General features: G+C 43.0%; 5 protein-coding genes and 1 pseudogene across 6 annotated transcripts; all 6 read left to right on the forward strand.

Annotated features, from left to right (window-relative positions):
* Positions 1–36829: 36829 nt before the first annotated feature.
* On the forward strand, positions 36830–67631 carry LOC308295687 (caspase a-like; the record flags this gene model as incomplete). Its single annotated transcript, XM_080738737.1, has 5 exons — positions 36830–37068; positions 37463–37646; positions 37805–38050; positions 42439–42567; positions 67542–67631. 5 exons carry the CDS (start codon positions 36830–36832, stop codon positions 67629–67631), a joined length of 888 nt encoding a protein of 295 aa, XP_080594863.1.
* Positions 67632–67752: 121 nt separating this feature from the next.
* On the forward strand, positions 67753–96877 carry rusc2 (RUN and SH3 domain containing 2; the record flags this gene model as incomplete). The annotated part of the gene is made up of 23 exons (XM_080738738.1): positions 67753–67974; positions 68925–69077; positions 69564–69837; positions 70615–70931; positions 71439–72209; positions 74079–74489; positions 75457–75667; positions 82278–82457; positions 82946–83065; positions 83519–83776; positions 84569–84724; positions 85571–85777; positions 86841–87011; positions 87590–87666; positions 88709–88883; positions 89718–89823; positions 91355–91401; positions 91963–92335; positions 92947–93125; positions 93939–94084; positions 94620–95026; positions 95602–95769; positions 96664–96877. The coding sequence occupies 23 exons, from the start codon at positions 67753–67755 to the stop codon at positions 96875–96877; spliced, it is 5343 nt and encodes a 1780-aa protein (XP_080594864.1).
* Positions 96878–102891: 6014 nt separating this feature from the next.
* LOC308295689 (acetyl-coenzyme A synthetase, cytoplasmic-like) lies at positions 102892–109407 on the forward strand (annotated as a pseudogene). The gene is made up of 3 exons: positions 102892–104996; positions 108705–108982; positions 109261–109407. The product of its transcript is annotated as an acetyl-coenzyme A synthetase, cytoplasmic-like (transcript).
* A 1067-nt stretch (positions 109408–110474) lies between these two features.
* dcst1 (DC-STAMP domain containing 1) lies at positions 110475–112466 on the forward strand (the record flags this gene model as incomplete). The annotated part of the gene is made up of 1 exon (XM_080738739.1): positions 110475–112466. One exon carries the CDS (start codon positions 110475–110477, stop codon positions 112464–112466), a length of 1992 nt encoding a protein of 663 aa, XP_080594865.1.
* Positions 112467–117322: 4856 nt separating this feature from the next.
* LOC308295947 (26S proteasome non-ATPase regulatory subunit 13-like) lies at positions 117323–118459 on the forward strand (the record flags this gene model as incomplete). Its single annotated transcript, XM_080739026.1, has 1 exon — positions 117323–118459. One exon carries the CDS (start codon positions 117323–117325, stop codon positions 118457–118459), a length of 1137 nt encoding a protein of 378 aa, XP_080595152.1.
* Positions 118460–121314: 2855 nt separating this feature from the next.
* LOC308296037 (proteasome subunit beta type-7-like) lies at positions 121315–122151 on the forward strand (the record flags this gene model as incomplete). The annotated part of the gene is made up of 1 exon (XM_080739153.1): positions 121315–122151. The coding sequence occupies one exon, from the start codon at positions 121315–121317 to the stop codon at positions 122149–122151; it is 837 nt and encodes a 278-aa protein (XP_080595279.1).
* Positions 122152–144179: the final 22028 nt, after the last annotated feature.

Genomic DNA, 144179 nt, shown 5'->3' on the forward strand with positions numbered 1-144179 from the left:
GAATTTTGATTACCAACACTTAACTGTTCTGCCGCCGTTGACGGTGAGGATTGTCATTGAAAGGGTTAATACCATGGCGCCGTTGACGGTGAGGACTGTGAATCTTACTGTATATACAGTAAAGATATTATTACTTACTTAATGTCGCTCCGGTCCCGCTCGCATCGGTAATGTCGGCGATTTGTTTACAACGCACGTTGGGCGTGCACGCGAAGTGAAGCTCCTCAATGTTAAGTCAATGGAGAGGCCCATAAAGAAACTTCATTTAAACAAAATAGCCATTTTGAGACATTTTGCAGCAGATCTAAATGTAAACAAGGGCCAAGGCAGGGCGCAGCCATCTTCCCTCTTCTTGTCCCACACTGTCATGTGACTAGATGACGTAATCGTTGCCGTCAAGTGATAATCCAAAAAAACAAAAACAACCCCCTTCCAGCCCTTCAAAATAATAGCGGCGGCCTATGGAGGAAACCACGTGGCACCGAGGCACCAAGCAACCTTCAGATTAAGAGGCAGTAGATGTGTTAACATGTGAAATTCACTATTTCACATCCTACTCTGAAGGAAAATGATAATAACCATAATGTTAGACTAATACAGTATGTGATATTAACAAAAGGATACCTCTAAGCACTAATCTACACACACACACACACACACACACACACACACACACACACACACACACACACACACACACACACACACACACACACACACACACAGAGTAGTTGTTGTTATTATGTGTGATTTTAAACTGGTTCTGTATTGTATGTTGTTCCTTCCCTCAGATTTGTGTGAACTCACACTGGATCCAAACACCGCACACAGAGAGCTCTCTCTGTCTGAGAACAATAAGAAAGTGACATGTTTGTTGTGTGAGGATCAGAATTATCCTGGCCATCCAGACAGATTTGAGGACACGCACCAGGTGATGTGTAGAGAGAGTCTGACTGAACGTTGTTACTGGGAGGTAGAGTGGAGTAGATTTGTTAATATAGCAGTGACATACAAAGGAATCAACAGACAGGGTGATGACAGTTGGTTTGGAGACAATAACATTTCCTGGAGTCTGGACTGTGATGGTGTCAGTAATAGCAGTTACACTGTGTATCACAATAAGAAGAAAACTCTCCTCCCTGTCAGTCCCTCCTCCAACAGAGTTGCAGTGTATGTAGACTGTCCTGCTGGGACTCTGTCCTTCTATGAAGTGTCCTCTGACACACTGACACACCTGTACACCTTCCAGTCCTCATTCACTGAACCTCTCTATGCTGGGTTCTGCTGCTTGTGGCATGACTCCTCAGTGTCTCTGTGTGTCTGATGAGGAGGAGGACGACAACACATGCGTTGTAAGGACACACACATTGTGAATCTGCAAATTTCACTTTATTCAATTTACATTTGAGCCTTAACAACATTTGCATTGAAGTTAGCAAATTATATGTTTTATGCATATTGTTTTGAACACCTCAGTGCATTTTGTAAATGAAAAGTGTAATTTAGTTTCAGGACAGTGACCAATTAGGCCATCAGACCCCCATAAGTCTGATAGTATACAAATGGAACCAAATGGACCTGTTACAGTCCTTGGTTCCATAAAATGTTGTACACTCTGAGTTGGTTCACAACTATTGCTTTGCTGGGAACCCTCTGCAACCCCCTCAAGGACCCCTCTTTGAAAACCCCTCTTGTAAAATACACTTCTGTTTGGAGAAATGTGCTCAAGCAAAAAAAATAAAATGTAATTTAATTTTCTTTTATGTTCATTGTTTTGTAACAGCTTTTTACTGTGGTGTAAGAAGTACTCAGATTGTTATTATTATAAAAAAATACTATTATTGTTACTATAAAGGCATTCCCATATGAAGTCCTTTTAGATATGAGCTTAATATTGATGACATCAGGGATATCCGTATATGGGCATAAAAGGGATTCTGTTAGTGTGGTTCCCCTGACATCAGAGTGATGTCAGTTTTTATCCACACGGGGGTGCTACTGTACCATGTAATGTAGCATGGGTATAGTCAATGGGAGGCTCAGGCTGTAATAAAACTGCAGATATTCTCAGAGTTTCCTTATGATTGGGCCTTATGGGCCAGAATGAAACCATTTGTGGAGGTATAATTGCATAAACCAACAGATTGAGGGTTGGTCATGTTTGTGTAGCTTGATGCCTTTTAATTAAATGTGCATGTGACAGCCTCAGACACTGCATCTTAAACGTACTGTACACATTGTACCTTACCTGGGGGAGCCTGGTCTGAAAAGCCAGTTTTGTGCACAGAACAGGACTATTAACCCATTAAGAGTTGAGGTTGATTCTGCAAATGCCCTCTAAATCGATATTGGCTAAAAATAAACATGGCAAGGTTAACCTGATGGCATCAATACAAGCAAACACTACAGATCCATCTACAAACATATATATTGTGTAAAAGTAAATTTTCTTCTGTAATGTTTTAATTTAGATTTTTATCTATCTTTAATCCATATCCCAAAATATAGAATATTACTTATAATGTATGCACTCAGTACTTGGTTAGGATACCTTTGAACAAATGTCTCCATCAATGGGGCGTGGCATGAAGGTGGTCAGCCTGTGGTAGTACTGCTGAGGTGTTATGGAAGCCCAGGTTTGCTTTGATAGAGGCCTTAAGCTCATCTGTGTAGTTGAGTCTGGTGTCTCTCACAGAGCCGATTCTGGGCCCACGGGGGCCCTAAGCATGATTTTGCTATGGGGCCTTCCTGCGGGCGCGAGCGTAGCGAGAGCCCGCGAAAAAATAATATAATTTTTTATTGTTTTTTAATCAATTTTATAATGGGTTTAATTCTGGGTTTTGTATATAAATAGGCCAAATTGCAGAATCGTCATTCTAAGTTATTAACTCGGTTAAACAGTGACTTACACATACAATACATGCAGCAAAATTGGACTTGGATTGTTCTAGATATAATGAAGAAAATTAAATCTACAATAAAAATATAATATATCCTATAGATATAGTTATATGAATATAATAATATTTAGGGACTTGTCTTTAATATACAGGCATAGACAGAGACAATGCATGCTGTGAGCTTGTAGATCGGCTATTTTTTTTTTACACACAGTAAAAGATTTTGCTTAAAATGAAAGGGTTAAATTGGAGTGGTTACCATGGTTACTGTGTGTGTCTAGTGCACGGGCAGTGGTGTAAAGTAACTAAGTACACTTACTCAAGTACTGTATTTAAGCACAATTCATTTTCAGGTTCTTTTACTTATACTGGAGTATTTCCACATCTCAGCGGCAAATATTGTACTTTTACTCTGGACTTTTACTTGCGATACTATTGAGAGTGAGAACGTGCAGAACCCTGCGGTCATAAACCGATTCTCCGCTTTGAAAACTGCGCTTTTTATGACTTAATTACTTTATGACCAGCCTTACAACAGCAGCAGCAACGTGGCTCCGTCGTACAACACAAGTTACAACTGACAGTGCAATTTGAATGTGTGTTTCTGTTTACCTGATCGCTGTTGCTGCAGTTCCGTTAGACGCTTTTTCTTTCTCTCATATCCAGAAAGATAAACCGTTTAATGCACGTTTAAAACGTGCATTGTCAAAGCGAAAGTAAACAAACACTAGACTCTGAAAGGGGGGCGGGGCGGAAACTCCCAAAGATTTCCAGAGTCAAGAAATGTGGTCTCCTTTTTCTTTGCGGCCAATGGGACAATGGCAAAGAGCCGTGACAGCCAATCAGGGACAAGGTTAATCAGAGATGTGTCATTCAGGCTAAGATTCAGGCTAAGATGGCAGAAGCGCTGGTGTCAAAAGACAGTTCGGTGCGTTCTTTTCTGCAGAGAGGAGGGGGGTGGTGGGGGCCTTTTTGGTCGGGGGCCCTATGCAGACTGCGTAGTCTGCCTATAGGGGGCGCCGGCGCTGGTCTCTCATATATTCTTCTTGACAACGCAACACAGAACCCCTGTGGGGTTCAGATCAGGCCAGTTTGCTGGTCAGATAAGCCCAGTAATACAATGGTCAGGTCAGTACACCAGTTACTAGTGTTGGCTGACTTGGCTCTGTGGGCAGGTGCCAAGTGCTTCTGGCTAAAGAAAATCATCATCTCCATAAAGCTTGTCAACCTATGGAAGCACAAAGTGCTCTAAAATCCCCAGTAGTCAGGGGCGTTAGGGAGATGAGATGACATGGTAATTTTGTGCTAATTAGTCTAAAAGCGCCAAATTCATCTTGCACAGATGTAGCCCAGGTTATGCTCTAATGATTTAGCTAGGGCGCCCGAGTCTGCGACATTCGGGGTCGCCACAGCGGCCAAATCAAGTTGGGCTCCCATCGACTTTCAACACAGGAGGAAAATACCCAGAAAAATACTTTTTTTATGGGTATTTAAGTAGGATGTGAGGGGGCTAACTAGGGGTTTGTCATGATGCTGAATCCATTGCAAGCATTTGTTTTGCACAAAAAACATTCCCTGGGCTACAAATGGCCCCAGAAAACGATGGTTTAGTGATGAAAAGTGATGAGTCATCACTTTTCAGAGTTTTGTGGGTGTTTTTTGGAGTTGTGGCGCCCCCGAAGGTCGCCGACTCGGGCGCCCTAGCTAAATCATTAGAGCATACCCTGGGCTACATCTGTGCAAAATGTGGCGCTTTTAGACTGATTAGCACGAGAGAAAAAAAACCCTAAGGCCTCCGACTAACATGAATGCTCACCCATATATGCATCGTTTTCTGAGGCGGTGAGGCCATTTCTAGCCCAAGGAATGTTTTTTTGTGCAAAACAAATGCTTGCAATGGATTCAGCATCATGACAAACCCCTAGTTAGACCCCTCAGATCCTACTTAAATACCCAGAAAGAAAATGTTTTTCTGGGTATTTTCCTCCTGTATAGAAAGTCGATGGGAGCCCAACTTGATTTGGCCGCTGTGGCGACCCCGAAGGTCGCCGACTCGGGCGCCCTAGCTAAATCATTAGAGCATGCCCTGAGCTACCGGTACATCTGTGCAAAAATGTTGCACTTTTAGACTGATTAGCGCGAAATATCCAACACCCCCGACTACAGGTAGATGCATGACTCTGAACTTAATAAAACACAGTGGACCAACATCAGCAATACAATGCAATGCTGGTTTTGCTCCACACCCACACGCTCATCAGGAGCATTTACGGGTTCAGACACTTCAACACAACTCTGGGGGTGCCCGGGATCAAACTGGAAACATTCTGGCTGCCAAGTAGCCACCCTGAGCCATGCCACCCATCATGGACGGATTAACCCCCGCGAGGGCCCCCCCACCCCCCACCATAACCCCTCCTCCCTCCCGACGCGCACTATCCAGCTTGGATTTTAAGCCATGATGATCATCTGTAGACCAAGAAAGCTCCTGTAGACAACAGAGGAGGGGCCCACAATTTAGATTTTTGATTAAAATATACATTTATTTTTTGTAAATTGTCAATGACCACGCGGGCCAGTCCCCCCAAGGGCCCCTGAGAGCCAAGGGCCCCTGGCAATGGCCCCACCGGCCCAATGGTTAATACAGCCCTGCCACCCATGACTTCCCATTCCTGTCATCTTCAAATTAATCCAGCGATTATTCCAGGGCTGAGTTTTGGCTTTTGTGCCCCAAAAAAAAAGAAGAAGAAGAAAAAAAAAGTATGACATTCCAGGCATGTTGCATAAACAAAAACATCATATTTGTCAATGAGTGATGGGACAGAGACATTAAAATATATTGTGAGGGAGAGGGCGGCAGCTGGAAATAAAACAGGATGGGGGGTCAGAAAGCAAAGAGACACTACTGAATATCTGAGGATGTCCTCTGTGCAATGCATGGTTGTTTAGCTTAATGCATTAAGCTTGTATAGGTTAATGCATTGCTGGTCAACCCTTAGGGTGCCCATACACCAAAATACCTAAGAGTGGAATCCGCGTTCCGCCAATGCATTTCAATGAGAAGGGAGCGTTTTTTGCAGAAATCCTCTGCTGGCACATTGTTCACGATTTACAAGAAAACAAATCTTCATCATGTGTAACACACACCTTATGTACTTTGTTTTGTTTTACTTTGTTTTTCTTTGTTTTGTTTTACTTTGTTTTTCAAAAGAAAGTCCCAAGGAGACACCAAATGTAGCTTTGGGTCTGGAGCTGATAATATTTGGGAACCCCCGATGTGCTTTCACATGCATCAGTGTGTGAAAGTGTTTGGCTCATCTGTTTGCAGTAGTAGTAAACTGCATTGCAGTAAGCAGGTACAGTATGAGCAATATGGCAATCAGACATAAACCCTACAGTAGGCTACATACTTCATTGGGGTCCCCCAGGGGTTTGTACTTAGCCCCCTACACCAAATTAAAAAAAAAACTCTTTGGCAAAAATAGCCAATCTCTCACTTGTGAGCTTGTAGATCGTCTGTTCCTCTCAGTCCAAATGCACATGTATTATCATGACATGCCCAGTATAGGGATGCTAGGGTAAATGTAGTCAAATAGCACATCCAAGTGAATGATGCCCCCAGGCCATGAATGATTTCACACTACAGGAATGTGTCCTGTCTACTAGTACTTTGTAACTATTACTGCAACAACTACTACAACTACTGCACGCGCACACACAAAACATGCATGCATGCACACACACACACACACACGTACACACACACACACACACGCACACGCGCACACACACGCACACACACACACACACACACACACACACACACACACACACACACACACACACACACACACACACACACACACACACACACACACACACACACACACACACACACACACACACAAATATGCACATATTTAGACTGTAGGTGCGGGCATGTGCGTGCAACTGAATGGCGTGCAACGGAGGACTTGGAATACAACACCGATGGGCGTACTTACTGTACTGTGACGTGCTGGATGGGGATCCTTTCTTCCACTCTCTACACATGCAGACCACACAGTGTTGTTTCCGTTTGCATTGTTTACACCTTTACACTCCCAAGTTCCAACCACACAGTGCTTATACACTGATACTCACCTACATTAGATCTTGGTGGGAGAAAGCCGGGGAAACCGTCCTTGGGGGGAAATCCTTGTGTCCTTTGGGGCATCAGGGGTTTGGCAATTGCCACCTACAAGTGTTCACAGTTAACCTTAAATTCAGTTATTTTATGCATATTTTCCACAACCCCAATTAATGTGATTTCATCGCAATTGATGCCCGTCCATCTATGTGACACGTATTATAATTTAGATAAGCGTTTCATTGTTATGCAACCATTCATTTATTAACCACTTTCATCATGGGTAAATGGAAATGCACCATTTACCACTAGCCTATATACCATATCTTCACACCATGGTGTTGGGATCTGTGTGGCAGTTGTCTTTCCCTACCAGTGTTACATTAAATTGTAGGAGAAACAAGAACCATTTGAAGTTGTAACAAATGTTTAGCGGTGCATTTACTGTATTCAACTTTATCCAAATGCTTTACAATGTGCATTGCATTCACCCATTCACACACTCATTCACATGAAGACCCATGTCCCATGGACCTCCAGGATAGCCTATCCTGGATAGCCTATCCTGGATAGGCTCCCTCCACCATATGCCAGACGGCGAACCACCAGCCTATGCAGGGGGGCCCCCCACAAGAGAAGATTTGAGTGCACATTTTCACAAAATCATTCCAAACTCTAGAACAAACAGAATTGAATTTTGAATATAAAAAGTGTAAAACGTGGTTAAAATAGTTCAACTGAACTTTTACACTAACAAATATTGCGGGAAACCCCTGGAACCCTTCCTGTGATCAAACACAGATGCACGTTGAGTATCAGTGCAGGCAGTGTGTGGGTGTATGTTGCACACACTCCCACGCACAGCAAAAGGGCTAGCACACAAACAGAGACAAAAAAAGGAAAGAGTGGAGAGAGTGGAAAAAATAAAATCTCACACATGCCTGTATAGACCTGTTTATTTCCTGAAACATACCAGGTCCAGGTGTGCCACATTCTCCCTGATGATGATCCATGCAGCGCCATCCAATAATAGTGCTTCACCTACTTGGCCACGCCCCCTACGGGGCACGGCCAAGTTGTGCAGCGTGCACCACTCAGTCAAGACGGGTATTGCTGCAGACTGCATGCAGACTCTCACCCATAACAGGGAGGCTGGGCTAGGGTTCATGTGGTTAAAAATAGCACAACTAATTTGAATGATTACCCCAGGCAATCAGCTGTCTGACTACTAGGCTACACACACACACACACACACACACACACACACACACACACACACACACACACACACACACACACACACACACACACACACACACCTCACATCTACATATTTACACACATACCACAGACACAACAAGATACAACACTTTACATATTAAGACTACACACACAAACAGATGCATAAATGTCTATTTAGCCATCTAGCCTTGGGTCATATTCACTCCAGGGAGTGGGACCTGTGTAGGAACTGTACCAGTGCTATGTGACAATTAAGTGCTAAATTGTTTTAAGACGTTATAAATTGAGTAAACTGAACCAAAATATGCAGTCAGTGGGGCGCGTAGTGATATTACGACGTCCCATTTCTCTGGTGCTGGTGAATGCTAACCTGGTGAACCCTAACCCTAACCTCAGTAAAACTATGCCTAAACCTAACCCTTCTGGCTCACGAAATTTGACCATCGTGCCATGCACAGTCTCACACATAAAACCCACAGGACATAAACTACAAGATGACCTGTAGGATTTTATGAACTAGGGGAACCAGCCCAATTTAAAATTGCAACATTCTTTCTTTTTAAAAACAAGATGGCGAAAGCACTTTTCTCTATACTGCATCTTAGGCCTTGACTTGGCCTAGGACAATATATTGAAGTCTTCACTCCCTAACCTAACCCTTAGGAATATCCCAGTCAATGTAGGGGAGTATCAGTGTATGAACAGTGTATGTGTGCGTGGGAGTGTATTCAGTGGAAACGTGTAAACCCACACAGGATAACCGATACAAACATTAACATAAACAACATGTGGAGGAGGGTCATATTTGCTGCACATGCATGCATTCCCACCCACACACTGTTTATACACTGATACTCACCCACACTGACTGGTATTTTGTTTGTGTTTACTGACTCATAACTTATGCTTTAATAAACACATTGTGTTACAACTTCAATTGTGCCTGTTTCTCCCCTTTTGTTACAAACTTGAGCCAGTTGTGAGTTTGTAAAAGTACGTACGGCTATTTTATTTTTTGATACATTTTGCATCATATGATGGATCATGCTGCATCATATGATGCAAAATGTATCACTAGTCATGCTGAAATACTAAAATATCTCAAAACACAGATTGAACACAAAAGATAACTCAGGATTGTGTTGATCGTGTCCCAAACAACAATAAAATAAGATCTGGTTGTCCCAGAGGTGAAGTGGCCCTTTAAGTAAAAGTATCAATTCTGCAATATAGAGATCTGTCCAGAATTTAGAATGTACTTGAGTAAAAGTACAAAAGTAGGCTATTGGTATCGAAATGTACTTACAGTAAATACAAGTACTAAAAGTAGAACATCGCAGATCTACAAGCTCACAATGCATTGCATCGATTCGTGATCATAGACTGTGAAAGATCCTGATGCATTGTGAGCTTCATAAGATCGGATATATTTTCGAATGGCCGAAATGTGTATAGGGGGCGGGGCTGAAGTGGTTAATGTATGTTTTATACGGCATTGCATCGATTCCTGATCATAAACTGTAAAAGATCCTGAAGTACTAAAAGTAGAAAGTACTCAATATGCAGAATGTCCCAAATTGAATGTTTTCAAATTTGCGCACATTGAACATTTAGAAAATATCAGATCTACATGCTCACAATGCATTGCATCGTGACATATTGTGAGCTTGTAGCTATTTTCAAAGGGCCAAAATGTGTATAGTGGCTAAAGTGGTTAAGGTATGTTTTATAATAATAATCCAAATCTACAAAATAACAAGTAAATAAAGTAAATAACTGTAGCGTAGTAAAAGTATAATGTTTGGCACCTGAGATGTATTGGAGTAGCAGTACAATTACTGCAATAGTCTGCAAATTATTAGAAATACTCCACTAAAGGAAAATAAATACCCCCCAAAAAGTGCAATACTTCAATGTACGTATTACTTTACACACACAGAGTTATAGTAAACGAGTGACTGGGGATTTGGAAGTTCCCAAGGACATGAGAACCTTGAGAATGGAGTTTCACTTGAAAGTGAAAGGAAGGCGTACGTAAGGCTTTATAAGAGGGCATCCCTCTCATGAGGTTGCATCACCAACACTCCAGCATCACAGACATTCCACCTCATTCAGCAGAGATGGCTCTAGGATCCACTACCAAGACACTGCTGTGTCTCCTGGCCCTGGTATACTGCTGGGCTCTAGGTGAGTTCTCTCATAAACATTTCAATATATTGACATCTGACTGAGTAAGTGCAAGTTTTAATAAAGACTTTTCAAATGCTGTACTTCTTGCTGCACGAATTCTCATGATTCTTCAAAAATGGCAGATCTACAAGCTTGCAGTTAAAGCATAAAATAATGGTTAAAGTGGTTCCTAGTCTTAATGAGTTTTATATAATGTCAGTGATGTTTTCATATTCCATCTTTGATAAGACTTGTGTATATTGTGTGAGTGGATGTGTTTCTTTCAGTAAGATAAAAAAAATGAAAATGCAATATTCATACATTACAGAGGATACATTACATTGTATATTATAATTTAGTGTATATGTAATTTATAGTGTATTTTATTAATACTGTCTACATCGCTTAATGATGAGATGGGTGAAAGTCGCTGTGTTATGTGTCAGCATTTCCTGTACTACCAGATGAACACTGAGCAGAACACTTCAGTATGTTTACCTTTATTGTGGCGGATGCACGTGGATGCTTAAGGTTCAACTTTATTTGTCAGCAATGCCAATAAAAGAGTAAAAGGCATGTGAATTTAATTGTGCGCTAAAGACCGACACAGCAGCTGCAGTCTCCAGTGTTAAGATGATACTAAATCAGTGTCAAATGTCATCTGTGTTTAAAAACTAAGCTGCATAAAGAAATAAAGAAATCGATATTGAAGATCTAAGCTACCTAAAAGTGCAACATGGCTATTCTGACACTAACAATGAGTATAGTAAGTAATCCGTTATTTCTGTGTCATTTCACAGTGACAGAAGGCCATGCATTGTTTGACTGCTGTAAAGTGGTCAGCGACAAGCAAATTGGACAACGGGTCAAAGACTACCAACACCAGGTTGCCGGACAAGGCTGTGCCATAGATGCCACCATGTAAGTATTCTATTAATTCACACCGTGTTAAGATATCATGTTAATGGTTAGTAAGAATTCAGCACAGCATGTCTGTAATATGGTCGTAGGCCGGAGTACTGAAGAGAATCACAATCATGTTAAATGATTCATTCTGTATAATTGTATATTAGAGTAAAACAAAATGTACTGTATACGTATACTGTATACTGTGTACAACAGGGGTCTCAAACTGGCGGCCCGCGGGCCATTTGCAGCCCGCAAGACGGTATTTTGTGGCCCCCACCTTAATATGAAAGTTTAATGTTAGTGCGGCCCGCAAGTTTTATATGAATGGCATGTTTACAGTGTTGTGTGCGGAGCTGACGAACCTACCAATCACGGTGGGGTATATGGCTCTCGTATATGACCCCGCGTGTCAACTGTTACACAGAGTTAAATTAACAGTGAGGATTGTGGTGACTGTCCTTCACAGCTTCGTGACCAGAAGGGACGTACGGCTGTGTGCGCCTCATGATCAGCCCTGGGTCCACATGCTGATGAAACGTGTGGACAAACTGAAGAGAACATGCAAGAAGAATGACTACGAGGTACCAGGTTTAAATGTGATATAATATTACAGAATAGAGCTAGTTGTTGGCTGATATTCAGTTTAACGGCTATGTCATTATTGCAATTTATTAACATAGGGACTCGGAAGTGAAGGAAAGCCTTTATAGGCCTATATGCATATTCAACACATCCTTTTTAGCACAGCTTTTTTGCAATACTCCAGTCGGTGTCTAGTCAACTGTTTATTCAGGAAAATGGTCAACTTTGACACAGTTTGCACTCCATTCTTTAATAGCCTTGTAAACGGGCAACGGCACAGGGTAGGGAACCTCCATGTGCGTATGCAGGAGTGTCATTATAATGTACCTGTGGTTTGGCTGTCGGCCAAATCGTCATCTCTTCAGTAAACTGTGAAACCACAGTGGATGATGACGACACACAAGGCTGTACAGGAGACAGCATACAATATAAACACTTATTAACCTGGCTTGTTTGAATGCTTGATTCTGATTGCCTAAGGCTCAGAGCACCTGCTGCACTCAGGCTGCACTGCGTGAATCTTGTGCTGTATCCAACATGACAGCCATGTAAACAAACACACAGTGTCATTTATAACTAAACGTTCCTCTCAAGAATGTTTTTGAAAACATTTGAAGCGAGAAATAGAATATGGACTCTATTTGATTAACACTTCCTTGATTGCATCGAGGTGAAGTCGCGCTCTGCGGACGGCCAGTGCAACACTTGTGGAATACTTTCACTACTGTAAGCAAAGGAATGTTTCGTTTTTTTTTTTACTTGGGTCAATGTATACATTTATTTATTAATTAGACGTGTAATAAGCGGGATAACTTCGCGTCGGTGCCGTATCAGCCTGTTGGGATTATATCACCCGATAATAGCGACCTTAAGCAACGCTATACGGCAACGGCAGATGACAACGGTAAACGGAAATGATCCGCACTCGATAGATAAACCTGCCGTCGCCCCAGCCGTCTCTACTACGGCAGAAGGTCCCTTCCCACGTAGCGCCTATCCGTCTGCTGCGTGTACGCGTCGCCATGGGAACCAAAGCGTTCAGTGAAAGGGGTGGGAACCCGTCACCACCGAGGCTTTGCTTAACTATTTTGATCGATACAGTGATATTACGTCATAGCAGCCGTAGTCCGCCTGGCGTTGCCGTCCTGAAAATCATCTAGCTTAAAGTCGCTATAATGACCGCTAAGCGAGATTTTATCCCTTACTAAACAGCCTGGTACTTCACCCCTAACACGGGACAGAAGGACATACAAAGAAAGACACATACATTAAACAGTATGTAAATATGATTTGTTATGGAGCTATGATTGAATAGTGTCTGAACCTCCTCCTCTCTCTCTCTCTCTCTCTCTCTCTCTCTCTCTCTCTCTCTCTCTCTGCTTGTAGATGAAACGCTGCCAGGGACTGAAGTGAAACTGAAGTGAAACTGATCCACCGTCCAGCTCCTAATAACGACAGACACACAGTGATTGATTTGAAATAAGAAACTGGCCTACAATGCCAAAGTGCAGTAACTATAGCCTACTTGTCGCTAGTTATGTGATCAAGAGGGATCTGTTTGATTTTTCATATTACATCCTGATTGGCTAAGATTGACGTCTAAATTTTGTAGGAGTGGCCCGTTTTGAACAAAATTATGCAAATCATGAACACAGCATCCGATTGTGGTTAACCTTTGCACGAACATTCACACTACATTGAGGAACAAATACCACCCTTTTAACTTTGCCCTATTATAGCGCCACCAGGAGGCAGGTTTTTGCTATAAAAAAAAGAGTATATTACTTATTTTGTCCAAACATCACGCACATTGGTACACATTATCACTGTAGTCAAGTGATCAAGACGGATGCGTCAGATTTTTCATATTCCATCCTGATTGGCGAATTCCGAACATTAATGGCCCACAAGCTTATATAGCCTACTGCATGAGAGGGGTGTGTCATATAATCAGATTCATTTTAAATATCAAAATATTGAAGCAAGCAAATTACAAAAATGAAAATGTATTTCTGTTAACTAAAGAAATGGGGAGAAAGAGAGATGAAGACCACTCTAGTCCACAGCAATTATTATTGGAATTTGAGTCCCAAAATGACTTTTTTTCTATTGATTACTCACACCATGGAGACTTGAGTTCAATAATATATATTATATTTTTCGCATTCTTATTGACAAAACATTGATTATAGTAAATTTACCCCCATTGATTCTGGATGATCCAGAATCAATGGGGGAAGATTTATTGTAATGAAATTATTGTCTTAGGAATGCGACTAAAACTAAAACATAATATTGAACTCAAGTCTCCATGGCATGAGTAATCAATAGAAAAAAGGTCATTTTGGGGGTGAACTACTCCTTTAACCCAGCCAGCTTTTTGATACACACGTTTACTATTAGGGATATAGGTGTTTCCTGTCTATTGAGTATAGCTGGTTACTATTAGGGATTTAGGTGTTTGCTGTCTATACTGTTAGATGATAGGTTTTTGCCCATAGATATATAGACGTAGATATACCGTGCCTCATTGGTCGCTGTTGTTCACTGGAGCATGGCCAACATATTTTGTAGGGAGAGCCATAGCCAACTCCTAATGCATACACACCCCAATGTAGCCTACTGTTTGACATTGTCTACTGAAGCAGGAAGTTCTTCCAAATTTGTAATAATCATAATTGTCAAATTATTTTCGCGCGGTTTGGTTTGTTACAAATGTCAGACATGTTTATGTTATGATAGGATAATGGTTAAATAAAAAATAAAAAATCTTACCAGAACACCACAAACAAAATGTAATGTTCTTCTTATTTTGATCATGAAACTCAATTACTGAATGTCAAGTCTCCAGGTTATCTTCAGAATATGTATGACACATATTTACTATGACACTATGGCCCATTAGGAGTCCACAAGTACAGACTTTTTAGACTTTTCAAGGACCCCCATAACTCTGAGAGTTGAAGGCCACCTTCAAAAGGGTCAAAGACAAACATAATATGTGGTGTTAACGTGCGACCCAGTGGCAAATGAGGCTTCTATGTATTTATGTCTATGGTTTTTCCTATCAGGTATTATACGCTGTAACTTTATTCTCTTATTTTTCTGTTTTATTTTAACCTTTTTCTTATGTTTACTGTATTCAAATGTCCCTTTTATAATATGTTTCTTTTGCTTACCGTTTTTATGTAAAGCACATTGAGTTGCCTTGTTGTTGGAATGTGCTATACAAATAAACTTTCCTTGCTTTGACTTCTGATTGATTGATTGAAGAATATATTAGAAGTTTGCATGGAAAAAGGTACAGTTTCGTTTCAGTAGTACAGTTCACTGGTACAAGGTCAACTAGAGGGATATGCCCAAGAACGCCATGGCTTCTTACAATTGAGATCCTTTTTTAACTCATAATAACATTGAATGACAGACAGACAGAAAGAACACAATACTATGCAGAAGATATCATCAGAAAAACAAAGGGAATGGTATTTACAATAGAAAGGTCAGGGGGAGGTAAGGATAGGCTTTGGTTTCATTTACCAGTTGCGAGTAGCAGCTGAACGAACAGTAGGTTATCCCAAAGTGGCCTTCTAGTACTCTTCTCCTTCCTCCTCCTCGTCTCCAACACTGTCAGGGCCCACCTCTTCATAATCCTTCTTCAGGGAAGCCATGTCCTCTCTGGCCTCAGAGAACTCTCCCTCCTCCATGCCCTCACCAGTGCACAAAGGCCCTTTTGGCATACATCAAGTCAAACTTGTGGTCAAGACGAGCCCAGGCCTCAGCTATGGCGGAGGTGTTGCTCAGCATGCATACAGCCTTCTGGACCTTGGCCGGTCTCCACCAGGAACCACCGTGGGACTCGGGAGGATGGTAGTTGATGCCCACCTTGAAGCTAGTGGGGCACCAGTCCATGAACTGGATGCTGCGTCTGGTCTTGATTGTTGCGATGGCAGAGTTGACGTCTTTGGGCACCACATCTCCACGGTATAGCAGACAAGTGGCTTTTCAGTGCCGTTTTAATACCTTTATGGCCTTCAGTAGGGCATTCCGCATTTTACCGGCATAGCAGGAGAACGCATTTGACCCTTTTTTAGTGCCAAATCTGGACCAAACCCTTCCCTCAATACATGAAGCTAGATAGCATTTTTAGGTTTTAGAAGTATTTTTTACTGACCATTTATTTGAATGACAAAGTCAGACGAAAAAGGAAAAAAATGCAGAGGCTTTTCATTTATAGAGCCAAATGCAGAAGGGCACATTTTTCTATTTCCTTTAATTGGGAATGGCCAACATTAGACATTAGGCCAAAGGTCAATACCACCCTGCTGTTTGAAGTTTAGTTTGTATCCACATGGGGGTGCTACTGTACCATTTAATGTAGCAATGTATGTACCATTCAATTTACAATTAAGTAACACCCTGAAGAAGGTGTTTGCCGAAACGCATGTTTTTTTTAATCTTCTAGCCCGTTGCTCAAATAAAGGCACATTCTGTCCTCTAGACGCTCTTAACTCATCCACTGCTTATTTATTTTTGAAAAACGTTTTTTTGACCACATTAAATCTAGTAAAAACGATTTCAATCGCGATTTTGTTTCACCCCCATACAACCCCATCTTTCATACAGGGCAGCCATCTTTGTTTACATTACATGTAAAACATAATGGCTGGTTTCTCATGAATGCCTGAACGGATTTCCAATCGGATGTTTTTGTTTGAAAGCTGTGAACATCCTACACACACATGGTGCATGATTTGTGCATGGGCGTGCATGATCCGTGCACTATAAATTACATGGAAGTCTATGGAGACCTCTGGCAGGATATCAGTAAAAAATGGCATTTAAAATGGCTTAATCCAGAGTGATTTACAATAAGAAAAGTGTTTCGGAGAGTCTAGGGCACAGGGAGTAACAACACAGTGCAAAGAAAAGGAATGTATTTACATCGACTGATTTTTAAGTGAGTTTGGTTACATCCCTACAGGGCTTTTCTTTCTTTCTTTCTTTCTTTCTTTCTTTCTTTCTTTATGTCTTTCTTTCTTTCTTTCTTTCTAAGCTGTAAAGTCCACTAGGTGGTGCTATATCATTATATTTAGTTTGCCACATACTGTTGTAGGCTAAAGTAACAATCTTAAGGGCAACAGTTAGGCTATATTTTCAATAATGTCAACATTGTAAATCCTATTGATTACAGAAAGCAAAATGACACATAAGTAATAATATGGCTTTGGAACAATTAAAATAATTTGCTCTCCATTCTGGCAATATCATCAGTGTAGCTGGTGATAGTTAATACAAAAACATCACAAAAAGCACACAAAACACAAAAAAAGATGATTTGCTGAACATTAAATAATGTATGTCATATAACCATAGACATAAATACGTATAGAAGTGGGTCCATTTGGTTCCATTGGTACACTCTCAGAGTTATGGGGGTCCTTGAAAAGTATAAAAAGTCTATATACTAGTGGACTCCAAATGTCATAGTAAACAAGGGTCATACATATTCTGAAGAAAACCTGGAGACTTGACATTCAGTAATTGGGTTTCATGATCAAAATAAGGACATTGCAATGTTATGTATATCAATATCTAACATTGGACATGGCATTTCCGTTCACGAAAATATATTTTAAGATATCTTTACATTTTATTGTTTAAATTCCATTTCTGCTAAGCAGCAAGCTACCGGTATATGCTTAGATGATTTAAATTTATATTAGAATAAATTTGCACAACTGTAAAGAAGTCAAAACACCCATCATCCTAAATGGAAACACTGATTAATTGTAAAATGCGTGTGGTCTTCATCTCTCTTTCTCCCCATTTCTTTAGTTAACAGAAATACATTTTCAGTTTTGTAATTTGCTTGCTTCAATATTTTGATATTTAAAATGAATTTGATATGACACGCTCCTCTCATACTGTATTTAAGCCAGGGGGCCAGTTGTCTGGATTTAAAATGAAGCAAACACGGAACTAAAAGTTCCTATGATTGGCCGCTGTTCTGGTACCAAAAGCAACATGTTCTCCATAGGTTTCCATTCATTTCCCCTGAGCTTTTACATTTGATTTTCTTACCTTGATAAACATTGTCATAAATACTTTATGGTTCCAGTCGATAGTTTAAAGCCTAAGCTTTTTGTGAAAATATGGTCCAATTTATGTTATAATTGATGTTAAAGCAGGGTATGCTGTAGGAGGGGCTTGTGATCAAAGGCTTGTGATGGTTCTTATTCGTGTGCTTTATTTTCTATATTTTTGTCTATGATTTAAGCCCAATCAACTTCCAGATGAGCGGTTTAAGATGGATGGATAGAACTTTAAACTCATTAACTACATTTTTACAATTGACCAAACATTTTTTTCAAACAAGTACTGCTTAACTCACAAATGGACTTGCAAAGAAAATAAAAATCCAAGTCTTTGATAGAAAAATATAAAGGATTTATTTTGAGCAGGGCAACAATCTATGTACAATGCGTATTTTACAGGTCTTCAGCAGGGTCTCAATTTCAACAATGTTAGACACACATTTCTGGATTTCTGGTGACTGATATTGTCTTTCCAAAATAAAAATAAACTAGAAAAAGTGCTCCTCGGAGCACAGGTCTGCACCAGGTTAGTTAATGTGGTGGTCTGGCAATATTCAGAATTCACCCATCAGGATGGATTATGATGGATGGATCCGTCTTGATCACTTGACTATAGAGATAATGTGTACCTGTACCGATTTGCGTGAAGTTTGGACACAATTTATAGGAGTAATAAAAACATATTTTTGTCACAAAAATCGGCCTCCTGGTGAACTCACCGTTATGTTAATTGTGATTAATTATTCTCAACGTTTCTCAACAAGGAGGTCAATTTATTTGTGGGGATCTTGATGTGCAACATTGTTTTCAGTAAACAGTAAACAAACCAACATACAGTATAAGTGCATGCAGGGTATCTGCACATTTCTAAAGTTACAATTTCAGGTCTTTTAATAATTGTATTAATGCCTCTAAAATTATGTGTATGTATTATTTGTAGAATCCTGTTGTACAGTAGGTCCTTCCTTTAGTGTTAATGTCACACATTTATTTTTAAATAAAAACATAGTGAACCTTTATAATAAAGCATAAAGATGAACAGTACAGTACTCAAATGACTAAATGTAGCAGATCATTATACCCATCCCGTGCAGTCGGTTTAATGCAATATTATTTCTTTTGGGTTTTTAATTGATTTCCAAAAAAAGGAACATACGTTCCCATAAAGTTAGAATATCTTTCCACTCCCATGTTAATAGGGGTATAAACGACTTTACAAATATCCATCTAAAGTACATTGTGAACAGATAAAAACCGATTACTTATTTGCGATTAATCACACGATTAACTAGATAAATCATGCCATTAATCGCGATTAAAATATGTAATCGTTGGACAGCACTAGATTAAATATAGGCAAATCTTTTTCCTCAACTCAGCTTTGTTGGTTTTCCCACAATAACACAAGAGAAAGTGATGAATTGAAAAACATTGGTAACTGTCTGAAAATGGACTGTCTTTGCACCTCTGTAAAACTGAAACTAAATGATTTGGTTCAAAGTAAGGTCAAGTGAGTACTGTACATCGAAACATTTTAAAGGGTGTTTTTCTTTTTTTTTTCTTTTCAGTTTGATTCTTTGCGTAGGCTATAGTTACTGCAATTTGGCCTTGTAGGGCAGTTTCTTATTTCAAATCAAAAAAATCAATCACTGTGTGTCTGTTGTTATTAGGAGCTGGACGGTGGATCAGTTTCACTTCAGTTGGGCTTCAGTCCCTGGCAGCGTTTCATCTACAAGCAGAGAGAGAGAGAGGAGGAGGTTCAGACACTATTCAATCATAGCGCCATAACAAGTTATATTTACACATACTGTTTAATGTATGTCTTTCTTTGTGTGTGCTTCTGTCCCGTGTTCAGAGTGAAGTACCAGGCTGTTTAGTGCTTATATTGTATGTTCATGTTGTCTCCTGCATGGCCTTGTGTGTGTCGTCTACTGAAGAGATTACTGAAGAGATTATGATTTGGCCGACAGCCAAACCACAGGTATGATGACACTGCTGCGTCTCACTACGCACATGGAGTTTCCTTATATATACCGTTTACAAGGCTATTAAATAATTGAGTGCAAACTGTGTCAAAGGTGACCATTTTCCTGAATAAACAGTTGACTAGTAGACACTGACTGGAGTATTGCAAAAAACTGTGCTAAAAAGGGAGTGTTGAATATGACCTGCATATAGGAAGCATTTTACGCTACAGAGGGATATATTGAAGTGAGACTATTTAAGTGTGACTGCCTATGTTAAATTGAAACTGCATGACATAGCAGATTTGGAAACAAGTTAAACTGAATATCAGCCAACAACTAGCTCTATTCTGTAATATTATATCACATTTAAACCAGGTACCTTGTAGTCATTCTTCTTGCATGTTCTCTTCAGATTGTCCACACGTTTCATCAGCTTGTGGACCCAGGGCTGATCACGAGGTGCACACAGCTGTTTGTTCCTTCTGGTCATGAAGCTGTGAAGGACAGTCACCACAATCCTCACTGTTAATTTAACTCTGTGTGTAACAGTTGACACTTATGGGTCCATTGACATCTATTGCTCACTGTTGTGATGCTCAGTCATGGCTTCCATGAAGGAATAATGATTGCCATAGTATTTCTCCTTCAACACACTAACGAGCAGTGTCCCTTGTCCCTTGTCCCTGTTCTTTTCATCAAGCAACAATGTTGCATACGTTTACATTTAGTTTTACTCTAATTATACAAGAATTATACGTATAACATGATTGTGATTTTCTTCAGAACTCCGGCATACAAATTACAGGCACGCTGTGCTGAATTCTTACTAACCATTGACATAATATCTTAACACATTATGAATTAGTAGAATACTTACATGGTGGCATCTATGTCACAGCCTTGTCTGGCAACCTGGTGTATGTAGTCTTTGACCCGTTGTCTAATTTGCTTGTCCCTGACCACTTTACAGCAGTCAAACAATGCTTGGCCTTCTGTCACTGTGAAATGACACAGAAATAACTGATTACTTATACTGATTGTTAGTGTCAGAATAGCCATGTTGCACTTTCAGGATTTTTTGTATAGATTTATTTATTTATTTATGCAGCTTAGTTTTTAAACACTTAGTTTTTGCCACTCAGTAGGCTTCCTGGCTTCCCGCATAACTTCGGGTATGATGATGATGTCACATGCATACCCTCTATTAACAGTAACAAATACTGTTGCTGACAAATAAAGTTGAACCTTGAACAGTGTTCCAACATGTGGTGGTAAGATTTAGAAACACATACAATAATGTCAGTTGCTGTAACTCTGGGAAAGACTTCTAAAGCTTTAGAAAGAGTGACCAGTTGCTACAGAATGGTTTGCCTGCCTGACACAGAAAACATATTCCAGTGCACAGCTGAGAGGAGAGTGCAGGTGAGAAACAGAGAGTAAGAGAGAGAGAGAGAGAGAGAGAGAGAGAGAGAGAGAGAGAGAGAGAGAGAGAGAGAGACGGACGGACGGACGGACGGACGTGATAAAACGGTTGCATACAAGTGGACTGCATGACGCTATTCTGATTTGTTAAACATTAACAAATTACACCACACATCAGGCATCACACATGGTTGAAGGAGAAGGAATATTGGCAGTGGTCCAGTATTAAACAACACCATTCAAACACTTGAGCGCCCACGCGCATCCGCCGCAATAAAAGTAAACAGCCATAGGCTACTGGAGAGACACACTGAAGTGTTCTGCTCAGTGCAGTGCAGGAAATGCTGACACATAAAACTCACTGACTTTCACCTGTCTAATCATTAAGCGATGTAGACAGTATTAAAATACACTATAAATTACATATATCCTACACTAAATTATAATAAATACAATGTAAAATATATCATATATATTCTCTATATTGCATATTCAGTATAACAAAAAAAAACATTAAAACTAACTGCAAGAAACACCTCCACTCACACAATATACAAGTCTTATCAAAGATAGAATATATAAATGAAAACATCACAGACATTTCACAACCTGAGTACAGCATATGGAAAGACTTTAAAATGTGTATACTCAGATGTCAATATATTGAAATGTTTATAAGAGAACTCACCTAGAGTCCAGCAGTAGACCAGGGCCAGGAGACACAGCAGTGTCTTGGTAGTGGATCCTAGAGCCATCTCTGCTGAATGAGGTGGAATGTCTGTGATGCTGGAGTGTTGGTGATGCAACCTCATGAGAGGGATGCCGTCTTATAAAGTCTCACGCCTTCCTTTCACTTTCGAGTGAAACTCCATTCTCGAGTGGCTCTCACGTGATAACAGGTCCTTGGGAACTTCCAAATCCCCAGACACTCATTTATTATAAATGTGTGTGTGTATGTGAAAACTTCATTACTTTGTAGATTTAGATTATTATTATTATAAAACATACAACCACTTCAGCCCCTATACACATTTCAGTCATTTGAAAATAGCCGATCTTTTACAGTCTATGGTCACAAATCGATGCAATGCATTGTGAGCTTGTAGATCTGCTATCTTCTACTTTTAGTACTTGTATGCCTGTAAAATGCCTGTAATATTTTTTTTTCGTAATCATTAGAATGTCTAGAACACATGCATATGTTAATATTGCGAAAAATATCCCCAAAATGCAAATTAGAGCATGATTTATGATTTATGGCTATAAAACCTTACAAAAACATTATTAATTTTGTAACATTACATTTTCCTGTGATTAGGACTCCTACAACACCATCTGATATATATTTTTTGGCCAGTAGAAATTAATTCGGATCTTGCAGGGTTAAGTACATTTCTATACCAATACTTTTGTACTTTTACTCAAGTACATTTTAAATTCTGGGCTTTTACTTGAAACAGATTTCTATATTGCAGAATTGATACTTTTACTTAAGTAACAAATGTGAGTATTTTTTCCACCACTGTGTGTGTGTGTGTGTGTGTGTGTGTGTGTGTGTGTGTGTGTGTGTGTGTGTGTGTGTGCGTGCGTGCGTGCGTGCGTGCGTGCGTGCGTGCGTGCGTGTGTTTGTGTGTGTGTGTTTGTGTGGTTGTTCATGGTCAGTGTCAGAGTGCACTGCATGATTCAGCACATACTCATGAAATAGACTGAATACCTGCACACACTCATCAGTGATGAGTGTGTGCTGGTATTCAGACCAGCACACACTCATCAGTGATGACGAGTGTGTGCTGGTATTCAGACAGTACTATACTCTATGTGATGAGTCATCACATAGAGTATAGTACTGTCTGAATACCAGCACACCTGGTGCCTGGTCAATTAAGAGTAGTAACCCAGCTTACTGCTGTCAGGGGCCCTTGAGGGCCACACATTGTACAACCAGTTTACTGAAGCCATGGGGGCAGACATGTTGTCGAGGCACACCATTGCTACTGTTCAAGGATATATATATATATATATATATATATATATATATATATATATATATATATATATATATATATATAAAACCCACAGACAAACGTAACAACATTTACCAAAATAGCTATATCTACAAGCTCACGTGGTTGTAGATCTGCTATTTTTCACTACTTTTGCATAACACAGTGTAATTAATTTATGAGGAAAAACATTAGAAGGTGAAATACGGATATATGCCTGACAGTAACAATCTTTAATATTATATATATATATATATATATATTTTTTCAATAGTTGTACTCTCCTGTTTGCAGTCACTTCAGAATTTCCCAGGGCGATCAATAAAGATCTAGCTATCTATGAATGATATGAAAGAGTTTAAAAAAAGTTAAAGAGTAACTATAGCTGAGCAGTTTGGAGTTCCTTGCTCAAAGTAGATAGTTCAGCTTTACTGTCACAACACAGGTTTACAGGTATAAAGGAGTGGGTGGAATTCTTTTCTACAGTAGAGAAAGAAAGGAAAACCGTCAGATAACAGGATACATTAGCAAATATACCAAGTATGCCATGAATAGGACTACATAACAAGGTACATGGTTAAAAAGGGAAATAAAATCTACAATTTAGGCATTTAGAGACTTACAATAAGCAAGGTAATACATCAACATCATTACATCAAATGCATAGAAATAGTAATCTAAGAAAAAGAACGTAGGTCCAAGCACCTATTCAGTAAAAACTTTATAAAATGATATAGCCTAATTTAGATGCAACATGCCAGTTAATTGTTAACCTAGACTGTTATTTAGAGAAATGAGAGAAATACAGTACATATATCCAGTCATTTTGGGGCATAAATAAGGATAAAGAAGGATAAAATTAAGTCTTATAATGATGTACTGTGCATGTTCACATCATATATGCTTTATATTACTTAAGACCAATTTTCTAATATTTTTTTCTTTTCTTTTTTACATTTTGGACAAAATTGTAAATTTTACATCAAGGTGCCCAGATGTTGTATGTCACTCTGGATAAGAGCGTCTTTGCTAAATACCTAAATTGTAAATGTACACTTAATATCAATGGCTCTTGTGGAAGTAGACACTTAATAATAATAATTATTTAACTTGAATATAAATAGCCCAGGCTGCTTAAATTACATGCCGTACGTACTGGTACAAACTCACAACTGGCTCAAGTTTGTAACAAAAAGGGGAGAAACAGGCACAATTGAAGGTGTAACAAAATGTGTTTATTAAAGCATAAGTTATAAGTCAGTAAACACAAACAAAATACCAGTCAGTGTGGGTGAGTATCAGTGTATAAACAGTGTGTGGGTGGGAATGCATGCATGTGCAGCAAAATATGACCCTCCTCCACATGTTGTTTATGTTTGTATCATTTGTCCAGTGTGGGTTTACACGTTTGTACTGCATACTGTACACTCCCCCACACACATACACCGTTCATACACTGATACTCCCCTACATTGACTGGGATATTCCTGAGGGTTAGGGTTAGGGTTAGGATTAGGTTTAGGCATAGTTTTACTGAGGTTAGGGTCAGGGTTCACCAGGTTAGCATTCACCAGTGTCAGAAAAATGGGCCGTTGTAATATTGCTACGCGCCCCACTGACTGCATATTTTGGTTCTGTTTACTCAATTTATAACGTCTTAACACAATTTAGCACTTAATTGTCACATAGCACTGGTACACAGGTCCCACTCCCTGGAGTGAAGATGACCCAAGGCTAGATGGATAAATAGACATTTATGCATCTGTTTGTGTGTGCAGTCTTAATATGTAAAGTGTTGTATCTTGTTGTGTCTGTGGTATGTGTGTAAATATGTAGATGTGAGGTGTGTGTGTGTGTGTGTGTGTGTGTGTGTGTGTGTGTGTGTGTGTGTGTGTGTGTGTGTAGTAGTAGTCAGACAGGCAACAGCTGATTGCCTGGGGTAATCATTCAAATTAGTTGTGCTATTTATACCACATGAACCTTGCCTAGCCTCGCCTCCCTGTTCTGGGCAAGTCACGAACATTCGGCGAAGATGGCAGATCTACGAGTGAGTGGCGTTGAAAGTGACCGCTGCTCTGTACAGGAAAGAAGGTGTCAACAGAATGAAAGAAAAGACACACATTAACCTACAGTATAGATCAGTGTTCATTATCAAACTTTCAAAAACAAAAGGGGAGAAAGCCTCTCCCTGCCTGCTGTGGCTGCTGCTGGGTCTGACCTAGTCTGCATGCAGTCTGCAGCAATACCCGTCTTGACTGAGTGGTGCACGCTGCACAACTTGGCAGTGCCCCGTAGGGGGCGTGGCCAAGTAGGTGAAGCACTATTATTGGATGGCGCTGCACGGATCATCATCAGGGAGAATGTGGCACAACTGGACTTGGTATGTTTCAGGAAATAAACAGGCCTATACAGGCATGTGTTGGATTTAAAATGTTCCACTCTCTCCACTCTTTCCTTTACAGGTTGTCTCTGTTTGCGTGCTAGCCCTTTTGCTGTGCGTGGGAATGTGTGTAACATACACTCACACACTGCCTGCAATGATACTAAACGTGCATCTGTGTTTCTCACAGGAGGGCTTCCAGGAAACTCCTGCAATATTGTATATTCAAAATTAGAAAATTAGATCTTAATTTGTTCTAGAGTGTGGAACAATTTTGAAAATGTGCTCTCAAATCTTCTCTTGTGGGGGGCCCCTTACACAAAACCTTTTCAGATGGGGTTCTGCAGGCAAATTTGCATATTTTGGAGCCTGGGAGGCTTAGAGCATGTTCAGGTGTTGCATGGGCTGGTGGTTCGCCGTCTGGCTGGAGGTCCATATGGGACATGGGTCTTCGTGTGAATGACTGTGTGAATGGGTTGGATAAAGGTGCTACATTAAATGCACCGCTAAAAATGTATTTACCATTTGTTACACCTTCAAATCGTTCTCGTTTCTACTACAATTGAATGTAACACTGATAGCCTAGTCTCCACTGCAGAAAAAACAACTGCCACACAGATCCCAACACCATGGAGTGAAGATATACAGTATAGGTAAATGGTTGAGCATGGACCCCATTTATAGTGCTAACCAACAAGGTTAACCTAATGTTGTAAAAAAAAACAAAAAAAAACATAGGCTGCACTCAAGACAGAAAGATCTTGGCATACAACATGCCCGTCGACTCTGGTGGTGCAGGTTGACCACAGCTGCATGGGGCCCACTACATGATCGAGCAAAACCGCTTTCGACCAATGGTCTCGACATAAATGTTAAGGTGCTGTAAAGTAGAACAATTAACCTCTCACAAGCTCTCAAGGCGTCGCCTAGAGCTTGTAGATCAACTATTTTCAGCATTTGTTTCGGGGGCAAAGGAGAAAATGTTTGAAAATGTTCGCCTATAATCACATTCCCCAAATTGCCATGCCATGATGAAAGTGGTTGATACATTAATGGTTGCATAACAATGAAACTTACCTAAATTATAACACGTGTCACATAGATGGACGGGCATCGATTGCGATGAAATCACATTAATTGGGGTTGGGGACAATATGCATAAAATAACTGAATTCAAGGTTAAATGTGAACATTAATGGGTGGCAATTGCCAAACCCCTGATGCCCCAAAAGAGACCCGTGCTTGAGTCTCAAGGATTTTCCCCCCAAGGACGGTTTCCCCTCCGCCCCCCCAAGATCATTCAATGTATCAGTATAGCCTATAAGCACTGTGTGGTTGGAACTTGGGAGTGTAAAGGTGTAAACAATGCAAACGGAAACAACACTGTGTGGTCTGCATGGGGAGAGAGTGGAAGAAAGGATCCCCATCCAGCACGTCACAGTATACGCCCATCGGTGTTGTATTCCAAGTCCTCCGTTGCACGCCATTCAGTTGCACGCACATGCCCGCACATGTGCAGTGTGTGACGGGTCACTGTATGTGCGTGTGTGTGTGCGGGCGCTTGTGCATGCATGCGTCTAGCCGATCTAGTCTACAAGCTCAGAAGTGACAGAACAGCTATTTTTGCCAGAGATTTAGAGAGATTAGAGATTCATTGGGTACTGTACACATGATATGGCACAGTCACTGTGCCTTAGGGTCAGGTTGTCAGTTAGTCATCAATATGTATTTTTTTTTTTTTACTTTATAATTTTTATCCCACGATTTTGCAACCCTTTTTCACCCAGTGCCAATTGCCTATGTAATCCTCTGCTCTCCCTCTGCCACGCCTGGGGAGACAACGGACTGACATCATGCTTCCTTCAATACATGAGTAGTCCAAGTTGTTTCTTTTCACCTGACAGGTTTTTTTTTCTCCAGGATGGATGTAGCGCGTAGAAGGAACACGTTATTCCAACCAGTTCCTTTCCCCTCCATCAAGCGCCCCAGCTGGCCAGGGGGAGGCATTATTGAGACCAGGATTACTGCATGTTTTTGTGAGGGTATCAACCCTAGGAGACACGGGGAGAACATGCAAACTCCACACAGAAAGGCCCTATCGCCGACCCCACCTAGGGTGTGGGCGTTGATGACACGGAGGGAGAAACACGCCCCCAGCACCCACAGCGTCCCCCGGCGGGAATCGAACCCAGGACCTTCTAGCTGTGAGGCGAAGCGCTAACCACTGCATGCACCACCGTGCCCCCTCATCAATATGTATTGATAAAAAGATGATATAAACCACAACAAAAAACAGGGCCAAGTACAGACCCCAGGGGGACCGCAATGACTGTAGGGTTTATGACTGATTGCCATATTGCTCATACTGTATTATGCTTGCTGCAATGCAGTTTACTACTACGACTGCGAAACAAACAGATGAGCCAAACACTTTCACACACTGATGCATGTGAAAGTTTGCACATCGGGGTTCCCAAACTTTATCAGCTCGAGACCCAAAAGCTAAATTTGGTGTCTCCTTGGGACCCATGTGTACAAACATACATTGTGAATGTGAATTAATCACTTTCTTTATGTTCCTTCTTTTGAATTTAACACTCATTCACTGAAATGATGATCCAGACAACCAGTACTGCTATTGATTCAACTTTGCTGCAGGCTTACAGTACAAGTGGCTGCATTACCAACAAAAGCATAGACAATCACGAGTCACGACAATGCTCTTATAGACGTCACACAACTTCTACGTACAGTGAGCTTGTAGATCTTCTATTTTCACTATTATAATTTTTTACAACATGAAAAACATTTCAAGAAACTAGAACTGAAACCACACTGAATTTACTGGAAATGCTCATGGTCAGCCTCTCTGAAGTGAACATGAACGAATAAACAATGGATATTTGATTTGTGCCTACTAGGAGGATAACAGCATATATATCAGAGCTAATATTTAAATAGGCATGTTGTATTTTTGACTATTAATTGGTAAATGGAGCTTTAAAGTGTGTACATAAGATGTAAGTACATAAGATGCATGTCACACACGATGAAGATTCGTTTTCTTGTAAATCGTGCACAATGTTTTTGGATTACTTACTTTTAGGATTTCCCCTCAGCTACTGTGTTTTGGCTACTGTCCTACTAGATAAGCAGATCTTTATTAACACATACCATCAGAGCTTAGAGACGAGTATCGGACTGGCATGGAGCCAGAATCATAAAAAAGAAAGAATTATAGGAGCACGTGGGAAAGTCCACAGAATGATGTTGTAACTTGGACCTGTAACCTTGTGTTCAGTCTACTTACTGTAAACATATGAATCCTAATTGATGTCATAAATCATAATGGGTGATCATTCTGCAATAATGGGCAAACATTCTTGCAAAATTATTAGCAGATCTGCAAGCTAGCACATATCAGTGAAGAGATTTTATTTTTTGTAGAGAGAAAAATAATTAGGGGACTAATAGACCCCTGGGGGGCCCTCGGCAACGAAGTATAGGATTTAAGTGCAACTTCAACTTAGTTACCCCAGTGAAGTGTTCACTCTCCAAAAAGGGCCACAGTCTACTCTAGACGCAGGAAGCATAAATGTGAATAAACCTGTCTTACAACTTCAAGTGTATTTCCTCCGTAGACTAGAATATATTTATGCCTTGCATAAACATGTAGCTGAAAGTATTTATTACTGTTTAGAAACAGAGATTGTCATCTGAGCAAATGATGCCTGATCCCCATCCCCCCCCCCCCCCCCCCCCCCCCCACACACACACACACACACACAGGCACACCTCTCTCCCTCTCTCTTTAATTTCTCTGTCCCATCCCTCATTGACAAATATGTTTTTGTTTTTGCAACAGGCCTTGGAATGTCATAATTCTTCTTTTTTTTCTTTCTTTGTTTTCTTTAGGGCACACAAGCCCTGGAATATCACTGGATTCATTTGAAGATGACAATGGGAAGTCATGGGCGACTCTGATCAAGGCTCCCGATGAGCAGGTTGGTGCCTTGTATGGTTTCCTCTGTGTTTCACTAATCGAATAAACACATAATAATGGAAGGTTAAGGATTGACAACATGGCCCAAACGGTATGCGAAGCTCAGCCAAACGGTTAAGCTAACAGGTCTGGTTGGCCAATCATGGAAGCCTGTGCCCGGACTCCCCCAAATACACTGAGAATCGGTGAATCCTCCACAGTCTTGGGGACAGACAGATATAGAATAGATATTCGTGGCCCGGGTTTTCGGTTTCTCTGACTGAAACTGTACTGTAGGTACGATTGAATTGGCACTTGTGACTGGACACCCCTGTGTCATATGGTCACACACGCAAAGTTTGCGAAAGGCCGGCGCCCGAGTTAAGCCCACACCTACCGACAGACAAACAGATAGACTGACGGGTAGATATAGGCCTATAGATAAAAGCATTATCCTGTGGACAATTCAGCGGACTGTGAGACCAGCCACATTTGATGGATATAATGAGTGGCACAGTGCAGTGGGTTGTCAACTACTAAACTGTCATTGGCAAACGTAGACATTCCAGGTGGATATACAGATGCAGGCTGTCACTAGCTCCTATTTTGACCTGGCTGGTAAAGTCTGGCTGGGTAAATTGAGTGAAAGAAACACTCCTCTCCCTCATCAACATGGAGTGATGAGGAAGCCCAGCTGCTCCCTCTGGAGTTTCTAAGTGGCCAGTGGCCACTGGCCAGAACAAGAAGCAGAAGCAGGCACACGTATACTGTGTAACTGTGTGGGTGTAGTGAAGCAGTGCTGTAAAATTACTATTTGTGTTTGTGCACAATAAATATAGTAAAGATATATCTTGTTGGTTACCTCCTTTTATGCCATCATTTCCTGTCTGTCTACAGAGTAGTTTGCCCTTTACTGAGGCAGCTGAATCACTTCCTGTAGATGAAAAAGACAGCAGACTTGCACATCCCACAAATTGGGCAGATGCTGAGCGACAACTAGTATACTGTAGTAAAGAGAAAAAGATAAACGCTTGAACCCTGAGGGCTCCAATGCAACAGATGCTTTATTGCACCAAAGAAACCTCTGTGTTTACACAGTTTTTTTGGGTGCAATAAAGCATCTGTCGCATTAGAGCGCTCAGTGTTCGGTTCAAGCGTTTATTCAAGAAGAGGTGCCAAGTTAACCTGCCGAAAAGGTTTTAATTCATACTTGCTTCTGAGGAGACGGTCAGTATATCACATGGCCATAGTGCTGTGCTGAGGTTTTCATCACCACTTCCTGGTCAAAAATGTAAATTCAGTTGTTAAAATTACAGTATATACCATACCTTAGCCTTTGCTGAATTGACCCCACTGATCACAGTAAGACTCCCTAATCGGGAGATAAGTGATCGCACATGCACTCCCAGTAGGCCACAGAAGACCCTCCATTCAAATGTATTATAAGATATCACCACCGTGAAGCAAATCTTTGCTAAATTACTCCTACACATAATCTTTATGTATACATTATGTATATATTTGTGTATTGTTTTGGCACTGCGTTGATAAGTAGTGTAGTTCCCAATGTTTGAATGAATGGACAAGTGTTGGTATGGTAAGTGCTTTGAGTTTGCAATATGCTTAGAAAAGTGCTATAAATTGCAATCCATTATAGATTTAAGTACTTCTATTTTTTGTTGTGACTTTTTCAACTGTTCAACTTTTTTTCTTAGGATCATCAAATCTCTATATTAGAGGTCCTAAGGATTCCAAAAATCTAAACTAGAAGAGAAGTTAGGTTTCGGAGAGACTATGGACAGGCCTTCAGTTGGGAGACATAACTTTAGCCTACAACAGTACTGTGGCCAATTAACTAAATATAATGATATAGCACCACCTGGTGGACTTTACAGCTTATTGGAAGGAAGGAAGGAAGGAAGGAAGGAAGGAAGGAAGGAAGGAAGGAAGGAAGCCCGGTTGGGATTAAACCAAACTCACTTAAATTTATCTCTCTCTCTCTAGGTTGTCCTCAGACGAGCCCTCCGTCGCTTCCAGTCATCCCGGTTCTCCATACATCTAGCCATCCGACTTTGACACTTTGTATCTGGCCAGCTCGTTGGTGCTTTGCGCTCCTGCGCCTTTCTTGAGTGCCTCCACATAGGTCTACATGTTTGTGTGGGACATCCTCGTAACTTGCTGCAGTTGTCAGAGGTGCATGTTCCGAACTTCCGATTGGATGTTATAGTTGATCATCTCAGTTTTATTGGCATTCGGCCGACGTCACCCTTGGCACACTCTGACTCTGTGTTGTTGAGTCTAATGCCTTTTTAAATCAATAAAGCACAATACAGCAGTCAGGTTGTTCTTCTTCACCTCCTCGATTATTCTCCTGAATCTGGTCTAGTATCATCCAGATGATCCGGTTGTAGACCTTTGCGGTGATACAGGTCAGGCTGTTGCCTTGGTAGTCTGGCTTCGAAAGGTCTCCAGCTTTAGGTGCCGGGATGATGTTGGAGAGAGACCACATGTCAGGCAGCTTGTTGCCTAGCAGGGCAAGGTTACAAAACTGTTCTTTATTATCATATTAAACAACGTAATATTTTAAATTTGTACCAGAGTAAAAGTTAAAAAGTATAGGTACATGAAGAACCAAAGAAAATAATTATAGTGGAGTAAAAAGTATAAAAATGAGTAGCTCAAAATTGTACTTAGGTACAGTACTTGAGTAAATCGAAACAGACGGAGCAAGCTGCAACATTTCTCATGGTATACTGCGACCTTCGGTCGCAATTAATTACTTTCCACAACTGAGAAAAACAAGAATTGTACAGCGTGCAATGTTATAATGAGCTGCATTTGTGATGTAATATGTACGAGTATGTAGAACAGAAGCTTGACCTGATATAGCCACTTACATGCAATAACATATTATTACCAGCAGATGGTACTGTGGCACATATGTTGTCCCATCAGGTAGCAGATGTGATTTATAGGCCTATAGTGCATTTTAGGTTGGTACATAAAATGTTGACATTGATTTTGACATTGTATTAAAAATCTCTGTTTATTTCTGTCAAGTTTGCATTTTGTCGTGGAATTCAGGATCAATTGGTTGTCAAGAAAATGGAATCAGAGGTACTCAATATAGTGGTGGTGTGGTGCTATAATCCAGTGGTTCCGAACTTTACAGACCCAAACTAGTGAAAATAATGGAATTTCTTACCTTTGTAAGTAACAAAATAAATACTATAATAAAGACAACGACGCAAGGCATTATGAGCTTGTAGATTGTCTATTTTTGGCAATACCCCTGGTACCCATATGGAGATCCATGTACTGTATATGGAGATATGCTGTGAGAGCCCAAACATGCTTACTCATTTATTCGTTATGTGAAAGTCCTATGACGTCTATGACATCTGACATCATACCCTTTTATGCCCATTTACAGACTGTGGGCTGTCTTGGCCAGCATCTGTCTTGGCCATAATGGATTCTGTTAGTGTGGTATGTGGCCGATGTGGCCTCCATGGGCATTCCCATAAGTCCTGTTAGATATGGGCTTAATACTGATGACGTCAGGGAACTCCATGTATGGACATAAAAGGGATTCTGTTAGTGTGACATCAAAGTGAAGCCAGAGCGTGATGTCAGAGTGGCAAACCCATTCTGTTAAGAGTGGTTCACCTGACATCACAGTGACATCAGAGCATGATGTCAGAGTGACAAACCCATAGAACCACAGTGTCATGCGTGACAGAGATACGTTACATATATACATACATACATACATAGCTGTGACCGTTTACATACTAATCTGTGACCTACGGTCGCAATAATCAACTAGAAGCAGTGCTCTTCCGAGCACAGGTCTCCACCAGGTCAGGCATGTAATGTGTTTTACATAAGTCGGCCTCCTGATGGCGCTATAAAAGGCTGATGTAAAAAATGCAGGGAAAAGGTTTTACCTTGGCCTCTAAGGAGTGCGCATACAAAGTTTGACACTAATCGGTGGAGTTATAGGTGAAAACATGAATCGGCCTGTTATAGCGCCACCATGAGGCTGATTTGATTTTTCTTAAGTGGCATTTATTCCTCTGCCTATTGGGAATGTGCATGCACAATTTCACCAAAATCGCACACTACGTTCAGGATTTCAGGCATTTTATTCAAAACTGACCAATCCTGCAAACTTTGAAAGCCAGTTTTAGCCAATCAGGATGGAATATGGAAAATCTGACACATCCATGTCGATCACATGACTGTAGAGATACTGTCTACTGATTTACGTGATTTTTGGACAAAATCTGTAGGAGTACTGGCAAAAGTTAGTTTTTCAAAAGTCGGCCTCCTGGTGGCGCTAGAACAGGCCCATGTGAAATATTTGGGGCAGAGGTTCTGAATTGGTGTCGAGGGAGTGTGTGTGCACAGTTTGGCAGCGACCGGGCCAACGGCGCCGGAGATTAGCTGGTAACGGACAAACGGACGGACGGACGCACGCACGCACGCACGGACGGACGGACGGACGGAGGGGAAAACATACTCTCCCTCAGCCTTCGGCTGGTGGAGACAATAATAAAACTCAAAGATTTGGTGACCCCCCTGTAGTAATTCTGAGGCCTCCCTAGGGGTCCCAGCCACCCGTTGTAGACCCCTGGTCTACTGAGAGTGTGAAGTTAACAGACTGGGACCAAAGTCTTCAAATATCCCCAGTATCTCCCCAGTACAGTATCTCTGAGCTTACAGTGTACAGTGTACATTATGGCTCTCAAATAGAGATGAACAGAAAGCTAAACAGCGAGAACTAAAACTATGGCTACCTCAATAACATAATACAGCAAACAAATGCTTTTAACTGAATTATATAGCTCTACTGAGCTCCTGTCACTCTTTCAAGTGACAGTTTATAAATGTCTGGGTTTAAAGCGCAAACTGAGTCAGACCAAATTGCAAGGGGCCTGAAGAGAACCCACCTCACATCCTCACAAATCTTAAATAAGCTTCTGTTGAGAGCCTCTTGAATCTGTCTGTATAGTTGATTTATCGCACGCAAAGCCACACATTGTGCAGGGTAAATTTAAATGTGTGGTTATACTAAATTTACACACAAAAATGGTGGATTGGTTTATGGTTGCATCTTTGGCTCTTGAGAAATGCATTGGTTCCCAAATTATTTTGGGGGGTCCCCAGATGATTAGCTTAATGTGCAACATTGTTTTCTCACTCAACAGAAAACAAACCAATATACAGTATATATTTTGAATACAGGGTATCTGCTCATGTCTAAATGTAATGACTTTAAGACCTTTTTAATACCTAAAAAAAAGTAGTATTGTTTCATATAATTAATTTGGTTATAAAATAATATGCATGAGAGCACCCATAAAACTGGCGCAAGGTTACATAATTCAAACTCTAGACATGGTATACCATGACAAAAACAATCACTAGGCCTTTGTATTATTCCTCTCAGTGTCAGTGATACCGACCCCCCCTCCCCCTCCTCTCCCCCCCCCCCCCCCCCCCCCCCCCCCCCCCCCCCCCCCCACTCCATCTCCTGGGCAACCTGTTGAAGGTTGGTCAGACCGGCATGGGTATCACCCCAGAGTTGTACAGGTTGTTTACATTTCAAGCTTGTAGATCAGTTATTTTCATTATCTGAAATTCACTTCTTATATTGTTTTAGTGATATTAACGTGCATGCGTGCAAGTGGCTAAATATGTATTTTTAGACACCGACTCTCCAGCTAAATGGAGAGTCGGTAACCAAATGGACCCATATAGATATTTAACTCTTGAGAGCTAAAATGAAACCAAATGGACTTCATTTTACACTCTCACGAGTAAAATTATTGTTAAACATCTGCATTAATTAAAGTCTACTCAATTAGAGAATGTAGACAAATTGTTATTCTTATCAATGTTTGCTTGTTATCTTTCCTATGGCACCACATCAACAACAAACAAGGTGAAAGCAGATAGTTGAAACTGCAAATGTCTAGCTTCACATGCATTTGATTTTGTTGTTTAGTATCCTAAGAACATCATAATGTGTAGTAAGACATTAATATCATCTTTATTCTGCAGGACTTCAGGAAGCCCTGATGTGATGATGATAGCAAAATAAATTGCAGAAGTTAAAAGAAAAATAATAATCCAAATAAAAACTGTCCCAGAATGCAGACCTAGCAGTGATACCAGATTTCTCGTTGTACAGGTTGTAGCTAGCTTAGATGAGACAAGGACTTTGCCAGCCAATAGGTTTTCGCGGTAAAGAAAGGCTGGCAACTATAAAGACAGCCCTCTTGCTCTGTCTAGGCTACTTTCCACAAGACGTACACTAGTTGTTGTTTCAACTTGACCTTTGTCCAAATGTCTGAGAGGTTTTGTCATTAACTGACAAGGCTAGATTTGAATCATTCACTCGACCCAAGCTTCTACAATAGAGGGACATGGCAGGTAAGACTATCGTTTGTATTATTAGATTCAATTAATTAATTCAATTGCTGCTCCTCTAAAAAGTAGGCCTAGGTGGTCTAAGGGAACCTGAGAAGTCTGGGCACCATTTATTTTATCCCTATTTTATTCCCTCACCGTCTTTTTCTTTTTTTCTTTTTTAAGACTGGCCACTTGGTGGGGAGTTGAAGAAAACGCAAATTGTGTTTGATTGTACTAGCTACGGTTCAAAACCTGAAGCTTGCTGTTATAGCACCACTATGAAGCTGATTTTAAATATTTGAGGTGTGACATACTGGGAGTGTGTGTGCAAGTTTCACAGCGACTGGTCCATTGGTACCTGAGATTAGCTATGACAGTTAATGTGAACAGCCTACAGGAGTGAAAACAGTTTCCGGCCATCAGCCTGGCAGAGACAACTGATTATATTCTCCATGATATAAATGCTAAAATTATTAAAAGCTTTGACAGATAAGAAAGTCTTATTAGACTCAAATGTGTTTTATGGATTGATTTATGTCTTATTTACCTTTTGTATTTTCATCTCTCTCCTAGATAAGCTTAAAAAGATCCGGTGTGAATTTGTAAAGAGAGTATCACTTCCAGTAGTCATGGACCTCCTGGATGACCTCTTGCATGATGAGGTCTTGAACGATGGAGAGAAAGATGCAGTAATTGACAAAACTTCCAAAAGGGACAAGGCACGTTGTCTCATCGACACTGTTAAGTGGAAAGGAAACAAGTCTGCTAACACACTGATCGCTCATCTTGAGAAGAGAGACCGTACACTGTTCTCAGAACTGGGTCTGTCCTCATCAGAGCAACCAGCAACCCAGACAGGTCAGTTCAGGTCTTTCAGTGAACAGCTAATGTCCTGACTGAATTTTACCAAGAGAAGATAATATGCTTTTCAGTTAAGTGTGTTATACTAACATTGTATCTTTGTACACTACACAAGCAGCCACTGACGCTATACTTTGTGATTTCCAGCTCTGCCACAAGTATCCCAGGATGCAATGGGTAGTGAAACGTCCCCCATGGACACAGAGCCGCCCCAGAATGCAAAGAGTTGTGAAATGCCCCTCGAACTCATCCTTAGCACTGACGTATTCAAGAAGGACAAGCTAAACGATCCAGGCGTACGTCATTCTAACGATACAAATTTAAATGACACAATTAAGAGATGTATAAAAGATATTATAAATATTCTACTCTGTTGTAATAAAACAATGTTTTCTTCACAGATTTACCCTATGCATGCCTATGCATGAGAAGTCCTCTAGGAACCGCCTGGCCTTATTAATCACTAATCTGGAGTTTGATTATTTGAATAAGAGGAATGGTGCTGAGAAAGATGAGGAGAACATGTTGCTGTTGCTCAATGGGCTGGGATACGATGTGGAGAAACACACAAATCTCAGTGGGAAGGTACTGTAGGCTTAACATGGGATGTTATTTTCTCCAGTTGAAGGATTCTCATACTTAACTGAGTGATGTAGTATAGTGATATAGTGACTGACTTAACGTGATGTTAAGTCTTCATGCAATTTAGTGATTCATTGATTGATTTTAATGTTTTGTCACAGGAGATGGACTCGGCTGTCAAAAGGTTTGCGCAAGATACGCGTCTCAATGGCACAGACAGCGTTTTTGTCGTCATCATGTCTCATGGGAAATTGGGAGTCATCAAAGGCGTCAAGTGGACACCATGGAATGAGGACGTTTTCCAAATTGAAAATCTCTACACACACTTGAACACAAAGAACTGTCCGGCTCTGCTGAACAAACCCAAAGTTATCATCATCCAGGCCTGCAGAGGAGGTGATACCTTGGTTACAATAGGAATGTCCATGAAGTTGTTTTCCTACCTATTGTCCTGGCCAGTGTTATGACAATTGTTTTCTCTGTAACTTAATTATTCAGGCTTGTTGGCTTTCAGTGAGTAATAAGATATACTTGTTTCAGAGGTGGATGGATCTGCAATGGTCGATGATGGTGACATTGCTAGTGATGCTTACCTTGACACAGAAGGCATAGAGGATGATGGATCCTTTCGGGCACACATAGAAAAGGACTTCATCTCCCTCCTTTCAAGCACCCCACGTGAGTTAATAGTTAATAGAGGGAGGGGAATTTTTTTTGATTTGTTTTGATTAAAAGAGCTTTGTAAATTAAATCGTAGATTATACTTAAATTTAAAATCATGTTCATTCTATTATTTTTTTCCTGCAGATACTCTTTCATATAGACATCATAAAACTGGATCCTTTCTCATCACATACATTTTTGAGATATTCCTCAAGTCTGCCCATAAGGACCACATCGTGGACCTGTTCATGCAGGCAAGTGTTGCAAATGACTATAGTGACAACAGCAAGGATGGACAATAATTGAGTGTAAATGCATGTATGATCTGCTCTATTGCCTACATTGTCCAACACATACTTAACCTTTAATACACTGTTTTAACCCCACAGGTCAGGCAAAGCTTTCTAAAGTGTCCCTTTGAAAAGATAAGACAGATGCCCACCACAGACAGGTGCACTATGACAAGACACTTCTACCTCTTTCCAGGCTACTGAGACTCCACTGTTTAAACAGAAAGTTTGGGAATACAATTTCCTTATCATGATGCTTTTGTACAATACATGTTCAGAAATTGCAGAGGCTACACTGTACAGCTATACATTATTATAACCCACATTGTACTTTTGCATTCAAAGGTTTTTATACAGAATTTGTGATCTATGTAAATACAACTTTTCAACATGAATACCAATAAAGTAATGTGCTCTGATGTTCTCTCTAATGTATTTGTTCAGGTGATTTGTTAACCCTTGCATTGTGTTAGAAACTTACTGACACTTTTGGTGTTAGCGGGTCAAATTTGACCTGTGATTTAACTCAGGCCAAAATATTCCAAACATTATCAATTTCATCTGGGTTACTGTGGTTCTCTCCTCTCGAAAGCCGGTTTGGTTTCGGTTAGGGTCGATGGCATGCTGAATACCGTTTAATATCATCCAGATGATCCGGTTGTAGACCTTTGTGGTGATACAGCCAGGTCAGGCAGATATCTCGGTAGTTGTCTGACTTCGAGAGGTCTCCAGTTTAGGCACGGGATGATGTTGGAGAGAGTCCACATGTCAGGCAGCTTGTTGCCTAGCAGGGCAAGGTTACAAAACTGCTCTTTAGTCTTTATTATCATATTAAACAACACATTATTTTAGATTTTTACTAGAGTAAAGTTAAAAAAATAGGCTACATGAAGAACCAAAGAAAAATAATTATAGTGGAGTAAAAAGTATAAAATGACTAAATGAGTAGGCCTACCTCAAAATTACTTTCCACAACCCAGCAAAACAAGAATTGTACTGTGTGCAATGTTGTAACGAGCTGCATTTGTGATGTAATACGTGTGTTATGTATATGTGACAACAGAAGCTTGACCTGATATAGCCACTTACATGTACTACCATATTATTACCAGCAGATGGTACTGTGGTACATATTTTGTCCCATCAGGTAGCAGATGTGACTTCTAGTGCATTCAGGAAGGTAAATGCAATGTTAACATTGATTTTAACATTGTATTAAAAAAAGAAAGGTCATTTTGTTTATCTCTAGTTTGCGTTTTGTCATGGAATTCAGGATCAATTGGTTGTCGTTAAAGAAAATGGAATCAGAGGCACTCAATGGTGGTGGTGTGGTGCTATAATCCAGTGGTCCCGAACTTTTCAGACCCAAACAGTGAAAATAATGGATTTTCTTATCTTTGTTTGTTTGTGTCTTTTAAAATGTTCATTAAAATAGAAGAAAAAATAAACGCCTTTGAAGAATGGATATTATACTGTTAAGTGTTTATTTAGACCAAGGGTCTTCAACAGGGGGTCTGGGACCCCTAGGGGGTCCTCAGAGTTCCCTCAGGGGGTCCTCCAAATCTTTGTGTGATGTAGAAGCATTTTCCCTCCTTTTTTATATTAATCACTTGAACCCTAGTGTCCATATTCTGAGAACTTTAGCCAAAAATAACAGATCTACAAGCTCACAACGCCTTGTGCTGCAAGGCGTTGTGAGCTTGTAGATCGACTATATTCTGTAAAGATCTTTGGTATAGAGGGGAAAGAGAGCAGACTAAGTAGAGAGTGAAAGGTCAAGTTTATTAAATGACGGTTCAAGTGGTTAAATATCTGAAAACACAAATTGATATGAACCCAAAATGCACTGATGATTGTGCTGTCAAACGATTAAACTATTATTAATATGATATATCTATGGGTTGTAGGGGTCCCTGCTTCATCCTTGGCCTGAAAATGTTGAAGACCCCTGGTTTAGACTGATTCTCTATGATTCTATATGACTAGTTCAATGCATTTGATGTATTACCTCATGTTAACCTTGCGATGAAGAGATTATAGGAACACTGAGTTTCCAATTGTGGAAAAGCACTGCCTCGGCCTGAGAGCCTGGGAGAAGTGGGTGAAATGATAGGGTTCTGAGAGGGCACCAGGGGCGTCACAAGGGGGGGAAAAGTTTGACTGAGTTACTAGGGCCCATGGTGGAGGGGCCTTAACTATTTTATTATACTTTAGCTATTGAAAAATACAAGCTCACAGCGCTGCGAGCTTGTAGATCTGCTGTTTTTGAAAAGTCGTGAAAATGTGCAAATCTTTGATTTAAGCAAACATTTGTAACTCAAATTTTGCTTATGGGGGGTCCCTGGAACTAAATATTTTGAGATGGGGGTCCGTGGCCAAATACATATCATGTTGGGGGTCCTTCACATGAAAAAGGTTGAACACCACTGACATAGAAACAGGTTTTTCAAAAAACCTTAGAAGGATTTGAAATATTAAAAAGACTTTTTCATGATTTTTCAAAAATAGCATATACAAGCACACAGCGTGGCACCGAGTGCTGCACTGTGTGCTTGTATATCTGCTATTTTTCAATATTTAAAGCCTAAAATAATACGTAATGATGCATCTAAAAGGGTTAAAACATTCAGGCCTGCAGTGAATCCTTGTACCCAGGGCCTAGAATTTGGTGCGACACCCCTGGAGGGCACCGGGGGTAAACATTCTTCTGGGGTTACATAACATGAACCCCACATTAGACACATGAATGAGCTGTAGAAGACGAAACAAAGCTATCGCCACAACCAAGGCAAAGCTTGGGAAATACTGATCTGCATGATGTCTCTAACCATTAATGAAGCTCTTTTCTACTTTCTCCTCATTCCTCATACCCATGCAATGTTTTTGATATAATTGTTATCCTACTGAAGATTTGTCTGATTGATTGATTGATTGATTGATTGATTAATTGATTGATTGATTGATTATGAATGAAATTTGACTTTGTCTTGAGGACGTTTGTCCTCTGCATTTTAACTCCAGTTTTGCCTTTTTGCTTGATGTTTTAACAAAAATTATGAATGTATGTATTTATTATGAATGTTAAAACGACAACAATATTTGGACGTTGGTTGGCAAATTTGGTACAATGAACATGAAATTTAGCAAGAATTAAGAGAAGGTTGATAATATATCCTACATTTTGTCTACATTTATTTTATCATATTTAAAAGTCTTAATAAAATAGGCCTATGCAGAATATACATTATTTATAATTCAGTCCATTTTGGAATTTATAAAATTATTGAGATCAATCCAACAGACAAGTATGACATCATTTTGTAGGCAGAGGAGAATTTCTGCCCCCAGTTTCCGTGAATCTTTTTACTATTTTTACTATTTACACATTTTTCTTCTCTTTGTTGTTGAAAGGAAAGTGTTAGAATTATACTTTAGTCATTATTTTTTAGTCGTTGTTTTTTGAAATAGCGAGGGACAGAAAATGCTCTGGGGGCAGATTCTCCTCTGCCTACAAAATGATGTCACGGCTTAAAAGCCCAAGTGAGATAAAGTTTCCTCATCATTTCCACAAAAAGTGCAGTGCAGTGTATGTCATGTAGTTATCATATTAGTCATGGCAGGATATACATCTATGCATGCATTAAGATTTTTTATTATTATCATTATTATTATTATTATTTTGCCTTTTATTGAGTGGCTATTGAGTGGTAACAAGAAATTCTCTTTTTTTCTTCTTTTTTTTTTTCTAACAAGAAATTATCATATTCTTCCTGGAGCTTGCCGTGACGTAACGCATGTGGCCCCACCCATTCCTGTGTGCTGCGCTCCGGGCCTGTGTGTAGCGTTCTGTTGTGTCCTGTCCTCCCATCGAGGAGATGATCCCAAAAGACAAGGACTATATTATCATCACCGTCTCTAGCCATGACAACACAGCATTCTGGAGTCTCAAACACCACGGACAAGCTGTAAAGGTATGTATAGGCCATACTATATTGTTGTTTTCGTAAATAGATCATTATCCCCGCTATTTAAAAAAAGGCTAGAGCAGTATCTCATCGTCCGTGGCTTGGAAAACGATGCGTTCTTCACCACCACCATCATCATATAACGGTGTAATAATAAGACGCAAGCAATTGAATCACAGACAATTATTATTGCACAGTACTATTAGCTATTATTTGGACTATAACGATCGAAACAATCGAACTGAGATGCCAGTGTTGTTGTTGTTGTTTTTAGCTAGACTGGCCCCGGCCGGGGTTGATGATATAATAGGCAAATAAAGAAATAAATAGCCTGTAATAATATCGTATAGCGGGACAATAAAGGTTTGCCCGGCAGGGTGGAATTATGCAGTCACAACAACAAACACGCGTCTGTTTATTGTTGTTATGTGGGTGTGGATTATAAGACCTCTGATGGTCTGACACTGTGACACACTATGGATGTTCTGTCACATTAGGCTATTATCAGGACGCATTAGTGATCGTCCATGAATAGGCTAGATTGCTGCTGCTGGTACATGCATAATTGCGACCGTAAGGTCGCAGTTTAGTATGAAAACCTCCACCGGCCGTCCGTCCGTCCGTCCGTCCGTCCGTCACACACGTCACACCTTTGCCCTGCTCAATGTATACGTGTAACGCCTGATACTGAGGTGATGTGTCACTGTGACATCACAGATACTGAGGTGATGTGTCACTGTGACATCACAGGTGAGATCGCAGTGATGTCAGATACTCAGAGCAGGGATCTCCATATTTAGGCATAAACAGGTGACATCACAGTGATTGCGACCGTAAGGTCGCAGTTTAGTATGAAAACCTCCACCGGCCGTCCGTCGGTCACACGTGCGGTCGACCGCACGTCACACGTGCGGTCGACGTGTGATGAGGTCACGATGAGTCATCTATGCCCAAATATAGATTTCTAGGTCAGATGGCCCATAGAGTTTGTGATGTCAAACCTAGCAACCCAATATAAACAAACCTGATGTCAGACCTGAAGTATCCTTTTATACCCATATATGGAGATACAGAGATCTCCATATATGGGCATATTAGAAAGCCCATATATGGGCATATACGGATGACATCAGGGATATCCATATATGGGCATAAAAGGGACAAGGGCTTACAGTTAAGAGATCTCCATATATGGGCATATCAGAAAGCCCATATATGTTCATATACTGATGACATCAGGAATATCCATATATGGGCATAAAAGGGACAAGGACTTACAGTTAAGAGATCTCCATATATGGGCATAAAGGGACAAGGACTGTTACAGTAGATATAGAGATGTCCATATATGGGCATAAATGAACAAGGACTGACAAACACTGAGATCTCCATATAACCTATGGGAATATAAGGGACGAGGACTGTCAGCTTGTAGACCTATTTTCTAAATATTGTTGTACATTAAAAACTTGAAATGGGTCGTTCTGCATAGTACTTGGGATTTGTTGATGTAAATGTTCACATAGAGTGTAATAATTGGTAAAACAAACTTTTGGCCTATTTGTGGAGATAAGCGACCAACGGTCGCTTATCTCCCGATTAGGGAGTCTTACTGGTATGTGTGCTGTCATTTCTCCACATGCAGCTACAGCAGGGCCTGTAGTGTAGGCCAGTGTGGTTCTTCTCAACCTTTTCAGGCCGTGAACCCCAAAATAATCACATTTTAACTGGGGACCCCCCTCCTCCTCCCCCCCTGGGGGTCCCGACCCACAGGTTGAGAACCACTTGTGTAGGCTACAGTATGTGCAGCCTGCTCTGCTCTGCTCTGAGTCTGCTCTGGGCTCCAGTCAGCAGCATGATGCTGCTACACTGCACGCAGATTGGAAGCATCTTGCTATGGACAGCTATGTACTGTTACTGTATGGGAAGGGCTGCTAGGCTATGCTGTGGTTTAACAATGTGACTGACCATGCATTTCCAACCACTTATTAAACCCCCAGGTGATTCTCAAGCGTTTTATTTCCAAGGACCCGCCCAGTTTGATATGTAGCATCAGGGCCACAGAATTTGATAACCATTTATTTCTATATGAGTCTACACGGTCAAATCATCAGTGTTATTTTTTACTCTGAGAGCAAAATACAAAACATTTGTACGCTCTCAGTCTCAGAGTTACAGACCTTTAACTCATCAAGGACCCCCTGTGGTCCCCGGCCAGACCCTATGTTGAGAACCACTGACCCAACTTCATACAATGTAATGCGACTGGTTGCTGTACCATACCATATGACTTGAATATCTACACAGGGTGATCAATGAACTGAGTACAAAGGCCCCCGATGTAAACAAGCCATAATGCTTTCTTCGGTTTAAATTCTAGACCTTTTATCTGAACTATACTGTCCTGTGCTTTATAAGCAAACTGCTAATAAAGTATTCAATCAAAATAAATCAACCCAGATGGACTGGAGCCCTAAAATGTTGCCCACCCCGGCACCCCCTGCTTGGATTATTATTAATCAACTTTTTTTTTTAAAGCAGTGCAACATACTGTACATTTATTCCATGTTGTCACTCATCATTATTAACTTAGTCTATGCTTGTATTATTGTAGTTATAGATCAACGTAAAAGTAAATGATGTTTTTTAGGGCTGCATGGGTGCAATAATTTTCTTTTTTCTTTTTCATTTAAAACAACCTTTTTGGGGAGATACCGTGATACCGCCATACTGTCGGTAAACAGTGACTTATTACAGCAACAACGAAAAATCCATCCCAGCCCTAGTGGTTTTCACTGTCTGGCACAGGGTGATCTTTATGGCCAGCCTTGGGAAACGTCTCTGTGATCAAAATGTGCCCGAGTGATAAGGTTGCCCTGATGCTGTGTTACACTTTAGAAATCCTGACTATTTGTTGTTATACAACAGGTGTTTCCGACGAATCAATCTGATTGGTTGAAATAGCTTTCTACCCGTGCGAATAATGAGGATTACCACACAGGTCTCATCAGCTGTGCTGGTTGCGAAACCCCTCTCCCAACACTATGCTAGCGGCTATAGGCTAGCAGTTTTCATGTGAAGTTCAGGGACATAGTAGCTAAATGTGGCATTAACAAAATACACATTTCTATCGAATATCTTAATTACAATGACATGAAGTTGTCGTGTTTTAAAAAATATATATATTACAGTCGATGGTGTGTTATCATGATTATTGGCACTTCTGCGCTGTCTATGGAACTCGCTTTTGGCTATTTACTGCAGCAACGCAGGCGTGCCAATAATCACGATAACCCACACCCTCTCGTGTAATATTGCTTAAGCTTAATTATCAATTAGCCTACTGTATGGTGAGAAGACAGCTTGACCGCTATTGCAAGAAGGGATAGGAAAGCAGAGAGAGAGAGAGAGAGAGAGAGAGAGAGAGAGAGAGAGAGAGAGAGAGAGAGAGAGAGAGAGAGAGAATTATACAAGGCACTTTTTTTCTTCATGTTGCCATCCATCTAAAGAAGCAGTGAGTGTGATCAGCTCCTGGCCTGAACCAGACAGTGTGTCATCCACCCCATGACAGTTTGGCAACCTAAATAGGCCTACAGTGCACTCCTCCCTTATATGAGCCATCAAGCTGGATTTAACTTTAAGTATAATTCAGGACTGGGAGAGTCCAGGACCAAACTGCAGTTCTTTATTAAGAAAAAGGGAAGCTTTACAACTGTACGACTGGAGCGAACATTGGTTGAAAATATCTTATTCAGAGGCTTAACAGGTTCTTTGTGTGGTGTAACAATGACATGGAGACCAATTAGGCCCATTTCTATTTCGTATACTTATGAGATCTGTTTGGATCATGTTATGTAGGAACGTGGTAAATGTGTGGATTTCGGTGTGCTAGATAATGAGACGATCTGTTGATCTTGTCCCTGACATTATCAACGTGTTCCAAATCCTGTTAACGCGTAATCTACGGGGGCTCTCCTGGTAGGACAGTGCTATTTAAGGACGTGTGGATGCCACCACCAGGCCCACAACAAGCATGTAGCCTATATACAGGACTGTCTGGAACATTTTACTGTTAAACTAACAGGGCGCTATACTAGGTTGGCTTATTTTGTCCCTCTACACACCACAATATATTCGCAGGGAACAGCCAATCTTTAGCCTCAGAGTGTGTTTTGTGTGTAGAAACGCGATGTGAACTTGTAGATCTGGCAGGTGTTGACACTAAGGGTTGAATAGACCTTTTTGTTACCACCACGCTCTGACCTGACTGGTGCAGTGTCCTCTTAGATCAGTGGTTCTCAAACCTTTTCATGTCAAGGACCCCCAAATTGACACTTATTAGCCCACAGACCCCCATTTGAAAAGATATCTCTGGGACCCCAATTTATTTCGTAAAATCAATGTTAATTTAACTCTGAGAGCCATTTGGTTCCATTTGTACACTCTCTGACTAAGATACATACCCATAAGGGTCCATCCTAACTATCATTTAGCTGGGGACCCCCTGGAACTCCCTCAAGGACCCCTGGGGGTCTCCGGACCCCACCTTGAGAACCAATGTCTTAGATCATCAACAATGATGGATTGCACACAGTGGTAACTGGTAAGAGATTGCTTTTATTTTGCTTTATATCATTTTGGGATGAGAAACGCTTGGGCTATCAAGCCGAAACTTCACTGAAGAAGGCTGGATAGCCGAACGTTTGTTTCTCATCCCAAAATGCAATAAAGCAAAAGAAAAGCAACTCTTGCCACTGTGCGCAATCCATTAGCTATACATTGTTGACGACACTAAGGGTTGCCCACCTGCCCCTAGCAGTAATAAAACTTTCGGGCAGGTGTACATTTGTTTTCAGGTTGCCCAACTGGGCAAGTGCTCGTTTGAGAGGGGATGCAATTGTCTATAAACACAACACGAGATATCTGTCTAAAGTAAACACCTGAACGTGGCCAGAGCGCTCTGTCTTCTGGTCTGTGGAATGTAAAATAAGACCACCGTTTAGCTATAATGTGCTGTTTTTACTGTTGCTACACTTAAAAATATAAAATAACAAGTGTGAATCCATAGTCATATTCATAGCTATGTAGGTATTTGGTTTAACAATTGAGGCACCAGAAAGTAAAACAAAACAAAAAGTGTTAAATTGAACGTTGATTCAAATTTTACCTATCATTTTACATTGGACAATTTACATTTCGGATTTTCAGGCAAGTAGCGGGCATGACCTGTACTTGCCCGATGGGAAAGTGCCTCTGTACCTTAGTGTCAACCCCTGCTATTTTTGCAGAATGTTCACGCCAGAATAGGGATGAAAGGGCTCATGTGATAAAGTGTGATGATGACGATGAATAAATATTGATGGTTTGCAGTGGAGCCTGCAGCTCGTGGCAGCATGAGGCAGTCAATTCATCTTTATTTATATACTGTAGCACATTTAAAAACAACAGCATGAGACTAGTCAAGTAATCTTTATTTATACTAGAGTTGTGCATAAGGCGAGTCGCCTTGATCATTGCGTTTCATTCTGCTTAAGCATGGCCTGAGTGGTCAGTGCTCGTGCCCCTAACCCTAACACACTGAGGGCTCTATTATGATCCAGGTCTTATGCCTTATGCCTTTAGCCTGGTTAATAAACCAGACTGCACTCTGACGCTTGCAGTCAGGCTATTATGCCTTAACTTCTTTGCCTTTTTTTTTACTATTTTGAAAAAAAAAATGTAATACCTTAAATGCTGATCTACATCTGCACGTTGTGAGCTTGTAGATCAGCTATTTTTGATGCACGGCACTGGTGCATAACTCCAAGTCTCCAACCCAAACCCTTAACTCCAACCCCTCCCTTTGTATTGTTCCATACCATTTCTCTCTGAGGGAAATTGTCCTTACAATGTATGTACTGTATTTCCTCAAATTCTATATATATGAATTTGGGACTCGCAAGCATAGAAATACAAGTACACACGCACACACACACGCACGCACGCACGCACGCACGCACACACGCACGCACGCACGCACGCGCGCATGCACGCACGCACACACGCACGCCACAATGAGGAGTCATGTCTGTGCACACTGTGCAGCTGCTGTCTTAGGAATGTGTCTTCTGGCCTTATATAACCCATAGTCGCCAGGCAATGGGTGTTTGAGTGTGTGAATATGAAGTGCTGTTTTGTGTGTGATTTGTAAAGTGGCCAGTGTATTCCATGTAGTTGACGCCACGGTTGAAAGGCCATTTCCTAGTTTATAATGGATTATGATAATTATTGAGAAATAAACCTAATCACCCGGAAGGGGTTCGTTTCTCAATAATGCCCGGCTGTCCGTTCATTATCCCGCTTATTACATGGCTACTTTGTAAAGAAATTAAGAAATTGGCACAGTATATTTGGATTTAATTGCTTACGGCAGGGGTCTTCAACGTTTTCAGGCCAAGGACCCCTTAGTTGAGAGAGAGAGATGAAGCAGGGACACCCACAACCTTTTCAGAGATTAGACATAGTTTTATTGTTTGACAGCACAATCATCAGTGTATTTTGGATTCATGTCAATTTGTGTTTTCAGATATTTAACGACTTGAACCGTAAATAAACTTGACCTTTCACTCTGTACTTAGTTTGCTCTTTTTACCCTCTACACCAAACCTTTTTGCCGAAAATAGCTGATCTACAAGCTCACAACGCCTCGCAGCGTGAGGCGTTGTGAGCTTGTGGATCTGCTATGTTTGGCCAAAGTTCTCAGAATATGGACAAAGATTTGGAGGACCCCCTGTTGAAGACCCAGCTGGCTTACGGTATAGAAAATAGTCTATTATTGCGACCGTCAGGTCGCAGTTACTATCAAAACCTCGACCAGCTGTCTGTCAGTCTGTCTGTCACACGTCACACTTTTGCCCTGCTCATATCTCCGCAACCGTTGCCGAGATCCATGCCAAACTTTGCACACACACTCCTTGCCTGCCAAACCACAACCTCCACCCATCAACATGAACCTCTTCTAGCTCCACCATGAGGCCGATTCTTGCTTTCTTTTTGCCCTAAAATCATGCAAATCGGTATACAATACGTCTCATGTCATCAACATGGATCTCTCCCATATAGCGCCACCATCAGGCCGATTTTTTTAAACACTTTTTTGGACACTGCTCCTACACATTTTGCTCTCAAATCACGCTGCGACCTGACGGTTGCTTATCTCCCGATTAGGGAGTCTTACTGGTCCTATGCAAGGTGCATCCAGCGCAGCACAGTCTTCTCACAAAACTCCTGTAGGAAGTGTTAATATGGGTCAAAATGCCTATTAATTTCTTGGCTCAAATGTTTTCAAAAACATTCTTTTGTTTAATTGTAAAATGACATTGTGTGTTGCCATGTAGAATTATGTCAAAAACCAAGCACCTAGAGATTGATTGGTCGATATGATCCAGGTGCACACAATCCACCCGCAGCAGTGGTCTGTTCTTCACCGCAGTGGTCTGCTATCCAGAGAACAGGCCAGGCCACTGAATGCTGTGATTGACAATCAGAATCTAGCATATTCAACCAAGCTGTGTGATATCTAATACAGGGGTCTGGCTTGTGGTGGACATTTTTTGTCAAGTTACATTTTTGCCACAGACAAAGAGTATGAGTGGACAATAATATTACCAGAAACACATCAAAAGCTAGCCCTGAATGACCATAACAGGTCTGTTACTCTGAGAGTTACAGATACTCTGAGAGTAATGGGGGTCCTTGCAAATTAAACATTTGAGAACGACTGGCACTATTGGACTCCTAATGTGCCATAGTATCGTAGTAAATGAGTGTCATTGCGACGGTCAGGTCGCAGTTACTATGAAAACCTCCCAACTCATGTCTGTGAGTCAGTGAGTCACGCTGTCACGTTACAGGCTTTCACACACAGCCAGCTGGGACGCTCTTCTCCAAATAATGGCGTCAGAGTGCTCTGGATGAGATGTGCGGTCCAGTTACAATAGCGGCGGGCCAAGATGGCGGCTCCCACATTCACAATAACAACAACTTCTCTCGACCGCTGTCGACCTGGCGGTCGCTCATCGCCCTTACGGCATGTTACTTGTACATTATTCTGAAGAAAACCTGGAGACTTCACGTTCAGTAATTGGGTCTTATGATCAAAATAAGAACATTATAATGGTGGGTAAAAAATACATTTTTGAATTTGCCACGGACATGATCAAGTTTTTGCCACAGACACATTTGTCCATGTACGGACATATTGATGACCCCTGATCAAATATCATCTTGGTTTGGTGGTCTCTTTTCGCCTGCCGCTATACCTCAGATTTTGTTGCGTTGTTATCCTGTGCAGGTAAAAAGACTGAAAGTGGTTAAGAAGACAGATAGGCTTTCAGGGGAGGCTCAGTTCACTTCCAGCTATACTTCCAGAGAGTATAAAACAGGGCTTTAAGTGGTTATAATGAACGAAGCTGTTAATAACAATCTGTGTCCGTTATGTGAACTGAACACACTGCAGCCTGCAGGCTCTGCTCTGACAGCCATCTAATGCTCTGGAACACAAACACAACACAGCGCACAGAAATGGTCTCTGTCTCATGCCAGCAGAATGTTGGAGAGAGAGAGACTTTGACACGTTACACCCCTCTGTTTCCCAGCTGGGAGGAGGATAGAAAGGAGGAGAGAGGAAAGAGTATAGGGCTGTCACAGGCCCTTGTATGTCTATTCTGCATCTAGCATTTGGCTAGATGAGTGTTCTCAAACATTTTCATAATGATACCGGTATGTATTTGGCCTTGCGTCACGGCCATGGAATTTTAGTTGACCATCAGTTGGCATACATACACGATTCATGGTTTAATTCAGTATTTTTGTCGTTGAACATAACATTTTAATTTCTGTTCAGCCTACAACTGAAATATATACAAAGAAATCACTGACAATAACCGACCGGTACCAATAACCATGGCCATATACTCCATAAATCTATGCAGTCCAAGAACGGTCAACAACAGCTTGTAATCTTTTTTTTTCTTTTTTTCTTTCTTTTTTGCAATTTTGGAATATCAATGAAAGTCTTAATTGGTTTGTTTGTTTGATTGATTGATTGATTGATTGATTGATTGATTGATTGATTGATTGATTCAGTGATTGAAGAATTTCTTAGAAGTTTGCATAGGAAAAGGTACAGTTTCATGACAGTACAGTTCACTGGTACAAGGTCAACTAAAAGGACATGCCCAAGAAAGCACATGGCTTATTTAAATTGAGATCCTTTTTTTAACATTGAATGACAGACAAATAGAACACAGTACTATGCAAAATATATAATCAGAAAAACTGTCGTAAAATAAAACACAAATGCAAAAATAAATGGTATTTACAATAGAAAGGTCAGGGGGAGGTAAGGATATAGGCTATGTTTTCTTTTACCAGTTGCAGTTTTTTCTTTCAGTGCTGTTTTAAAGGAAGGTAATAGATTATATAATCATTGTGACAGGCCTAGCTGAGAGGGAGAAAAGGGGGGTGGAGGAATGGGGAGAGGAGGCTCAGAGACGAGAAGGAGAGTAGGAGTTGGAAGGACAGGACATGATGGAAGGATGACAGCAGGATAACACCAAGGAGGGAGAGATAAAGGAATGGAGAAAGTATTGCAGAGAGAGAGAGAGAGAGAGAGAGAGAGAGAGAGAGAGAGAGAGAGAGAGAGAGAGAGAGAGAGAGAGAGAGAGAGAGAGAGAGAGAGAGATGGGTACATTCAGTGGTGGAAAGTAACTAAGTACATGTACTTAAGTACTGTACTTAAAAGGATATTTAACCACCCTGGACAGATTTTAACCCTTTTTGTGCCTATCCCGAACAAGTTCGGCTTTATTTCAATCCAATCCAATATTTGTTTTGCTATTTTACTTACCCTGAGCTGCTTTTAGAGATGTGGGTGGTCCTGGGTCGTCCTACGCTTTCCAACGAGTGATGCTAGATGGTCCGACGATTTATTCCATTGAAAATGGTTTAAAATAAAGTTTAGAGCCCCCCCAAAAAAACTCAATCTATACTGTCGGCGGCGCGACGTATTCCGGGGTGCCTATCCCGATCTAGTCCGGGATATTTAATAAAATTAATTAATTAATCGGAGGCCGCCGAATCCAATACAAAGTCACATCTTTAGAGAGCATTTTCTCTGAATTGTGTTCCCAGACCAAAGACAACGTTTTTTTGCGACTAAAATAGCTTCAGATCGGGCTTCTAAAAAATAAAGAAGCTAATGGCTAAGTGTTAGCTAACTTCCTCCTCTCGTCATACATAACAGTGGCTGGAGTGAAATCACAAGGCACTACGGGCAGTGTCGACGGAAGCTAGAGCGAAGGCCTATACAGATATTTCTGGCACTCTAGCGGCACCTTGTTGCCCGGGGCACTGTATGGTTAAGTTACAATGGTTTTGTATAGGAAGGGTCCATGGCTGATAAAATGTCTAAATACTGAATCAAGCAGTAATCAAGGGTGGTCAAAAAACCCTGATTAGACGATAAAATTAAATATCCTATAAGTACAGTTTTGAGGTATTTGTACTTTACTTGAGTATTTACAAATGTCAATACTTTTACTCCACTACATCTCGGATCCAAATATTGTACTTTTACTTCACTACATTTGTTTTGAAAACTTAAGTTACTAGTTACTTTGTAAATTTAAATTGTTATTACAAAACATACATTAACCACTTCAGCCTATATACATTTTGGACGTTTGAAAATAGCCAATTTACAAGCTCACAATGCGTCACTTTGTGACATATTGTGAGCTTGTAGATCTGCTAATTTTCTGATGATGTCACGTGCGTACCCTCTTGTACCAGGGTTGTGATTGTCTCTTCTTGGTTCTGAATGTTGCAGTACAGTAAAGTGATGTAATTATCTGAACTTGACCTAACTGTTCTAGGTGTTTTATTTGCCTTTAGCCAGGGATTCCCCCCCCCCCCCCCCGGAGGATAATAAAGATATCTATCTACTTAGTTATTATGAAAAGTCTCATTGTTTAATGTTTCGTGACTCGTGAGAGCACCAATAGTCATCTGCATTTGGTACAAAATGCCATAAATAATATTTGATTTAGTCCATATTGCCCAGGCCAGTTTCAATCTCTCTTGTTATAGAATGTATTGAATGGAGATTTTGTAGATTATCTTTAACCCATTAAGATGTCGTGTTTGACTTGAACCGATTTAACCATTATTTTTCGCTTTAGCTATTAAAAAACAGCACGGTGCGACAGACAGGAAAGAAAGGAGAAGGCATGGAACATTTTGAGCCCAGGGTGTCGCTGTGTTACAGTACATTATTTTAGCATGGTTTTGTCGTGCTCCAGTGCGGACTATTTAGCCCGGCCAGTGCACGCTATTAGCGTGCACGCAGAATGTGGACTTACATGATATAACATTCAGTACGTATTAGGGCTGTAATCTAGACCTGTTTTAGGGATTCGAACTTCGGGGGGATTTTCCGAACGGACCATCGAACCTTAGATGGTTCGTTCAATTGAATAAAAACCGAACGTTCGAACCTTCGAACCATCGAACGTACTGTACCTTTAACCAGCTAAAACAGTGTAGGAAATGTTTAAAATGCGCTGTTTTATCCATTGAAAAAGCGTGGATGCGTGGCCGCATTAACACCTAGGCTAACACTTGGAAAATCCAACCCAATCGGAGAAAATGTTGCGCAGTTTGTTGACGGACAGGCTCAATGTATAGCAGAGTTGCACGGATGATGATTAGACTTGGTGACTGCGTCGGAGCGCGTCGCGTTCGGGCTGAACTGGTCTCGATGTAACAACCCCAGAAATCGCATTATATAATCCTTTATAGTCTAGTAGCCAGAATGTGAACCAAGACATTTTGAGTACCCTAAAGTTTTATGTTAGAAATGTTGAGTATGGGTCCCCAGCATGTAAAAACCACCGGATGCTAACTTGTATATGTTGAGCAATTTTCATAATCAGCCGCTAAAGTTGGTGTCCCATTAACTTTACATTACAGGAAAAATAAGCAAAAAATTAATCTGCTTTAAGTAGCATATGAGGGGTCTAACTAGGGGTATTTCATGATTCTGAATCCATTGCAAGCATCCGTTTTGCACGAAAATCATTCCTTGGGCTAAAACGGACCCCAGAAACATGTGAAAAGTGATGATTCGGCACTTTTCATCACTAAACCAAGGCCGATTTTTCGCCAAGGAATGATTTTCGTGCAAAACGGATGCTTGCAATGGATTCAGAATCATGAAATACCCCTAGTTAGACCCCTCATATGCTACTTAAAGCAGATTAATTTTTTGCTTATTTTTCCTGTAATGTAAAGTTAATGGGACACCAACTTTAGTGGCTGATTATGAAAATTGCTCAACATATACAAGTTAGCATCCGGTGGTTTTTATATGCTGGGGACCCATACTCAACATTTCTAACATAAAACTTTAGGGTACTCAAAATTAGAGCCCGACCGATACCATTTTTTCCGACCGATACCGATATCCGATGTTGGAGAGTGCTAGAGCACCGATACCGATACGATACCGATGTTTTGTAAAAAAAAATTTTTATTCATTTAAGATCATTTAATTGACAGCTCGCCCCTCGGATAAATGGTCAGATTATTGCTTTTTTTGTGCTTTTCATGTCAAACTTTAAGTTTGGTCGCAGTTATCAATTTCTATTGCTTGTTGGATAATAATACTCTTTTAATTTGGGGGTTCTGCTGTGTTTTGTCTCGTTTATGAATTAATATGTGTCTTTTATCCAAACGTAAATGCATTGCCAAGCAATTAAACAACACAAGTTCTATAGTCTATAGTCAGACATCTATATTTCTCTGTGGATTTTCACATAGGCCTACACACCTTCCTCCACCACAACATGAAAAATCAGAGTTAGACAGTGCATGTGGTGAGTGAACGACACACGAGAGGCAGCAGCTCCAGTAGTGTTGGCTTGCATCTTGGACTATTATACTGCACTCTGCTGGATAATTCTGGTATTGCCCACACATAGGCCTATATAACTCAGGGTTTCATGCTCTATCCGCAGACACGTTACAGACAATTAACTCAGTTACTGCCAATTAAATATGCCTTCTTTGGGTTCTCCCTGCCATAAATCTCCATAGACTTCCATGTAATTTATAGTGCACAGATCATGCACGCCCATGCACAGAGCATGCACCATGTTTGTGCAGGCTGTTCACAGCTTTCAAACAAAAAAATCAGATTGGAAATCCGTTCAGGCATTCTTGAGAAAATAGCCATTATGTTTTACGTTTCATGTTATGTAAGCAAAGATGGCTGCCCTGTATGAAAGATGGGGTTGTATGGGGGGTGGAACATGCAAAATTCGCGATTGAAATCATGTTTACTAGATTTAATGGGGTCAAAAAAATATATATATATATATATATCGGTATCGGTGGAATAATTCACCGATACCGATACCGATACCTCCAAAACGACCGATATATCGAATTGACCGATATATCGGTCGGGCTCTACTCAAAATGTCCGGGTCTACAATGGGGCTCTATGGGCTGGCTACTAGACTGAAATCCATCTTTGCTCATGCTTAGGAGAAAGGCTGTTTAATCTGTGGGTGCATGGATGGGTGTTCGCTGTTCAGAGCACACTACACACACGTCTGTCTCTGCCCAGCTCAGCTGCTCTCACTCTACTGTCATCAAGCGTGTGTCCGCGGCCCCAAACAGGAGCGGAATTGGAGCGGAGGACGGTCCTTGATCGCTCCAAGCTGTTCTGGTGCATTTTATAACTACTAATAACGGTCGGTCACCATTAACTGTTAGTGTTTACCGGTAGGCCTAACTTATTTCGTATTTGGCTATCTCTACTACTGTGATATTCTGAATAGGCCTATCACATTCTGATAATTATTTTTCGTGTAAAAAAAAAGAAGAAAAAAAAAGAAAAAAACCTGAACCCATTAATTTCGAACTTCGATTGCCAACGTAACGAACGAACGTTCGAATCCCCGAAGGTTCGCTTGCAGCCCTAGTACGTATTACCTTCCACATAGAACAGCACGCTGGCAAAATGAGTTCTGAATGCTCATGAATGCGTACTTCACACAAGGGATGCTTCAGTATATAAGCATATCATATTTTCTTTTCTTACATTTTCATCGCACGATTTTGTAACCCATTTTTCACCCAGTGCCAATTGCCTTAGCTGTAATGGGCGTTGCTCTCCCTCTGCCAACCTGGGGAGAGCCCTGAACTGAGCTCATGCTTCCTTCAGTGGTTGAGGAGTGAGTGGAAGAACAGTAGCGCGTGGAAGGAACACGTTATTCCAACTAGTTCCTTTTCCCTCCATCATGTTCCCCGGCTGGCTAGGGAGAGGCATTATAGAGACCAGGATTACTGCATGTTTTTGTGAGGGTACCTACCCTAGGGGATATGGGGAGAACATGCAAACTCTTTCACCAACCCATATGATAAGCATATCATCTTGTTACCAGGTTCATCCATACATCCATTGTCAAACGCTTATCCCGGAGGGGGCAACGGTTCCAGCAGAGAGCCGAGCTCCAGACCAAAGACTGTGATTGATTGGTTTGCATTTTCAATATAGCAAATGGCAGCAGGACACTGATTGTAGATATGAGTTATTAACTTCGTTGAAGGCCGGGGCAGGCATGCCTTTTGAGGAGTCAATCTGAAATCATTGGTGAAATGTCCTGTTCGCTGCCCCAACATACAGCAGGAGGTGCACGTCCGCCCCTGGCAACCACACTGGCTGCACAAATATTTAATAAAATGTCGTCTTCATACAGTTAGTATGAAAACGTCCACCTCATGTCCGTTTGTGAGTCACGCTAATACACAACATTTCGTTACCTATCGACTTCAGTTCCTCACTCCCATTCCATCCGTGAAGGCAGGTCACAAAACGTAAAACATTTGGTGAAACACTCACTTACATGAGTCTGTGGCGCGCCACTGATTGGCTGGGGCTTTCACAGGCTTTTCACTGGCTTTAACACACTGTTTAACTGAACGCTGCCCAGTCAGCGTCTTACCTGTTGCTTTAGTCATATTTTAGTTATCTGAAAAGTTCTAGTTTGGTTTTAGTCGACTATAGAATATCTACAGTTGATTTTGTTGACTAAAATGTATTTTGCCGGGCCTTGATGGCATCGCAATGGCTGTTTTTACTGGTTGCATGCTGAAAATAGCTGATCGACAAGCTCACAATTCTTCGCAGCGCAACACCCGACACAAGACGACTTGTCTTTCAGTTCTGTACTGGATCTCTTCTCCACTAGTCATTTTAGTCTAGTTTTTGTTTGTTGATGAAATCTTCAATATATTTAGTCATGCTTTTAGTAATCATAGCTTAGTTTTTATTTTTATTTTTATTTTGTTTTTGTCAGTGAAAAAAAGGTAGTCGACGGACAATTTTTCGTCATAGTTTTACTAGTGGACAAAATGAACGCTGCTGCCTATCACTATGCCGCTGGGGTTGTCAGCACTGGGTGTGTGCATGTGTGTCACCGCCTTGGCATTTTTCGTGTTGCCGTGTCAATGGTGTCATTGCATTGTAAGGCTGGTGGTGCATTAGATCATAATGATGACATCACTAACAGCATCTTGTTTCAAGGTGGCATATAGTGTTGGCCCGACAGCCAGGCATGCATGATGCAACCATTTTTCTTTGTTGTCTCCGCCAGGCTGAAGGCATGGGGAGACTATGTTTTGCCCCTGCACCCTGTCTGTCTGTCCGTCCGTCCGTCCGTGCGTGCGTGCGTGTGTCCATCCGTGCGTCTGCCAAACTGTGCACAGTCTGCACACACACTCCCTGGATGCCAATTCAGAACCTCTGCCCAACAGTTTTCACATGGGCCTGTTCTAGCGCCACCGTGAGGCTGATTTTTGCAAAACACATTTTTGGACAGTACTCCTACAGATTTTGTCCAAAAATCACGCAAATCGGTAAACAGTATCATGCAGTAGTCATGTGATCAACATGAATCTGTCTGATTTACCGTATTCCATTCTGATTGGCTAACATTGGATTCCAAAGTTGCAGGATTGGTCCGTTTTTTGGAACAAAATGCCACAAATCATGCATGCAGGCCCAAGAACACATGGCACCCTATTATATCGCCACCAGGAGGCCACAATAACCTACCTGACCTGGCGGAGACCTGTGCTCGGAAGAGCACTGCTTCTAGTTTTGTATTGTTTTCTTCAGTAGTGGAAAGTAACATGCACATTATTGATTATTGTATGGTCATGTGATCAGTGACATCATGAAGGTGTACTCTGCAAGCTAAAGAGAACAACTTCATGATGTCACTGATCACATGACCCCACTATCAATCCTCCAGTGCTAGGCAACACAGAAGGGGGGGACCTTTTTCTTATTTCCTCACAACAACTCTTTGGTATATTAAATGACATATTTCAGTGTTAAAAATGAGTGGTATTCTGCTTTAACACTTCCGATGCATATTACGTCCAGGAACGTGATTTTATGGAATTACGGCGGTGCGGCGCCAAGGCCCCTGTTACCTAGTTACCATGTTTACCAGGTAAACAGGCGCTGCGGTGGCAGCTGGTGAGCGAAAAAACTGCATATCCCATTATGCAACTCGGCCGGCAACATCAAGAAGTGTCTAATCTCCATAGGTTCCTATTAATTTCTGCTGCAAAAAAAGGGCTTTATCTCGGAATCTACTTCCAAAAAAACGCTTTGATCGCCGAGAACCGCTTGTTTTCACGGCGACACTGGGCCGTGACGGTCGGCCACGGTTAGGATTTTTCATTTCCGTGTGAAAATAAACATACTGATCGCCATTACAAGACCGTGATTTTGTGACATGGACATGACCGTAGCTTCCGGGGCTCCTCAAAATAAAGCACAAGTGAATGGCGGCACTGTGTAGCCAAATGAGCAATAATGGCTTCCCAAGTGTTAATGGGTCAAAACTATCAGCTTGAAGTCAGTTTATTTTGGGAAACAAGACATGACCGTGATGCCAGTGCAGTGCATAGTGGAAGAGCTCATCCAGGCTGCTAGTGGCTCTAGGTATTCATTCCTGTCTGATGATCCAGTGCACTGCAGTGGTGACGGCACGGCACCCATATTGCACTGTTACGCAAGCGTCTTACAAGAGCTACTTACACTCTGATAACCAAGGCAGGGAGGAAGGAAGAGGATTAGAGGTCAACGCTGCTGCTGCTGCGGGCCGTCTTTAGCTCAGTCCTAACAGCACACACACGCACGCACACACACACACACACACACACACACACACACACACACACACACACACACACACACACACACACACACACACACACACACACACACACACACACACACACACACCCTCACAGGTAGCGGGTCGATCTGCTATTTTTGCCATTATCAAACACATTCATCTTTTGAATTGAATCTAATTGAATTATAATATTTTTTATGTATACTGTACTTTTCATGATTTTATTTTTGAGCCCTCTTTGAGAACTTAAGTTGTGACACAGGCAGCTTGTCGTTTTGGATCAGTGAGTGACGAACATGTCCATTGTCTCAGAGGCGCCAGGAAAACTGGCCAGACATCATCATCACAGATACGCACACGCTTGCGTACAAACACATACACACATAGGCGCGCGCGCACACCCGCACACACAGACAGGAAGACAAAAACATGACTGAACTAGAGAGGTTCACAGGGGTTGACACTAAGTTCAAGCTCAGTCACACAACAGGCCAACGCTCAGCATTTCAAGATATGGGATCTACAGACAGAGAGAGACACAGACAGACAGACAGACAGACAGACAGACAGACAGACAGACAGACAGACAGACAGACAGACAGACAGACAGAGACTATCTCTGCACTCTGTGTAAATTATAGCAAATTGTACTTTCCATAATATATTATTTGTAGCCTATTATCTTGCAACTCTGCAAGTCAAAAATCTCCCTTTGGAGTAATTGTGTAATTTTTGTAACTCTTATAATTCCATTATTCCGTCCAAATACGTCCAAATACTTTTACTTATAGAGCTCAAAGCTCTTCAGGAAAAAGAAAGGTGTACCCACTACCCAGATAGTTGGCATTTCAGAGAGGAATGGACTCAACGATCCATCCTTCGACGAGCTAATAATGCCAAGAGACCAGGGGTCATCGTCATGCTGGCTCGTGGTGGACATTTCTGTCGAAATTCTATTTTTGCTGCGGACATACAAAATGAGTACAAACACATAAAGAGCTAGCCTGCCCCCTAAATGAACCATTACAGGTCTGTAACTCTTGACAGTGTACAAATGGAAACAAACGGACCGTTACGGGTCCATTTGGTTCCATTTGTACACCCAGAGTTATCGGAGGACTTCCTTGAAAATAAAACGTTAAAGAACCACGACTGTGCTATAGGGCATTAACGAAAAAGTCGACAAGTCGAATTAGTCGACTCCATTACACAAGTCGACTCCCTCCAGAGAAAGTCGAAAGTCGAAGTTGAAAATAGCAGATCTTGGCGATGCGGGGCGTTGTGAGCATGTAGATCGGCTATTTTCAAAATGTCTTCCTCTATATATTTGACAATTTGGACAAAGTTTAATTTCTCATTTTAGAGGTTATTGGCACTTAAGAAATGTGAAGATACTTTCTATTTACTTAAACTTTATGTTGGTCTGACTCTGTTTACAGTTGAGAGAGAAAACAATGTTGCACATTAGGTTACCCCCCAAAATAATTGGGGGGTTTTGTGTGATGTGATGACGTCATGAAACGATAAAGTCGACTTCAACTCAACCTTTTACTTTGAGTTGACTGTGCCAGTGGACTCCTAATGTGCCATACATACTGTAGTGTCATACAGTAGGCCTATATACATTCGGAAGAAAACCTGGAGACTGACATTCAGTGACTGGGTATTATGATTAAAAAGTAAGAACATTATAATGGTGTGCAGTTCATGTGTTAGTCATGTGAAACAACGTGGAGCTATAGGAAGAACCCCTCAAGTTCCTTTTCAGGAGCCTTCACTTGGCTCTATTCAGTCTGTCTCTGTTTCTCTGCTTGAATGGCAACAAAAGCTCATTCAGTTACCCTGCCTGCACGCACGCACGCACGCACGCACGCACGCACGCACGCACGCACGCACGCACGCACGCACGCACGCACACACACACACACACACACACACACACACACACACACACACACACACACACACACACACATTTATCAATTTATTTATTTATGTGTTAGAACACTGAGACAAATGTTACAAAGCGTTTTAGAGCATAAAAAGGTAAACACGCTAAACATAAAACAACAATAAAAGTACATGGAGTACAACATTAAGCAAAGAGCCGGTAATGATAAAGACAAAGATAAACAAACAAATAAAGCAAATTACAAAAATCATTAAAAAAAACTGTGATTTAAATGATGGCATTGTACTACAGTCAGTCTGGTGTGACACAGTTAAGTCATTGTCACCCCTTGGTCTTTAGCCTAGATTTCTGGGACAGACAAGGAATTATGGGAACTGTCTCAGTGTCATGTTGTAGACTACACACACGCACGCACGCACGCACGCACGCACGCACGCACGCACGCACGCACGCACGCACGCACGCACACACACACACACACACACACACACACACACAGAATTACTAATACTAATTCAACTGCGAGCAATTGACTCTACCGTGAGATGAGAGAGAAAGCTAGAGAGAGAGAGAGAGAGAGAGAGAGATAGAATGGATGGCCAGAGGACAATAGCCTACCAATGGGTCTGTGGTGACAATGCGGTTTGTTCTGGATGACTGTGTGTGTCTGGCAGACATGACACCATCATCGGCTGGGTGGCTGGGTGGGTGCAATAACCGCCATACCGCGGTTGTGTAATATTTTTTGTATTAAAGGGAACCCTGGCTAATATGACAAATATGCCTTAATACATTATAATTGTCCTCTATAACTACAATGTAAAATAAAATAAAAACTTAAATATTGTATTTCTTCAAGAAATAGCTAATCTTTCACTCAATAGGGGAAATGCCTAATTACAGGTGTTTTTAATTTTACATTGTAGTTATAGAGGACAATTATAAGGCATATTTGTCATATTAGCCAGGGATCCTTTAAAAAAACATATGTTTCGTTCAAAATAACTTTTGTGGGAGATACAATACCGTGATACCGCCATACTGTCGGTAAACAAGTGACTTATTACCGCAATAACAAAAAATCCATTCCTGCCCCAGCCCTAATATTCAGGTCATTTAAGATCAACAAGCTTGACATTCATTGTCAGGGGTCCTTTGGTTTCTGGGCTTAACTTGGGTTTGTGCTTTTCCTTGTGCTGTATACACTTGGATATTCTTCCCAGCGTCTTCTTCTGCTGATAGGCTGACTTTGTCTTGGATGTTGTTGTTGTGTGATGAAATCGAATCCTATTGGTCCGTCAGACAAGTCCCTCTTTGTCCTTGTCACCCAGTTATTTGATCCTCCATAATCTGCTTATCTGGAGAAAAACAAAACAATACAAAAAAACCTGAGAAATGCTAGGTTAGTTTTCCAAGTATCGCATTTTTCAAACGTATTGTCCTGCAGGACCATTTGGGTTATAAAACCATTCTTTGTCTTGAGCTCTTGTTCACATGGGAATATACTAGGGCAGGGGTTTTCAAAGTGGGTGACAGGGCACCCTGGGGTGCCGTGATGCCAGTCCACTGAGTCCAGGGGTGCCACGATATATGCAAACATTTTAACATTCATCTTTTCTTTTCTCTAATTGCAATCTGAAATATGAACCCTTGTGATAAAAAATCAATCCAAGTTTGAAGTGAGCGATCGTGCGCGCACGCGTGCATGTGTGGCCGTGTGTGTGTAGCAGTTCATTTCAGGGTCGCATGTGTGTGTGCACTTGTGCTCGTGTGTGGGTGCGTTTGTGAATGTGTGTGTGTGTGTGTGTGTGTGTGTGTGTGTGTGTGTGTGTGTGTGTGTGTGTGTGTGTGTGTGTGTGTGTGTGACGCAACAGCGCCACTTGGTCACCAGCGGTATTGCAGTTCATGCTCAGGCTACATACACGCATAGTAACAAACCTACAAACCTACACACACTCACGCTAAGGAGACGGTGTACCACCGCTCAAAAAACAAAGTTGTCCTTTAACTCTGCTTGTGAAGGGCACTGTCAGGACAACATACAGTAGGTAACACCATGGTCTTTCTTCTTGTGCCACCATTAGGCAACATTTTGCACTTTCTCACACACGTTATCTTAAGTTCTAATGGGCAGAAATCTGATTCCATTTGTACACTCTCTGAGTTACATAACCATAAGGGTCCATTTGGTTCCTAACTATCATTTAGCTGGGGACCCCCTGGAACTCCTTCAAGGACCTCTGGGGGTCCCCGGACCCCACTTTGAGAACCAATGTCCTATAGTGTGTATAGTTCTTCGAATTTTTGGTTATTCTGTTAGATGGATGATAGGTTCTTGGTCTACCTACTGTATGTTTTTAGATTACTATTTCTTTGCATTTGATTACCTTGTGCTGTTCTTGCTTATTGTAAATCGCTCTGGATTAAGAACCTCTGCTAAATAAAATGCCTAAATTGTAAAATTTAAAATTGTAAGTTGTAAACCCTAACTGCTCCCGAGCAGGTTGGTTGCCTTGCCTGGTTGCCTTGACTGTGTGAATGTGTGTGAATGAATGGGTGAATGTAATGCACATTGTAAAGCACTTAGGATAAAGGCGCTATAGAAATGCATTCCATTTATCACCTATTTCCAGCAGTCCAGTCACGCACAGTCTATGTCAGGGTCGAGCACCCTCCACACAGCCAGAGAAGAAAGAACCTTATCTTTTATTATCCTCTTTCTATTTCTCTGTTTTGTATTATGACAAACCTATTCCTATCCTTTCAAGAAAGATGGTAAGCTGCTTGGCCCTTGTTATTTAGACATAAACAAGATTTTCTTCTTTTTGTCAAAGTTAACTTTTGAATGATGTTTGTTATTTCACAATACCATGTTGCAATTCAGATGAGAAATAATGTTTCAACGCTAGAAAACAATTCACAATACCATTTTGCAATTCAGATGAGAAATAATGTTTCAACGCTAGAAAACAAGGTGACATGCTCTCAGAGTTTTGTTTGGAAGGTAACACATTTCCTTAAAGCACTCAGCCATGCTTCAGATGTTTGCTCTTCAGTTTTTCCAACATTAACCTTTATTATTTAGTTGACTCCCAGAGCTTTATACTGGGTCCGCTACCTTTTCCCTCTACACCAAATCCTCCCAGAATAGTGTTCACGTGGTTAACTTGTCAGTTAAATGTGTACATATACATAGTAGTCTCTTAAGCATTAAGTCAACTGTCAGATTCCCACGTGTGGAGATTATAAACCGTCCTATTGTGCAAAACATGTCTTATACTGGTTTGGCCTGCCTGTCCAATATTTAGCTATTGATAGCAAGCTTTAATATATGTGCAGTCTATGAATGAAGCTGCACAAAAAAAAAAAGAATTGTGTTGGATGACGAAAGGTGGCATCATCACTGCACTGACAACCTGACCGCTTGCGGGCGGGATGATGACTTGTGTCAGTGTGGTGGTATGTTTTTACTTGCATAGATTATTATAACTATGGTAAAACATTCCCACAGTTCAAGAGTATAACTTCAATGTCACCTGGCATGGGCGCGTAGTGATGTTTCGATGTGCCGTTGTTTTGAGCGGCCAGTAGTCCGAATCGCCGGTGAACGCCAACCTGCCGTCGCGGGTGAACGCTAACCTGCTGACGGCGGCCAGTAGTCCAAATCGCGGGTGAACGCTAACCTGCCGCACCGAGTGCCGCGCTGTGAGCTTGTAGATCTGCGATTTTGTAATAAATATCCAGGGTCTAGGGTGTGTCCTGACTGGCTGTCCTCTTCCATCCAGCTCTTCACTGAGACTGAGGCATAAAACTCCTCCAGAGGATGACCCTCCATACGGTTTCCAATCACACCTTCAACTGTGTTTTTTATTTGTTCACTTTAATAACTCATTTTATTAATATAAATGGGAATATATAAAAATAAAACATAATGTTGAGTAAATAATGTGGTGATCTAAAAAGCTTTGCCATAAACACACTTAAGGCATTGTTAGAATGAAGGGTGTGCTTCTGTGCAAACATAAAGCATAGAATAAACAGCGTAAGAATAGAGGAGGAAGGTAAATTAGAATAAAATGTCGGGCTGTCAGTAGTATAGTGGAGGGGTGTATTACTTTTACATTGGCCATTGTGGTTACTCGGTTCTAATCTGCGAATCAATCGGGGTTAGAGTGTTGTCATAAATATAAATGTTTCGATAGGCGGCACGGCGGCATATTGATTCTGAATATTTGAAACGGTTTCATCCCTCCTTCGCTGCACTATCGATATAATATAGCAGACGTGAGTCCTCCTGTGACTCTCCCCTCGTCTCTGCCTAGAGGAAAAGCTCTGACACACACACACACACACACACACACACACACACACACACACACACACACACACACACACACACACACACACACACACACACACACACACACACACACACACAGAAAGGGTCTTGTTTCTTTAGTTGAATATTTTATTTTTGGTGAATTTGAACAGAGAGAGAAGGAGGGATGGAAGCATCACTGAGGCTATGGAGCTAGTGTAAGTAGTAATTACAGTACTACTGTAATTACAACTGTAATGACTAGGCTCGTGTTCCTTTGGTGCTGAGTGCTGACTCATGCAGCCCTGCTACTTCTCGCTGGAGCTAAATGTATCCAGCCAGTTGTCATTGTTTTGTCTGAAACTTCCAAGCCACGTTAACTTGGCTTATAGTGATACAATGAACGGATAACAACCACTTTCACCCTGGCAAATTATTTAATTTAATTTTTCTCACAACTCTGTACTTCTAATGAATTATAGAGCTTTGTTCTATAATTTTGTTACTTGTCTCTCTGTCTCCCTTAAAGGAGTAGTTCACCCCCAAAATGACTTTTTTTCTATTGATTACTCATGGCATGGAGACTTGAGTTCAATATTTTTTTTTAGTATTTGATGCATTCCTAAGACGAAAAATGGATTATAGTAAATGTACCCCCATTGAATCCCAAATGTATTTGGGTCCCCATCCGGAATCAATGGGGTACATTTATGCAACGTATTGTCTTAGGAATGTAACAAAAAACAAAAAAAAAATATTATTGAACTCAAGTCTCCATGGCATGAGTAATCAATAGAAAAAAGGCATTTTGGGGGAGAACTACTCCTTTAACAACTTTCACCCTGGTGTCACTATTTTGTTCTGTCATTATAGGCACTAGCAAATCTACAAGCCATTTTTACTCCCTGGCCTTGCAGGAGGATAGCTGTCTATAAGAGAGAGAGAGTATGTGCGTGCGTGCATGCATGCCTGCGTGCGTGCCTGCGTGCGTGCCTGCGTGCGTGCGTGTTTGTGTGCGTGCATGTGTGTGTCTCGCACACTTCCAGTAGGTCACAGGATGTTCACATAATGTTGTATACCTAATATTCAACTTTAATTCTATAATGGAAGTCTCTGGGGCTCTGATTGGGCTGAAAGCTTGTCATCATTTGGAGTCATATGTCGTAGATATGTCACAGACAACTGATGTCACAGACTGGTCACATGAAGTCCACATAGGAGTGTTTTTTGGTAAATTGAGGAGAAGGCTGTGTAGAAACTTAAAGGACGATTTAGTTTTTTTACAGGGTTCAAGGGTTCATATTTGTCTCCGCCAGGAGAGTATGTTTTCGTCCCTGACTCCCTGTCCTTGTGGCCGTCTCTCCGTCTGTCCACAAATCATGCAAATTGGTAGACAGTATCTCTACAGTCATGTGATCAACATGGATCTAGAATCTGCGTTCCAGGTCTAAATGGGTTAACATCTGACCTCTCTTTCTCTCTCCTCCAGATGTATCACTCGGACCACGGTGTGGACTTCCTCTCCTTCCAAATCCCAGGCGGCATCGCAGCCCTGGGCGTAGCAGGACCTAGTATCTGAAGACAACCAACAACAACAACATACCTGTCCTGTACCTCTTTCCCCAAACACTCTCCCCGTGCCCTCTCTGTACCTTTTCAACCCTTCCGATCCAGTCCAAATCCGTCACCCCGAAAGAAGAATGGACGGCAGCCCCAAGTTGTCCGGCGAGACCCTGATCGTGCACCACATCCCCCTGGTGCACTGCCAGGTGTCCGGGGGCAGGCAGGGCGGGTGCGGGGGCTCCATGAAGAGGGGCAACCCCTTCAGCCCGCCAGAGAACCTGGGCCTGAGTCGCACCACCTCCCTCCCCGAGAGGGACGTCCTGCAGAGGGAGGCCCTGGTCTTCAGCAGCCTGATACAGGTATGGCTTTCTTACATGACAATTAATTGTGTTTTTGTTGTTCTACAATTACATTTCTTTTTGGCTTGTAGGGTTTAAAGTTGCACATGGCAGATGTGACACGTAACCTAAATATACAAAGAAATGACTGACATATTTGACAACTTTATACTTCAAAAAGAACATTGAAAATAGCCGATCTACAATCGTTGTGAGCTTGTAGATCTGCTATTTCCACAATTTTTGAAAATATATGAACATTTTTCAACATGGAAACGATTATGACGATTATGACAAAATAATTACGAATATGTTGAATAGTTGCGATTAGACAATTGTGACAGGCACAGGTACAGGTACATACAGCATGTTACTGCTACTTTTTTTTTCCTCACATACATTCCTGCTACTTTTTCATGCTGTGCAGCGATGGTTTTCAACCCTTTTTCACATCAAGGTCCATTATACTGTATATTCTGCATTCAACGGACCACCATTTGCTTTATCCTCTCAAACACAAAACGTAGAATATTTTGTTACCGTTGGATAAGATTTTGTCCACAATTCCGTGCTGTATTGATGTTGGTACCATAGGAGAGATGACAGGCAAAACGTCGATCAAAACAACAATTCTTCTACATTCTCTAATTGTGTAGACTTCTTGTAAATTAAGTAATGCACATGTTTTAACAATGATTTAATGAAACCAAATGGACCCATACGCTCTCAAGAGTTAAGGGTCCATTTCGGTCCAATTCGCTGGGGACCACCTGGAACCCCCTCATGGACCACTGGTGGTCCCCGGACCACAGGTTGAGAACCACTGCTGTACAATATGTACAAATGTACATATCTTAGATTTCTTTCTTTTTGACAATGAATGATGGAGCTTGCACAAAAAAAAGCCCACTTCTTTACACCTGTTAAATCTCTAATGTGACAATAAAGTTGTTATTCTGATTCTGACACAGACCACCAGTGGGTCCTTGTCCTCCCGCGGCAGCACCAGGAAAAACGCCAGAGGAGGCGGCGGCAGCATGGCGAGCGACGACTCGTCCTTCGCCTCCAGCAACTCGGAGGACCAGCTGATGATGATGACGGCTCACACGCTGCCCCGGGCCAAGGTGAAATACTGGTTCAAATCAAACCAAAGCTGCGAACGCTAATATGTTAGGCACATTCTAGAACGTTGACTCACTCACTGCTTTCTGACTGTAGTTTAGGAATGTTATTGAGTTTGTACCTTTTTTTTGTTATATTGTTTTAGGTAGATATTTGTATAGAAAGGCCTAACCAGGGACTGGGGGCGCAAATTAGCCTCGGCTATAAACCCTATATTCCAGCGGTTCTCAAAGTGGATTCCAGGGACTCTGTGGGTTTCTTTAGGGGTGTCTAAATTGGCCCATACAAGTCTGTAACTCTGACAGTGTGCAAATGGAACCAAATCATTTGTACACTGTCAGAGTTAAGGGGAGAGTGGGAGACCTTGAAATTTAAACGTTTGAGAACCACTGCTACCGGTATATACAATGCAACGGTTTCATGTTTTTTTTATAAATTGATACATTGTTTTTTTATTTTTTACCTGTCAAATAACCATATAAATAAAGACCAGGAACAGAAACCCGCTGCGTCGCAACCCCTTCCTGCTCAACGCAGAGGAGGAAGAGGAGGACGAGGAGGAAGAGGAGGACGACGGGGACAACCTCAGCGGGTACTTCGAGGACTCCTCCTTCCACCTCCACGGCGAGACCGACTCGGCCCTCGACGGCGTGGGGACAGCGCCTTTCCACCTGCACGACCTGGGCTTCGCCGCCGGCATGCAGCCGTTCCTCTTGCAGAGCTCGGCGGGGAGGACCTCCTGGGGCTCCGTGGGGGGAGGAGGTAGGGGTGGGCCATATGGAAAAAATGCAATATCACAATATTTTGATATGTTGGTTTTCATTGTTATTTTTCAAGTTACTTAACAGTACAACCACCTGCAAGGTAACACAAACTAAAAGAAAAAGGAGTAACAGACCATCTAGACCAGTGGTCCTCAAAGTGGGGTCCAGGAACCTTCTAGGTTCTTTTTGGGAGGTCTAAATTTATGTAACTCTGACAGTGTACAAATGAGTTAGGAGAGACTGTGACATTTTAAAATTTGAGAACTACTGACTTAGACCCAAATGAAGGTTTAAATGGATTCCGCAATGAATCTCTGTATTAACAATTCAACAGGATTTTGAAAAGGCATATATCATGGAGACGCTGTATCGTGTCAACCCATTTAGGCTGGGAACGCATTATTACCCGTTATTTTCACAACGCATTATGCAGCGCTGCGAGCTTCTAGATCTGCTATTTTGAATATTTCAAATCCTTCTAAGGTTATTTTGAAATGTTTCTATGTTTCTATGTCAGTGGTGCTCAAACTTTTTCATGTGAAGGACCCCCAACATGATATGTATTGAGTTACAAATGTCCGCTTAAAAATACTTAGGCTATTCAAAGACTTTTCAAAAATAGCAGATCTACAAGCTTGTATATCTGCTATTTTTCAATAGCTATGGCCCCTCCACCTTGGGCTATAGTAACTCAGTCCCACTCCCCCCCCCCCCCCCCCCCCCTTGTGACGCCCCTTACGATATTTATCACCATATCGCCCCCCCCCCCCTCTAGGAGGAGGCAGCCGGGAGTCCCTGAGGGCCATGGTGGCGTCCGACCTCTCTGCTCACCTGGAGGAGCTGGACCTCCTGGGGCTGAGCGGCGGCCAGCGGCGCCACGGGAGCAGCGGCTCCAACATGTCCATGGACTGCGGGGAGCATGACTGGGGCGACGAGGACGAAGAGGAGGAGGAAGAGGAGGATCACCTGATGAGGTGCGGCCGGAGCAGCAAGACGGGCTCGTCCTCATCCCGGTCCTCGTCCCGGTCCGCCCACCACCGCTGCTCCTGCTGCGGCCTCTCCCAGAACTACAACCCCCAAGAGCACTTTGCTGTGAGCACATGTCACTTTCTCATGCTTTCTGCACTGACCAATGGAGCACTTTTGTTTGGCTCTGCACTATTAAGTAGTGTATTATTATTACTTGTGCAATGACGAGACCCTTGTGTAGCATTTGTTATGGACACTTTATTTGATAGGGGTCACTTTGTTTGTTTGGCATTACATTGATAAGTAGTACTGTCTATAAGTATTAGCGTTATGGCAAGATAACGGTGAGACACTTTGTTGTGTTGTCGGGTGGAAACCTTATATGTCCAAAACCTGTTCGTTTTGTATTTGTATTTTAAAAATGATTTAAACTAGAGAAAACAGCCGATCTACAAGCACACAACGCCTCTCACTTCGAGGCGTTGTGTGCTTGTAGATCTGCTGTTTTCACTACTTTTTTGCGACTGCCTTGTATGAGAAACGTACAAATTTGAGATACGATGTTACAAGGTTTCTGCTCGACAGTGACGTTATGTAGCTAGCATTGAGTGATCTCTCTCCTTCCCCCAGGCCTTCCCCGAGCCCTTCTCTGAGTGCGGCCAGGGCTACGGCTACGGCAGCGACTCGTCCTGCAACAGCTCGGATGGCGTGCTGGTCAACTTCAGCGCCATCTACAACAAGATGAACAACGCCACGCCGCCTGCCGAGAAGCCCCCGCTGGCCACGGGCCCTGGGCCCGCACCAACCAACCTCAACAGCTCCACGGACCACTCCTGCACCTCCTCCGTCTCCGACACTCTGGGTTGCAGAGAGTCGACCGGAGGTGGAGAGGCCTTCTATCTGGACCTCCACACCTCCCCCACCGAACCCCCTCCTCCGTCCTTGCCACTGCAGTCCTCCTTGCTCCGTAACCCTTTTCCCGCCGTGCTCCGCGAGCCGCTCCCGTCCACCTCCTCCACCTGCTCCTGCTCCGCCGAGCACCAGGGGGCGCTGGACCTGCTAGACGCCAACTGCAACTCCTACCACCCGCCGCAGCACTCCTCCTCGGAGGGAGGCGGCGGCTCCTCGGGCGACCTGGCCTCCTGCCTGCAGAGCCAGGCGCGGCTGGTGGTGGCCACGCAGAACTACTACAAGCTGGTGACCTGCGACCTGTCCTCGCAGTCGTCGCCGAGCCCCGTGGGCTCCTCGGTCACCAGCTGCTCCGAGGAGCACAGCAAGAACAGCCCCACCCCCACCGCCACCCAGCCCAGCGAGTACTACCTGTTCCGGCGGTGGCCCGACGACGAGGGCGACAGGGTGGAGGAGGAGGAGGAGGAGGAGGGAGCTGCAGAAACGTCCAAGGCAAGTGGAGACTTGTACATTTGTTGCCTTGCACTGGAACTTATCGTCATATAATTGGTTAGCTCTGGTCCAGCGCGTCAGCTGCACTGACAGGCGGATTTCTCTACCCCTACGAGGGCTCAACTTAAGTCAAAATAAACTAAACTACTTTGCTACTCACCTAACCAAAGGTAGTTTTGCGTTGTTGAAAGTCTATTCTCTGCGGTGGGAAACCTCTCAGCATCCCACCCACTCTGTAAAATACATTATTTTTGTCATGAAATGAAATGCATCCAACTCGACCGCCGCTTATTTTCGGGTTGTGTCTGCGGTGGCTCGCTCCCGGCACGAGGTGGGTGCATTTTATTTTATGACAAAAATAATGTATTTTACAGAGTGGGTGGGGTACTGAGAGGTTTCCCACTGCGGAGAATATACTTTCATCAACGCAAAACTACCTTTGGTTAGATGAGTAGCGAAGTGGTTTTGTTTATTTTGACTGAAGTTGAGCCCTCGTAGGGGTAGAGAAATCTTGGTCTAGTCTTTTAGCCAGCCGCCTGTCAATGCAGCTGATGCTCTGGACCAGAGCTAATAATTGGTCCTCACTAATGCTCATTATAAGATGTCTGAGCGAAATGACTGCAATAAAGCAGAAAGCACGCAACACTCCAGATTAAGAGAGGTGCTACAGTATTAGAACCAAAAGAGGTTCCCCAATTATATGAACACTGAACAGTTGGCTTCATGTTGGTAGTGACTTGTGATGTGTCCTTGTTTACAAATGTTATTCAATGTGTGTGTGTCGTGCGTGCGTGCGTGCGTGCGTGCGTGCGTGCGTGTGTGTGTGTGTTCATGTGCGCGCATGCCTGCATGCCACAAGCATCTGTGTGTAGTAGGGTGTCTCTATTTAAAGGAGCTAACTCATACTGTCTGGCGTTATCTGAGAACTCCATGTCTAAGGATTATTTTAGCCATGATGTAAAGCTATAGAATACCATAATAACAGATGGTGCATACATAGTAAATATATACGCCTTGAGAAACCTCACATCATTACTACGTCTTTGAAATTACAATCCGGAAGTTATTTAATACATTTTTAACCAATACATTATAGTTGGTACATATGCAGTGGTTGGAGGTAACTTTAGAATTTAGATCCTGGTGTCGGGTAGGGACCGCAGGGCATCTACATTACTGGTTGACAATGTCAGTAACGTTATTTGAAAGCAGACTGTGCGGTGGATTGGACAATAGATTCACAGACACCTTTGTTGTAGTTTGGTCATTTACCTCTCCCCATCCGTAGACACATAACGTAGGGATTTTAGCTTTAATTCATTGCGCACTAAACCACAACACTATTGCTTTACTAGTCCTAGTAAACAAGAGAGAGTATATATGGCTCTTGTCCGCTGCAAGAATTAAGTGAACCGTGCCGTTTAACTATTACCAGTAAGACTCTCTAATCGGGAGATAACGACTGTCAGGTCGCATACACAACCTCATGGTGGCGCTAGAAGAGGGGCATGTGAGAAATCAGGGGCGAAGGTTGTGGTTTGCCAGCCAAGGATTGTGTGTGTGTGCAAGGTTTGGCATGGATAGGGGCAACGGTGCCGGAGATAAGAGTAGGGACAAAAATGTGGTGTGACGTGACCTGACGGACAGACTGACAGACAACTGGTGGAGGTTTTCATAGTAACTTGCGACCTGATGGTCGCAATTATATTTATCGTGTACTTAATTGAGATAATGACTATTATTTTAGCATAATTGTCATGATTGTTTCCATCATGTTGAAAAATGTACATACATTTTTAAAGAAACTATTGTGGTGACCATAACATGAACAGGACATGTAGTAACGGTAACACAATTCTGTCCGTTCAGAGAGAGGAGGATGACGAAGAAGAAGAAGAGGAGGAAGAGGAGGAGGAGGAAAACAAGAAAAAACGCGGTGGCGACGACGCCGTCATGGAGGGCCAGGTGTACGTCAACATCTCCCCTCCCGTGGTTGGCCGGGCCGTGGTCGGGGCCTCCTCGTCCTTGGCGGGACGGCCGCCGCGCTCCCGCAGCTACGACCGCAGCCTGGACGAGTACCCGCCCGCCCGCCTGGGCTCGCTGGAGCGCATGCTCAGCTGCCCCGTCAGGCTCAGCGAGGGGGGCGAAGGGGAGGGCCTCGCCTCCCCCCTCCTGGCGGCCGCTCAACCCCCACCACCCCGCGTCACCTCCTTCGCCGAGATCGCCCGGAGCAAGAGGAGGAACGGAGGAGGAGGGAGCGGGGCGTCGCCGTCGCTGAAGGTAGGGAAACGGAGAAGGGACGACCGTGATGTTTACATTGCTAGAGCAGGGGTGTTGCACCTAATTCTGGGCCCTGGGTACAAGGATTCACTCACATTTTGTGCTTTAACTATTGAAAAATACCGGATCTACAAGCTCACAGCAAGCTGCAAGCTTGTAGATCTGCTATTTTTAAATAGAAAAATTAAGGCCCCTCCACCTTGGGCCCTAGTAACTCAGTCCCCCCCCCCCCCCCCCCCCCCTTGACGCCCCTGTGCTAGATCATATCTAGCACAGGGGCTGATAGCCGAAACGTTTGTTTCTCATCCATGCAATAATAAAGAAAGAAAAGACAACTCTTGCCACTGTTTGCGATCCATCCTCCAATGAATACATGTTGACCTAAAGGGACACCGCACCAGTTGAGTCAGAGCGCGGTGGTAACCAAAAAGTATATTCTAGATCATATCTAGACCAGTGATTCACTCATTAAAAATATGGAAAAGAATAAATAACTGATATTGTTGTCTAGATCAGGGTATTCTCAACCTTTTTCACATCAAGGTTCATTGTTTATTCGCCAAGGACCACCATTTGATGAGGTTCTGACAAAAAACCTGTTACAGTTGGATGATACACAATGCCATGCTGTATTGATGTGGTGGTACCATGGAGCACACGTGGATAAGAATAACAATTCTTCTACATTCTTTAATTGTGTAGACTTCTTGTGAAGTCCTGTGACCAGTAAGGGTCCATTTTACGCTCTCAAGAGTTAGAGATCTATGTGGGTCTATTTGGTTACCAGTCCTTTAGCTGGGGACCACCTGGAACCCCCTCAAGGACCCCGGTTGAGAACCACTGATTTATAAAACACATTTATTGTTTATAGGAAATGCCAGATTATGACAGAGGTACCGTTTGTCCTCACATCCATTTGAATATCCAGTGTTTATAACGATCTTTTACCCTCTGTTTTTTTTTAAAGGCGGCGGGCGGTGATCCTTTCTCATCCATGCACTCGGCACACTCTCTCTCCTCTGGCGACTTCTCTCCCGTCCCGGAGCAGCAGCACGGGGGCGTCCAGACGGGGGACGTCCTGGGCGGACTGTCCCCGGTGCCCTTCACCCGCTGCTACAGCCAGGGCAGCGCCGAGCGACACCCGCTGAGGACCCGAGAGGAACGGGCCAGGACTGAAGGTACCGACCATACATGACATCACATCTAGAGTCGGTTCCCATAGCAAGCCCCCAGAACCACCGTAGAACGTTGAAGCAGCCTTAGCCTGGTGGTCAAACCTGGGAGTGCAGTTAAACCAAGCCCCCAGAACCTAGGGGAAGCTCTGAAGCGCCATGGACATGGTGGCTGTTTGAGGTACTGCAGTTGGGGCTTCTAACGACGAACACGCATTCTAGTGCTCGTTCAGGAATTGGGGTTTATCTGGTTATCTGGTGTCCTCTCTATTCTTATTATAACTCTATGAGTTAAACACTATTGCGCATGCGAATGCTAATGCTAATGCTACTGAGTACCCTAATGCAGTGGTTCTCAACATTTTCAGGCCGCGACCCCCAAAATAATCATATTTTAACTGGGGACCCCCCCCAACCTGACGAGCACTAAAAGTTGAGGCATTACATTTTGTATAACACGGTTATATTGTGAAAATAGACGATCTGCATGTGAGCATGTAGATCTGCTATTTTCACAATTTCTGCCTCTAATATTTGACAATTTGGCCGATGTTTAATTTGTCATTTTAGAGGTCCCCCCCAAAATAATTTGAGGACCCCTCTGGGGGTCCCGACCCTCAGGTTGAGAACCACTGCCCTAATGCTGCTTGGTGTTCAACACTTCTGCAAAATTGTCCTCCTTTTCGTTGCAAATTCTACTACTTCCGACAGTCTTCTGGGGGCTTCAAACGCCACTGAGCAACTTGGATTGAAATGAATAGCTGGAGGCGGGGCCGTCCGCCCTCTATTTATATATTACATCTATGTCCCATACTGATCTACAAGCTCACAGTGCGTCGCATTATTGCGTATATGGAGATCCCTGGTCTTACTAGTACTAGTAAGACGCCTCAGGGTGATCTGGCCAGTGATGTATATCGGACCAGTTACCCATATATGGTGACCCCTTTGTACCCATATATGGAGATCCATGTATATGGTACATCCCTGTTATGCCCATACATGGAGATCCCTGTCTGAACCAGCCACACAGATATGGGCTGTCTTCCTCCATATATGGGCATTCCCATATTAAGTCCTGTTAGATATGTCATATTGATGACATCAGGGATCTCCATATACAGGCTTAAAAGGGATTCTGTTAGAGTGGTTCCCATGACATCACAACATACAATCCCTTTTATGCCCATACATGGAGATCCCTATCTGAACCAGCCACACAGATATGGGCCATCACAGTGATGTGTCAGGGGAACCACAGTGTCAGGCGTGACCTTCAGAGATACACAGATACGTGGACAAGATGAGACGGTTTTCATAGTAAACTTGCGTCCATAGGTCGCAATTATATATGGAGATGCAAGGTATCTTCCCTACAGCGACGACATACAGTATGTCTGTTATTCATCACCTTATGAAGCACGGCCTTCACTGGCCTGTCAGGCATGTAGACTTACTCTGCTTACATAAACACATGTGTAACTAACACACACACACACACACACACACACACACACACACACACACACACACACACACACACACACACACACACACACACACACACACACAGGAAGTGCTTGGGATTCCACTGGAATGAGAACTGGCGGGACAGAGAGGATTGGAATGTCCTCAAATGTCCCAGCTGTTCCCAATGAGAACAGTGCCAGTCTTTGTCCCATCTCTACTTGGTCCCATCCTTCTTTCCCTTTACACCAGGAGTCTTCAACATGGGGTCCGGGACCCCTAGGGGGTCCTCAGAGTTACTACAGGGGGTCTTCCAAATTGTTGTGTGATTTTTTTAAATTCTCCAAATATAGACACTAGGGTTCAAGCGATGTATATGAACCGCTTGAACCCTAGTGTCCATATTTGGAGAACTTAAGCTAAAAAATAGCAGATCTACAAGCTCACAACGCCTCGCAGCGCCGTCATTAAGTATTGACGGCTCAAGTGGTTAAATATCTGAAAACACAGATTGACATGAATCCAAAATACACTGATGATTGTGATGTCAAACGATGAAACTATATGGAATCTATGAGAAGGTTGTGGGGGTCCCTGCTCCATCTCTCTCTCAACTAAGGGGTCCTTGGCCTGAAAACGTTGAAGGCCCCTGCTCTACACCAAATCTCTTCACCTCAAATAGGGGACGCTGCTACTGTAGGGTTCATGTGAGTGAAGGGATTCTACGCCCATTTATGCGTGTGTTCGCTGTGGAGTCAGGGAGCAGAATCGTTGTATAATTTACAAACACACACACACACACACACACGCACACACACGCGCGCACACACACACACACACACACACACACACACACACACACACACACACACACACACACACACACACACACACACACGCAGAGAGAGAGAGGGGTCCTAACGGGTGAAAAAGCCTTGAAAATGGCACGCCTTGACACACATAATCCATACTGTATGCCTATGATTCTCAAATGCTTTCATTTCAAGGATACCCAGTTTGATATACTGTACTTCAGGTCACGTCTGGTTCCATGTGTACACTCTTAAGGGCGTACACTAGGGGTGTAACGATATAGTAACTGTATCGAAATATCGTTTTTAACTTAAAAAATCGAAGTATATCGAAATGAAAACGGATAAAATCGAATCGTATCGTTTTATTTTGTATCGTATCGAATCGGAGTGCAAAGAATCGATTGTATCGATACTACCTGCTTGTGCATTGTATTTAGCATTTTTAAGAAGAACATTTTAAAAGGAGGGGTTTAATTACTTTTCCTTTCCATATAGCTACACTGGTCTATCGACAAATGTGTGTAATCTCTGGGTTCATGACAAGGTGCAGGTTTGTCAATATACAATGACCATGTATTTGGCAGATAATCACTGTGTTTACTTATTTATATCCATAATAATATATGTTTCCCTTAAAAACCTGCACTATCCACACCTTTCACACAGATTTAATTTCTTTGCTAAATAGTTACTATATCGATTTTAAATCATTGAATCGAATCGTATCGTATCACCATGAATGAACCAATATCGTCCATGTATCGTATCGCCAACCATGTATCGTGATATGTATCGAATCGCTATTAAAATGTATCGTTACACCCCTAGCGTACACACACCGGCTGCGCACGGGCACTTCAAAACAGCCACCCCCATTATTTTCAAAGAACATACCCACATCGGCACGCAGGCGCGCGTCTGACTGCCTTGTCGGCCGCTCCGATACACCGCTGCAGGGGTCTTCAACATTTTCAGGCCAAGGACCCCTTAGTTGAGAGAGATGAAGCAGGGACCCCCACAACCTTTTCATAGATTCCATCTAGTTTCATTGTTTGACAGCACAATCATCTGTGTATTTTGGATTCATGTCAATTTGTGTTTTCAGATATTTAACCACTTGAACCGTCATAAACTTGACCTTTCACTCTGTACTTAGTCTGCTCTTTTTTTCCCTCTACACCAAACAAAGATTTGGAGGACCCCCTGCAGTAACTCTGTGGCCCACATAGGGGGTCCCGGACCCCCTGTTAAAGACCGTTGCACCACTGTTCTATTTTCCAGGCGTTGCCGCGTGGTGAAGATAGTCTGTGCGCCGGCGTCCGCAGCCGGTGTGTGCTCCCCTTTAGAGTTACAGACCTGCAGAGGTCAATTTTGGTTCCTACCAACAATTTAGCAGAAGACCCCCTGGCCCCTTGAACCCATTCAAGGACCCCCTGTGGGTCCCCGGACTGCACTTTGAGAACCGTAGCCATATGGAGTAGAGTCTTTGGTGTGCTGTTAAACCCACGCACAGTGTGTGGTGATTCATAATGCCCTGCTGTCTGTCATACAGTAGCAAAGCATTTATTATTTATTCAGCCTCTCTTCAGTCAGCTGCTATTTCACTGCAGCAAACAGCTATAGGAGGCAACCCTCTAATCTCTCTAACCTCTTTTCATGTCAGAGACCCCCACATTATTTGGCCGTGGACCCCCTCCCTCCTCCATCTGAAAACACTATGCAAGATCTTTGTTGTTAAAATGTTTTAAAAATATTCCACATTGTCAGAGATTTGAATAAATAGTAGCTCTAATAACCAGCCCTCTAATCTCTCTAACCTCTTTCCATGTCAGAGACCCCCACATTATTTTGCCGTGGACCCCCTCCTCCATCTGAAAACATTATGCAAGATTTGTGTTGTGCTTTAAAAATGTTCCAGATTGTTCGAGATTTGATGAAAATAGTGGCAAAACTTTGATAATCTGACATCCATTAGTCCGATTTAGGGTTAGGTTTAGGGCTAAGGTTAGGTTTAGGAATAGGTTTAGTCGTCTGACTAATTGGACGCCGGAACAACGCTACGCACCTGAAAATAGTAGCTAACCTACAAGTGCATGGCGACATGTTGTAAGCTTGTAGATCGGCTATTTTCAAATAGATCCTATATTAGCTAATTTTGCTGGGGGACCCCCCTGAAACCCCGTCAGGGAACCCCGGGGGTCACCCGGACCAAGCTTTGAGAACCACTGCTCTGTCTGAAGCCCTTCAGAAGGCTCGCTGCAGGCTAATGATGCTAATGTGACGCGATGAGCCACTGGCGAAACCCTTAGCTGGCTAATCAATACCGCCATGAAATAGGAGAGGGAGAGAGAGAGAGAGAGGGAGAGGGAGAGGGAGAGAATAGGGATGGATTCAATCACAGAGAAAAGGCTGAGATATATTAACCTAGAACGAAACAGGGGGAGACTGACGGGGAGTGACACGCAGCAAATGTTGTCGGGATTGGGACTCAAACCCGCGGCACATGTATAGGCATAAAAGAGATACTGTTAGAGTGGTTCCCATGACATCACAACATAAAATATATGTTATGCCCATACATAGAGATCCCTATCGAGTGGTTCCCATGACATCACAACATAAAATATATTTTATGCCCATACATAGATATCCCTATCTGAACCAGCCACACAGATATGGGCCATGTCTTGGCCATCTGGCCAGTGATATATATCGATGAAATCAGAGATCTTCATATATGGGCATAAAAGGGATTCTGGGGAATACCCATGTATGGACTTTTACATAGGTGATGTCACCTGTGATATCGCCTGTGATGTCACAGCGATGTGTCAGGGGAACCACAGTGTCAGGCGTGACCTTCAGAGGTACACGGATACGTGGACAAGATGTGCCAGACATCACAGTGACATCAGAGTATGATGTCAGAGCGGCAAACCCATAGACCGTAAAAATGTGTACACGTCTACACGGACATGGACAAGCTGTGACGGTTCTCATAGTAAACTTGCGACCTATGGTCGCAATTATATACTGTACATACAAAGGATGTCAAATATCCCAGAAATTCTGGAGAAAGGCAACGATGTGATGTTATGAAACAGCATTTATAGTAGTAATGTACAAACATGATGTTCCAACATGCAAAGCATCTGTGCAGCATGAACTGGAAGTAGCATGTCATGTTAATAAATTGAGTGAGGAAGGGAGGGAGAGAGAGAGAGAGAGCGAGAGAGTGAGCTGGTGTTTTTCCCTTGCTGATGTAAGCTGTCAGAGTTGGGCGTGTGGAGTCTGTGCCACAGCGGCTCAATGCTGCCCGGTGTGGCTGAAATCTATCACTGCACCGTGTGCCGGTTGGATGGGGCTGGAGAGAGAGAGAGAGAGAGAGAGAGAGAGAGAGAGATACATGCGAGAACAACAAGCTTGAGCAATGTGTCCCCGACGTTACACACACTCACACACACACACACACACACACACACGCTCCTGTCACTCACACAGCAGTGCCTACACCGAGGTACATGCGCTTGCGCCTGCTGTAAACAAACAAACACACTCACACACACATACTGGTTCAGTGACAGAGAAGAGCTGCAGAACAAAGTATGGTTCTACTGTTTTCCAGGGCTGACGCAGTGTCTTGAGGTCTGCTCTGCGTGTGTGTGTGCGTGCGTGCATGTGCGTGTGCGTGTGTGGCTAGCAGAAGCTAGCAGGAGCATGGCTGTGTGTGATAAGGCCTTTCTCAGTCATGACTTGGCTGTTTTGGTATCTTAGTTAGTTTTCACGTGGCTTTATCCTCCCACGTGTCGTTCTGTTCACAGTGATGTTCAGACAACAAGGAGTGCGAACCGGAAGTGTTAACCCGTTATGTTTGTCTTTCTCTTATACTGTCTGTCTGTCTGTCTGTCTGTCTGTCCTCTCTCTCTCTCTCTGTCTCTTCTCTCTCTTTCTGTCTGTGTCTCTTTCTCTGTCTGTCTCTCCCTTTCTGTCTCTTCTCTCTCTGCCTCTGTCTCTCTTTCTTTTCCCGGCTGTGGGGCGGCTATGGTTCAGGAGGTAGAGCAATCGTCTAATGATCCGTGGGTCTGCGTTTCAAATCCCGGCTCCACATGTTGAAGTGTCCTTGGGCAAGACACTGAACCCCACATTGCCTCCAATGAGTCGGTCGGTGCTAGCCTGCCACCATTGGTGTGTGAAAGTGGGAAGTGAGGACGCTGGCGTCGACAGTTTGCCGCTCCACTTCCCAATATGATTGAATGGATGAACCATTGTAAAGCGCTTTGAGCACTTGGAAAAGCGCTATAAAAATGCAATTCATTATGATTCTCTCTCAACAGGTGGTCTGTCCAGCTCGTCAGACGGCGCTCAGACGGTGTTCCGCTACAGTAAGGACCAGCGGCCCACCACCCTGCCCATCCAGCCCTTCACCTTCCACCACCAGTTTGCCTCCACCAAGCCCCCCCTCCAACCCAAAGCCCCCCAGCTGCCGCCCCTGTTCGCAGGCCACACTGCCTCAGGTAGGCATGGCAAAACATTACATTAAAGGGATATTTCACACTCAAAACAACTTTTGGTCATTTTATCATCTAATCAGGCTTTTATGAACACCCTGAACAGATTTTAATTTGCTTGATTCAATATTTGTTGTAAATGTTATCAGGCCCTCCCCATCCAGGGCCCCTCGCCATACACACCCATCGTAACTTCAAACTCCATTTTAACCATGATAGATTCATAAAAAAAATGTCATGTCAAGGACCCCCAAAATTATATGTATTTGGCCACGAACCCCCATCTCAAAATATGTTGTTCCAGGGACCCCCCAGAAGCAAATATTTGAGTTACAAATGTAATCAATTTCTTTTTCAAAAATAGCAGATCTACAAGCTTGCAGCGCGGCACTCGGTTCCGCGCTGTGAGCTTGTAGATCTGCTATTTTTCAATAGTTAAAGCAGTAAATAATTCTAGGCCTATAAATGGGTTCATGATGGTGACGTCCCTCTAGGCTCAGGTATGCAGCCCAGGACCACCTCTGGATGCTCTGGAGGTCTGGCAGCCGGGGAGGAGAGCCAAGACGCCGCTCACAACGCGCACACATTCCAGCAGGGCGGCGCCACCGCTGCAGGTAGGCCTCCCCGCCCCAACTATTACACATAATCACCTGATTTCCATCATTTGAGATAATCATAATAGTCAGGATGTTCAATTCTCCTGTTGAAATATAGTGAAAACAGCTGATTTACAAGCTCATCGTGCGATGTGTTGTGAGCTTGTGCTGTAGATTGACTTTTATTTCTTCCTATCTTTGAAATGTAATTTTGAAAGTATATATATATATATATATATATATATATATATATATATACGGCCTGCTCTGGCTTTGGTACATTACTTATTTTGATTGTTATTGCTGTAACATTGCGTCAGTCATTTGTTTGACATATTTAAGTAATTTGTGATTTTTAATTCATATGTTCCAGTGGTCAATTCCTCTAAAAAAGGGTTAGGGTTAAATTATGTTAAATTATGAATTGCTAGTAATCTTTAATTAACTCAAACCTTTCATGATCGTTCGCAGGCCTAGCGGCGGCGGCGGCGGGCCCTCCGCCCGGGTCGGTGCGACCCTCGCCTCTGGGGAGCTATTCCCCCGTCCGTCTCCAGGGAGCGCCCTGCACCAGCTCTGGGAGCTGCTCCACCTGCACCCCCAGCCCGGGGCGGCCCCCCCGCAGCCTGTCCTGCCCCGTGTCGGCCGGCCTCGCGCCCCTCCTCCTCCACACCACCCCACCTCCCCCAGCGCTGACAGCCAAGCCCCAAACTCCCCCTCCTCCACCTCTCGGTAGGCCCATGAGTTATTACATAATCGCTTGATCGCTGTGGTATTTCAGTTGTATATATCGTCTCTGTCGAGTGGAATCCATTCCTCACTCACTTTTCAGGATTCAAATTAAGAAATGGCTTAAGGAGCCGAGCTGCAAGCTCGAAACCTGAAACTTTCAAGCTTGCGGATCTGCTACTTTTATTTTTATACTTTATATTTTGTGTGATGCTGCAGTATGATAAAGTAGGGTGGTTTTCATGCATTTGTGTTTAAAAAAGAAAAAAACGTAAAATAAATAGCTTATGACTAGGAATGGGACGGTATGAATATTTCGGCCTTATTTCTGTATGAAATTATGAACTATATGGCCTGTCTAGGCCATAGTAGTAGTGCAATCATGACATTTCCTTGTGCATTATAAGTTATTAGAAGTACATTTTTGTTTAGAAAGCCTAAAAGGCACTCAAAAATGTTATTTATATTTATATGTTCCACTGTTCAATGCCAAAAATACATTGAAATCGTTAAGGGATGTTCACACTAAAGTACTATAACTAGTATAATGATATAGTTTAGAAAATCGTTCTAACTCAAGTGGATGTCATAGTCCGCACAGCTGTCTCTCTGTCTCTCTCTCCCTCCCGCTCTCCTTCTCTCCTTCTCACAAGCTCATATGAGCTTGTAGATCTATTATTTCTTAATAGCCAAAGAAAACTAAAATGACACAGTATACTTTCCCAGTTTTGAATGGGTTAAACGCAATTATTAGTACGACAATCAATCTTAAAGTGCTGTCCATGTTGTTGCCAGCCCTGCCCCTGTGTGTGAAGAGAGGTGTGGTGCCCCCCATGCTGCCCCCCGTGCAGGGCCACTGCTGCCACCACACGGGGGTCCCCAGCGACAACCTGAGTCCCCTGGCACGCATGGACCCCGCCAAGCCGCTGGACGCAGCCAGGACACACAATGGTACAATCCTTAAGTTATTTAAGTTTTTTTATTTTCACAGTGAATAAAATCACCAAGAAAGAGGTGTCACGTACCAAATGAACAGTATGATGTGAAATTATCGCGTCACATTTTCTCTAAAACATATTTTCTTTCAACCATAAAATAAGGAGGACCAGACAATGGGTCCTATTTCTCAAAATTGTACTATACAGTGGGGACTTTTGGCCCTCTCAGGTATAGTACTAATACGTAGTCTACGTATGTACGCACGCACACACGCACGCACACACGCACGCACACACAAAAATTTGGTTGATCTCTACTGTCTTTTCTGCTTCCGCTCATCTTTGTTCTCCTATGTTACCTTCTTTTCTATAAGCCATGGATTTCAGTGTTTGTTGGTCTTTTGTCTTATAAGTGAATTCAATTGGACAATTTTTCTGTTTGTTTTTTTATTTTATTTTTTCAGCTACAGTAGCTTAAGTGAGCCATTGTTAGTCACAACAGTTGTAGGCATTAGTTCCTATACCTTAAAGCTGCAAGTCAGGTTCCAATCCCATGGTTGTGACACAAAACGTACGGATGGCAGGTTTTAAGGAAGGGAACTGTTCTGTACGATAGAGAAGCCCGATGCTTAATCACAGACTTGTTCTTCTCTTTCTTTCCTCTTTCCGCTTCTCATCCCTCGCATGAACAACTGTCATCTCTGCTCCCTCCCCCCCCCACCCTACGGTTAAACTCCCATTCCTTCCATTCTCTGTCTCTCACCATACCTCCCTCTCCATCCATCCATCCATCCATCCATCCATCCATCCATCCATCCAACCTATACCACACTCTTCCTCCCCCCTCCATCAAAAAAAGCCCACCACCTGTCACCGCAGGCTCTGAAATGGAGGGAGTACCGGCGTCGAAACCCCCTAGGGGTGGAGAGGGTCTCAGAGAGGGTCTCAGGTGGCCCAGTGAGCCTGGAGCCCCGGAGCGGCGGGGCTCAGCGCTCTGCCAGACGCAACGTCTTCGACTTCCCCTCCGTCTCTTCTTCCAGCCTGGGGCCGGCGGGACGGACCAATGGTGCTCCTCCTTCTACTGTCCATCTGTAGTACACTTATGATGTTTGACCCACAGCCGTAGTGATAGTGTGCTGTGTAGATCAGGGGTCTTCAACGTTTTCAGGCCAAGGACCCCCTTAGTTGAGAGAGAGATGAAGCAGGGAACCCCACAACCTTTTCATGGATTCCATATAGTTTTCATTGTTTGACAGCGCGATCACCAGTGTATTTTGGATTCATGTCAATTGAGATATTTAACCACTTGAACCGTCAATATTTAATGAACTTGACCTTTCACTCTTAGTCTACTTAGTCTACTCTTTGTCCCCTCTACACCAAGGCTCTTTGCCGAAAATAGCCGATCTACAAGCTCACAAGGCCTCGCAGCGCGAGTGAGCTGTGAGCTCACTTGTGAGCTTGTAGATCTGCTATTTTTGGCTAAAATTCTCCGAATATGGACACTAGGGTTCAAGTGGTTAATATAAAAAATTTGAAAAAATTAATTTCTATCACTCAAAGATTTGGAGGACCCCCTGTAGTAACTCTGAGGACCCCCTAGGGGTCCCGGACGCCCTGTTGAAGACCCCTGGCTGGTGTAGATCAACGGTTCTCAAACTTTTTCATTTCACGGTCTAACATGAGGATGTTCAATGAATGCACTCTGTAGCCCTTACGTGCACAACACTGCACCTTTCCACCTACTATACCTGTACCTGTCTTTATATTTGAATTTCTCTTGGCCCGTTTCTCTGTTTCTGCTGTGCTTGCTATGAAACTAATTGTAGAAGTGTAAGCACTTTACTTTTTTCAGAATCGTGCCAAATTCACTCACGATTTTAACACAACTCATCACTGGTCCAAATAGTTTCCACTCTGAAGAGCTTTTCTGGTTTTCCGATTTTCTCTTTCCTTTTCTCCAATTCTAAAATAAATCGATGCTTTGCAAGTTTGAATGAGTCAGTGAGAGGTTCTAAATGTCGGTTTTGATAGATTTTCAGTTAATTGCAACGCCCGTCGGCCCGTACTGCTGAGGTACTTAGATAATTTGATGTGTGCTTACGTGCCTGTGTGTTTGTGTGTTTCAGGAGGGAGCCAGCCGTCCAGGCAGCAGCAGCAGAGCTACAGTGACTTCCTCCCAGACTACTTCTCCCTGGCTGAGAGGCCGCCAGAGGAGTTCTGCCTCTCCCCAGACTTCTCCTCCGCCTCCGCTTCGTCCTCACAAACACACATCTCTGTGGACCTGGCCCAGAAGAGAGGTGAGACCAGGGGAGTCACAAGGGAGGGGGGGGGATGTGGGACTGAGTTACTAGGGCCCAAGGTGGAGGGGGCCTTATTTATTTCATGCTTTAGCTATTGAAAAATAGCAGATTTACAAGCTCACAGCGTGGCACAGAGTGCGGCAGCTGCAAGCTTGTAGATCTGCTATTTTTGAAAAAGTTGTGAAAATGTGTGCAAATCTTTGAATATATGTATTTTTAAAGCGAACGTTTGTAACTCAAATTTTGCTTCTGGGTGGTCCCTGGAACTAAATACTTTGAGATGGGGGTCTGTGGCCAAATACATATCATTTTGGGGGTCCTTCACATGAAAAGGTTTGAGAACCACTGACAGCTCACAATCACATCAAGGACAGGGGTGAAAACATAACCGTAGAAATAATCAACTGGAATTGAGAGCAAAATCCGGGGACTTCAGTACTATAACCTGAATTTACGATCCTCTTAGTCTCTGGGCCAACAGGCTTACTTGACAATTTAACAATGCAATTGACCTTGATTTTGTTTCTGCTCCACCCATCCCCTCTGTTTCTGCTCCACCCTCTCCACCCCCTCAGGTTTGGTGAAGGCTGTGAACACGGCAGTGGATCTGATCGTAGCTCACTTCGGCACCAGTCGAGACCCTGACGTGAAGGTATGTACAGCTAGCCTGACACTTCAGTCCGCACATCACCACCCCCTGCTGGTGGGTGGTGTGTAGTGTGGACTGAAGCTGCACACATTTTAATCTATTTCGAAAGCGCCCAAAGAGCGGGCGCATTGAATGGGCCAATCAGGGTTGTATGCTTGGGGCACGTGGTGTGGCTGCTCCGGTCCCAGCCCCCTCCAAACAGAGCTCTTGAGCTCACGTGAGACTCGCTCGTGGACTCTGATTGGTGTCCTCTGCCCACGTGAGAGTCTAGTGGACTCTGATTGGTCCGTGAAAACTGTCATGGCGGAGTCAGACTCGACTCGTATTATTTTAATAAACTATGAAATAGTGCCGTTTCTTCACGTTTTAATACCATTTTGCACTAACGTAAACATGCAGACATATAATATGTTATGAGAAATAACGTATTTTTGCAATGTCACGCCACGTCGCCGTCGTGTGTGTGTGTGTGTGTGTATGTGTGTGTGTGTGTGTGTGACGTCAATAGGCTTTAGCCCCCCCCCCCCCGCCGAAATAGAATGTCTGCCCTCAATTTCAGACTCTCATCCCGAAGTGAAACGTAGTGTGAGATGTCTGGCGCTCGCAGTCAGGCAAATGTACAGCATGACTGGCGACAGAACACTTAGACTTATGGAATAGCAATAAATTCATATAGAGATTGCAGACATCACCACAAATCGGCCTAATTTTGTGCTTTGTTTAAATTGATTTATCACAAACAACCAATGAAATCCACTATTATTTGACTACCCAACCCTGAATTGTTTTTGAAGATTCATCCAATGCCTGTCCATCCACATATGACACTTGTTATAAGTGTTCTATTGTATGCAACCATTAATTTATTAACCACTTTCAATGTCCCTATTTTGGGAATGTCATTCTAGGTGAACATTTTCAATAATATTTTCTTCACGAGCATTGAGAGCTTGTATATCCACTATTTTTGCTATTTCAGAAATGGTAACTTATTTTTTGCCAGCCACTATGTCTTGTCTGAAATGATGCCTCTCCTCCCATGCAGGCTAAGTTGGGGAACAGCTGGGTGAGCCCCAACGTGGGCCACCTCATCCTGAAGTACCTGTGCCCGGCCCTGCACGCCGTGCTGCAGGACGGCCTGAAGGCCTACGTTCTGGACCTGATCATCGGCCAGCGCCGCTGCCAGCCCTGGAGCGTGGTGGAGGCAGCCACGCAGCTAGGTGAACAGCACCGTCAGCTGTATTGTCTACAAAAATATCTAAATACACATATCATATCCATCCAGTACAGTATGTACATGAGGTTAGACATAAGGTGCTTCAACATAGCAGCAGCAGGTATTCGGCATTAAGGTGATAAAACGAATATCAAAAATGTTATGGGCGGTTGGAAAGCAATCCAGTGCAAATTGGCTGTAGCATTCGAAGATTGTGAAAAGGTTGTTCAAACATATTAAATTAATATGTTTGAACTCTCTACTTCCGCTTCCTACTTGCTCAGCTACAGGAATACCGTTATGTACTGTATTATCTTTGGGTGGAAACCACTAGCCACTGTTTTGAGTGAATGGAAATGTGTTACACTTTCATCACAATGAACGGTGATGTACATTGTAGGGACAAACCAGTGGTGACTGCTTCCCTTGATATGCAAAATACATTTGCATGATAAACATATATGCAAGCACTCGACATAAGTGTTATTATTTTGACTGTGGTGAAAACCCGGGACAATTTAGTGAATGTTGAAAACTGGGAAGTTTTTAGAGATATTTAGTCAGGACTTCCGGCTTGAAACCGGGACAAACCCGGCCAAAGTGGGACGTAGGGACGGGACGATAATCGTTAGTATTGTTTATCATGATAAAAAAACATTCACAATAATGGTATCGGGGAGATCTACAAGCTCACAACGTGTCGCGTTGCGAGCAACTTTTTGGCAAATGTTCCCCCCCTGGATAATGGATGTTGGGGATATTTGGATTATCGCGGTAATACTAATCGTGACATGAGTGGACGTGTGGTCACTGTTCTCTCTATGCGTGTCTCTTTCAGGTCCGTCCACACGTGTTCTCCACAGCCTGTACTCCAAGGTGAGCCAGTACTCAGAGCTCACCAGCCACAGCATGAGACTCAACGCCTTCATCTTCGGCCTGCTCAAGTAAGTCCTCACCTTCACCAGCCTCTTTGTTTCCAGAGCTATTTTTTTTACTTTTTCAGAGCCAAGTCCAAGTAATAAAGCAAATGTACATTGAGTTTCTCAGGGTTGTAAAGTAGCTTGCTCCAGGTGTTGACTTAGTGGTGCCGGGGGAGTCGGTAGAGCTGTCGCCTCACAGTTAGAAGGTCATGCGTTCGATTCCCGGTTGTGGTTTGGCAGCCAAGGAATGTGTGTACACAGTTTGGCATGGATAGGGGACACGGTGCCGGAGATAAGAGTAGGGCCAAAACCCCATTTGAAAAGATGTTATGCCAGGGACCCTCATAAAAGTAGATTTGTCAATCAGATTTGTTGAAAGTAGTTGATCTTCAAGCTCACAATACGATGCATCGTGAACTTGTAGATTACAGCATTTTTTTAATGGGGCTTGACAGGACAATCATCATACATTTAATCACAGAGACTAATAAACAAATGCACATTACTGTATTGGCTTCTTAAGAGCTGTTTTAAATGGGTGTTACACTTTGAGGAACAGAGTGAAACTCCTTACTGTCAGCTGAAAAGAAGTGACAGTGGATTCATTTCTGGACAGTGGTTACAATGCCATACCTAGGACCAACCAGCAGGGGTCAGTCATAGCCTGGCGTTGTCAGACTCTGGCCACTGCCATGAGTGTCTGGCAACTCGAGGCTAGGGAAATCAGGGAAGTGGCATAATGACTAAAATGGGAGGTTTTTATTAACAACCCCCCAAAAAAAGAAGGTGGTCAGAAGCCTTTTGGAGACATTTTATAGAATTTTGCCTACTGACGAGCAGGTTGGTGCCTTGCATGTTTGTCTCCGCCGTTTGGGTGTTTGACTTTGTTTATGTGTGTGCGTGCGTGCGTGTGTGTACAAGTTACTTACTTTGAATATTATTACAAAACATACATTAAAGGGATATTTCACTTTCAAAAAAACTTTTGGTACTTTTATCATCTAATCAGGCTTTTATGAACACCCTGAACAGTTTTTTTGATGTCACCAGAAAAAATAATGGGTGTTTTTAATGAATCTATCTTGGTTAAAATGGAGTTTGAAGTTATAATGGGTGTGTATGTGGAGAGAGGCCCTTCCACCGCTCCCTGTTGGAAGTGGAATATCCCTTTAACCACTTCAGCCATGTTTAAACTTCGGCTCACAACGCGTCGCATCTACAAGCTCACAACTCATCGCGATGCCGATGCGACGTGTTGTGAGCTTGCAGATCTTCTATTTTCAAAAGAAACTTTTACTTTTGGTATACTGTAAGTGTACTGTAAGTACATGTTGATGCCAATACGTTTGTACTTTTACTCAAGTAAATTCTGATTACCTGACTTTTAATGTGTTTCTTCATTGCAGTATTGATACTTTTACTTAAGTAAGAACATATAGTGCTTCATCACTGCCCAACATACAGTGGTCACAAGACAAATAACACCAATTATATTTGCAACTTTGGCGCATCACACATGGACTTAACACTTTACACATCTGTCTCTCCTTTTCAGCCTGAGATCTTTGGAATTCTGGTTCAATCATCTCTACACACATGAAGGTAGGACTCCAGGGTTTCTTATCGCTTTTGTACTTTAGCTACTAAAGGGGGATGGACGTTAAAGGCTGACTTTGCACTGTAGTTTGTTTTCCGATCCAGGTTAGAAACTACAGCACACCTAACAAACATTGAGGTCTTGGCCTTAATGCAACTAGGTTAAGTCTGTTAAACAAACAGCAGTGATTTACATTGGTGATCTTATGTCAAGTCCATAAGATGGTCACATATTTGGGCAGGTCACATTTTTCACTGTTGAGATTGGGTAACTGGTCCGATATACATCACTGGCCAGATAGCCAAGAATTGGCGCGACCTCACCCTTTAGGGCGAGGTTGCATGTCGCCCTGAGGCATCTTACTAGTTTATTTCGGTTCGGCTCTGTCTAAACTATGATATGGCGTCATTCGGAGCCGAATCAATGACGTTGCCCGATCCTCTGAATGACGCCATATCATAGTTTAGACAGAGATGAAACCGAAATAAATTAGAGTTTGAATCGACCCTAAATCCTTCTAAGGTTTTTGAAAAACGTACATTTTCCTTCCATTTCCTCGTCCTCAGACGTGGTGGCGGCGCACTACAACGCGTGGGGTTTCCTGCCCATGTCTCAGGGGGCGTGCCGGCCTCTCCTGGAGGAGCTGCTGCTCCTGCTGCAGCCGCTGTCGCTCCTCCCCTTCGATCTGGACCTGCTGTTCGAGCCCCACCTCCTCCAGAAGGGCAAGGAGCAGCTCCGCCGCAAGGAGCTGCTGTGCTCTGCGGGCCGGCAGGGCACCGACCAGTCCGCGCGCAGCTCCACCTTCCAGCTCATGAGAGGTTGGAGCACCGCCGCGGTGCCGGGCGAAGCGGCGAGGGAGGAGGAGGCGGAGGCCACCGCCGACGGGAGGAGGGAGAGGGCGGGGCTCAGACGAGATGGAACGTGGCCCAGGGCAGCAAGGTTGTTGTTCATGGTTTTGAAATTGTCATTCATTTTTATTCAATTTCTGTTAGTTTTAATAAGTATTTATTTAGGGTGTGCTAGTTTGTATTAGTTTTAGGGGGCGGCTCAGGGGTAGAGAAACCGTCATTAGAGCACGAAGGGTTCCCGAAGGGTTCCCAGTTCGAATCTGAGCTCCCCCTGAGCTAATGTCGAAGAGTCCTTGAGCAAGACTCTGAACCCTTAGTTGCTCCCGGTGAGCAGGTTGGTGCCTTGCATGGTTTCCTCCGCCATCGGTGTATGAACATGTGTGTGAATGTAATGCACAATCTATGTAAAGCGCCTTGGATAAAAGCGCTATATAAATGCACCATTTAGTAGCCGTTCTTTATCACTAATGTATTTGTTGGGTGCGAGATTCATGATGTCAGACAAAAGTACCCATTGGTAAACCATTTCATGAAAATTCATAGTTAAAACTGACACAGTTAAACAAATAAAGATAGATTTCATATACAACCAAAACACTGTACCGGAATACATTTACAAATTGATATTTGATTACAGTTAGTTAATCTTGCTTTGAATTTTTAATTTTAGGCCGTTTTAGTTAACTGTTAATCCCGTTGCAGGACGGAAGGTGTGGGATCCAGACGAGAGGGTGTGGGACTGCCGTCGGGCCCGAGGAGTGACAGAGCAGCGACGGACAGCATGGAGGCTGGGCTGCCGCTGGTTGACACTCAGGCCATGATGGAGTTAGGCTTCACTAATCTATGGAAGGAGAGGGGGGCGAGTGGACAGAGACTGAAAGGTATGCACATTACCCTGTTAACTGCCAAGAAGGTATATTGTTTTTTAACCACTTTAGCTATTAAGACCTGGAACGCATTTCAACTATTATATCATGCTTTAACTATTAAAAAAATAGCAGATATACAAGCTCACAGCGTGGCACTCGGTGCCGCGCTGCGAGCTTGTAGATCTGCTATTTTTGAAAAATCGTGGAAATTTGTGCGTGTTTTTGAATACTTTGACCCGATTCTATAAATGTCTTCTTTTGAAAAACGCATGTTTCTATGCCAGTGGTTCTCAATTTTTTTCATGAATGATATGTATTTGGCCTCGGACCCCCATCTGAAAATATGTTCAAGATTTTTCAAAAAAAAATAGCAGATCTACAACCTCGCAAGCTTTCGCTTGTATATCTTGTATATAAAATAATTCCAGGTCTTAATGGGTTAAACCATTAAGACCCGAGGAGGCTGATTCTACAGATGCCCTCTAAAATCAGTGGTTCTCAAACTTGATAACCTGGGGGTTCCTGGCACAAACTCTTTTCAGATGGGGTTACACGGCCAGGTCGCTGACATGAAAATGTTTGAGAACCACTGGATTAGACTGCGTGTGTCTTACCTGTACTTTTTAACCTTATTTTATGTCTATTATACAGTATATATTTATTACAATCCAGTATTCTCACTATTATTATCTTGCTGTATGTTATATTGCTGCCGGTCTTAATTGTTAGGTAATTGTTGGTGGGACATGTTCCGCACATGTCACACCAACAATTACCTAGTGTGAGTGAGTGACAAATAAACCCTCTCATCTTGATTCTCCCAAGGTGTGGGAGGAGAGAGCCAAGCAGAACGCCAGGATGGAGAGAAGGAGCGGAGGAAGGAGAGAGAGAGGGACTCGGCGGAGGAGGAGGGCCGTCAGAGGCAGGAGCGACAGGCTGGCTGGTGGTACCAGCTCATGCAGTCCTCTCAGGTGATCCTGAACGCTGCTGCCTTACTAATACCAAGACAGTGGAGCATATTGCCCCAGTCCTTAGATCTCCCTTCATGTCAAATAATGAATAAAGCATCGCTTTATAAAGCAATATCTCTGTGCAAATATCACCGGTATGTTTTATGGCCCCAGACTCGGCAATAAACATGTGGAAGCAGGGTTCTGTTTTTATGCACCATATTATCTGGAACAAACTCCCAGCAAATTGCAGGTCTGCTGCAACTCTCAGGCCTTTTAAATTGACCTGCCTTTTGAGATGGCCTTTTATTGAGATTTTTTTCTGCACTGTAATTTTACTTATGTTTCCTTATGTATTTACTTATTTCGTTTTTACTGATTTCAAATGTCTCTGTGTATGGATAGGTGTTTGAATTATTATTATTTCTTATTTGTTTTTGACTGAATTCAAATGTTGTTTTTATAATGTGTTTCCTTTGTTTCAATGTCCTATTGTAAAGCGCGTTGAATGAATTGTCTTGTTAAACATATCATGAACTTGCCTCGCCTTGCCCAGGTGTACATCGACCAGTCCACGGAGGGCTCCAAATTTGTGAAGAGCGAGAAGAGGAGGAAGTCGTCGGAGAGGCGGCCGTGTCAGCTCCCGCCCACCAGAGAGGGAGTGGTGGAAGGGGCAGAGGCCAGCAGCCACCAAGGGGAGGAGCACGGAAGAGGTCGCGGTTTGTCGGCAGCGGCGGCCGGGGGAAAGCCTTCGTGGATGGGCAGCCCCCCGGAGTCGGTGCTCACCCGGGACAAAGAGACAGCGGGGGCTCCGGGGGCTACAGAGACTGCCTCCCTACAAAGCAGCGGCCCCGCACAGGGACAGGGCCTGCGCTGGGGCAGGCTGTTTGGGTCAACGACGACAGGCTCTCCGTCCAGGACCGAGGGACCCGAAAAAAGGGCCACAAAACCTCAGAGGAGCAGGTGAGTGTTTGGGTCCGATCCCCATTAGTGCAAAATCATGAAATCAACTTGGAAAAACTTGATGAACTGATGAGAGTTTTTATAAAAGAAATCAACAAAACAAAACAAAAAGACCTGGAATGCATTATTACTTTAACCATTATTTTATGCTTTAACTATAAAAAATTGCAGATATACAAGCTTACAGCGTGTATTTGTGTTTACTTCCTGAACGCTGAAAGCCTCTTAGTCAAAAGGCCCAGTCGAAAAACACAGATTAAATGACATCATATAATCATCCCCTCCCCTTTTACCATACACCCAACACTGTGGGTGTGGCTAACTTCAGCTGGGTCACCACCCACCTGACAACCAGGCATACCTAATGAACTGGTGGGTGTGGCCACATAAAAACACAATTTTAACTATTTCTGACACTACTCCTAGTACAATCATAATACCTGATCATCGTGTTTTAGGGGAGAAAAAAATCATGGCACTGCATCTTTAATGGGTTAAATGTGAACACTAGCAGATTCAATTGCCACTGACACTCCACATTGTTGTATTTTTCTTGCTCTCATTGAAAACACCAGGCCTCCATCGGGTTGGCTTGGCCTGGACAGGTCTGTCCTGGACCTGGTAGCACAGACCATAGGAGCAGGGAAGAAGTCTTCACCCGTACCTCCTCCAACCCAAACTCCACCTCCACAACCACAACCACCGGCTGTACAAACCACTCACAAAACCAAAAACTCTCTGTGGTAAGTACTGTAGGGCTTCAACTATGGATTCTTTTTTTTTCTTAGCGATTATTCTATCGATTAGTTTTTCAATAAATCAAACTAGCCTACAGCCCCTTGGTGTGAAGCAGACAGACGCTTGTTGACGCCCATTTGTGATGTAAATCGCATCACAGGACAAAGCCGCATACAGGCCAAAATTTGGGGAAATATTTTAAACATTTGGGGATTATGAGAAGTAGAGACACATTTGAAGGTGATAAAGTTGATGTTGGGCAAGGTACATGCGTTATTGATTTTTGTATTATGTTTTTTAGACAATTGAACAACTGCTGAACGTGGAGTTACAGATGGAAACACACACAAACACACGGGGCGATTCTAATTAAGGTTGTGGGATAACACAGAAGCTGTTTTGAATGTGTTTATAAACAAATATTGATCAACAAATCGATTAACCACTGAGGCCAAAAATAGAGAAAAGTGGAAATATTCTCGTTGTTTTAGAATTTTCGGAACGTTTAAAAAATTTTCACCTATGATGGCGTTGTCCAAATCTTGTAATCGATTATTTTAGTACATCGTTGATTTAATTTTCATAATCGATTAGACCAATTAGTTCAATTAACTGTTGGGATATTCCACTCGATATTTAGATATTTGATATTCATTTTATCAGACACTCCCTATCCAGGGACCATTCCTATACAAACCCAGTGTAACTTCAAACTAGATTCATCAAAAACACACGTCTTTTTTCTGGTGACTCACATACTACACTCCTAATAAGTGAGCTTGCCATGTTTTTTCAATAAACGTATTTATTTATTTTATAAAATGACCAAAAGTTTTTTTGCAAGTGGAATAGCCCTTTAACAACCCCCGACTCATTGCCCCTGTGTCTCTAACCACCAGTGAGGTGCGAGCGCTGTGCCACCACATAGCGACCGAGCCCGGCCAGCTGAGCTTCCACAAGGGCGACGTGCTGCGCGTCCTGAGCAGGGCCGACCCCGACTGGCTGCTGTGCTCCCTGGGCGCTGGCCGGGGCCTCGTCCCCATCATCTACGTCACCCTCGCCGGCATGGACGACAGCAGAGGAGAGCCGCCCGCCGAACCAGGCCAGCGTTGAACCGAGACCGTCCGATCCCAGAGAGAGGCTCAGAGGACGAAGGCAGACAGCGACGAATAGAACGAGGGAGTTCCTTGCCACGCAAAGCAGTGGTTCTAAGAACGTTTTCTTTTTCTGTTTCAAGGACGTCCCAGTTTGGTATGCATTTAGACGCCCCTATAACTCTGAGAGTGTGCAGGGTTCCCGTTTTGCACACTGTCAGAGTTATATAGACCTGTAAGGGTCCTATCCAGTTTCATAACTATCAATCTTTTAGCAGGGGGACCCCTTCCGGAAGGACCCCTGTGGGCTGGTCCTTGGACGACACTTTAAGAACCACTGGCATACAGAAACTCCCAGTTTTGACTGAGCTTACGGAGACTATGGCTGGTTTAAATGGGATAAGAGTTCAAAGAGGATGATTGGACAAAACAACAACAACAACGACACATTATTGGAAGCGTGGATGGTGTACAGACCACATGCCAGGAAAGCATGCAGGCACAAAACACACAAACGTATATCTACTCCCAATGGAGAATCCAGTCCAGAATGCATGCATACATCCCTAAGACCAAAAGACGAGACGATAAACAAGACTGTCCCATTCCCACACATCCTTAATTAGAACACATCCTTTTAAAGGAGTAGTTCACCCCCAAAATGAAAAATTTCTATTTATTAGTCCAGTTCATAAAATACAAACAAATTTTGTTTGTATTTGTCGCATTCCTAAGACAAAAAGAATATTATAGTAAATGTACCCCCATTGATTCTGGATGGGGACCCAAATGCATGGACCTGGATGGGTATCCAAATACAAGGCCCTGGATGGGGACCCAAATGCATTTTTGTGAGAATCAATCGGGGTAAATTTACTACCGGTATAATCAGTTTTTTTGTCTTAGGAATGCGAAGAATACAAAACAATATTATTAAACTCAAGTCTCCATGGTGTGACTAATCGATAGAAAAAATGTCATTTTGGGGGTGAACTACTCCTTTAATAGAATGAGTTGGAGGTTAGCCACAGACTGTAGTAGATATATACTGTATCTACCTACAATGCCTACCATTCACATATACGTACATACACATACAGTACAATATTATTCACAGTACCCGTGCCACACTTTGAATGCAACTCTTAAAGCAAAAATGACACTGGTAGAGGTTTGGTGAGATCTGGTAGATATTATTGGTGAGATATCCTCAATAGTTGATTAGAAATTGATATTCCAATATAATCTCCTCCTTGACTTATATTGCACAGTGAAATAGGTCTCAATGTTTTATGTTTACCACATAAAAGAAACAAAACCGGTTTTGCCAAGTTATAACATTACAAACCCGGTACAGCATTTCTTTTTCTTAAAAAACAAAAACTGGTCAGGATCCTCAGATCCAGATCAGAATATTTAAACATGAGATTATTTTTAGAATATCAGTTTCTAATCAACAGAGCAATTTTCTTTTAATTGGCCCTCAATCATAAGATGGCACCATTTCTGTCTGCTCGCTCTGTGTCTCAGAGGAGGGCTGTGGACAGTTCAGAAACCTACCTACCAATGAAAACATTTTTATTTTATTTTATCGATGCAAGAACAATGGCTTCTATTTCAGCATGCTAACCTTCCAAGAAGAGAAAGGCTGTAGTTTCTATTAGCTTGGAATCCCCATCGATGATGTCATTGGTAGGAAGGTTTCTGAACTGTCCGGGCAACCAACGAGACGCAGAGTGAGTGGAGGTGAAATGGATATATGCACGTAAAGTGCCCCTTTAATTGAACAGCTATCTGAGGTAAGCAAGACTGGTGTCATCTTGCTGACAGGTGGCTTTCCATCAATGTGTGTAGTAGATTCTTTGCCTTTTAGGCAAGGTGTTAAAACAATACTCGTCACTTTGTAATGTGATTTAAAACCACAGAGTAGAAAATCGTTCTAGGAAAAAGAAACCATCGAATTGTTTGAAGACCGCTGTCCGTTAAGGTGAAAATAACCCCCCCAAAAACAAATACCGGTAGTTTGAACTTGCTTTTCCTTCTCATCCGTCTCAACACCTAGGCCTGTTTCCATAGCCACACAGGCACAGACAAAACTCTGTACATCCTAGGGCTGGGCAATAATGTCGATATATCGATTATGTGATATTATTACACTAGATACATAGATATTGTAATGAGGTGATCACTGCATAAGTGTTGTCTTTTCTTGGTTTTAATCACTTAAGCACTATTTTATACTTTTTGAAAATGTGTCCAATGTTCAAAAACGGTGTAAAAAAGAATTTCACCAAAGAAAATGATATCTCAATACAATATCGTCACAATATATCGATAGAGGTAATTGGTCGAAAAAACATCATGATCTTTGTCCATATCGCCCAGCCCTAGTACATCCTGTAGTTTCTTTGTCGCGATTCATGCCAGGTGAAGGTATTGCCTCAGGTGAGAGTAAGTGTGGGAGGGACCTTGGGTTAGTGCATGTGATCTTAGTGACCTTTCCTTTCTCTATTCTGCCACTGTCCATATTTCTCCCCTGATCCTCAAATCCCATGTCCCTTAAAGCCTAATTCATACTCTTGTTGTCGCGATGTTTCGTTAGCTTAATAGATCAGATCTGTCTGGCAAGTGACACCTCCGTGCGATGTAGTATGAATTATGCTTCAGCCCTCATCCAGAGAACAGTGTACATACAGCTTCAGAAGAGGACAGAACCGAGCAGAGAAATGCTAAAATCCTGTAGCCGTTCATGTGCATTGTATCTATTTACCTGTAAATGCATATGCCACTTACACTCATGGCGAGTTCTATTTATTTATTTACTGACTAACTGTATCGTGTATAGCTGAGGCGTGCATGTGAATAGACAGACCGACAGAATGGAAGGATATTGACTGAAAGTAAAAGCTTTGGGGGGCTTTAGATTCTTTTTTTATGAATGTACTGTAATATGGGCATTCTCTGCTCCCTTGTACCCCATTAAGCTAATTCAATGGGAATTATTTAAATGTGTTGCTTTTTAGTAAAGGGACAAAATGCTCATATCTATGCCTTAAAGCACTTGGGAAAGAACCGATTGGGGGAATTGCTGTCTTACAACCTAGCCCTCGAGTCTATATAATGTTGGTCCTGGTCAGATGTTTTATATGTATATGTTATGATGCGTCCAACTAAATAATTTCCCCAAGCTTGTTATCTGTAGGTGACGTCCAAGAATGAGCATTCTTGACGAAATATGTGATAATTCTTTTGGACACTTTGACAGCAGCAGGTTAAAGGGAAACCCCCCAAACACATTTTGTGGTGGATATTCGGGCATTTCTATCGAGTTTGTACATGTCACACCAAGGTATAAAATGTGGCCTTAGGTTCTGACTGAGCTGTATTTTATACGGCTGGTAAAAAGGTTATAGTTATAGCTTGTTATTATACCTTGCTAAAGGTTGCGTGTACAGTTTATGACTTGCCCGGTCCAAATACTAGACATGAAACAAATTAAACTATGTACATTCACGCCTGTACGAATGAAAGCTTATTATATGTTTGTGAAAATGATATAACGTTAGATCACAATATGACCATTTTAGATTTTGTGTTGCTTTTGTACAGACCTTTTTTTTTTATTATATTTTGTGTTGTAACTCCGCATAAAACTATTTAATATGTTTTTCTCAGAACTGTAAATATATTTAAATCCCCCAGTGATTTTATTTCTGCCATAGAGGTCTATTATAGATAGCTAATCATCAGAAGCGGGATTTAGCTTTAGCCTAAACGCTAACATCCTGTTGATGACCATTGGTTGCCAAGGCATGGAAGGGTCGAGGAGGCCACAGAGGAGCCACTAGGCCTGTCACAATTATTTGACATGATCGCAATTATTTGGTCATAATCGTCAATCGTTTCCATAGCAGATCTACAAGCTCACAATGCATCGCGCTGCGTCGCCTTGTGAGCTTGTAGATCGGCTATTTCCACTATCAATGTTCTTTTTTAAGTATAAAGTTGTCAAATATGTCAGTTATTTCTTTTTATATTTACATTTTGTCATATCTGCCATGTGCAACTTCAAAGCCTAAAAGCCAAACAGAAATATAATTGTCAACAACAAAAACAATGAAATGGTTAATCGCAATTATTTGAGTGACAATTCATCCCTAGGAGTCGCTTACCGGTTCCTGCTCTGTCAGTCTTCCAAACCCGGTGGGCTTGTTTTTCTGTTGTCTCTTTTCCGATGCAAGAACTGAGCAAACCATACCGTGCTGTATGATGCATTTCACAGGCTCTGGATTTCTTTCAGATGAGGTTCCCTGGGCCCTGCTCTGGAGGTGGTACTAAACATAGATATAAAAAAGCGAGGTATCGGTACCTCATTCCCTAACCCTAACCCTAACCCTGTTTACATCTGGAGCTTACAGCAGCCACTATCCATGAGGTCATGGTCATTGGGAAAGATATGTTTTTCCCCAAAAAACATTTGGACCACATAATTATGGACCTGCATAATTGCTGCACCTCTGAGTCAGGGAAGTAAGGAACCTTATGCAACAGATGTTGTGACTAGTTTGTCATCTAGTGGCTGAATGTTGTCTATTGCACCTTTCAATTTGGATACGCCCTACACAGCTTTGACCTGATTCATGTATTATTGTTAACAGGTTGATGACGAGTAAATGCAAAATTGTCAAGAATGGAAGAACTGTCATGTCCTCGGCGCTCCCCGCCCTATTTCATGTCTGCTTTCTCTTCTTTTCTCCTCTTGCTTCCTGCCTGTGCGACCTGAAATCAAGCCATTCCTCCATGCTTGTACATACTGTACTGTTAGCACCAGTGACACTGCTCTTCTCTCTGTGTCCATGCTATATGATGTGAGTGTATGGCATTATCAACCAACTATGGATGTTAATAACAAAGTACTCATGTGATCACAAACCGGTGGCTCCTGCGTCGTTTTGTCCTGAGTGAACAGATCATTTCTTATTGTGTTAAGAGTGTTGACATATCATCTTTCCAAATACACAGGACCAAACTCAAATCTTTATACAATCTCAACCTATTTTACATCAAGGTCCATTAATTATTCAGCATTTGAGCCATGGATTTGATGAGATTTAGCCTCTCAGAACCAAAACTTTGAATATCTTGTTATCGTTGGATAAGATTTGTCCACAATTCCATGCTGTATTGGTACCATAGGAGAGATAACAGGCAAACATTGAACATATCAACAAGTCTTCCACCTCTAATTGTGTAGATTTCTTGTACATAATGCAGATGTTTAACACTTGAGGGGTAAAATAAATCCAAGGTCCATTTAGTTAAATTTAACCCCCTCAAGGGTCAGTTTGATTACCAACTCCATCATTTAGCTGGGGACCACCCGGAACCCCCTCAAGGACCACTGGTTGAATCTCCGCCAGGCTGAAGTGGAAGGGGACAGGGATTCTTTTTGTGTCTGTCTGTTAAGCTCATTTTGGAAAACACAAGACCGATCTGCACACATGCAGCATGCAGTCGGTCAAGGTAAAACCCAAAATGTCCCAATCGTCCGCATGGTGTCGCTATAACACGCAGTTTCAGGTATTGGCTTACATTATAACTCATGAGCTGTAGGTCATACAATCAAATCCCCTGGATTCCTTTAAAAAAAATAGCAGATCTACAGATAGCAGATCATCAAGAACAATACTTTTATTGTTATTGTATTACTTGTATTGTCAGGAACAATACAAGTTGTGAATGCATCCCCCACTAGGTTTTGTAACTGTTGTACCCGCCTGTCTGTCTGTGTCTCCTTTATGCCCATATATGATTATACAGAGATCCCGGATGTCATCAGTATATGTCCATATAAGGGCATGCCCAGGCATATCGGTCAATAGAAAAGGAGGACGGGAGGGGGGAAACCAGTTACCCAAACTACAGAGGAGGTCCATAAACCTCGCCACAGATATCTGCAGATAAGATCGGATATCTACCCATTTATCTGAAAGGCCTCGGTCAGTCTGAAACAAGCGGTCAGTCTGAAACAAGATGATTCCCGACAAGGCGCCGGAGGAGGACGTGTTCCATGCATCAGAGGACCTGAAAAAGGAGGCTCACATCCCCAACTTTGACAAATACAAAGAACTCTATGTCAAATCCATTGACAGCCCAGATGAGTTCTGGGGAGACATCGCCAAAGACTTCTTCTGGAAGAAGAAGCACACAGGCAGCGTGCTGGACTACAACTTTGATTTGACCAAAGGAGAGATCTTCATTAAGTGTATGGAGGGAGCCTGCACCAACATCTGCTACAACCTCCTGGACCGCAATGTCCACGACAGGAAACTGGGAGACAAAGTGGCCTTCTACTGGGAAGGTAATGAGCCTGGGGATGAACTGACAGTCACTTACAGAGAGCTACTCCAAAGGGTCTGTCAATTTGCCAACGTTCTGAAGTCACAAGGAGTGAAGAAGGGAGACCGCGTATCCATCTACATGCCCATGGTGGTGGAGCTGGTGGTAGCCATGTTGGCCTGTGTCCGCATCGGAGCCGTGCACTCCATAGTGTTCGCAGGCTTCTCTGCCGAGTCTCTGTGCGAGAGGATCACAGACTCCAAGTGTTCACTGCTAATCACGGCAGATGGATTCTATAGAGGAGATAAGCTGATCGCTCTGAAGCTGATAGCTGACGAGGCACTGCAGAAATGCAAAGACAAAGGTTTCCCAGTGGAGAGGTGCATTATGTTGAAGCACCTCTCTAAAGAAGTCTTTGTTGTTGACACCTCTCTAAAGAAGAAGAGATCTTGCCCAGACCAGCAGACAGGGAGAGTAAAGAAAACACACCCTATTCCCCAGGTTCCATGGAACCCTGAGGTGGATCTGTGTTGGCACACCTTGGTGTGTGACGCATCGGATGAGTGTGAACCAGAGTGGTGTGACTCTGAAGACCCTCTGTTCATTCTCTATACCAGTGGCTCCACTGGGAAACCTAAGGGTGTGCTCCACACACTCAGTGGCTACATGCTGTACGCTGCCACCACCTTCAAACTGGTGTTTGACTACCAGCCCGATGACGTCTACTGGTGCACCGCGGACATTGGCTGGATCACTGGCCACTCCTACATCACCTATGGCCCTCTGGCCAACGGGGCCACCAGCGTCCTGTTCGAGGGCCTGCCCACCTACCCCGACGTGAGCCGTGTGTGGGAGATCGTGGACAAATACCACGTGACCAAATTCTACACCGCCCCTACTGCCATCAGGATGCTGATGAAGTACGGCAACGATCCTGTGCACAAGTATAAACGCGGATCTCTGAAGGTGTTGGGTACGGTAGGAGAGCCCATCAACCCCGAGGCGTGGCACTGGTACTACAACGTGGTGGGAGACGGCAGATGTCCCATAGTGGACACCTTCTGGCAGACCGAAACAGGCGGACACGTGTTGACTCCTCTGCCCGCTGCCACGCCCATGAAGCCTGGCTCGGCCACCTTCCCTTTCTTTGGCGTGGTGCCCGCCATCTTGAACGAGTCAGGGGAGGAGCTGGAGGGACCGGCCGAAGGACACCTGGTGTTTAAGCGGCCCTGGCCTGGCATAACGAGGACGGTGTACGGGGACCATCCCAGGTTCGAGGCCACCTACTTCAAGAAGTTCCCCGGTTGCTACGTCACCGGAGACGGTTGCCGTCGAGACGAGGACGGCTACTATTGGATCACGGGGAGGATCGACGACATGTTGAACGTCTCGGGTCACTTGTTGAGTACGGCGGAGGTAGAGTCGGCGCTGGTAGAACACAAGGCTGTGGTAGAAGCGGCGGCGGTGGGCAGACCTCACCCCGTCAAGGGAGAGGGCCTGTGCTGCTTTGTGACGCTCGCCGACGGAGTCACCTACGACGTTGCGCTGGAGGCCGAGCTAAAGGGACGAGTGAGGGAAAAGATCGGAGCCATCGCCATACCAGACCACATCCAGAACGCGCCGGGCCTCCCCAAGACCCGTTCAGGTAAAATCATGCGCAGGGTGCTGCGTAAGATTGCGCGAGGGGAGCGTGACTTTGGCGACATCTCCACGCTGGCCGACCCCTCCGTTGTAGAGCAGCTCCTCCAGAGCCTGCTGTGACACTGTCACACACCACCAGAGGACACCACAACCACAGAGCTCGCCGCACGCGCCTGCGCGCACACACACACACACACACACACACACACACACACACACACACACACACACAAAGGGACGAAGAGGAAGGGGATAAAGGCAGGGTGAGTGTTAGTCATACAAACTTTGGGGGTTCAGGTGTTGGACAATATATAGTAACTCAGGAGAGTCGGCTAATATGCTTACTTATTCATGGGTTTCATTTTTAGTCCTACACTGGGCATGTTGAGGACCAACACAGGTGTTCTGATTGAGACAAATTGAAACACCTGTGTTGGTCCTCAACATGGCCGTGTACGACTATAAAATGCAACCCATGAATTAAGTATGTAATATTATATTACTTATTACTTGGAGTAATTTATTACATATTATATTATATACATTACATGTACTATATATACTTATACTTTTGCCCCCCCCCCCCCCCCCCCCACCATCAAAAAAATAAAAATAGAAACGACAACACAATCTTTTTAGCCAGCTCCTTTTAGAACTGAATCCAATAATAGCCAAAAAGGCTATAAAATATAGCAGCAATGTCTCTTGACCTTTTAAATGAAATGTTTTCAAAAGGCAGCCAACAAAACCTGAGTAATATGTAATAGGCCTATATACCTTTTTTTTAAGTGCATACTCTTTACTGGGTAAAGTAGTGTAATAATATTACAGCAATCAATTACTAGTAACTACTTAAGTTCAACACTGGGTCCAGAAAGCAGCCCTTAGATCAGTGGGTTCTCTGGTCCTGGGGATTGTTGCTGGTCTCCTATTCTCCCAGGGATTTAATGGCATTCACCTGGTGTACCAGGTCTATATCAGCCACTGATTCCAACTGGTGGTATGGACTGTTTTCCTGAGCCCTGTGGAGGACACCGCCATTACTGTGGTGTCAACAGTCCCTCAGTGCTTCTACGCTCATTGCGCTGGACGGAGGAGAGTGGTGTCCATCTGCTCACGTTTCTCCTTCACCTTCTTTTTACTCACATAACTTTACAAAGAAGGCGTAACGAAGATCTGGACGAATCTGTATAGTTTATGGCTGCTCCAACAGTAGTGGAAAATTTCAACTTTGGAGAGGAACTGAATGTGAAATCCACAGGCCTCTACCTCATGATGATTTTAAATCCATACAGTTTACATAGATCCCCCCCCCAAAAAAAAATATATATATATAATGTTCTTACGAAACAGTGTGGGCTCACTTGGAACACCATGTATGGGCACAACGATCTACCCTTTGGCTGCTCCTCATTGGCTAAGGGCCCGCCTTTGTACTGTCGGTCAGTTTTGAGGAGAATAATCTTACTATATAAAGTTTTGGGAGAACATACTTCTAAACATTTCTTCTGAGACTCCTACACAGATTTCATGTGGGTGTTGTTATTTAAAACAGGTTGCATTTGTTGGTGGTGATGTTGGTGTTTCATCAGCGGTTCTAGACAACTGGATTGCCAAGTTTGACATACAGAGATTTGCTGCATTTATTCTTGCCCCTCACACCTACGTCACACCACCAATCCGAATGATATGCATTGTTAAATAAATTAATTAAAGTTAAATAAGTATGGATCTATAAATCCATCATTAAAATAAGACAAAGAGACCAAAGGACGTATATCTTAGATTGCTGTATTTTAAGAGAGTCAGACAAGGAAGACAGACAGTGAGCGTACCATAGCGGCAGCTTTCTAAATCTCTCTCTCCTCCAAGATGGAGGAGAACAGTATATAAAGAGTACAGTTTATGACAGTAAGATCGTGGGACTCATTCATTTGTTCCCAGATCATAACAAGGAACTGAAGGAAGACAATGACACGTAGTGTTGGTCATTTTCCACTAGTGACATACAGTATATCATGGTTTTGCAGTAAGGGCAACCAAAGTTATTATGACCTGTAATCAGTTTGCCTGAACCTACAGCATGCAACCAAAATGTGGTCCCATGCTGTAAGTTCAGTTCATAATATATAACCTTATATGGTCATATGAGCTTCATACACAAACATAGAATTATGGTATAATAATTCATATCCATCATGCATTATGTAAGAAGATCCCTGTATCTGTCAGTCCATGTCCCTTTTATGGAGATCTCTGTATCTGTACATCCTTGGCCCTTTTATACCCATGTTTGGAGATGTCTTTATCTGTCAGTCTTCATCCCCTTTATGCCCATATATGGGCATGTCCCCTTGATTTGAGGGATGTGTTTGCGATTGATACCATGATGACACATTGAGGTTAGACAACACACTCCATATTTGGCCGTTGTTGCATTGGGAACTCCTTATATGGTTATGGTTGAGTCATGGTGACAGGAACGTGATTTCTCTGACTATATAAGGTGTTGTATGACTTAAGCGTTTATGTTGTCCGAGATTTATCAGGAGAAGTGGAAAGAGAGAACAGAGAAGAAAAAGGAAGAAAGAGAAAGAATAACAAGACATAGTGAAGAAAGAGACGCAGAAGAAACGGAATGACACAGGGAGACGTACAAGCGTTGTCCAAGATTTATCAAGAGATGGGGAAAGAGGGAACAGAGAAGAAAAAGGAAGAAAGAATAACAAGACATGGTGAAGAAAGACAGAGACGCAGAAGAAACAGAATGACACAGAGAGACAGATCTTGTGAAATAAAATGTCGCCAACCAATCATCAAGGACGATGATACACGAAAGAAGAAGAGAAGCAGAGGTAGAAAGAGACGCAAAGAAAGAGACGGGGACAGAGAGAGGCAGACAAGAAACAGAATGTCACAGAGCGACATTTCCAGAGGTAGAAAGAGACAGAAAAAGACAGAGAGAGACACAAAGAGACAGAAAGAGACAGAGAGAGACAGTGACCTTGGCCTCGAAGTTGACAGTCTTGATGGGCCACTTATGCAAATATTTTACGCAAACAATACCATAGCAAAGCAATGTCATCAGATAATTGTGGATTGTATCTGTAGTGTGATTCAGAAGAACCAGAATCGGAGGAACCAAAACAGTTCTTTCCAAATGAGACCTCAGAACTCAACTTTTGCCGTGGCAGAAGATCAAAGGCCAAAGTCTGCCAGTTGTCACAATGAAATGGATGCAAGTGTTTCATATTTTACAACTTTCAGTATTGATAAATTGGGACAGCCGTTGCTGAACGAAACCCCCCACCTGACTGAAGGGAGAGAAATTCCAACATACAAGCAGATCTTCGCCAAAGTTATTGGTAGCGATGGACAAGAGAAAGAAATTAAAGACAAAAGACCTAAGCCTACTTGCTTCAATTGTGGACTGGGTGGTCATTATCTGAAAGACTGCCCCAAGCCAAAGAATATGGCTATAATCAATGAAAGACAAAAGCACTTTACTCAAAGCATCAACCATTTCACCAACTGCAACCAGAGGTACTGGGATAGAGATGGCGACGGTTTTGCTAAATCCTTAAATAATAATCGTGAGCCTGGTTCCATCTGCAACAAGAGAAAGAGGCGTGATTCTGTATCCTCTCACCAAAGAAAGAAAATGAGGTTCTGTCCCGACAGAGGCTCAGATATGGATGTAGATTCTAGAAAACACACTCCCGGTTGTAACTTTCAGTTCCAGCCTCCACTGCCTCTTGGCTCACCTGCCTTCAGTTCACCAACTCCTCTACCCCAGGGTACACCACCCGCTACCCCAACTACTATTCCTACTCCTAATACTACTGCCGCACCTAATTGCTCTCCAGCACTGAGAGAAAGTAACTGGAAAGAGCTGGACAAGACTGGAGAAGGTGTGGAAGGTGTCCAGACACTGGAGCTAAAAGAAGACGGCTCTAAGAGCTCTGGCCCAGTCATAGTTAAAGAAGACAGCCTTCAGAGTCCTGGTCCAATCACGGTCCAAGAAGATGGCCCTGATCCATTCAGCGAGCAAGACGATATCCATCAGAGCTCTGCTCCAATTAAAGTTGATGAAGACGATAGTCCTGAGAGCCACCCTGTTCCAGATCTCCCTACTGAAGAGGCTGTAGGTGTCACATCTGTAGAGAAGATAACAGCAGTACCCCATCGAAGTCATTTTGCTGCTGGCATTGTTCATTTTGAGGATACTCCCGAGTTTACTGAGGTTGCTGTGGCCACTGGGACATATCTCAAGATCAGAGACGTGTGCAAATGTACACCACGAAATTTGGCCAAAGACAAAAAGATTGCCAAACATGCTGCCTACATGTCCATAAACACTCTCGGTCATTACCCAAGTTCACATGGCAGTCAGCTACAGCCTCCTGTCTCACCTGCCTTCAGTTCACCACCTCATTTGCCTCATTTGCTGACACAAAGGAATCTGCAGAGGTCATAGGCCTATGTCTAAAACGACCCAAATCGGCACCCAAGGGCTCCAAGAAAGCCACCACCGTGGCTGCCACTAAGGGCGGTAAGAAACGCAAGTAACATCAGGAAGGTAGCTTGAGCGCTTTGTGCCAAGATGTAGGCCAGATGTATTTGTAGACCACGCTTCAGAGCCCGGACAAACCCAGATGTTGGAGCTTAGCTCCTTCCAGGAGCGCCGCTAAAAGAAGAGTAATGTAATGTATATTGTAACTTACCTGTTCTACCCCAGATTTTTACCCCAGTACTTGACTACTTGCTTAAGGGAGAAATGTAATCAGAATATGTGGTAAACAAGAAACAGGATTGTCAAAGGTTGTTTCTAACCTGGCGGGGTCCTCTCTATGTTCCCCAGGTTCTATGTTCCCCTCTCTATGTTCCCCACCTCACATCATTAGTTTTAGTGAGGTTAGGGTTAGGGGTAGGTTAGGTGGTAAGAAAGTGGGGAACATAGAACCTGGGGAACATAGGTACGGTCCCAACCTGGCCACAGGATATTAATGTCTCATACCAAATACAACCATCCCAATTGTATAAGTTATATTGTATTAACAGTCTACCATACAACTTTGATAAAATAAAAATGTATTCAAATGTACAGTATAATACTGTACATCTTTAATGATATACAGTATATCAGCAATAATTTCTGATGTCTGTAAGAGGTATATGTGGGCCTCTATAAACGTATTACTTGTGCAAGCAGAGCGCACAAGTACTGCGATTGGCTGGATATGTATGTCGGTGTCCTCCTCTCTTGTTTAAGACCGTAACCCAATCAGGGACCAGCGTCTCTGGCAACGTCATCATTAACAGGCAATGAGGGACCAGCATCCTGGTGGTGATGCCAGTGGTGAGCGCACCTCATGGCAGGCTCTGCTTGTGCTCAAGTTGGCCATACATGGCCCACTTGTGCGCAAGGCTTAAGTTGGCACCTTGATAAAGTGCAGACCTAGTTTGAACTGCAAGAGCACAGATCAGTGTTGATAGGCATGCATAGCAACAGTTTTTGGTGTTTGTGACGTCAGACAAGAGTTCTGGTCGACTTACAGAAATATTGAGTGGAGATAATAGAGACCAAAAGATGTGATACTTTGAAAGATGTATTGATAATTGCAAAGCCACTCAACATGGCAGGCCAGAGAAGACCCAGAGCTCCACGTACCACCTTAGAGCGGATGTCTCTGAAAGTACTACCTGGGATTTTACATCGCTTTCTGTTCAGCGGGCCACAGGAGTCTCCAGTGGCTCGCTACTTCATTGGAGCTCTGTTTGGTGCTGTGTGTGGTTATGGCTTGTCACAGGGTTTCAGCTACAACCTCCCTCTAAGCTTCCACCAACGCACAATAGCAGCATGCCTGTTTGTCGCCTTGTTTGCCACGGGTGGAGCATTTTCCTCCACCTTCTGCTGTTCATTCCTCCTGACCATTCCCTGCTTGCTTAGCGCTCAAGGCAGGGCATACGTGATGCTCTTGCTCTTCTCTGGCCTTGCCAGCGGGCCCATCTCTAATATCCAGCATAACATGCAGGCAATATCACTGACTCTGGGCTGTAACATTGACCTGCAGATAAACCACACTAAGGTCATGTGGAAGGCAGTTATGAAGCCGTTCAGGGTAGTGCTCGATGACATAGTTGAAAGCAGCAGTGGGTTCCAACAGAATGTCTCTGAGGTAAAAAGCAAATTTAAGAACCTGACAGATGAGCTCATGGCTCAGTACGGTTATGATCCCATGAGAGCGTCACTGGGCGTCACTGCCGGTGAGACCACACAAGACAAGTTTGCTGCCAATACCATGAAGCATTGTGACAGCGTGGTGGACATGGGAATCAATCGCTGTAAAGGCTGGTTCAAGAACAAACATGATGAATGCATGAACACAATCAGAGTCCCAATCATCAACGACATCCTGTGTGTGTCCTTAAAGTTCGACTTCCTATGTGATGTCATGAAAATAATGATTCCGTGGTGCAAGGAGCAGATCCCTGTGGAGGGGAACTTTGGCAACACGTACGACAAACTGAACGAGTCTATTGATCGGCTGGCTGGTGAGTTCCACGCCGAGGTGGGTATAACGGAAGAGGAGGTGGTCGGGGACACAGTCCTAAAGGAGAATTTCACAGAAGGTCTGAGGAGAGAACTCCAGGAAATAGAGGCTGTGACAGACCGTCTCTTTCAAGCCCTCCAGTTCCTCATGTCCCTCACCTTTCTCACCATCTACAAATTTGACAACATGTACATCACCACGTATTTCAGTCAGATAGACACGCGTAGGAAGAAAGCGGGCAAGAGCTACCTGTTGCCTACGAGGAAAGCAGAGAGAGGCGAGTTCATCATTCCCAATAGTATCTCTGTCCACTCCATTGAGCGTAAAGTGATGACGGGAGGTCTGTTGCAGGTGTTGGCTATAGGTGTGGTGGTGGGTATTCTCCTGGGAGCAGACAGAGTGCTCTACCACATGTTGGGCATTATCGAAAGACACACCTTCACCGAGTTCAATCTGACCAGCATACAAGATATAAAAATTGAGGTGCACAATCACTCCATGATGGCCCGCCTACTGAGGAACACTATTGGAGCCTTTAACACCTCCTTTAACATGGAAAAAGAGACTAGCAACATTCAATGTCTTCCTCATCCTGTCAGCATGACTCCGGAGGAGTATGTATGGAGTACGGTTCCTCTCCTGATGTTGGCGCTAATGTGCGTCACGCAGGCTTACAGCAACCGCCTGAGAAGGGTCATAGCTTCCTTCTTTTTCCCCAAGAGAGAGAAGACACGTGTTTTGTTCCTCTACAACCTCCATATCCACAGACGGAGGGCCTACGCCATTCGCCTGCGCAGGCGTGTCATCAGCTGTGGACTCCAAACGACATGGTGCCCTGGTATCGTTCGTGGTCTGGAGAGGCTGAGTGGTTGGAGGTTTGAGTGGTGCTATGGGTGTGGGGAGAGGCAGAGGGGTGCTGGGACGAGGGCAGCGGTGAGGTGTCCTACTGTAGGCTGCCAGGGTGTCTTTTGTCCCGAGTGTTGGGAAGTCCTGGACAAGCTGTGTCCCCTCTGTGGTCCTCGCAACGAAGAACAGCAGGTCCATGAGAGCTTCTCAGATGCAGAGGGTCAATGATCAAGTTATTACTTGTGCCAGCAGAGCACACAAGTGCTGTCTGTATGTGGGTGGGTATGTAGCTGACATTATCCAATGAGGGAGCAGCGTTCTGGCCTTTTGCCAATCAAGTAGGCAGGGGCTTTAGCCAATTAGGAAGCAGCGTTTTCGGTGATGTCACCACCAACCAATAAGTATGTATGTAGGTGGGTTTGTATGTGTCCATACATACCCACATACACACAGACAGCACTCATCAACTTACTTGCGCACTCTTCTGGTCACAATTACCTGTTCTCCATATATGGAGATCTCACTTCAAAATGGGCAGACAGACAGACATTTGGTCGTTTTATAGTTAGATTATCTCATAAAAAAAAACACACACACCAAGTGCTTTACACAGTTATTATTGCTTGTATTTTTTGTTACCAAGTGTTATACTTTTTGAGATTTTGGAGAAAAAAGAATGTTTCCCAGTGAATTCCTAGGGGAAATGAATTTTGAACATTTATATTACTGCCATTCTCTTCAAACTTCAACTTTTTCTGCTTTATACACATACACATTACATTTATATTATTTATATTATTCTACACCTGTGCATGTTTTGTACTGCCCATAATATACTTTGTGTGTGTTTTCAGCGAGCCCACGCAGTTTCTCTAGGAAGTGCATTTCTAGTTTCATTAAGCGTCCCGCAAGGCTTGGCCAATGAGCCACGTGTGGGACATAGATACATGTACATACATACAGACAAAGCCAGATGTACTGTAGGCTCAAAAAGGAAAAACAACGATTGTGTTCCGGTGGTGGGTTCCGGTTAGCGTTGCATTTTTTTTCTTCCCCACATAATGCAAACTTATTAGTTTAGTCTCACTAGTCGCACCACGAGGTAGAATAAAAGATGAACATACCAAACGATTATTAGACTGAAGTAACTAAACGATTATACCAAACTCGTACTCGTACTCGTCTTCTTCCGCTTTTCCGGTCAGGGTCCGGGTCGCGGGGGCAGTATCCTCAGCAGGGAAGCCCAGACAGTCCTCTCCCCAGCCACTTCCACCAGCTCCTCCGGGGGGATCCCGAGGCGTTCCCAGGCCAGCTGAGAGATATAATCTCTCCAGCGTGTTCTGGGTCGACCCCGAGGTCTCCTCCCGGTTGGACGTGCCCGAAACACTTCCCCAGGGAAGCGTCCGGGAGGCATCCTAACCAGATGCCCGACCCACCTCAACTGGCTCCTCTCGACGTGTAGGAGCAGCGGCTCTACTCCGAGTCCCTCCCGGATGTCTGAGTTCCTCACCCTATCTCTAAGGCTTAGCCCAGACACCCTGCGGAGGAAACTCATTTCGGCCGCTTGTACTCGCGACCTCATTCTTTCGGTCATTACCCAAAGCTCATGACCATAGGTGAGGATTGGGACGTAGACTGACCGGTAAATCGAGAGCTTTGCCTTGCGGCTCAGCTCTCTTTTCACCACAACGGACCGGTGCAGCGTCCGCATTACTGCGGACGCTGCCCCGATCCGCCTGTCAATCTCCCGCTCCCTCCTTCCATCACTCGTGAACAAGATCCCGAGGTACTTGAACTCCTCCACTTGAAGCAGGGCCACCTCCCCGACCTGGAGTGGGCACTCCACCCTTTTCCGGCTGAGAACCATAGCCTCGGACTTGGAGGTGCTGATCCTCATCCCGGCCGCTTCACACTCGGCGGCGAACCGCCCCAGGGAGAGCTGGAGGTCGTTGCTCGAAGCAGCAAAGAGGATCACATCATCCGCAAAAAGCAGGGATGAGATCCTCCCGCCACCGAACTCGACACCCTCCGCCCCCCGGCTGCGCCTAGAAATTCTGTCCATAAAAATTATGAACAGAACCGGTGACAAAGGGCAGCCTTGGCGGAGTCCAACTCCCACCGGAAACAGGTCCGACTTACTGCCGGCTACACGGACCAGACTCACACTCCTTCGGTACAGGGATTGAATGGCCCTTAGCAACGCGCCATCAACCCCATACTCCTGGAGCACCCCCCACAGGATACCTCGGGGGACACGGTCGTAAGCCTTTTCCAAATCCACAAAACACATGTGGACTGGTTGGGCAAACTCCCATGCCCCCTCTAGCACCCCAGAGAGGGTAAAGAGATGGTCCATGGTTCCACGGCCAGGACGAAAACCACATTGCTCCTCCTCGATCCGAGGTTCAACTATCGACCGGACCCTCCTCTCCAGTACCTTCGCGAAGACCTTACCGGGGAGGCTGAGGAGTGTGATCCCCCTGTAGTTGGAACACACCCTCTGGTCCCCCTTCTTAAAGATGGGTACCACCACCCCGGTTTGCCACTCCAAAGGCACTGCCCCCGATGTCCACGCAATGTTGCAGAGACGTGTCAACCAAGACAGCCCTACAACATCCAGAGCCTTGAGATACCCAGGGCGGATCTCATCCACCCCCGGGGCTCCGCCTCCGCGGAGCTGCTTCAGCACCTCTGAAACTTCCACCCCGGAGATTGGACAACCCAGCCCCAAGCCCCTCGGCTCTGTTTCCTCCACAGAATGCGTGCTGGTGGGATTGAGGAGCTCCTCAAAGTATTCCTTCCACCGCCCGACTATCTCCTCAGTTGAGGTCAGCAGCTCCCCGCCCCCACTGTACACAGTGTGGGCAAGTTGCCGCCTCCCCCCCCTGAGGCGCCGGATGGTACTCCAGAACCTTTTCGGAGCCGTTCGATAGTCTTCCTCCATGGCCTCACCGAACTCCTCCCACGCCCGAGTTTTTGCTTTTGCGACTGCCGCGGCTGCACACCGCTTGGCCCGTCGGTACCAATCAGCTGAATCTAGAGACCCACACGACAGCCACGCCCTGTAGGCCTCCTTTTTCAGCCTGACAGCATCCCTTACCGCTGGTGTCCACCAGCGGGTTCGGGGATTGCCGCCACGACTGGCACCGGCAACCTTGCGGCCACAGCTCGCGACAGCCGCCTCAGCAATAGCGGAGCGGAACACGGCCCACTCGGCCTCAATGTCCCCCTCCACCCCCTGGACGCGGTCGAAGCTCTGCCGGAGGTGTGAGTTGAAGACCGTCCGGACAGGTTCTTCCACCAGGCGTTCCCAGCAGACCCTCACTACTCGTTTGGGTCTGCCAGGTCTGCGCGGCGTCCTCCCCTGCCATCTGATCCAGCTCACCACCAGGTGGTGATCAGTTGACAGCTCTGCTCCTCTCTTCACCCGAGTGTCCAGAACATACGGCCGTAGGTCAGATGATACGACTACAAAGTCGATCATTGACTTCCGGCCTCGGCTGTCCTGGTGCCACGTGCACAAGTGGACAGCCTTATGTTTGAACAAGGTGTTAGTTATGGACAAACTGCGACTAGCACAGAAGTCCAATAACTGAACACCACTCGGGTTCAGATCGGGCAGGCCGTTCCTCCCAATCACGCCCCTCCAGGTCACGCTGTCGTTGCCCACGTGAGCGTTGAAATCCCCCAGTAGGACAATGGAGTCCCCAGTCGGGGCACTATCAAGTACCCGTCCCAAGGACTCCAAAAAGGGTGGGTACTCTGTACTGCCGTTTGGCGCATACGCGCAAACAACAGTCAGGACCCGTTCCCCAACCCGAAGGCGCAGGGAAGCAACCCTTTCGTCCACTGGGGTAAACCCCAACGTACAGGCAGAGAGCCTAGGGGCTATAAGAAAGCCCACCCCAGCCCTCCGCCTCTCACCCGGAGCAACTCCAGCAAAGGAGAGGGTCCAACCACTCTCAAGGACTTGGGTTCCGGAGCCGGAGCTATGTGTCGAGGTGAGGCCGACTATATCTAGCCGGAAACGCTCAACCTCTTCCACCAGCTCCAGCTCCTTCCCCGCCAGAGAGGTGACATTCCACGTTCCTAAAGCCAGTTTCCGTAACTGGGGATCGGACCGCCAAGGCCCCCGCCTTGGTCCACCCGATCCGTTTAACACCGGACCCCTCTGGCTCCTCCTGCGGGTGGTGGGTCCACTGGGGGATGTGCCCATGTAGTCGGTTCGGGCTGGGCCCGGCCGGACCCCATGGGCTAAGGCCCGGCCACCAGGCGCTCGCCCACGGGCCCCAACCCCGGGCCTGGCTCCAGGGCGGAGCCCCGGTAACCCTCCGGGCCGGGTACACGGACTCATGTTGTTACTCATCATAAGGGGTCTTCTGAACCGTTCTTTGTCTGGCCCCAGTCAACTAGAACCAATCTGCCATGGGTGACCCTTCTGGGGGCAAAATGCCCCCGACAGCATAGCTCCTAGCATCATTATACTATACTATATTATACCAAACTAACTAAACTAATTTTAAACTAGGGGAATCATTTAGATTATTTTAATCTGTGTGGAACCATTTGTACACTCTATAAGTTACAGACCCGGACCCACAAGGGTCCATTTGGGCCCCTAGCTTTGAGAAATCATTCTATGTCAGTCTATGTCACGGTACCCCAAATTGATGTATGTGCCTGGGGCCCCAATAACAGAAGATTTGTGTAAAACATTAAAACAATTCGAATAGCTTTTTTGTGAGCTCGCGTCTGTGACATTTTATGATGTGTCGGCAACCTTCAGTTTTCCAAGAGGCACGCGCACCATTGGAGGTGCTCTGACATCACTATACGTGTCATTTTTACACGTCGGTCGACACTTCAAATCATTGGCCTTTAGGCATGCATGGCAACAGTTTGTGTTGCGTGACGTCAGGCCTGAACTCTGGTCTATATAAGGTGGAGTTTAGATTTCAACTGCTGCTAAGGACAGATACTTTGAGACCTTTGAGAGAGCACCTACCTTGGCTAAACACTCCTGAGCAGAATAATAACAAGTACACCGAATAAATAAATACATTTCATACTGCATTAACGCAACAATGAGAGATGTTACAGGATTCCTCAAACAACAACAAAGCAACAGCTCCACTCCGGAGTTGGCAACAGAATGGCACATGCTGGAGGATCTGTACGCAAAGAAACTGTGGCATCAGCTTACTTTGAAGCTCAGAGAATTCGTGAAAGATCCATGTTTCAAAACAGGAGACGGGCTCATACAGATGTATGAAAATTTCCTCTGTGATTTTGAACACAGAATCAATCCATTATCCCTTGTGGAAATTATACTCTACGTCGCTAGACAGATGTCAGATCCTAAGGATGCCATTCCTTTCCTTGAGAAGACAATCGAAAAAGTGAAGACCAGTGAAGAGGCAGTCATTCTCTGCAAGACATCTATCGGCAGTCTTAAGCTGCAGATCAATGACCTCCCTGCCACAAAGAAACTCATTGAAGAGGTTGATGAGATGTTGGATAAGTTGCCCGGGGTTACGTCTGTGCACGGGGACTTTTATGATCTCTCCAGCAAATACTACTGGATCATTAGTGACCATGCCAGCTACTATAAGGATGCCCTGCGTTACCTCGGCTGTGTAGACATTAAGGACTTGCCAGACGCAGAGAAGCAGGAAAGGGCATTTAAACTGGGCCGGGCTGGCCTCATGGGAGAAGGGGTTTACAACTTTGGGGAATTGCTGATGCATCCGGTGCTCCAGACTCTAAAGAATACGGACAAGCAGTGGCTTATCGACACGCTATATGCCTTCAACGGAGGAGATGTGGAGAAGTTCCAGAGTTTCAAGTTTGCCTGGGGCCAGCAGGCTGACCTCGCGGCACACGAGGCCAAGCTAATGCAGAAGATCCAGCTGCTCTGTGTGATGGAGATGACCTTCACCTGTCCCGCCAACCACAGGCAGCTTACTTTCCGCGAGATCGCCCAGATCGCCCAGATCCCTGTCAACGAGGTGGAACTCCTGGTGATGAAGGCTCTCTCCGTGGGCCTGATCAAAGGTAACATCGATGAGGTGGACCAAAGGGTTCAGATGACCTGGGTTCAACCCAGAGTGCTGGACCAGCAGCAGATAAAGGGGATGAAGAAGAGGTTGGACTTCTGGTGTGGCGATGTGAAGAATATGGCGACGCTAGTGGAGAAGCAGGCCCATGACATCCTCACCTAAATGGGCTGTGAATAACAGTGATGAGCTCTGCTTTTAGTTTGACATTGAGTGGGCTGGGACAATAACCGTAGTACAGCAGTAATGAGGTATGTGATGGATTCTGTGAGGTTGAGCTCATCACTGCAATAATGTTTTTGTTTTTGCTGGTGAAAGTCACAGGAGTCTGATATGGGGTCTGATGAAATGACAAGTTAAAACTACTATAAGGTTAGGAAGGTTAAAACTACATAAAATGTTAATACGTAATAAAAATCAAGTTGGTGTATCACCGATATTGCATATTAATGTTAGATATGCCAGAATTAGCCCAAAGGCTGGTCTTCGTCCATAGTCCAAGGCCAAGTTTATGATTACGCTGAGAAGGCCATATATGGCCACGAGTACACAAGACGCAAGTTGGCACCTCGACAGAGAGAAGTGTTGTCTTCTTGTCAGGTGTAAAGCTGGCAACAATCATTCTAAAATCAAGAAAATGAATGTACCTGGGGACCCCCCGAACCCCATATTGAGAACCACTGCACTAGGGTATGATCAATCTCAATCTGGGAACCCATTCGGTAAAAGACATGCCTCTGGGGCACCACCTCCTTTTTTGTGTAGAAACAGGAACTTGTTTGTCTCCCTTCATCACAGACTGCAGCCTCCAAGTACTACTCTCTGTGCATGTCTGTGTATGTCCTTCATATATCTTGAGACTAGGGCTGCAATTTCTTTTTTTAATTATTATTAGTGATTAGTGACTGTTCTATCGCTAACTTTTTTGATCAATCAAATAATCAAGAAGCGCTTTTGTCCTGCAAAAATAATGAAAATTGCAGAATCCACGAACTCACACAAATAGCACACAAGCTTGTAGAACATCCGTATTTTGACAAAAAAAAAACAATTACTATGCCGATATTGACATGCCCAAAATAGGGACTGATTGTTGTGGGCTCATCTGATAGGCAAGACCAGTATTTTCTCCCAAATCTTTATAGACCAAGTTTATTCTCCTCAAAAAAATTACAGACAGTAAGTACGTACAAAGACAGGGCCTTTAGCCAATGAGAAGCAGCGTTCTTGGTGACATCATCACCAACAAGTGCTTTCCGACATGTCTCCATTCAGACACTAACCCTAACCTTAACCTCTATGGAAGTGTTGCCACTCCGACAATAAGAAGTCACTGTCGGAATGGAGACATGTCTGAATGGAGACATGTCCCCCTTTCGAACATCCCATCGTGCATTACACAGAAGGCGTGCGGCAGCTTCCGGCGCCGCAGCCGAGTGTGATCTACAAGCTCACAACGGTTGCATCTGCTTGTATGTCTGCTGTTAACCGGAAGGGTCCCGCAGATAATGCTACAGTAAATTCTCGCGGAAACAGGTGGTTAGACGAGTTTATTCTCCTAAGAAAATTACCGACAGTAGAATGGCAGGGCTTTTAGCCAATGAGGGAGCAGCGAGCCGGCAATGTTTCGTAGGAACAGTATTTCTAGTTAATATATTATTTTATAAAATTATCAACTCCTGGGTCTCCCGCATGATTTTTGGGGGAACCCCAGATGACAGTAAAGAGACAATTTAATGACTTTATGTAAGTGACTTTTAATAAGAAGGAAGGGAAAATAAATTAAATTGAAAAAGACAGACTGCATCAAAAGTAACTATACTATAGCAACAAACGTTACTATAAAAACTTGTCAAACATTGGGCAAATTGTAAAATTATTTAAGAAAGAGACAAACATTTTGAACACTCTATTTTCACTATATCTCTGGAACCAAGTCAAGCTAAATGTAATGCCTCAACTCAAGTCCACCCCAGTTCATATATGATTATTTTGGGGGGTAGATTGAGAACAACATAATATTATTGAACTCAAGTCTCCATGGCTTGAGTAATCAATAGAAAAAATATCATTTTGCGGGTGAACTACTCCTTTAACCAATCCTCAAGCTCGCACCACTCCTCCATTGCACTCAATGGACTTTTGGGGTTTTGGGGTTACAGAAAAGGTTACAGAAAAAGTCCATTGAACCCAATGAACATTTGGGGTTTGGGTTAGGGTTAGGGTTCACCGATATGTGCCGATTTTCTCACTTGGTGTATAGTGAAAAAATCAAACCTCGGTCCGAAGTGAAGCGGTGGACTTTTATTCTATGTATTCTAGAGCTATGAACTCTGTATACATTCGGTTCGAAGTGAAGCGGTATGTGTTCTAGAGTTCCAGAGCTCAGAATTCTGAATTCTGAATGAATGAATGATTTTATCTGGAGGGCCGAATTGTCATGTGAAGCTTGACCAATCCTCAAAGTATGGTCTCATTGGACATTTTTAATCATCCAATCATCAGACCGGGACGGACACTACACACATATTCTGGACGTACGGGACAGATAAAACCTGTTCATTCTGGACTGAAATGACCATATATGGACGTGGGGGACACACATGGGACACACATTTACGGACAGATAAAACCTGTTCATCCTGGACTGAAATGTCCATATATGGACGTGGGGGACACACATGGGACACACAAAGCCACTCCTTGGAAGCGGCTTTCACCGCTTCAAAAAGTAGGGGACCAAATATAGACCCGTGTGGCAGCACAATCAATTGAAGGGTTATTAAGAGTAACGGTGCTAGCTTGCTGTTAGTATTAATCACTGCTTCTCAAGTTGGGTCCGCTATTTCAATAACTGCAAGGGCACCTGCGCAGATCAGTGTTGTCATGGCAATATATTTCTGTTGTGTATGATGTCAGACTAGAGGCCTGGTCAGATTACATATAAGGTTTTGTATGCTTTTAGTTGTCGACTTTAAGGACACGGGGAATCGCTTCTATAGAGTCGTGCTGTGGAAATAATGGCGACCACCTTCTCTGTATGCAAGCCGCAAGTCGGCGGCTTTAACTTTGAGAACTGCCGGAGAAATGCAGCATTAGAAGCCAATGTTGCCAAATTGGGATCCAAGTTGCCCACTGCTCGCAAAACGGGCACCACAATCTGTGGGCTTGTTTTTAAGGACGGAATAGTCCTTGGCGCTGACACCAGGGCTACCGAGGGCATGATAGTGGCTGACAAGAACTGCTCCAAGATCCACTACATCTCCCCCAACATCTACTGCTGCGGAGCGGGGACGGCCGCGGACACAGAGATGACGACCGATCTCATCTCTTCCAACCTGGAGCTGCACCGTCTCTCGACGGGCCGGCTGCCCCGTGTGGCCACCGCCTGCCGCATGCTCAAGCAGAGGCTCTTCAGGTACCAGGGCTACATCTCAGCGGCTCTGGTGCTGGGCGGGGTGGACTGCATGGGTGCGCACCTTTACAGCATTCACCCTCACGGCTCCACCGACAAGCTGCCCTACCTCTCCATGGGCTCTGGCTCGCTGGCCGCCATGGCAGTGTTTGAGGATCGCTACAAGCCCGACATGGAGAAGGAAGCGGCCAAGCAGTTGGTCTGTGACGCCATCGCGGCGGGGATATTCAATGACTTGGGGTCGGGCAGCAACATTGACCTGTGCGTCATTACCAAGGACGGCGTGGACTACCTGAGGCCCTACAACGTGGCCAACCAGAAGGGTGTCAAAGCTGGGGACTACAAGTACAAACGCGGGACGACCGAGGTGTTGAAGAAGGACGTGGTCCGACTGGACCTGGAGGTTGTGGAGGAGACGGTGCAGACCATGGATACTTCCTGAACCAGTGATTCTCAAGAGCTCATTGCCACAATTTATTTAAATCATATTATTATTTTCTTTTTTATGGTGTGGCTCTAATGAAGCAGATGAATCAGGGAAGAGATCCCCTGAGAAAATGTACAAAAGATATGTTTGATCAATATTTATAGGCTATATATAAAGAATCACACCCAATGTGCGGTGGTCGTGCTTGCATAACGTCTTCAATTGGTAATTGGTGATGTAATACAGGCTACACACACACACATTGCTATGGCAAAACGCTGAGGAAAAAGACTAGGATATAGGTCTGGATGTAATTGGTGATGTAATATGGCTACACACTCATATTGCTATGGCAAAACGCTGAGGAAAACACATTGCTATGGCAAAACGCTGAGGAAAAGTGGCTACAGAGTACAGACACACGCAAAGCCACTCTATGGAGCGGTTTACCACCGCTCAAAAATAAAGACAAATCCTGGGTGCTGTTGAGCAGGTTCTCCTTTTTAAATTTGTTACGTATCCTGTCTTCCACCAGCGACAACTGGATGCACACAACAGTCTAAAGCAGAGCTGTCTAAGAGAGGGTCTGTTGCAGGGACTGTCCGGGGATAATCTCGCAAACTGCTGGACTGATCGGTGCCACGTTTGTTGTGCACCAAGCTGCCAGTAGGCAATGGAAGTATCTTCACGTTTTTTTTTCCCTGCATGTTTTTGTTTCTTCTTTCATTTTACTAATGCTGTACGTTAAATAGGCCTAGATTAATGTAAATAATTATTAGTGGTGTCCAACGATTAAATATTTTAATCGCGATTAATCGCATGATTTATGTAGTTAATCGCGCGATTAATCGCAAATAAGTCATCAGCTTTTATCAGGTCAAAATGCAACTTAGAGGGATATCTTTCAAGTCTTTCGTGGCCCTATTAACTTGGGAGTGGAAATATTTGCTGGATTTATGCGAAAGTATGTTAATCTTTTATTTGAAATCAATTAAAAACCTGAATAAATCATAATGGTATTGCATTAAACAGACTTCAGCTGATGGGTATAAGGATCTGCTAAATGATTACTGTTGTGTCCACCTTTATGCTTTAATTATACTTTGTATTTTTTGTTACATCAACAGGGATGGACCTTGTAGCCAATATAGCCGATATTGTAGCAATGTTTGTAAATATGCGATTAATTGCGATTAAAATAATTAATCGCGATTAACATAACGGTGAGTTAATTGCGATTAATTTGATTAATTTAGTTAACTCGGACAGCACTAATAATTATATGAATGTATTCATGAACTAATTTTCTCCATTGACTTTAATTACATTTTTAACTTTTCCCAAATATGGAGATGGCAGACATCATAGATGTCTGACATAGACCACATTAGCTCTGGTCCATAGAACTCCACTAACGCTATCTATGGACCAGAGCTAAGACCATGCACATAAGACTGACACAGTATGTCCATATATGAGCTTTCCAAGATATGGGCTTAATATTGACGACATCAGGGATCTTCATTCTGTATATGGGCATAAAAGGCACAAGGACTGACACAGGGATCTCCATGTATGGGCATAAAAGACACAAGGACTGACACAGAGATCTCCATATATGGCCATTAATGTATTAGAACTTTAGAGAAAACTGCTGCGCCCTTGTTTGTCCTTTGTCTTGGTTTAGCTGCAGGTGCGAAGGTCTGGAGGAAATGAAGGAAGGCTGGTAGAAAGGACTCGCTTACTGCATTGAAATGTATTTAAAGGGGCCCCACCATGCTTTTAAAAATATATATTTTATATAAATATTGGTCCATAATACGGTTTTATACAGGTTTTAGCCTGAACAACCACTCAGATATTGAAATGTAATGTTCTGTCTGTCTCTAATTCCAAGCCATTTCAGATGCAATACCAAAATGCCCTTTGGGCTAAAATTGGAACGATACAGAGAATATTAGATAACCACGATGAGAACCATGTAGAGTCAATCGTAATCTTCTCTGTATCGTTCCAATTTTAGCACCACTTTACCTCATGGTTCCACCTCATATTCATGGGTTGCATTTGTAGTCCTAAACGGCCAGGTTGAGGACCAACACAGGTTTTTCAATTGGCATAGAACTTGTTCTACGCCCATCAGAACACCTGTGTTGGTCCTCAACATGGCTGGTGTAGGACTACATGCAACCCATGAATATAATAGTCTCAATAGAATATAGCCTCCCAAAAAGTACCGCCCCATTCTTGAGGGGGCCCAATAGGACATGAGCCCCTTGTGACATAGAATGGGACCCGATTTCAAAAGAGTACCATTCAAACACACCCATTCAGAAAATCACTGAAATGAAAGGCAATGCTTAGACTTAGACTGAGACTCATTTATTTTTAGCTGCCCATAAAGTGCTCGGTGCATTTCGTTTTCTTTTTATTTTCACTGAGCACAGAGCACTTTATGGGCATCTAAAAATGTCTAAGGAGTATTCCTTAAATTTCAATGAAGTGAGCAAGTCCATTCTACCAGCCTGCCTTCCATTAATTTATTAGTGAATTACTTTTCCCCATTGACTTGAATGGGGAAAATTCAAATGTAATAGACGAAATTAATTTGCAAAATTCGTATCACGGCAACCACACTTCACACTTCACACGCAATTTCCAATTTCATCTTTCTAGTTTTTCCTCAGTGTCGGAGTTTGGAAGCGCTCGTTGCCTAGGGGCCTACTACTAAAAGAAGAAATAAACTATTAAAGAAGTCGATCTGCACTTGTTGCAGTGACTAGTAGGTCTATAAGATCCGTCCGTCCGTCCGTCCGTCCGTCCACCCACCCATCCATCCGCGGCGGCGGTAGGCATGGCTGGCAGGCTGGCGTACACGGAAAATAGCCGATCTACAAGCTCACAGCTGTGAGTGAGTTTGAGCGAGCGACACCGTCGTACGTACGCACGGCACGAGCGGATTAATAAACGCACGCAGCGCAACGTGAACGAGCTAAGAGCCGCCCCGCCCCCTCGTCCATTCTGACTGCATGGTCATGGATTTAAGCCTCTCTCTCTCCTCCTGGTCAAACAGTGAGTGAGTCGCATCTCAAACAGACACGGAGGAGCTTTTTGCTTTTAGAATTAAACTCCCTTTCCCCCCCTCCCCCTTATATGGTTAATTGTCATTATTTTCGCGCCGAACTGGAGGCTAACAACGCTTTTAGAAGTAATGACAACAACCTGCAGCCACAGCCGGGCGACAGAGACAGACTGCGCAACTAGTGTCCGTTGAAGAGGAGAACTGTTGCGCCCATCAGCGCTGCTGCTGCTCTGCTGCCATGTCTCTGCTGTGTGTGAGAGGTGCGTCTGCTCTTGCTTCTTTCCATGTAAAACCCTTTGCAATTATTACTAGCCTGATAGTTTCTTTACTTTTTTTCGTGAATAGTAGTAGACGCTGCCTGGGGCTAAGTTTGTACTGTAGCAGGCCTATCAATGTCATCCTATGTTGTAGCCTATACTGTCTGTATGCCCAGCGGGCGACCAGCAGATTTGCGTGAATTTAGTTGTGTTCATGGATTAATGAATGTATATAGTCAGTCATCATAGTGATTCTAGACCAGTGGTTCTCAAACTTTGTTTATGCCAAGGACACTCAAATTGACACTTTATTAGCCTGCCGACCCAATATGAAAAGATATGCCAAGGACCCCCATAAGAGATGCATTTTAGGGCTTCCAGTAGTGATTTTAAACCATTTTAATTTGAAGGACCCCCAGTTTGACACGTAGGTCTATTAGGCTCAGGGTTGCCAACAAATAGGGGTCCCAGAGATAGTAAAACATCTATCTCTGGGACCCAATGTGTAAAATCAAGTGAGTTCTAATTCTGAGGGTCCATTTGGTTCCTAATACAATTTAGCTGGGGACCCCCTGGAACTCCCTCAAGGACCCCTTGACTTTTTTCTGTTGATTACTCATGCCATGCAGACTTGAATTCAATAATATCTTTTTTGTATTTGTCGCATTCCTAAGACAATAATTTGATTACAATAAATGTACCCCCATTGATTCCGGATGGGGACGCAAATGCATTTGGTTCCCCTTCCGAAATCAATGGGGGTAAATTTACTAAATTTCACTAAAGTGAACAAAATACACTGTCATACACTGACAGTGCAGGGCAGGCTACATTGGTAATCTGACTGACAGTCAAAGAGTGCAAATGTAGGCCAGACTGTCAGAGTTCACCAGTGGCCTATAGACGCTGACACTAAGCAGGTTTATTTACCTGGCAGGTAAATACAACTTTCAGGCAGGTGGAGTTTGCCTTCAAGTTGCCAACCGGGCAAAGGCTTGTTTGAGAGGGGACGCAACTGTATAAACACAACACAAGTCACAAGATATCGGTCTAAACACCTGAATGTGGCCAGAGTTCTCTGTCTTCTGGTCTGTGGAATGTAAAATAATCGCACTGTTTACCTATAATGTGCTGTTTTCATTGTTGCGCTACTTAATAATATAATAATAATATAATATAAATAACAAGTGTGAACCCACTAGAGGTTCGCGGGCCTTCGGCCCGCTCACATCTAGTTAAAAAAAAAATAATAATAATAAAAAAAATAATAATAAATAATAAAAAAAATAAAAAAAAGTAAAAAAAATAAAAATAAAAGTTATAAAAAAAAAGAAAAAAAATTGTGGGGGGGGGGGGGGAAACTATTGTGGCGGAACTATTGTGCCGCAGCGCACGTTTCCGGTCGGACATATTTGACCGCCGGACGCACTTCCGGTTAGGATCTCCGTGTGCCACGTGATCAGTCCTAGCCAAGGTGGAGCGTAACCGTGACAACAGCTGCTTGCAGGCTGGTGCAGGCTTGTTGTATGGGCTGGTGTAGGGTTACAGATCCATGGGCTGGGCGGACGTTAAGATCCCCTGGACTGGGGGACGTTATAGCCAATTGGAGTGCTGCATTTTTAGGGGCGGTATTCCTTACGTCCTAGACAACGACTACCTATGAGTTGAAGTCGATGTAAAGGGGGCGTTAATGGGCTTGGAAGTGGGATGCGGCAATAGGAGGAATGTATATATAAGATAGTCATATTCATAGCTATGTACTACATAGCTATATGCATTTGGCATAACAATCTAGGTATGAATTATTTTATCGCACAGCCCCAGAACGTTAAAAAATAAGTATTGAATTGAACAGTAATCAAATGTTACCTCATTTTATAATGGACAATTTACTTTTTGGGCAAGTGGGCATGACCTGTACTTGACCGACAGGCAAGTGCCTCTGAGAGCTTAGTGTCAGCCCCTGCCCCAATGTAAACAAAGCCATTGTGCTTTCTTGGGTTTAAATCCTATTAGTAGACCTTGTATCTGAACTGTACTGTCATGTATCTTCCTATGCAAAGTTGCAAACTGCTAATGATAAAGTATATGATCAATAAATCAATCGATCAAATCAACCAATCAATCTATACGACAAATGGAAACTCTTAATTGTTCATTTGGTTACATTTGTACATTCTCACAGTTACAGACCTTTTTAAAGTGTCCAGCTGGTTCCTAATTGGGACCCCCTAGAAGGGGCCCACTGGGGGACCCTGGACCCCACTTTAAGAATCACTGTTAAGTCAAGGACCGCTTGCAGCTTCACTGGCATGTGGCATCGCTACCAGCACAGATAGACTGCTATGGGACCAGATTATAAATACCTATAAAGAATGATGATTAATTAAGGCTACCCATGCATAGTGTACGTTAATTAACAGACAGCATTGTTTGTAAGAAACAACATTGTGCATTAGTTTTGAGAATGCCGCTGCAAAGCCGTCAGTGGAGTCTACTTAAGAAATGTGGCCCTAGTCCAGATAGTAAATTGTTGTTCTTTCATGGAGGCGCGCGTTGTCTTTTCGTAACTATTACCAAACTGTTCTTCCTCCTATCTCTGACTGTCAGCCTGGAGCCCTTTTGTTTCCCCGTCACTGGTTTAGAACGTTTTCCCATCATGGCTGTGAGTGTTGTTGCTTGGGGCTGGAAAGTCCTCTATTACTGTATGATGAGATATGATAGACAACAGGTGGGTCTCTATTAGAGCCAGACCCATATCAGTGTGGTCGATATACTGTATATCAGCCATTTGACGTTTGTTTGGTTTTGTCAATTATGTAGTGAGCTGATCTTAGCATGGCATGGCCAGACTATCACTGAGGGACATTTTTGTTGCACTGGCAGATTTGTCTGGTTTTCAGGCTAAGTTGATCTGGCATCCCTATTTGACATTTTTGTTTGAAAGTTGTAATTTTTATAAACAAATTAAAAAATAGCCTTTCAAGCAGGACAAGTTGCGACATTGTGCCACATTGCGACTTGTAGATCAGCTTTTCTTTCCTTTTTACATTTTTTCTTTTTTACATTTTTTGGGGGATAAATGTACCCTTCTGCGACACTCTTGTGTAGGGCCTTTTTAATGTTTTATGAGTTTATTGATCTTTTGAAAGTTGGTATAAGTGGGTCTGGGGTTTTTACTGCATATTTAAGTATTTATTAAATACTTAAATAATAATAACTACATTGTATCCATTGGGAACACAGGCTAAAATTATTTTCCCCATTTCCTGAAATGTTTTGGACAAAGTACAAGGTTTCTGCAACATTTAGCAACAATGCTTTCATATCGTCGCTGTTGGGCGGAAACATGTTTTAACTTTTTGTGTTTTTTAAAATAACGCCCTACTACTTGATCTTACTTCAGCGTCACACAAAAGCATCAAAAGTATTTTCTCAGACGAGGTTCTGGGAACCTTTTTTCAGTCCTGCTCTTGTTTGAGATAGTGCCAAACTTGAGTTCTGGGAACCCTTGGGCATGAGCTGAGGACACAGAGGAGACTGGAGGAGAAACGTCTCTTTCTTGCCATTTAATCAAGTTCATTTATGATTTAAATTCTTCTCTTTCTTAAGCATATTCCATTCATATTCTGCCCGTCCTACCGACGTTGAACATTGCGGGTTGCATTCCCGGAAGCATAAAGCGTTACTAAAATAAATATTTGCGTGACGGTGTCTTCCATTGTGCCAATTCCATGGACGTTTCTGTTAAAAGCTATCAATATCTGATAATAACGAATTAAATTGTTTTAAAATTAGTCTCTTTTGCTGGTCTGTTCGTTTGTCGAATGATAAATGATGTAAGTGGTGCACAGGTGGCAGTTTAGTACCAGCCTTTTTTTTTTTACCTTTCCGGTTGGGTCAGGTTATATGGAAACTTCACAGGTTGTTGAAAGGTCTTGGTTCTGGATAGTTCTGGTTCTAGTTCTGAGATGCATTTATTATAATCAAATAAGTCTCCATGGGGTGAGTAATCAATAGAAAAAAAGTATTTTTGAGGGTGAACTACTCCTTTAAGAGAGCCTCTCTCTACTGTGTCATGTTATTTTACAGTATTAGGAACATGATTAGTGCAAAACTACTAGCTTTTGCTGCCTGCGATTTAAACATTGGAGTCTGCAGATAACAAGTCCTGTCATCACAAATGCATCATAAACATAATGACATAACAGTTGAGCCTGTCAGTGTGGCTGCCGGTAGAACGCCGGCTGTACAACTATTTTCTGACTGCCGTTGCTTTGTCTGGTGGTGGTGGTGATGCTGAAGTTTGTTTCCCTCAACATTCCCGTCGTCTTCAATGTCTCAGTCTGTTCACACATCTGCTCCAATCATGTGCAGTCTGTGGTGTAACTCGTCGTGTGTCTGTCTGTCTGTCTGTGTGTTTGTGTGTCTCTCCCTCTCTCACTCCCCATCTATCTAGATTCTAGACGCACGCACGCACACGCACACACAAACACAGTACATATTGATGTACTGTGAGCACAGCAGCTATTCTTCTCTTCTGCATCCATATGGAGCTAGCATTAGACTGGCAATTAAGACAAGGAATAGACAGAGTGGCGTCGAGGTGACGTTCTCCCCCTGTTACCGTCAAAAGACGAGGAAAAGTGACAGTGTGCATGTGACTGTGAACCAGATGCATGCATCATTAGGCCTCTATGTCCTTATCTGCCCACAGTGGTTATTATAAAAATCCCCACAAACCGGTTTGTTTCACTTCGCTGGCATGAATGGCAAAGTTAGTTCCTTGTTCCTTGAGTGTGTCAGGACTTAGGTATATAGCCTATATTGTGAGCATCACTCACTTTACACAGGAGTGATTTTTTTTTTAACAAGATGATTTTACGGTGTCATTGGGGTTCCAGTATAGTTATTACTCAGGGAAAAACAAAACAGCAGAAACATTTCACACATGGAGGAGAAGCTCAAGGACATTCCCAAATGCTTGCAGAAACGGTAGTGTTTTTAGGTGGTTCTGGTAAATAGGCCCTATACATACTGTGCATAATACAGCAAGCGAAATCAGTGTTTTTCCCCTTACCTTTCAACTAGTCTTCATTTATTAAGCACATTAGACACTTTTCATGCACTTTATCTACTTTACCTATTACTATTTACTTTGTAGATTTGAATTATTATTCCAAAATATACATTAACATTTAAACTTTGGCTATTTGAAAATAGCCGACCTACAACAAGCTCGTTGTGAGTACTTTTACTTTTGATACTTTAAGTAAACTATGAATACGGGACTTACATTGCAGTATAGATTCTTTTACTTAAAGAGGTGGTGCCATAATTTTGTACTTTTTCTGTTTTGTATGTGTCCATGGAGTTAACATTACTCTAAAAGACCACCGGGTGGGGTTATAATGTGCAAACTTGCACGTTATCATGGCACCCCATCTTTAAGAAAATAAATCTTGTACTTTTCCCCACCACTGTCTGATTCTAATTCTTAGTCCAAATTCTGAGTCCTTCTTCCTCCACCACTGGCCGTCAGTGGTGTTGTGGTGTCAGCACATCGCCGAGGCGAGGAGTGACTGCTCTATGAAATGAAAAGTTCATTGACAGCTCTGACAGGACCCCCCACCCACCCACCCCTTGCTATTTCTGGATGCTAATTAGAAGGGGAATGAATGCATAATGGTATTGCATCATCATCATCCGCTAAATGTTGAACCCAGAGCTGCTCAACAAGAAAATAAATGGGTTGTGCTGGGAGGAGAGCAGGCCAGGACAGGACAGGACAGGACAGGACAGGCCAGGACAGGACAAGGATGTTGTTTAATTATCTTAACACTTGTTCTGTGTGGGTGTGAAGCGGGTGTTGTTTACTGTAACGTAAATAGATTTTGTTTTTGCAGCTTTTACATGTAGTTATTATGTTCAGGGTAAAAATGGTAAATGTTGCACTCATTTAATCGAACTAATCGATAATAAAATAAAGAATCTAAAGTATCTATAATTTAATAAAATAATCAATTAGCAATCAATCCCTAATTTGGGTTTATCATTTTAGCTAAAAGAAAAAGTAAATCCTCGTATTCGTTCTAAACCGAGCCATGTGAACCGATAAAAAAATAAAATAAAAAGAAACAGTGGTTCCGGTGGTTGGTTCCGGTTGGCGTCACATTGTTTTTGTTCCCCACATAATGCAAATCAATTTGTTTATTCTCGCTAGTTGCGCTATGAGTTAGAATAAAAGATGAGCATACCAAATGATTATTATACCAAAAGAAACGAAACGATTATAGCAATTTAAACACTGTCCGGTGGTTCCAGACAGTGGTTCCGGCTGCCTGATGCCAACAGAATGACTCGAGAACTACGCGGAAGTTATTTCCTCTCCCGACCGGATCAGAAAAAACGAAAATGGTATTGATCCCACAGGCCACTTGAGCCCTATTTCCTACTTCCCTCATAGCAGATGTGCTATAATTTCTGAAAAACGTTTGAAATGATTGCAAATTCACGCCTATCATATCGTGCCCAAAATAGGGAAGCCAGGTTGAAAAGGTGATGAAAATACAGATAAATCGAGTGGCTTGTGTGATGACCTACAGTCTTTCATTCACAGGAAAGCCCCATACTTGATTCATGAATGCAGCAGCCAGTTAGTGTAATAGTGTAATATAGGCCACCAGATGCCATAGGTGGGGACACACACATGCACACACAGAACAGCGGACATAAATGCCTTCACAGATGCACAGGGAGAGTTGGAATTACTCATTCCGTCTGGGAAGAGGGGGTTAGGGATAGAGGGGGAATAATCCCTGGGCCATCTGCTGCTTTTAGTGTGTGTGTGTGTGTGTGTGTGTGTGCGTGTGCGTGTGCGTGTGCATGCCCTCTCACATGGGATATGTGTGGCTAGCATGCTACTTTGCTTCCTCCTTCCCCATGCCACGGTTTTCCACTTCCTCATACTTGTCTGTTCTGCATACTTGTCTGTTCTGCCCTTTGACAACTATATCCTGATACAGGGGTTGACACTAAAGGTCTCAGAGGCACTTGCCCGTCGGGCAAGTACAGGTCATGTTCTACTTTACTTGCCCAAAGGTTATGCCCACTTGCCTGAAAAGTAAATCCTTACTCTTGTAGAACAAATTAATGTTAAATCCAATCTATAACTGCAGAGTGGCGACAGTCACTTCGAAAAACAGAATGAGTGCAGTGCATGCTGCTAGTTGTAAAAATGTAGCATTGTCCTTCATGAAATAGCCAATAATATTTAATGAAGACGGAATGTACTTGCCTGTCGAGCAACCTGAAAGCAAACTTCCAACGTTTTATTTACTTGCTATGGGCAGTCATACCTAATTTATACTCCCATCGCTCAATGGTGTTATGCGTCATTAGCTTGTAGAATAGAATCAGAACCATTTTATTTGTCACTTTCCCCATGTACTTACATACATAAAGAATATGAAATTCTACCGTTCCCCCTCAGTCACTTGCAGTGCAACATAAAACATCAAGGGTAAAAGATCTGTTCTTTTTGGCAAGCGACGCCATTTCGACGGAGTATACATGTTGCTTACTGTATCTCTTTGGTCATGTCATAGGCTGCTCTAGAGAAACACAGGGAGACAACGACTAATAGATGTTATTAGTTTGCTGGTGGCTTCTCCTGGCTGTTTCACTGTTCTACCGTGGTTCGGGGGGCTTGGGGTGCATTCATGCATCAATAGTGTGCTGTCCAGGGTCCTGAACTCAAAATAAACCATGTGGTAAACTCCTGCCTCACACTGGCTACTTTCTGACTACAGACTCATGCAATTGCAATACCTGTCTATCTGTGTCCCTTTCTGTGTCAGGCATGCCCAAATATGGAGTCAAGGCAGTCTATGAGGTCATATATGGGGATTTGCAAGTTTATCTAGTCATCTCCAAATTTGGGCACTGTTTCAGTCCAATCCTAGCCGGACATGCGGCTGTTACCATGGCGGCGATGCCATACAGCCATTCTGATACTGTATGGCCCATATCAGACAGACATCAGACAGATAGACAGACATTTGGTGGATGAATAGTTAGAGATTAGAAATATATTTTATATATATATATATATATATATATATATATATATATATATATATATATATATATATATATATACACAATTTGGTGATTTTACAATTTTCAGTTGTATCTGATCTGTCTCCTAGCAACCTAGCACCATTCATACGTTGGCGAATTGCGCCCCCTAGCTTAATCACTGAAAACCCTGATTTCTCTTGGATTTTGAATGGCATGTTTCTCATTTTAATTAATGTGTCAAAAGGTTTTCAAATTCCATTTCTACAATATTCGAACGTAGAACAGGGCTGCTTTTCTCTCCTCTCATGTCCCGTCCTTTGAATCTATAAACAAAAAAAAAAGCAATGACCTGTCATATTTTCCATCTAGTGTCAACTGGTCTCTCTCTGGGTCTTTAGTAGTGGAATTACATCATTCATAACCTGATAACTCCTCTCTTCCCGGAAGTACCTCATGTCCTGCTCTGAATCACATCCCCATCTCACATCCTACACCTCTGCACAGACCTAACCAGTGGCGGAAAGTAACTAAGTACATTTACTTACTGTATTTTCCTTTTTTCGATACTTCATTCTCAAAGTGTAGCCCGGGGACCCCGGGGGTCCTTGAGGGTCTTCCAGGGGGTCCCCAGCAAAAGTAGTTAATATAGCATCACAATAATTTGAACCACTTATACCACGTTTAACCATTTATAAGTTGGCTAACGGCTATTAAAAAAATAGCCGATCTACAAGCTCACATCACAACACTTCGCACACAAGCGTTGTACTTTTGACTCAACCACAATTATATGAAAATTATATTAAAAAATAATGAAAAGGTTACTTTTCAGTTTGACATTATCATTACAAAACATACATTGCCCACTTGAGCCCTATTTTATACTTGACCTATACAAGCTCAGAACAGGTTGCATTGTGACATCTCACCTTGTAGGTCAGTTATTTTCAACACAGACAACGCCGTGCGTAACTTAGGCTTAACTTTCCAGGAACTGAAAGGCTGTAGTTTGTAATAGCTTGGAGGTTGAAAGTAGGTAAAGTGCTACTTTAACTCTAAAGCTAACCCAGGGGTTGACACTAAGGTCACAGAGGCACTACTACTTGCCCAAAGGCCATGCCCACTTGCCTGAAAAGTAAATCGTCCATCATAAAATGTCAATGATAGGTACGTTGTGCAACTTGCCTGTTTGTAGGGCTGCCTTGACAAAGGCAGAGCATAGATCGGAGATGATAAGAAACAACATATCCGAACCTAACGCCTTCTACCGAACAGCGTTCATTAATTGTTACAGGAGAATATTTGGACCTAATTTGGTAGATTCTGTTTTAACAAACGACGACAATCCAAGTGAAATAGCTTTTGGCTCTGCATTGTTTTAGAGGCCTCTGATGTGTGATTCAAATTTGGGGTTGATTGGTCCATGATTCCTTTTGTAAATCTGAATGATACATGTTTATCCAGCCCTTTCTCAACCCCAAGGCCCCCTACATTTCCTCATGACACATTGTGACCTTGTAGATCTGCTATTTTCTAACATTTTGTACTTTTACTTTTGGTACTTTAATGCCAACACAAAGAAAAAAAAAGAAAAATGTAAACATATAATCTGTGCTAAAACACAGCGCCAGTGGTGGGAAAGTACTCACATTCATTACTTAAGTAAAAGTATCAATACTGCAATGTAGAGAAACACTCTGTAAGGGCACGGTCACACCAAACTACCTATGAGAATGTATTCCCGACCCAATGCATTTCAATGAGTATGGAGCGTTTTTTACTGGCATGAAACCACTCCATTCCCATTGAAATACATTGGCGGAATAGGGAATCCACTCTCTCAGGGTGCCCTCACACCAAAATACCTAGAGTGGAATCCGCCAATGCATTTCAATGAGAATGGAGCGTTTTTCTTTTTTTTTCTTTCTTTTTTTTGCAGAAATCCTCTACTGGCAAAAAAAAACGCTCCATTCTCAATGAAATGCATTGGCGGATTCCACTCTAGGTATTTTGGTGTGAGGGCACCCTCATAGGTACTTTGGTGTGACCATGCCCTTACAAAAGTCCGGAATTCAAAATGTACTTGAGTAAAAAGTTGGGCTCACATAGACAAAAAGTTTTGAAATCAAAATAAACTGGAATATAATCAAAAGTAAAATTATACTAAGATGTTTGAAAATAGCAGATCTACAAGCTCACAACACGTCACGGTACGACGCGTTGTGAACTTGAAGATTGTCTATTTTCAAATAGCCTAAGTATAAAATAGGGCTGAAGTGGTTAATGTATGTTTTCTAATATAATCATTTAATCTGAAAAGTAACTAGTAACTAAAGTTTTCAAATAAATGTAGTGGAGTAAAAGTACAATATTAGGCTCTGAGATGTAGTGGAGTAGAAGTAAAAATACTGAAAATTGAAAACACTCCAGTAAAGTAAAAGTACCTCAAAATTGTGTACAAGTACAGTACTTAAGTAAATCTATTTAGTTACTTTACATCACTGCACAGAGCTTCCATGAAACAATGACTATCATCCAGCTAGGGAACACTGATTATTATGGGTCTGCTATATATCAGCCTCTGTGTTACTAAGCCTGTCACAATGATTACATAATCATCTGATCGCAATAACTGGAGCTAATCACAATTGTTTTGCATAAAAATCATTAGAATCGTTTTCCATTCATATAACAGAAGGATGAAAAAAGAAATCCATCATTATTTCAGAGAATACAATTATTAAGGCCTGTCTTGTGGTTCATTGACAAAAACACAATTGTTGCGACCATCAACCTCCACCGGCTGTCTGTCTGTCAGTCAGTCAGTCAGTCAGTCAGTCAGTCAGTCAGTCAGTCAGTCAGTCCGTCACGTCACACTTTTCCCCTACTCATATCTCCGCCACCGTTGCCCCGATCCATGCCAAACTTTGCACACACACTCCTTGGCTGCCAAACCCCTCATTTCTCACATGGCCCTCTTCTAGCCCCACCATGAGGCAGATTCTTTAAAAACACATTTTTGGACACTGCTCCTACAGATTTTGCCCTAAAATCACGCAAAGCGGTACACAGTATCTCTACAGTCATGTCATCAACATGTATCTGTCCCATTTAGCGCCACCATCAGGCCGATTTTTGCAAAACACATTTTTGGACACTGCACCTACAGATTTTGCCCTAAAATCAGGAGTCTTACTGGTATGATGATACTGTAGATTGAAAATAGGTTAAGTGGTGGTTTTAAAACAGTGGTTCTCAACCTGTGGGTCGGGACCCCCAGGGGGTCCCCAAATAATTTTTTGGGGGGTCCCCAGATGATTAACTTAATGTGCAACATTGTTTTCTCTCTCAACAGTAAACAAACCAACATAATGTTTAAGTGTATAGAGGGTCTCTGCACATTTCTAAAGTGACAATTTAAGGACTTTTTAATACCTCTAAAATAACATTTTAAACATTGGCCAAATTGTCAAATATTAGAGGCAGAAATTTGGAAAATAGCCGATCTACATTCTCACAACGCCTCGCGTTGTGAGGCATTATTTGTGAGCATGTAGATATTTATCTGCTATTTTCACAATAGAACTAACTATTTTATACAAAGTGTAATGCCTCAACTCTTAGTGCTCGTCAGGGTGTGGGGTCTCCAGTTAAAATATGACTATTTTGGGGGTCACGGCCTGAAAAGTTTGAGAACCACTGGTTTAAAAGAATGTGAGTATAGGCCATTTCTTCCGCCACCAGCAGCCACAAAAGGTTAGCCATAGGGTGGATGGGAGTGGGGAGGTGAAGCATGGATACTAATCTCATCTGTGTCAAGTGTAAGACGGACTTGGATCTTGAAAATAAACAGCAGGGCACTGGTGTCGCATGTGTCTGCATTTGGAGTGTGTGTCTGTGCTGTGTCTGTGATTGTGTCTACGCCAAGGCTTTTCAAACCTTTGTATTTCAAGGACCCCCCCCCCCCCCCAGTTTATGCATTAGGCCACAGACCCCTATACTGTAATTGCGACCGCAGTTACTCTGAAAACCTGCAGCTCATGTCCGTCCGTCACGCTAGTTGCGCCACAGTCAGCGGGGCCGATCGTCTCCAACAGATGGCGCAAGAGCGCCACTGGGGGAGATGCACAGTCCAGTCACTATAGCGGGCGGCCAAGATGGCAGCACCCACAGGCACAATAACAACAACTTCTCTCAACTGCTTTCGACCTGACGGTCACTCATCGCCCTTGCAGCGTGTTACTTGTTCTTGATAGTGTACAAATGGAACCAAAATGGATTGTCTATGAATATGTTGAAATCATTATTGAATAGTGGTCAAGAGATGCACGCACATCCAAACATTTTGCCGGGTCCTAAATCAAAGAGAAGGTCCCCTTACACCGTCTGTGTCTTAATGCTCCCAAACTAAGCTGGGCATTTGCAGATTGATTGAATGCATTTTTGTTGTGCTTAGTTTGATTGATTGGTTTGATTGATTAGTTTATTTTGGTTTCCAACCCAAATGCCCAACCCGCATGGGCTTATAGTTATTAAAAGTCCAGGGCTATGACAGCCACAGGCAAAACGTGCTGAGTATGTGCCGAGTCCTGAGCCCAGGGCTTTGAGACACTGCAGGATCTTGCCTGTTTGCATCGGCAACAAACAGAAGGTTGCTGGGGTGATGTTTGTTCTTCATAATGACCCATATTGATCTGCTCAAGCACCTGTTGTTGTAGGGAGGGAACACCCTGGGGTAGGCTTGCAGGTCCAGGGAGTGGCTACTGTACTTGTAGCAGACGGCGATGGAGCCCTGACTGTCTAGAATAGATGATCTGGGTGCTAAAAGGAATTCAGGACCTTCTCTGAGACCTTGAATTTCCTCAGCTGACTGTGTTGACGCAGGCATTGTCTAGACATATTTGGCCCCAGAAAATGTGTGCATTTTCTAGTCAGGTCCACACCAATGTGCCCCCTGAGGTACTTGAATCTGCTCACCCTCTCCACTGACCACTGGTATCCCGTTGGATCGAGAGTGTTGTGTAGGATCTCTGCTGTTGCATAAATATGCATAGAGAAGCCCTCGACATTCAATAAGAGTCTGTTGTTATGGCACTACTGAGACATTCTGCCACTACTGAGACAATTCATCACTGCGTGCACCAGGTCACGCACTTCCATTCCCAAATTAATTCATAAATAAATGTATAAATTAAACTATATACTGTATCTGTTAGCAACATGCAACCCTACATGTCCCGATGAAGCCGGTCAATTTTACATATGGCCCATTGGAGGAGTAGCACGGCAAAATAACGTTTATCTAGAAAGATGGATGGATGGATGGATGGATGGATGGATGGATGAAGGAATAAAGTCGGACAAGTACTATAGTCACTCTGGTTTCCCTGTGAGGGCAACCACACTAAAAAGCATATCTACAAGCTCACAATGCGTGATAATGCGTTGTGAGCTTGCAGCGTGTGAGTCAGAATGCTACAGATACAATACTGTATATACACTCACTCCCAGGAGCGATGCATGCACCACTCTAAAAAAGAAACAGTAAAAGACAATGGCGTGCATGGTGTCAGATAGGACGCCTGCTCGACTGCTTGATGACAAATGTCCGTGCCTGAACTGAAGGTCATAATCCCTGTCAAAGGGGGGATTCCCTCTTGTAAAAGCGGTAGACTTTTGGTTTCCCACACGGGAGATCTGGGTTCGAATCCCTGGTGCTACAGTTACAGTTGTCTCTGTCAGGAGAGGATGTCAAATGTAGCTTTAAAGGAATGCAAATTGTAGAATTCTTGCCAGGGTTTGCAATTAAATCAATTATAAAACATTATCGTTAATGGTTTTAAAATAAAATATAATGGATTTTGAGAAAACAATTAAAAACTTTCAAATGTAAAAAAAGAAATGCAAATAGCAGATCTACAAACTATCCGCAAATGTTCGTGCGACAATGCTGTATGACAAATTGCTAATCAGACTGTTAATCCAAAAAGTAATCAATAGAATAATCAATAAACTCTAAGGAAAGAGACAATAGCTGCAGCCCTACATTCCAGGGAGCTTCCAAGCGGTGTCATCTCAGTGAGGACTAGGGATGGAGCTCGAAACCCAAGCCCTTTACAAACTCCATATCAAATGTTTCGAGATCCGGTATCAATAAGCCCAACAGGCTTACCTGTTGGGCTTGCCCATGAAGCCATGTTTTACACAATCAGGACAATAAATCACTCCATTCCTAGTGAGGACCAGGTCGTGCTGTAGCTTAAACATTGTATCTTTGATGATCTCCTGAGTGGTCGTTGAGACTCCTCTTTCTAAAGCCGCTAGCATCTCAAGCATCACTTCAAAGAGGCAGAGGTCCAGTTTGGTCCTCACTCTAATGAAGGTAGATGACATGCAGCGCATACACTCTTGATTACGTCTACGCTCTGCTGAAATTTGATTTGGTGACCTCCTTTGTCTCGACCTTAACATCTGTTACTAGTACATATACATCACATGTTCCAGAGGAAGGGTGATCTAATTTTTGTATTTCCTGCCCTAGAGTGATTCAATTTGCACACATGTACTTTACAATAGGATTCGCTTGTTTACAGGCCAGGGGGCAGACTTTAAAAGAATAGTCATATATACTGATACATTTGAAGGTTCACTTGATTTTCTCACATTTTCTTTGAGGGGTTGATTATTTATATATCCTGATGACCTTTGCTGCGTGTCATCCCCCGTTTCCTGTCAGCCTACTATATATCTATCAATAAAGGCAGAAAAAACTATAACAAAAAAAAGAAAGAAAAAGAATGGTGTTGTTGGCGTACGAACATGGTATGACATGGATTGGACACCTCAACTCATTTCACTTCACTCGTGTGTGTGTGTGTGTGTGTGTGTGTGTGTGTGTGTGTGTGTGTGTGTGTGTGTGTGTGTGTGTGTGTGTGTGTGTGTGTGTGTGTGTGTGTGTGTGCGTGTGCGTGCGTTAGAAAAAGAATGGTGTTGTTGGCGTACGAACATGGTATGACATGGATTGGACACCTCAACTCATTTCACTTCACTCGTGTGTGTGTGTGTGTGTGTGTGTGTGTGTGTGTGTGTGTGTGTGTGTGTGTGTGTGTGTGTGTGTGTGTGTGTGTGTGTGTGTGTGTGTGTGTGTGTGTGTGTGTGTGTGTGTGTGTGTGTGTGTGTGTGTGTGTGTGTGTGTGTGTGTGTGTGTGTGTGCGTGCGTGCGTGCGTGCGTGCGTGCGTGCAATATTACTTAATCTGGAAAATGAAGCAGTGTTGACTAAAACTATGCTGAAAATGTTCGTCGAGTACCTTTTTGCACTGACGAAAACTAATTAAAAACTAAGCTATGATGACTAAAACTAAAACTAAAACTAAAAAATTTGTCAACAAATAAAAACTAGACTAAAATGTTAGGGAGGGACTAGTGGAGAAGAGATCCAGTAAGAACTAAAAGATAAGTTATTTTATGTCTGGTTGCGTTCTGGTGTGTGCTCTAAAAATAACTCAATCTAAATTTGCTGTAAAAATCAACACTAAAATAACGAAAACCTTATATTTTTAAAACAAAGCAATACTGCCTCATCAAAGTTAGTAGTGTGACTTTATATATTGTCAGATACTTGCATGTGTCATGCATCATACCAGAATGGTAGGCACGATGGAGTATAAAGGTCGTTGCACACTGCTGCATTTTTTCGGCCTAATATAGGAGCGAATTTCGGAGCACGTAAATAAATAAAATCAACCTCACGTTATGTCAATCACGTTTGCACACTGCCGCCCATTTCGTATTTATTTTCGGACCACTTGCTGTCCCTTGCTCTCTCTATCTCTCTCTCTCTCTCCTTGCCCTGAAAAACCCATTTCGCAACGAAAAAACGCAGCAGTGTGCAACCAGCTTTAGTGTTAACTGTAAATCGTTTTTTAGATGTGTATAAAAGCGGACAGTAATATGCTTTCTTAAGCGTAAAAGTACCACAGTATTATTGTAACCTAATCCAGAGGGGGGGAAATGTGCACAGTTTTCCCACCCAGCGCATGCAGCCTGCATGGTCTCTCACAATGCAGCGGGATCTGGTAGATTCCAACTGCTTAAGGCATTAGGCCAGAGGGATTATCCCAGCAGGCTGGCCCACAGTACAGCACAGCCCTGCTCTCCAACACACACGCAGCCGTACTGTAAACAATCATTCCGACCTGCACGTGTCTAACTTATCTGGCCTGCTTTACTGACCCTCTTCTTACCAGTGGTGTGTGAAGAAACTAAGCACATTTACTCAAGTACTGTGCTTAGAGGAGTAGTTCACCCCCAATGGGGGTACATTTAATGTAATCAAATTAAAAAGTCTCCATATGACATGACTAATCAATAGAAAACAAAAGTCATTTTGGGGGTGAACTACTCCTTAATCTCAAGAGGCAAATATTGTACTTTTATTTACGAGAAAACCTTAGTTACTAGTTACTTTGTAGATTTTGATTATTATTACAACACATACTGTAACCACTTCAGCCCTATATACATTTCGGCCTTTTGAAAATAGCCGAAAATAGCCTATAGCCGAAAATAGCTCACTAAAGCTCACAATGTGAGCTTGTAGATCTGCTATTTTTACACATTTGAAAACTTGAAATGGGCTTAATGAGTGCTTTTACTCAAGTACATTTTGAATTCTGCTGAAATACCATAAAATCGGGCTCAGGTGTTTAAACTGTTCCTCGTTTTGCTAGGGACCCCTTCGAAACCCTCAAGGATCCCACTTTGAGAAACCAACTGTTAGACGTATATCTGGCATGCTTCACTGATCCTTTTTTACCAGCTAGGTCTCTCATTGGCCCAGAGCAGGCATTCTGTTGGGGGATGTTGAAGTTTGAGCACCACTGATATAGCAACATGAAGTTTTTTCAGAAAACTGATTTAGAAGACATTTTATAGAATTAGCCTCAGTGGTCCGGGGGCCACCAGTGGTCCTTGAGGAGGTTCCAGGTGGTGCACACTGCCAAGCTAAATGATGGAGAGTTGGTAACCAAATGGACCCTTAAAGTAGCCTTGTAAACCACCCTCCTCCGTAAATCTACATTCCAAAATGGATTTTTCAGGAGAGGCTGGTTCACGAGGCTACACTTACAGTATATATCTTTAACTCTTGAGAGCGTAAAATGAAACCAATTGGACCTTACGGGTCTACATTCTTTGTCGATTCTGATTATTATCATCACAAAACATGCATTTACCACTTGAACCCTATTTAAACTTGTCTATTTGGGAATAGCCGATCTACAAGCTCACAACGCACCGTAAAGCTTGTACATCTGCTATTTACAAAAGACTTTCACACAATTTAGACGTGCATTTAGATATGCATAGGCCTACACATATTTTCAGGCCTTGAGACGATCAAACATATTGCACAGTGCAGCTTTGAGACTGAACGCCTGCCGTTTTGCTAGATAGTAATCACATGTATTTGTATATTACATATTTTATGCAATCTTTAGAGTTTAGACTGACATGTATTTTCTTTTTTTCTTTTTCAGTGAAGAAAGCCAAACTCCATGGCCTCCCAGGTAAGAAAATAACCCATTATTATGCACCGTTATGCATGTGTTTACAGTTTACACACTCATACACAGAAACCACACTTTGGCTGCATGTGGAATACTGTATGTGGTATGCAGTATAATATCCATGTACTACACTTTCACATGACTACCAGGCCGCTACGTTTAGGTCTGTTGTTTTGAAAAGGTAATTGTAAATGACTTGGTCGCATTGTGGGATAAACAGAACACAAGGAAGTTTACCTGGTATTCTAGTTTCTTTAAGGCAGGGGTCTTGAAAGTTTTTCAGGCCAAGGACCCCTTAGCTGAGAGAGAGATGAAGCACGGTCCAAATGGACAGTGGGGGGTGGGTGGGGGGCACTACATATTGTATAAAATTGTGTTGCAGATTAAACTTTTTCATAGATTTCATATACAGTAGATGGCTAGACTTGTTTGACAGCGCTGCCATCGGTCTTGCAGTGTTGTTTTTGACAGCAAATTTTGATTTAGTCATAGTCTTTTGAATAAAATGTCATTTAGTTTTAGTCATAATTTAGTCACCTGAAAAGTTTTAGTTTTAGTCTAATTTTAGTCGACTAAATATCCTAAGATTTTAGGCAACTGAATCTACATTTGATTTAGTCAACTAAAATGTATTTTGGCAGGCCTTGATAGCATCGTAATGACTGATTTTACACTTGATTGCGTGCTGAAAATAGCCGATCTACAAGTTCACAACGCGTCGCAGCGCAACGCGCTGTGAGCTTGTAGTGGAGCTATTTTCAGCATGCAACACCTGAGAGCAACCAAACATAAAATGACTCTCTTCAGCACTAGTCCCTCCCTAAGGTTTTAGTCTAGTTTTTATTTTGTTGTCGAAATTGTCAATATATTTAGTCTGAGTTTTAGTCATCACAGCTTAGTTTTTAGTTTGTTTTTATCTAGTTTTCGTCAGTGAAAAAAACGCAGTCGCCAAAAAAAAATCGTCATAGTTTTTTGGATTCATGCATTTGTTCATGTGTGTTTCGAGACAGTCAACCATTTAAACTCTCAATATTTAGTCAGTCTGCACCTTTTCC

The sequence above is a fragment of the Nannobrachium achirus genome, assembly GCF_963921795.1.
Source record: "Nannobrachium achirus genome assembly, chromosome: 12".
NCBI classification, from domain to species: Eukaryota; Metazoa; Chordata; class Actinopteri; order Myctophiformes; family Myctophidae; genus Nannobrachium; species Nannobrachium achirus.